Source organism: Peromyscus leucopus, chromosome 8a (assembly GCF_004664715.2).
Source record: "Peromyscus leucopus breed LL Stock chromosome 8a, UCI_PerLeu_2.1, whole genome shotgun sequence".
NCBI classification, from domain to species: domain Eukaryota; kingdom Metazoa; phylum Chordata; class Mammalia; order Rodentia; family Cricetidae; genus Peromyscus; species Peromyscus leucopus.
Genome location: NC_051085.1, coordinates 14,812,953 through 14,938,116, shown reverse-complemented (window position 1 = coordinate 14,938,116; position 125,164 = coordinate 14,812,953). Strand labels below are relative to the sequence as shown.

At 40.8% G+C, this 125,164-nt stretch overlaps 3 protein-coding genes across 3 annotated transcripts; all 3 read right to left on the bottom strand.

The window, feature by feature from the left end:
• Nucleotides 1-16,227: 16,227 nt before the first annotated feature.
• On the bottom strand, nt 16,228-35,642 carry LOC114696862 (amine sulfotransferase-like). Its single transcript, XM_028874807.2, is given in 7 exon segments — nt 16,228-16,476; nt 18,269-18,455; nt 23,485-23,579; nt 24,648-24,774; nt 26,116-26,324; nt 28,098-28,249; nt 35,550-35,642. Coding segments are annotated over 6 exon segments (882 nt in total). The 5' UTR covers nt 28,240-28,249; nt 35,550-35,642; the 3' UTR covers nt 16,228-16,354.
• Nucleotides 35,643-56,357: 20,715 nt separating this feature from the next.
• Nucleotides 56,358-72,496, bottom strand: LOC114696863 (amine sulfotransferase-like). The gene is made up of 7 exons (XM_037200328.1): nt 72,429-72,496; nt 70,203-70,354; nt 66,948-67,156; nt 65,316-65,442; nt 64,334-64,428; nt 60,444-60,627; nt 56,358-56,628 (listed from the first exon to the last, which is right to left on the bottom strand). Exons 2-7 carry the CDS (start codon nt 70,342-70,344, stop codon nt 56,507-56,509), a joined length of 879 nt encoding a protein of 292 aa, XP_037056223.1. The 5' UTR covers nt 70,345-70,354; nt 72,429-72,496; the 3' UTR covers nt 56,358-56,506.
• A 28,398-nt stretch (nt 72,497-100,894) lies between these two features.
• On the bottom strand, nt 100,895-119,489 carry Rwdd1 (RWD domain containing 1). Its single transcript, XM_028874808.2, has 7 exons — nt 119,276-119,489; nt 111,285-111,350; nt 107,563-107,693; nt 105,208-105,351; nt 104,465-104,597; nt 103,950-104,012; nt 100,895-101,194 (listed from the first exon to the last, which is right to left on the bottom strand). The coding sequence occupies exons 1-7, from the start codon at nt 119,346-119,348 to the stop codon at nt 101,073-101,075; spliced, it is 732 nt and encodes a 243-aa protein (XP_028730641.1). The 5' UTR covers nt 119,349-119,489; the 3' UTR covers nt 100,895-101,072.
• Nucleotides 119,490-125,164: the final 5,675 nt, after the last annotated feature.

Genomic DNA, 125,164 nt, shown 5'->3' with positions numbered 1-125,164 from the left:
ATGTGTCAAACTTGTGGATACAAATGCTCAGAGAATATCCATAGTCTTAAAGGACTCATTTTTAAAAGTACAAACGTCTATAATAAATGAGGTACGCATCTTGTTTAAAAAATAGGGGAAGGGAAGAGTAAACCTGGAGTGATTTGAAGAGATGAAATAATGAAGAGCAGTAACCCCTAATTCAGAATTGCATAAGCAAAGGAAACACTAGCTCACCCAGACAAGAACAAAGTAAGGATCCCACCCATGAGTTACTGTACTTACTCAGCTTGTGTGAGGGGTTACTAACCGGAGTGTGTGTGACCCCCAAACAGCTGCACTCCTACAAAGTTCTACCTCATCATGGGTGACCGACCCCATGGGAGCCATCAGAGTTCCATGTGCAGTTAACATTGCACTCCTCTCTAGCTTCTCTCAACGCCACTTGCCTCTGGGGCTTGGGGGAGGGAAAGGGAAAGGCAATAAATGCTGAAGATGGTATTTTCTTATCTCTTTCTTGTTTTCATTTGTCTCTATAGTTCCAAAACCCACAACATTTCTTAAACAAAATGATATTGCTACATTCTTTAATAATGCCAGTTATGAAACTATCGCTTAAAAAATAACAAGAACCTAATTGAGGAATAAATGCATAAAGTCGAATACAATTCCCTCATTCTCTCTTTTCCTGTCATTTGGATGTAGATGTGAAACCCAAGGCCCCTGAATTCTAGGGAAGTGCTCTAGGAAGTGAGGTCCTAGCCCTCCACTTTTTCAAAGGTATTTCATGTGATCTGGTGGAAACACACATGTGTCTGCTGCCAAAGCCTCCAAGGAAGAGCCTGGTACGGCATTCTGCTCTTTGATTTTTTGATCTGAATGTTGTCGGTTCTTAAACCACAGTGTAGCTCTTACTTCCTACATGAATGCCCTAAAGATGGGCACATTAGATGCAGAGAAAAACATCTACAATTCAGTGACATTTTGTCCCACCAAAATGATGACCTAGTCTATCTAAACATACAACTTCACTTCTTCTTCCCCGAAGAACCTACATTCCGGGATTGAATTAAAACCCGCCATTCAAGTTAAATTCTAAGAGTTCTACATGACTATAGCATGACTTTAAATGCATATGCACATTCATTTTTCTGTATTTCTGTATATTTACCCTAAATAAGTTTCTGAGACCGTAATTTTAGGGAAAGATTGAGAATTTTATATTATATTATGAAGCTCTAACAAATTGTTGGTTTATTTGAGTTTATCTCTTAGCTCAGTGTCATATGACATTGACATGATGTAAGTGTATAGACAAAGAGTATTTCACATACAAAATTCTTAGTTCTGTGTCATAAATAAATTTGGGTAAAACTTCAAGCCATCCACGGAGTCTCCATCTTCTCTGAGAGAAGCATCCTCTTTTAGCCAGGAGGAAGGACATTCGCAACCTCTTTCCATGTCAAGGATCTGCTTTCTGAAACTGGATCCAAGGTGAGGCCCACCATTTCCTCTTCCTTGTAGGAAGAAGCTCATTTACCAGGACACCATTGTAAAAAACCCAGAGCCTGACAGGTAATTTCAGCATCTTGTACACATTCACTAAATCTTCTGGTAAAAGCAATTCTATTCCTGGAGCTGGGTTTACTAAACAGTACATCTCTGTGAGTGACATCACCCCCACCCCACCCCCACCCCACATTCCTCTATAGGTTCCTGCAATATTCCTGCCTGCTGTGTTTGGCTGTCTGCTTGTGGTACCGTGCACTTGTGAAGCAGACCTGAAAAGTGGGGTCATTATCTTCTGTTTTTTTTTTTTCTTTGTTTTTGACCCCACTGCACTACATCCAATTCTGAATCATCCTGTTTTGTCTTCCTTGCCTCTGGACTGTACCTCTGCTTCCCACTACTGCCATATGCATTAAACTCATGCAAAAGGTTTTGGCTCTAAAAGTTGTCAGAGAAATGCTACCATAATTGACCTCCATGTCCCTCTTTTAAAAGTAGGAAGACTGGTCTACTGTAGGGGGCACCGTTCCCTCTGCTAAGAAAGTGGACTATACAAAAAGGAGAAAATAAGCTGAGCACAAGCATTCACTGGTCTACTTTTGGGCTGCAGGTTCTGTGTGAGCAGCTCCTGAGGTCCAACACTATCTCCACGGTTTGATGGACAGTAATCTGAAACTGGGAGCCAAAGGGACCCTTTCTCCCTCCAGTTGCTTTTGTTGGGGTATTTTTTTTTTCACAGCAAATAAAGTAAATAAGATAATAACCTTACATGAAAATAATTCAGTGAGGACATCTGTCTTTCATTCTGAAACCACCTTGTGATTAATCTTCTTAGCCCAATATTATTGTTTTGAAATATCATACACAATGCTCTTCATTTTACTTTTAAAAATTTCCTCTGGATTTTATCTCCTTGGATATTCCCATAGTTCACTTGGTGATGAATTCATATATAGTCCTCAACTTTTCTAAAACATCATTTTTCTTTGAAATATCTTTGGTTTAGTGATGAAGGATAAAATAATGAAAGAAAACCTCTAGAGAAAATGATGACATTATGGCCCATGGTCCTGGGAAGATGGTTCTTTTTATGTCTATATTTTATTATACAGGGTTAAATAAGTCCATTTACATACAGGTGTGCAATATACTTTAAGTATATTCTACTCATGCTTCACTGACCTTCTCCTCCAACCCTTTGCTCTGCAGATAGTCTCATCTCTACCTTCATGTCACCAGTACTAACATGTTATACATATGTGGTGTCTGGATCCACAAATGAAAGCATGCAACATTTGTCTTTATGATACCGACTTAATTAGTTTAATTTTTTTTTCCTGACAGTGGCATGGCTTTATTCTTTAAAGATGAAAAAAAAATTTTTGTTTCTGTGTCTTTGCTGTTTGAAATCTAGGTTGGTTTTACAACAGTGGTTGTGAATAGTGCTACAGTAACTGTGATGTTTATATCCTTATGATGTGTTGACTTGGAGTCTTTGGGTTAAAAACAAACAAAAAACAAGAAGTAGTATAGCTGGGTCGTTTGGTAGGCTTATTCTTAGGTTTTCTTTCCCCCTCTCTTTCTTTCTTCCTGAAACCACAATACTGATTTCCATGGTAGTTGGGCTATTTTAAATACCCAATGGTAGTGTATAAGGGTTCCATTTTGTCCATGTTCTCACCAGCATTTGTTGTTATTTATTTTTCTGGTGACTGCCATTCTGAACATAGAAAGATGGACTCTCAATGTACTTCTAATTTGCAATTTTATCATGGCCAATGAGGCTGAATGTTTTTTTTTTTTAAATTCCATTGGCAAGTTCTGCATCATCCTTTAAAATTTGTTTTATTTCTAATCTTGTGTATATGCGTTCATCTATGTGCATGTGTGTGTGTGTGTGTGTGTGTGTGTACCACACATATATAAGTGCCAATGGAAGACAGAAGGTATGAGGTTTCTTGGAAATGGAGTTATGGGTGGTTGTAATTTGCCTAACATGGGTGTTAGGAACTGAATTCATGTCCTCTGGAAGAGCAGGAAGTGCTCTGAACCACTGACCCATCCCTCTATCCTCCTGTACTTGGTCTTTTGAGAATATTCTGCTCATTTCATCAATCCATGTACTGACTGGGTTGTTCACTTTCTTGTGGTTGAGATATTTAAATATTCCAGATATGAATCCTGTGTTTGGTACATGCCTTGTAAAGACTTTGTCCCATTCTGTAGGCTATCCCTTCACTCTGTTGTTTCCTTTGATGTAAGGAAGCCTTTAAGGTGCACGAGGTCCCACTTGTTACAGGTGCTACTTCCCGAGCAACTGCAGTCTTATTCAGAAAGAATTTGTCTATGCCAATATCTCAAAGGGTTTTCCTTACCTTTTACCTTATCAATTTTAGAATTTCAAGTTTTACATTAAGGTCTTTGGTGCATTGGAAATTGATTTTAAGATGGGGTGAGATACAGAGATCTAGTTTCATTCTTCTACATATGAATATCCACTTTTTGCTAGCAACATTTGTTGAAGAGATTGCCTTTTCTTTAGGGCATACTTTTGAAATCTTTTTCAAAAATCAAGTAGCCATAGCTACTTGAGTTTAATTCTGGGTCTTGTATTTTATTCCTTTGATTTTTGTGTCTGTTTTTGTACCAGCATTACACCTTTTTTAAATTAAGATTTTATTATTTATTTATTTATTTATTTATTTATTTATTTATTTATTTATTTATTTATGTGTGTATCTGTATGTGTCTGTGTGCATGCATGTGAACCTGGATGTGTGTGCCTGAGGAGGTCAGAAGAGGGCATTGAATTTCCTGGAGCTGGAGTTACAAGCAGTTGTTAACCGCCTGACATGGGTGCTGGGAAGTGAGCTCTGGGCCTCTGAAGGAGCAACAAGTGTTCTTAACTGCTGAGCCATGTCTACAGCCTCACATGCTTTTATTACTATGGCTCTGTAGTATAACTTGAAATCAGCCATGGTGATAATTCCAGCATTTTTCTCAGAATTACTTTGGCTATTTACGGTCTTTTGTTTTGTTTAGAAATTAATATACATCATTCTTTCCCACATTCTCCTCCCTCCAATTCCTTAAATTTATGGCTTCCTATTAATTTTAATCACCTCTCTATCACACATACGTATATAGGCTTATAAACACTACCTGATGAAATTATCTAGTATTGGCCATATGTGTTTAGGGTTGACCCCTTAGCATTGGCAAGTCTATCAGACAGCTTATCTCTGGAGAAGACTGATTCTCTCTCTCTCTCTCTCTCTCTCTCTCTCTCTCTCTCACACACACACACACACACACACACACACACACAGCAAACATTGATTTTCTGTAGCTTTTCTTACAGAGATGAAGTCTTATGTGAGCTAAATTTTTTGTGAAGAATGACTCTGGAGTTCTGATGGGGTACTGCATTGAATCTGTAGGTTGCTTTTGGTAGTATAGCCTTTTTTTTTTTTTTTTTTTTTTTTTCGAGACAGGGTTTCTCTGTGTAGCTTTGCGCCTTTCCTGGAACTCTCTTGGTAGCCCAGGCTGGCCTTGAACTCACAAAATCCACCTGGCTCTGCCTCCCGAGTGCTGGGATTAAAGGCGTGCGCTACCACCGCCTGGCAGTATAGCCATTTTTACAATATTAATTCTTTGTATACATGAGCATGGGAGGTATAGCTTCTTATCCTTTAGTATCTTCAACTTCTTTGTTTAGCATTTTAAAGTTTTTATTGTAGAGGTCTCTCACTTTTTTTTGGTATCCCAATGTGCTGGCTAATTTTTATATTAAATTAACATAACCTAGAGTTGTTATGGAAGAGGGAATCTCAATTGAGAAAGTGCCCCTACCAGATTGGCTTGTGGACAAATCTGTGATGCATTTTTTTTTGATTGATTATTGATAGATGCTGTTCCACTCTAGCTCTTGGCTCCAGGTCCCTGCCTTGACTTGCCTCAGTGATGAACTTTGATAAGTAAGTGTAAGCTCATTAAACTCTTTCCTCCCAAAGTTGTCTTTGGTCATGGTGTTTTATCACAGCAATAGAAACCAGGCAACTGGTTGGTTTTCATTATCAGTGCGACACAACCTAGAGTCACCTGAGAAGAGAGAAACTCAACTGAAGGGTAATTTTGAGGCAATCTTGAATGGTGGGGGGCTGGGGTGGGGGAGTTAGTAACTTAGAAGTTTAGCAGGTCCGAGGAGCTGAACTATAGTCTGGAAATATTTGGGCACACAAGAATTTCATAGCAGAAGACAGTTGAAATATTAAAGGCTGGATAACACCAAATATTCATAGTAAATAGCTTGCCTTTTGACAGACCTGTGACTGGTCTAAGTTAAGCTTCAATACACAGCTGAATCTCTATAATATATTCTTGTAGACTGCAAGATGGATATTTTACACGACAAAGTATAAAGCTCCAGAAAATATGTTTTTATTTTTATGTATATGTGTGCCTAGCCTGCATGTGTGTCTGTGTATCATGTGTGTGCAGTGCCAAGAAGAGGGCGTCAGAGCCCACGGAACTGCTGTCCCAGAAGGTGTGGCATGGAGGTTAGCCTCCCTGAAGGTACTGGGAATAGAACCTGGGTCTCCTGGAATAGCAGGCAATGCTCTTAACTGCCGAATTCTCTCTCCAGCCCAGAATCTGGTTTTTAAATGCTTCATCCCTGAAGTCCGTAAGACATCACTGATTTACCAACTGTCTCCTTTTATCAAGTGCCGCAGCCAAATGGCAGACATAGCCACACCATTGCTTCTTCACTGTCTGTACCAAAGCCAGATTTACTTTAGAATTAATGAATCTTAGGTTCAGGGCCCACCCTCGCTAGGCTTTTTCATAAGCTTCATATTTATAATGTTATATTTTCTTAGTCAGAGACTTCTCCAAAGTAAATAGGCTGCAGGCCCCATATGTCCTGGATCTGCCCTCTGTACAATAACCTCAAAAAAAAAAAAAAAAGGCTAATAAAAATAATTATTGACCCAGCCTCCTGGTTCGCCCTGAGATTGCAGCTTTATGTGGGTAGTCCCGCTCTCAGTAGGGACTCTGCTCCCCATGCTAGACTGAGGTGAATGGCGGCAACTCGCTGTTAATTTATAGTTAATCTATGCTTTAATCTATGTCCTTCTAAAGAAGCCTATTTAAAAAAACTTCTTATCGATTGTGGATTTCCCATGATGTATCCTGACCCCACTCATCTCCTCGTTCCCTCGCTTCTACCTTCTGCCCTTGCAACCTCCACCTCCAAAATAAAATAAAATCTTAAAGAAAAACACAAAACAAAAACCCAAAAATCCTTGACATGAAAGCTGCGGTGTGGCCCAGTGAGTCACAGAGCATGTCTTTTAATCCATACATCTCTATTTGGGTTTATTGCAATGCATCATTGCTCTGGTTCTTCAAGGCCTCTGGCTTCTGCTACACCCTGGATACTGGGCCCTCACTGGGACTCCTCTTGGATATCCTGCTGTCCTGTGTCATGGAGATCCTGCTGTTTTGGATCTGCAGGTCTGGTGCCTTCTTCACATGCTCCAGCAGTTGATAGATTTGGTGGATGTTGAGGTGGGCCAACTCACAGCCCTGGTTCTGGGTCTAGATGGTAGCTGGGTGAGTCAGCCTACCAGCTTTCCCTCATTGTCACCACTAGGGTGAGCTCTCCAGCACTGCCCCATCTAGCTCACCCAGTGCAGCAGACAGCAAGGAGCCAGGCCAGTTCTCCAGCTCTCACACCCTTGGGGCCGGTTCACCTGCTCCCACCCCAGCAGGGCCAGCTCTACCGTTTTGCCCAGGGCTCGATCTCCAGAGTGCTGCAGGTGGGGGGGGGTAGGGCCAGCTCTCCCACCTGCCACAGGTGACGAGGAGGAGGGGGCATCTTTCCCTCACCCATGCCACCACATGGCAGACAAGGGGGCGGGGTCAGCTCTCCTGCTCTCACACTCCCAAGGCTGGCTCACTTTCACCCCTGCTAACAGGGTCAGCTCTACTGTGCTGCCCAGGTGAGGTGCAGGGCTCATTCTCCCATGTGTCAGTGTGTGTGTGTGTGGGAGCTCTCCCACCTGCCACAGGTGCTAAGGGGCAAGGGAAAAAGAAGCTTTTTTTCCAGAGAAGAACTAACTTTTCTTTGACTCTTCCTGTCTCATGCCACTGATCTAAAATACTGTGCTTACTGGGTCTCAAACAGTAGGAATTACGCTCCCCCACTGTCTCACTGTGTTAAGGTAATCTTTCCAAGGCCCCATGGCCAAGAAAGCTTGCTTCTTGAGTTTAAATAAGTTTGTTTCTAGAAGCCATGGGGCCTCTGCACAACAAAATAATAGTATTTTTTATCTCAAATGATATTTGGTTTTACTAAATCATATATAGACTAGAAAGTTAGAGATAAGTGGAGGATATTAAAATAGGATATTAAACAGTGTAATATTAAAATAAATTAATATTACAAAATTGATATCAGCCTTTCCCAGTTGCCACATAGTAAAATTGTCAGTCAGGAGTATTAAATGTATGTTCAACTCTACATAGGGTAATGGTAGCCCAACACTGCCACTCAGATTTCGTTTTTATGCTGTTCTCTGATTATAAATATCCATGCAGAAATTTTAACAGGTGCTTTCGGGAGGGTCAGGGGATTAAAAATAGACATAGTTTGTTTGACCTTTGGCTAGCTGTAAGTTCAAGCTACTTTTTGGAATGAAAATAGGGTTATAATTTTATTTATCATTTATAAAGTTGCAGAATTCTTTAATAAATTCCAGGTGTAATTTTCCACCTGCCAAGGCCTTGCAGCTTTGCTCAGTCCCACCTGTGAGCCCCTTCCCTGCTGTTGTGGGCTAGTCCTCACAGTCTGGAAGGTCACTGTAAGAGTAGTTCAGGCAGCCTCTGCAGGTTCTGTAGATGATGATCAGATGGTAACACCCTGGCACAAAGAGCAAGATGCCCACAATCAGGACGACAATGGCCCGGCTGGCCCCCACGTGCCTGATGTAGCCGGTCAGCAGAAGGCAGCTCGTCAGGATCAGAGTGGTGCCGATCAAAGCCTGCAAGGTGGTACAGATGATGGTCTTGTGAGGAATCTTAGCAGGGCTTTTGTTCAAGAAGTGAGATCTCATGACACCCAGACCTCTTTGATTGAGAGCTAGTCAGCAGCTCAGGTCCCTCCTGAAGGTTACAGTCTCCTGGGTCAGCACTAAAGAGCTTCCAATGTTTACTTTGCTCTGGGGATCACAACGTGACTTGCTGCAGCTCAGATCCCTTCCGAAAGTTGCAGTGTCTGGGTTAGTGCAGGAGAGCAATCTTTCCTTTGCTCCGGGGATCGCAATGTGAACTTGTAACTCAGATTCCTTCCCAAGGTTGCAGTGTTCCAGGTCAGTATGGGAGGGCCTCCAATGCTTATTTAGCTCCTGGGGATCCCAATGCTGCCTTGGTACCAGTGGGCACCATCATCGCTAGAGTGGAGGAACTTCACCTGGCTGCCACGCAGAGTGCAGGGGCGTCTGAGACCTGACGGTTGCCGGTAGACGCACGTGCGTCAGATCCCTCAGTGTCTGTCTCCCATCCGCCTCCACCAACTGCTTCTGAGAAGCTGTCACTTTTGTTCCATGGAAAGGATTTTTAAGTCTTCAAAATTATGATGACTTTGACGGACAGTATGGTTTGGGCTGTATTTTTGTTGAGTTCTTAGACCAGCTCTGGTAAATATCCAATTATATTGTAATCGAAATCATTAGATTGAATTGATGAGCTTACATCAGTTACACCTTGTTCAGGCAGTCCCCCAGAATTCCTCTTTCTCTCTGGTCTCTTCAATTTGTCTATCAAGCAACACGCTCGTTTGATTTGATCCGTCTAAATGGCCTGTGGACCGGAAGAAGTTGGGAGGTTGGGGATCTGTCCTGGCGCAGCCCCTTCTTCAGTGTGTGGCCTTGGTCACGGTCCTGTACAGGCACCTGGCCCATTCTGCACAATGGGTGTAGTAGCAGCTACAGTACAAGGTCATGAATACTGAATGAATTGTGCCAGGACTCTGTAGGTGCCCTCTGTGGGGCTCAGGTCCTGACAGAGTCAAACCAATCCAGGCCCAAGGTTGGACTTATTTTCTAGATAACAGTTTTCTGGAAAGCTTGGAGACAGGAGATGTTCGGAGGAGGGGCCGCTCCCTTCAGAGGGGCAGCGAGCAGAATCAGTGTGGTTTTCTGAGGAGGTTCTAACAGGGACGCTTCCACTTAAGTGAGGGCATCAGAATTCTCTCCTAACTCCTTGACTTCATGAATCCAAGCTACAGCTTCTTCAAGATTCTTTATTAGCCTGTATCAGGTGTGTCCTTTGTGTCCCCTAGGCCTGCTTTCCCCCAAAATATGATTCCTTAACACTGTGTGTGCGCGATTCGTTTGTCACACTTGGTTCAGTTTAACCCCACTCTGAAGAGGAATCTTAAATCCAAACATTGAGTTCTATTTTCAACATGTATTCTTTTATGCCGGACATTGCCTCATTAGTCAAAGTAGAATACAAACTCCAGGGAAGTAATGGTTTTCCAGTATATTCTTAGACTGAAAGTCTAGAGTTGTTTGCTTTGTACAAACTCAGGGTTTTTTTTTTTTAAGTTTACTAATATAAAACTACTGGCCTGGTGGCAGTTGTACACGCCTTTAATCCCAGCACTCAGGAAGCAGAGCCAGGTGGATCTCTGTGAGTTCAAGGCCAGCTTGGTCTACAGAGTGAGACCCAGGACAGATACCAAAACTACATGGAGAAATCCTTTTTCGAAAAACCAAAACAACAACAACAACAAAAAAAAACAAAAAAAAAACAAAAACAACAACAACAACAAAAACAAACAAACCAAAAAACCCAAAACCAAAACACAAACAAAAAAACTTCTGGGAAGAATTTTCTTTGTAATTGTTTGCATTTGTAACCATTGGCATTTAATTTAGAAATTAAGATCTTCCATTGATTTGCATATATTTCACAATGTACCTAGTCTTCCCTTTCACATAGCTCAGAAATAGTATAGTGACTCTTTGGCCTCAGTTTCATGCACACTATAAAGCTAAGAATGACTTGCATATATAAAGCCTCTCAATTAGTAGCCAGAGGCAGGGGAATGTATAATGGAGGCACTCTTCGGTTTTGCATGACCCTGTTATCTTGTATTTATTTTGTGAGGGAAAAATCTATAAAAATTAAAAAAAAAAAAAGCAAAAGTCAATAGTTGGAAACTCACTTTTTGAGTACAGAGAACTGACTGGTGATTAATCTAAATACTGAAACATCTTTAGAGTGATTGAATGAAAACCATTACTTCCCTAGAGTTTTTGAAATAAACACAAGATAGTATGGCATCTATTGTCTGGCTTGCTTGGCGAGCTGTCTCATATCATCCTCAGCTGTAAGTCCCCTTACTTACCTTACCTTCCTCAGGGTTCCATGAGATGTCTGATCCACTCTGTCCTGCTTTAGGGAAGAATCCTGTTAGGTCTATTAAGCCAGAATCTCCCTCACCCTACATGTTTTTCCTCAATAATTTCCCATCTAGTGACCCCTTCAACCCTGTAATCTGGCTGCATATTCTCACTTTCCCATGGTGTATTCAAAATTGAGTTTACTGTTTTGGTTCATTCAATTACTCTAAAGACACTTCAATATTTCGATTAATCATCAGCCAGTTCTCTGTACTCAAAAAGTGAGTTTCCAACTATTGATTTTGCTTTTTTCATTTTCATAGATTTTCCCTCATATAACTAAATTCTACCCTACCGAGCAAACATAGTCTACCATTGAGTGCCAAATGCCAATCTAGTTGATTTTTAGTGAACAAAAGCCAACTGGTTGAGTAATTGAACATATTCAAATGGAAGAGATTGTTTATTCATTGCTTGAACAAGGGAGAGGACTGAAAGACACTTTGTTTATCTCATCTTTTTTTTTTTTTTTTTTTTTTTTTTTTTCCCAAGACAGGGTTTCTCTGTGTAACAGTCCTGACTGTCCTAGAACTTGATTTATAGACCAGATTGGCCTCAAACTTACAGAGATCCACCTGATTCTGCCTCCCAAGTTCTAGGATTAAAGACCTGTGTTAGCACACTAAGCTGTGTTTAGCTTAACTTTAGTCAAGTTTATGAATCTTATTCTAGTTAGGTCTTTCTCTGTAAATTCCCAAATACAGTTTATAGCAAAGATTCTTTCCAAGTCCATTTAACAAGAACGCCTCACCCTTCCAATCTGATGGCCATCAACATCTGACTAGGCTTCTTAGCTATCCTCTTCCTGCAGGAGATGACAGGTCACCCTGATCTGGCTTCAGCAAGGAGCCTGTTAAGTCAGTTTGCACAGTATTTCCTCACTCCTGTGTTTCTGAGTTGTTCACTAATTGGGTTTTCACTAGCCCCTGTCCTAAACTTGCCATATTACATTCTGAGTTGAGTTCCGTCTAATCACAAAATCCACGACAGTGCTAAAATCTAACACCTGTCAGGATGGTCTTTCCTACCACATTTTAATGGCTGTCATTAACATAATTTTATGGACAGTGAACATGGATGATAGAACACAAAATCTCAAAATAAGAAATCAGAAAGGAAAGATTTATAAACCGTAAATCCCCTTCTGCTTCATATTTCTTGTTTATGGCTGTACATAGGTCCAAGAAAATCCCTTCCCTGGCATTCCATAAATCACTGTAATGAAATACTACATGTTGTATAAGCTGATTGGAACCAACTTATTCTTATTTGCAATAAAGTATTTCACAGAGACACTCCTGCAAAAGTTTCAAGCCCTCATTATGTCCTGTGCCACCATGGGTCCTGAAACGATGAATCCAGCTAACCATGAACCTCTGAACCCAAATCAATCTTCTCTTCTTAAATGGATTCTCTCATGTATTTGCCACATAGGAAAATAATATGATACAAGCCAGGAGTAGTGGTATACACCTTTAATCCCAGCACTCAGGAGGCAGAGGCAGGCTAGCTTCAGGCCAGCCTGGTCTACAACAGTGAGTTTAGGGCCACCATGACCATGTAGAGAGACCCTGTCTCAAAAAAAAAACAACAACAGTAAGAACCCCCAAACAACCAAAGAATATGACACACACCACTATCGTTTGTGGTGCCATTAATTCATATATTTGTTTCAGCATACATGGGCAATGTGATGTATGTTATCTTAACAAGTTTCCTACAAATGGACATATTGCAAAGGCTTGACCCCCAGCCCATGATGCTATTAGAATTTACTGGGAGGGCTGAATGGGAGGAAGTCAGATACATGGAGGCATGCCCTTGAGTGGGGTATTTAACCCCTGCCTCCTTTTTCTTCTCTTTGCATCCAGTGGTTGTGAGGAGATCTACTTTGCTACACCACATTTGACACCACGCCCTTCCTTGCCACGGATGGTAAAGCACCAGTACACTCAGACAGTTGAAACCACAAACCAAAACAAACTTTGATCCCCATAAGTTAGCCATCTTGAGTGTTTTGTTACAGTGAGGTAAAGCTGACCACTTGGGTTGGTTCCACTGGATGACTGTTATGAATGTGGCTGCCATATGTGTTCATGATCCAAATACAGTCAACTTTTTAAACGTCTACAGTTGCTTTATTTATTAAATTCTTTCTCCATTGAGAATTTTAAATCCACCTAGGTTTTTTTCTAGTTATTAAAGTGAATTTATGGCCTGGGTTTATGAGGATATGTTACAGACAGAACTGTTTTCATCCTGATACCTTGACATTAAACGAGCATATGTTTTTTTTTATTTAACCTTTTATTCATGCTTTGTGGATTTCACATCATGCATCCTGATCCCACCCATCTCCTTGTCCCCTCAATCTGCCCTCTGCCTTTGCAACCTCCCCACAAAGAAAATTTAAAAGTAAAACCAAACCAAACAAAACCAAACAAAAATAGAAACATAAACACACACACACACACACACAAACACAAATCAAATAATAATAATAATAATAATAAAAATCTCAGCACGGAAGCTGTAATGTGGCCCAGTGAGTCACACAGTATAAACCCTTTAGTCCATACATCTTTACTTGTAAGTATTCTTTGCTATGAGTCACAGGTCTGGTTCGAGCCTCTTGCTTCTGCTCCACCCTGGATACTGGGCCCTCACGGGGACTCCTCTTGGATATTTATTCTGTTGTTGCTTTGTGATCATGGAGATCCTGCAGCTTTGGATCTGCAGGTCTGGTGCCTTTACATGCTACAGCAGTCCACAGAGGGGGTGGCTGTTGAGGGTGGGTCAACTCACAGCCCTGGTTATGGGCCTGGGTCTGTCAGCCTGCCAGCTCTCCCTCATTGTCACCACCAGGGTGCGCTCTCCAGCACTGCCTCACCCAATGCAGCAGATAACAAGCAGAGGCGGCTTCTCTTGTTCTTAAACCCTCAGGGTCCAGCTCACTGGCGCTCACACTACCAGGGCCAGCTCTACTGTTTTGCCCCGGCGAGGTGCACGGCTCACTCTCTGGATGGCTGCACTTGGTGAGGGGCAGGGCCAGCTCTCCCTTTCTCATGACCCTGAGGTTGGCTCTCCCACCTGCTGCAGGTGGTAAGGGGTGGGAAGTGAGGGTATATTTCCCTTACCCTTGCATCCCATGGCATATGAGGCAGGGGAGCAGCTTTTCTGCTCACTGGCCCTGCTCCCCTGCCCCCCTGCCAACAGGGTCAGTTCTAGTGTGCTGCCCAGGCGAAGTGCTGTTCCCACTCTGCTGGGTGCTGCAGCTGATGAGGGGCAGGGCCAGTTCTCCCACTCTCAAGGCCCAGCGGCCATCTTTCTCACCTGCCACAGGTGGCAAGGGGTAAAGGGAAGAGGAGCATTTTGTGTTCCTCACGCATGCTACCGCATGAAAGATGGGGGTGGGGAGAAGGGTTTGCCCTCCTGCTCTCATGTTTCCCGGGGGCCCACTCGTCTGCCCCCCCCCCCTGCCAACAGGGTCAGCTCCACTGTGCTGCCCAGGTGAGGTGCAGGGCCTGCTTTTCCCGGTCCTGAAGCTGGTGAGGGGCAGGATCAGCTCACCCACTCTCGTGACCCCAGGATCAGCTTTTCCTGCCTGCAGTAGATGATAAGGGGTGAGGAGCAGGGGGCAAAAGGGGTATCTTTCCCTAGCCTGCACCACCATGGACAGACCTTGGGGGCTTGCCGTCCCACTCTCCTGTCTTCAGGGTCTGCTCACCCACACCCCACCAGCAGGGACAGTTCTGCTGTGTTGCCCTGAGGAGGTGCAGGGCCTGTTCTCCAGAGTACGGTGATATTTTATTTGTACTGAAATGTGATTTTATTTGTTTGTTAATAAATAAAGTTGCCTGGGGGTCAGAGCTAATAGTAAGTCCATAGCAGAGCTGGGCATTCATGGTGCATGCCTTTAATCCCAGCACTTGGTAGGCAAAGCTAGGTAGATCTCTGTGTGTTCAAGGATACAGCCAGCATGGAGACATGCGCCTTTAATCTCAATACCAACCATAGAAGACCTGGAGGTCTGTATAGATGGGCAGCGACAAGGAGGTCATGTGGTTGGGTTTACAACCAATGAGAAGGCAGAACAGAAAGTCTTTATAAAGACAGACACACAGGAAGTAGGTCTCTCTTGGATAAAGAGGTTAGCTGAAGCAGGAAGGATAAGGCTCTTAGCTCTGACCTCTTGGGCTTTTATCTTTACATTGGCTCTGCGTTTCTTATTTAATAAGACGGTTACTTCTACACCAGAGTGGTGGAGTCATTGAGGGGCAGGGCCAACTCTGTGCAGCCCTATCCTCACTGCTTTTGGTGGTAAAAGGAGTCATAGACATCAACACAGATGGCAGCTGTGGCAGAATCATGGACCCAGACATGGCTCATAGCAGTCTAGGCCCAGAGCACACCATGGCCCTGGGAGGCAGCATGGCTACTCAGATCTACACGGCCCCAGCAGAGACTCTACCCACAGATACTAATGTAGCCTTAGGTGGTGGCCCAGGTCCCTGACATCTGTATGGCCCTTAGTGGCACTACGGGCCATAGACATCAATGCACACTCCGTCTGTGATTGGAACATGGACCCAGACATGGTCCTGGGCAGCAGCCCAGGCTCACATGTACCATGGTCCTGATTGGCAGTGCAGGTCACTTAGATCGGCAGGGCCCAACAGCAGCATGGCCCTCGAATCCCCACATGGTCATCCCAGGTGTGGGCCCAGCTCCTGGGCATATGCACTTGGACCAGTATGTGTTTAACCTTTGACTTTCATGTCTTTATTGAAAACGGAGACCTGTTAAATTATTTTTAAAAGGCATATGCGTTTGTATATGACATCTCTTCTTTTTTATTTCATGCAGCACATTTTAACAGTCTTATTGATTTTAAAGGTAAAGAATTAAAGTCTAATTATAAGAAATGGATTTTTTTAAAATATTTTTATTATTATACATGTTCTCTGATGTATTTACCAGAAACAATCCGTTAAGAGTCTGAACCAGAGTGCTGGATGAATTCAGACTCTAAGAGAGTCATTTCTTAACCTCTGAGCCATCTCTCCAGGCCCCAAGTAAATGATTTTTAATGTTTACTTGATCCTAAATTAATTGAAGGGAAAGAAAATGTGAACTATAGAATATTCTCTGAAGACATCTTCAAGCCTTGTCTGATGCTTTCTGTTAAACCATTTGGTGAAGGATACCAATGCTCATGGTCACCTTTGAAATTAATATTATGGCACGTAACCTCAGCACAAGTTAATCATTTTGTTCATGAATTGTGCTTTATGATTAATAGTTAAGTGAGTAGAATAAATTAATTTTAATGTTAAAATATGGCCTCCGGCTAACACATTTTTATATGATTAATTCACGTGGCAATTAAAATTCTATTCCTCATTTATATCCCAGATGAACTTTAAGGGGATGTTTTTCATGTTCTTGTAGAATATTTTGTCGAATTTTTCATTCTGCTCCACAGTCAAATGATGTTTCCAGTCTCCAATGGTACCTAATGGGAGAAGCACAGGGCAGCACCCACGTGAGCAAGGTGCTTAAGAAGTGTATGGCAGCATCTACCATTCTCTACAGCTCACACTGCACATCCCTGAGTTCTCAGCAGGGTTTGGTTGGCTACCTCTCCTCTCATCACTGAAGAACGTCCAGTAGAAAAAACTTCAGAGTAGCAGCATAGCAAATAGGCATCACTAAGCTATTGCCACTGAGTTATATCCAATTTTTAGAAAAAAAAGAAAACCCTTTAAAAGTTAAAAAATATATTAGAATTTTAAAAATACATTTTACTGTGTACCAATCATTATACTAAGAAAACACTCATACTTCAAACACAATATATTTCAAACACAACCTTATGAGGTATGTTTTTTTTTTTTTCATTTTAAAGAGAAAAAAATGAGACCCAGAGGTTTTCAGCAAGTCAAGTCAAGGTGACGCAGAACGTTGAAAGAGCTAATGTTATAATTTTACTGTATAAGAATTTGAAATCATCACTATGCTAGTTAAAATGAAAGTAGACATTTGGGGTCTTCAGTTGTCAGAGACAATGATATGATTGCATTTGGAACAGAGGGCAAACTATCATGGGTAAGACATTTAGTCTTACTGAGAAATGAGATGTGAGAGTTGATGTTAAGTGGCAGAAGAGAAAAAATAAAAGTTTTTGAAAAATATAAAAATCCAGATATTGCCGGGCAGTGGTGGCACACGCCTGTAATCCCAGCACTCGGGAGGCAGAGGCAGGTGGATCTCTATGAGTTCGAGACCAGCATGGTCTACAGAGCTAGTCCAGGACAGGCTCCAAAGCTACAGAGAAACCCTGTCTCAAAAAACAACCAAAAAAAAAATCCAGATATTAAAATACAAGCTAATGCTCATAGTAATGATATGTTAAAAGAGTATCAAGAGGGAAATGCTTATTCTTAACCACATCTCCTGGCATATAATGAGATCATAATAAGTTTATTGCCCATTTACTTAATTGAATTCATATTAGATAAAGTTATTAAGATATCACTCTAATTTTTATGATGAAAATAATCTCACAAGGAGGAAACAGCATTTTAAACATTATCTTCAATATAAACATACAGTATGTTTACTTGTACAATATCCTAGAAAAAATAGTGAGTAAACTCTTCTTGTCTAGGAGTTCATGGTGCTTCATGTCTGTAATCCTAGCATTCAGGGAGGGGTATGGTGCAGAGACAGGAGGATTATGAATTTAAGCCAGCCTTGGTTGCTTGGGCTACACTGTAAAAAACACACACTCTCCCTCTCCTGATCTCTCTCTTTCTCTGTCTGTCTGTTTCTCTCTCTGTGTCTCTCTCTGTCTGTCTCTCTCTCTGTCTCTTCTCTCTCTCTCTCTCTCTCTCTCTCTCTCTCTCTCTCTCTCTCACACACACACACACACACAAACTGAACAAAACAAAACAAAAACCAAAGTAAAACAAAACAAAACAACAAAACAACAACACAAGATTAATTAGAATCATCACTTCTAACACATCTATTGCCTAGGACAAGACTGCTGACATACGTTAAAAGATTAGGATGTATGGCCCAAAAGGAAGGAAAATCATATCTATTTAGAAATTGAAATTGTCAGCTTTTTTTTTTTTTAACACTACTAGAAACCCTTCAGGTTCTCTGTCAGCTAAAATGTTCGATGCTTCCTAATGTCCTTATCACCTGGAGAAATACATTGGAAAACACAGATTATTTCTCCTAGGCACTCCAAGGAACACTCAACATTTTTTTTTCTGCTGTGGACCACTAAATATCACCTTTGCGGAGGAACTTTCCCTCCTCATTTCTTGTCCCAATTTCATTTTTTATAATATCTTCATAATTTGCTCGTGGGTCAGATTTCATGTTCTGAAACGTAGATTGTCTCACAACAGCATCCACGTCCTCATCACTCAGTTTTTTCTCCAGAAAACTGCAGATTTTAAGCACTGAGCTTCTGAGGTCCTGAAAAAGTCATGGGTTGAGGAATCACTGACCTTATAATGGGGGTATAAGTTACAGCTAACCGTGTTACATGAACAGGTAGAATTTACATTTGAAATGCAAGGATTCTTCAACATGTGAAAACATCATAGGAATAGGGTGAAGAAATAACTGAAATCATTATTTATTATCATTGATACAGAATAAGCCATTAATAAAACACAACTTTTTTTGAGACTCTGTAGCCTGAAGCTGGCCTGGATTCAATATGTAGTCTAGGATGCTCTGAAAGTTAGGATGGCCTTCATGTCTTAGCATCCCATGGGCTAGGATTAGAGGTAGGAGCTACTACACCTGTCTCAATATCTTTGTTAAATAAAAATATTAACATACTTGTCGTAGAATATTAAGATGTATTACTTTTGTTTATGTTGCATTTGTTTAACTCTGTGAAGCTGTGTTACTGTACCTGTCTAAAGCACCTGATGGTCTAATGAAGAACTGAACGGTCAATAGCAAGGCAGGAGAAAGGATAGGTGGGGCGGGCAGGCAAAGAGAATACATAGAAGGAGAAATATGGGAGAAGAAGCAGCCAGAGAAGGAGGAGGACTCCAGGGGCCAGCCACTTAACTACACAGCAAGCCATGGAGTAAGAGTAAGATTTACAGAAGTAAGAGAATGGGAAAAGCCCAGAGGCAAAAGACAGGATAATCTAAAGTTAAAGAAAGCTGGCAAGAAACAAGCCAGGCTAAGGCCAGGTATTTATAAGGAAGAATAAGCCTCTGTGTGTAATTTATTTGGGAGTTGGGTGGCAGGCCCCCCAAAAGAGCAAAAACAGCTAACGACACAAACAAGCAGCAACAGTCAAGTACCTCAATGCAAAATACTGTGTATTAAATACTTAGAGCCAGAATCACATTTGGTTGAGAAGAATAGGATCATTTTCTTCTGAGGTCTGCAATAAGCTAGATTTTACTACTTCTATTAATTTAACATATTACTGGGAAATGAGAGGCAGAGCATTTAGTCAAGAAAGAGAAACATACCATCTAAATTAGAGACAAAGAAGTAAGATTATCCCTGTAAAGCAGACTGTATGATCTCATATGTAAAAAGAAAAACTAGGAAAAGCACAAGGATCTGCTAAAATAGTGAGATTTTACAAAGTTGTAAGATACAAAGTCAAAGTCAATATACAAATATTAGTTGAAAGTTTAAATACTAGTAATGAGTAATACTAAAGCAAGAAAAGAAAAAAATACACGAATTTTGAAATGGTAGGATTAAAAAACCTAAGAGTAAAGTTAAAAAGGCTAAAGACAGGTCCACTGAAACCAACAGAACATTGATGGAAGTAGAAGAAAACAGAAATAAACAGAACAGTGTCCTACACTCATGAATTGGAGGACAGTTATTTTAAAGACACTAGACAAACCAACCCACAAATTCTATGCAGTCTGAATGAAAATTGCAATGATTTTTTTCATTTTTGCAACAACAAAAAAAGAAAATCTGTCCAAAATTCATATGAAATCTCAGAGACCCTGAACAACCAGTTTTGAAATAGAGATTAAATTTGGAAGAGACACATTTTCAGATATCAAAATTACTTTGTTACACTTCACTTATTTGTTGATTTATGTATTTGTGTGTGTGACACACACACACACGCACACGCACACGCACACTCAGTCACAGGACACCTCATAGGAGCTGGCTCTCTTCTTCCACCATGTGTGTCTCAAGGATTGAATTTAGGTCATCTGGATCGGCAGCAAGCCCCTTTACCTGCTGAGCCATCCATCTTTACCCACAAAAAGTAACTTTAATGTCATGTGATTCTATTAGTGTGATAGTGACTTGAAGACAGCCATGAACCAATAGAACAGAATAGGCTTCGCAGGGATCATCTCTCACTTATAATGGTCAAATGATTTTTGATATGACTGCCAAGAACTTTACATGGGAAAGGTCATTCATTTCAACAAATGTTCTTGGGTAAATTGGATGTGCATATGCAAAAGTATAAAGCTGAATTCTCACCTTAAAATGTATGTCAAACAACTGAAATTTGGGTCAAACATAAAAGTAAGAGCTTAAACTTCAATGCTCTTACAGAGAGACTTAGAGGATTTCACAGTGGTGTTCTGCATATCCCTCTAAAAGTACAGAGACAAAATAGGATGATTTACGTCAAAGGATTTCACAGTGGTGTCTTGGATATGTCTCTACAAGTACAGATAGCTAAAGAAAAATGAATTGATTACATTAAACTTCATAACTCCTATGTAAAAGGGGACCTATTCAATGGAGTGAAAAGTTAATCTATAGGATGGGAACAATATTTATAAGTCATTTATCTGATACAGGATTATGCCTAGAAACCACCACAACAAAACCAGCTCAATTAAAACTTTAAATAAATCATCCTCAAAGGGATTCTAGAAACATCTATTAAATGGAGGAGAAAGATGCTCTGTATCACTAGTCACTTGGGAAATGGAAACGGACAAGAAGAGCCTACCACTTGTAACCTATTATGATGGCTCTTCCTTAATAACTGACATAAACCATAAGTGATGCTGCTGTTGGTGGAGTATAAAGTGGTACATCTGTAGAGGAAAAATGTATGATGCTTCCTTCACAAAATAAAAGCAGAATCAACATATGCTCCAGCAACTCCACTCCTGGCTTTCACTTCTCATTTCAAAACAATTGAGCCCAAAAATCTCTGAAAGATTTGCACATCCATATTCACAACATCAGTATGCACACCAGCTCAAATGTGGAAACAAGCCAAATATATATAGATCACAGAACATAAATACAATGGCATACTATGCAGACATGGAGAGGGAATCTTGACATGTGATGCAACAAGCCTTGAGGACATCATAGTAAGTAAAATTAAGTCAATAAAAATACAACTGCCTGTTTCCACTCATACCAAATATTGAGCATAAAGAAATTACTGGAGGAGGAAAGCAGGGTGGTGATGTTCAGGGACTGAGAGGAGGAAAAGGAAAAGTTATGGTTTAATGATCCTAGGGTTTCAGTTTGACAAGCAGAAAAGGATTTGGAGAGCAGTAGTGACAAATGGTTGCATAACAAGTCATAAGAGTGAGATGGCAATTTTACCTTATGGACTTTAAAATCATAATTAAGAGTGCAATTGGGGTTCATAACATGACTAGGGATATAGTAGTTGTTTGTGAGAGACTAATTTTACCCAGAAAAGTTACAATATTCTTCATGATGATGAAGTACTACCTCCAATTCAAGAACAAAATAAATAAATAAATAAATAAATAAATAAATAAATAAATAAATAAATATGAATGAACACGTGGATTTTCTTTGTCAATGTAAGAATGAATACCGATTTAGAGAAGCTTGAAATCTCTTCCATATTTAATGAAAGCTGAACTCTATACATGAAATACAAGAAACAGAGATGTGTTTGCATGTGGGAACCAGATGATTTGGGGTCCTGCTAAGCTGACCTAAGTGTGTTAGTCTCTATCTTTGTATGTGTTCATTTGTGGAAGAAATTTAGTGTGTTGTGGTGAATAAAATAATAGGATTCTAATGCTAATCACTTTGATGCACAGTGACTGACCGAAAAACCAAGACCTGAAAGAACATGAAAAATAGAACAATGCAGCTAAAAAAAAAAAAAAGAGAAAAAAAGATGATAAGGCTTTGGGTGCTACCAATAATGGAGTTCTTGGAATAATTTTAACATAATACTATATTTAAGGAGGTAAAAGACAAAGTTTTGAATTGCCCTTAACCCAATACTATAAATGAGAACAAATTAAAAACAGACTGTCTTTAATTAATGAAAAGTAAATCTCAGTGAATAATTTTAGTAGAAACTTAATCTCAGACAAGCTCAGCAAAGTCAAACTGGGAGCCAGGGGTAGGAGCAAGCACTCAGCATAAGGCCTTCATGGAGAACTTTGCCTGTCTTGGGTGAGGTGACACACGCTGTTAATTCCAGGACTCAGGAGGCAGAAGCAGGAGGATCTCTGTGAGTTCAAGGCTAGCCTAGTCTGAATAAAGGGTTCTAGACAAACCATGAATACACATTGAGATGCTATCTAAAAAAAAGAAACCAAGTAACAAAAATAAAACAAAGAACTGGTCAGTTCTAGTTTATGGCTCTAATTGTCCACATTTTGTAATAGTTATGTGACTCTCTGCTCTTTGCTGGCTCTCATTAGGTAGTGAGCATGGAAAACTATAGTAAAGTGGATCTTCATGTCAGCTATAGCATCTCTGAGTATATAGCCAATAGAAATGAAGTCACCATCCAAAACTTATTGTTATCTAGTGCTATTGCTGTACATTTTCAACCACAATATGTGGACTCAGCCTAGTGTCCATCAACAGATGAAAGAGTACATAATTTATGATATGTGTCATACAATATATATATATATATATGTGTATATATATATAATAGATTATTACTCAGACATTAAAATGAAATGAAATTCTGTCATCTGCAGTAATATGTGTGAAGCTAAGGACATCAGGTCAAGTGAAATAAGCTGGACAATGAGACAAATGTCTGTGTTCTCTCATCTGTGGAAACTTAAAAGTCAACTTTTAAGGAGAATCGTGTTTAATAGTGATCGGGGAGGGTCTTGGGAGAAGAAAGGAATGGCAATTCGAGAAGAGTGGAAAGATGAGATCAGTGCACACTCTACTCCTAGGCTGGAATATCACACCAGATGCCATTAATGGATGCCATTGATATGTAATGATCAAGTTTTTGATTATGAAAGCAACTGCTGCTGTGAATTTTTTGAGGTTTCCTTGACACAGGTGGTCGCATGAGAAGGGATCACAAGAGATGACTGTACAGGGAGAAGAGAGTCCTGAGGAAGTCCAGGGAGTGAGGCAAGGCAGGACATTAGGAATCATCTCCAACGCAAAGCCCAAAGGAGAATTCAAGAATGAAGAGAACTGGGAGAACACGGTTTCAACCAAGAGAAGAACAAGGCAAAAGCAATCATTTAAAAATACAACTTTCTTATCTTACCTTCTTCATATCTTCATAGCTCAGGAACATAATATTGAAGTCATGTCTGTGTTCATATCAGCCTTTGATGTGGTCAAACCAACAGCTTCCTATCACTGAGAACAAAGGTAAGGAGTAAGAATGTGGCGCATGCCTTTAATCCAAGCACTTGGGAGGCAGAGCCAGGTGGAACTCTGTGAGTTCAAGGCTAGCCTGGTCTATAGAGTGAGATCCAGAATGGGCACTAAAACTACACAGAGAAACCCTGTCTTGAAAAATCAATCAATCAAAAAAACAAACAAACAAACAAAAAATTGTCTACCTGTGTGTGCATGTAGTAAACGACAAACTCTCTTCTTCATTTTCTGGTTTGGAATTTTCGGAAATAAAACAGAGTCCCTGCAATGGACATCTATATCCCTTCTTAAAATGTTTAATGGTTTAGGGGAACAATAACCTGACATTCATAGAAACCTGCCTATATAAGGAGTAGGAAGGAAGCAATCCAGAAACTCAAGGACCTGAGACTGCAGATGACTTTAGAACACACTGTTTCATTTTCCTACTTCTCCACAGAGGGCACGCGTATCTATTGAAACTCTTGTTCTCTATGAGGCCTGGGCAACCATGTTCACTGTCTACAGTGGCACAGAATCTGAATAGAGATCATGACTCCACATGCTATGAGCCTCTTGCATTAGTTAATCCACCTAAGTATTGCAATGAATAATTCCACCGCTGCTGTATAAGGCCTTCCACAAGCCCATGCAAAGCACACACTCACCCTCAGCATTTGCTCTGCCAGAATGGATTACTCTGCCTTTGTCACTAGTTGGAAGGAATTAATAGACTATCTGTAAACCAAAATAGTTCCTACACGACATGCCTTTGCAACCTTGACAGTCCTCAAGTGGTGTCTAAAGATAGAAAACCCAGCTGATGACAGATAGAGTAGACATTCAATTGTCCCTAGAGATGAGTTCTTTGGGTTCTGTTTTTTGTTTGTCTGGTATTGTGCTTCTTGTTCTGGTATTCTTTTTCTTGTTCCTTTCAGGAAAGCAGGGCATTTCATTGCTCTGCTCCATTTCTTTGAATTGTGTTCTGTAAAGTTTGAGAATTTGGCTAAGTGTGTAATTAGCTTTTGTGTAGCTCATTTGTGTCTGGGTTGATGAATTAATACTTACCTCTCCCATCTAGAAATGTTTGCAGAAAATTTTCCATAGAATTTTCAGCTTCAAGGTTAGCCATCAAATTTGTAAAATGAAAATAGGAGGTCAAAACATCTTTAGGATTTCTGTAGATATAAAGAATCTGTAAACAGAATTTATTATGGGATTATTTCCTTAAAAAACATTGGTTATGCTTATAAGTTTTAAAAACAATTTTATAGTATTTGATTATGACAATAAGCATAATTATTTCTTCTAGTCCTTAAGCTGTGAAAAGTCAAGTGGTTATTATTTACTTTTTGGTATTATGGAGAGTACTGTAATAAACATCCTTTCTCCACGGTATTTCCTACATGTATAAGAATGTAGCTCAATTCTCAAAAAGCAATATTATTTATAATGTTAATAAATACTGATAATTTGCCTTATATGATCAATATATATGGTATAAAATTTTTAATTAAAAATTTAAAGGAAAATTATTTTGTCATGAGGGTCAGTTGATGAGTATTATGTCATATTAGATGTATAACTAAGGTAGCAATAGAGATAAGTTTAAAAACAAAAAACTAATAGTCATATTGATATACCTAGTAATCCACATGTAATCTTCAAAGAAAAATGAATTTTTCCTTCATATCTTTCTGAAAAATAACTTAAACATTAGTTAAGAGTATAAAAACTCAAATACAGAAATAATAATCTGGGGGAGTGTGACCACAATACTGGCACCTCGGAGTCTAGGCAGGAGGAGGAGTTCATGCCATCTTTGGCTCCATGCCAGGCTCTCACAAGAAAAAAAATGAAATAAAGGAAGGGAGGGAGGAAAAGAATAAGAAAGGAAAACCAAAACTCAAAGAGCATATCTCCAGGCTAAAATGTGAATTTATTTAAAAGAAAAATCAATCAGTTTGATAACACTAAAATTAAGAATGTTATTAATCAAAACATGCATGAGAAGAGCAATGCAATTGAGCTAAAATAGATTCATATTTAGAAGTGATGGGAAGCAAACTGATCAGGAGAATGTCATAAAATGTTGGGCCTTTTCACAGAATCAAAAATAACTATGGCCAATAAACATAAAACATGATTGCTTCCATTATGAGCATGAGCATGCAAATTAAGATACATTTGAGACACCTTTTGGTAGCTGTCATGCTGATAAACCTTTAAAAGTCTGATCTGTCACGTTACTAGAGAAAAACTAAGAACTCATCTACTGGACATTTCAGCAAGAAATGACTAATCTGCTTTCTTCAGAGATACTGCAGAACCTCCACAAATTGAATCCTCTGATAATTGTGGCTCTGCAGTTTTTGGATGGATTCTAGGGAAGATGGTGGAAGAGTACCCAGGAGACATACTCAAGAATGCCCATAGCAGCTACATTATAATAGTAAAACATTGGAATAACCTAATTATTCAGTACTTGGAGAAGGCATTTCGTGGGTACAGTAAGTGACTAAGCTCTATGACCTACTTTGATTTTCTTGTTCTTGAGATCTTTTGGAACTAAATAATATGGGAGGTGGGAGGTAAAGATGCGTGGTGATGGCATTTTGGCAAAGTCCAAATTATGAACATTGTACTCAAAGAATGGCGTTCTGTCCATGGTTTGGACATTTTCAGTACTGTTTCGGTGGCCCTCAAAATAAATCGAGCTGAGGATCTGTTGAGTCCAGATGGTACCTGTAAAAAGAGATAGCAATCTTATTTTCAATCCTGAAGTAGGTTTCAATAATGAATCCAACAGTAATGCCATAATCTTCGACGAGTTTAGAGCTTTCCTTTCCTTAAACACTCCAAGTATGCTTGGATATGCCCACTTTTCATTCCCTGTTGCCTGTATGTAACACTCAAGTTGGCAAGGTTGAAATCAACAACTCTGTTCCTTTCTCACTTAAATATATGCGGTGATTTGGTAGTGATAATCCAGATTATTCTTGCAGCGTCCGTGTATTCTGGGCTTCGTGTGGGGTCTTTCTGGTAATATTTAACTGCTCTTGGCATATAACATTTGCAGACATTAACAGGTAAAGTATAGTATCAATACATATGGATACATACAGTGGAGCCAGATCACATCAGGGAGAGTGGCATTTCTGACTTGCTGCAAGGTGTTTTGTTTTTTTTCCCTATTTGGAGCCTTCTACATTATTTCTTAATTTTTATAAAATATAAAGTAGTTACTGAATGCCACTTTATTGTTGCTTATGGGAAATTCTGACTTATTTCTGAAATTACTTCATTATTTCCTTGCCATTTAAAAGTGTAGAAAAGCCAATAGAATTAAATTTCCAGTTTCCATCCCCTTTGGAATTGCTTTGTCTGCTCAGATACTTCTCTGGCATAGATCATAATATACACGTTGAAAGAGAAAACCACAGATTTCGATGTAATTGACCTCTGGTCTCTTGACTATTAGATCAAGTCATACAGTGGAAGTGTTTGAGAAATACATGCAAAATTCCAATTCTATTCCCTTTAAGAGTAGACCCCATGGGATCAAATACCACAGTGCTGAGGTCTAGCCTTGTTTATTAATGGCTATTCCAGATAATTCGTTGGTGGCGGTGTAGATTTGATTAACCAATGACTATTCCCAGTGAGGAGTGATAGTGCATCATTTGTAGCAGAGGCTGAAATTTTGATAGAACAGATCATGTCAAGACATCACAGACTGATAACAATGGAAGTGTTGGCATCCTGTGTGGTACAATATAAACACTCATCACCCGTTTTTAGTCTTCCTGAGGACCTTCAGAAGCACCCAGTGGCTGTCCAGGGGCTCGTTATTTAGTTACTATCTACAGTGAAACAGAGTGACTGCCTCCCAGAGTCCTTTAAGTTCTGTGTACCACATTAAACATCGCAAAGAAAGGAAACAAAGTAGGATTGGATATGAACAAAGAATTGCATATATTGAAAAGTGTCTTTATTTACCGAAGTGGTCCAATATGGATATAAAATCTTGGTATTACTGTTCATGGGCAGCAAAACTAAGCGGGGAGGGGGTATGTGAAATCTAAACACTTCTAGCTTTGCTGTTTAATCTGTCAACTGCTGCAAAAACGTAAACCAAGACTTCCAAGTTTTACCTTCTGCTGAGGTAGAAGTTCCCTTTACAAAGGGAACTTTAGTCCCTCTTCATGTCCAACAGGACTGCATAGTAAAACGGGAGTGTTTGTGCGTACTTGTCCTGATCAGCCTCATAAACCTCAAGAGTAATCCTTCTGGGAAACCTCACTGCTTAAGGTTGTTTTTTTTTTTTTTCCTTCTGTTTTTGAAAATTTTAAGTAGATTACAGTTGTCTTGGAAATTTTGTCAACAAAATTCAATGTATTGGAAATTTAAGCATTGTCTGAGATAACAGTTGACGGTGTGTGGAAAGGAGAATAATTATGCACTTATTATCAAACCAAAACAAATACGAATGCCATATGACTTACTCATGCCACTCACCAGATTTTGGAAATGTGATTAGGAAGACATCATCATCTCTAATTTCGTAATCATCCATATTTTCCACTATGTCCATTTTAACTAAAGATCTTTCAAAATTATAGCCTTTGAAGTTAAGTAAATATTCCTTTTTATGGTCCATGATAATTCACCTGGAAATAAAAATCATAAAATTTTCTTCACAATCATAGTATTTTCCAATAGTGAGTAATGCTTGTTGAGTGGTCTACATGTACCAAGCACCACTGAAATGTCTCTCACGTATTAATATTTACTACAATAAACATATTACATATGCTAGGCTACTAAAATTTGCAATAATCTTATGTCACTACATCTTACTATCACTATATAAAATCTGAGGAAACAAACATAGCAGGAAGCTAGAAAGATTGTTCTATGATTCCATATGGGAAAGGTAATCTTAATCTACACACAGATGAGAAAAGAGGGCACAGAGAATACAACCAAATCCTTCAATGTTGTCCAGCTGCTCGACTTAGAAAGACTTGACAAAAGACAATTTGGGTACAGAGACCACGTTTTTAACTAATGAGTTTCTTTGTATATTATATTTTTATTATGTATACTTTTGTTATGAAAATAAGAAATTCTGTTAAGGACTATGCTTCTATTCTTCTTTTCCTAGAGTATGGATAACCTGCTGTCTCTGTGGAGTATTTCTGAGACTTGGCATCTGAGAGACCATTTCTAATATTTTTTTGCCTGGCTAAAATCCATGGTCCTTAGAAACATCATTCTTGTATAGTCACAAATATTGTATGAAAATGTTTATTGTGATATTATACTTTTCAGCAGAAGAATTTAAAATAAAAATATAGCATATTTTTTTTATTTTATGATACAAAGCACCATGTATCCATATGGCATTTTTGTACATATTTTGGGGGGTGATACTCCCACACTCCTCCAGATCTCCCCACCCCCATCCCTGCAGATGTCCACCTTCATTTTTCTTACATGTCATAAATGTTTTATTACCCCAGATGTCTTCCTTTCTTAAAAGCTTTTCCCCTTTTATTGTCTCTTTACCACTTGCATGACTTATATTCATATTCCCATATAACTGCACATATATAAAAGCTGGAAGCTAGGATCTGTGTGTGATAGAGACTATGTGCCAATTCATCTCAGTGAGCCTGAGTTAGCTCATTTAATATAATCCTTTTCAGCTTCATTCATTTTCCTTCAAATTCTATCATTCCATTTTCTTTTTTTAAATATTTACTTGTTTGTTTATTTGTTTGTTTGTTTATTATGTATACAGTGTTCTGGCTGCGTGTTTGCCTGCAGGCCAAAAGAGGGCACCAGATCTCATTATGGATGGTTGTGAGCCACCATGTGGTTGGGGGAATTGAACTCAGGACCTCTGGAAAAGCAGTCAGTGCTCGTAACTGCTGAGCCATCTCTCTAACCCTCATTCCATTTTCTTTACAGCTGATTAGAATTCCACTGTACAGATGTACCACAATTTCATTATCCATTCATCAGTAGCTATATATTGAGACTGTGTCCTTTTCTTTGTTATTGTAAATAGAAAATTAATAATAGTATCAGTAAAGGCCCATTAAGGGAAACAAGTTCCTTCTGGTCGACAGAAAGAAATCTCTGACCTGGGTGGAGATCTAAAATTACAGTTGGTCAGTGCCATGACTTGGCTATGGGACCCTCTAAGAAGACACACTTACTTTAAACCATGCTTAAGAGATAAGAGGAACAGTTGGCCTTTTACTGAGGTAATGTACTTTTCCTTCCCAGAATTGCAGCTCTGTAGTCAGTCCCTATAAGCTACCCTGAGTTTCTGTTGGGTTTGCTCAACTTTTCTTTTTTCTTCTTTTTTGTCTTTCACTTTCAGACATTAGGCAGAGGTAAGTATGCTTTCTCTGGTATGGTGGGCCTTTTCACCCACCTCTCAATCTCCCACCCTACCAGGGGGGCTGCTTGTCCACCAAGTGGCTGACCTCTGTACTATCTCAGCTGAAATGGCATGCCTTACCCTTCCTCTTCTCTGTCTCCCTCATCCAAGCTGCTGCTGAAGTTTCCAGCTTGCCTGCCATGGAGGTTTTCCTTTTACATTCATTTAAATAAAATTGTCCTTTGGTTTACATTTCTGTCTGTTCTTAAACTTGCTATTAAGAAAAAGACGCCCGAGAGGGGACTCTGATGTTCCCAGTAACATGAATGATTTTGGTAGACTCCCCCCAAATTTCAGGTAACACATGAATGTGTTGTCTACAGAATGAATCTGTATCTCTGTGACAGTGTGTAGACTCTCTTGGGTATGTGCCCAAGAGGAGCAGAGCTGGCTCATCTTGTAAGCTTGCACTCCCACTAACAGTGCTCACATCCTAACCAGTGTTTGTAGTAACGATGTAAAGTAAAAAAAGAACGTGAGTGGGATGTGGTGAGCAACACAGGAACGTGCTGATGAGCTCTCCACGGGATAACCCAGGGGCAGTGGCAGAGCCTCCATCTGTGATGTAGGTCATGGTAGGAAAACACTAGTTTCCATAGCAAGGGAAAAACACATTTCAGAAAGCCGAACAGAAGGAGACTCCAGAGTCTGTTTCAGAGGGCTCAGCTTCAGTGAAGGGTGAGTGTTACTACTGGGGGCTGGAACCACAGCTCAAAACAGAGAAAGCCTTAATATTTGTACTGTGCTTTTAACAGCAGTGCATGTTAAGGAGAGGTGGAGGGACACACACACACACACACACACACACACACACACACACACACACACAAAACACTCACACAGACAGAGATAGAGGCAGAGATGGGAAGGAGGGAGGGAGAGGGAGAGGGACAGGGAGAGGTAGAGATGGGAAGGAGGGAGGGAGAGGGAGAGGGAAAGGGAGAGGGACAGGGACAGGGAGAGGGAGAGGCAGAGATGGGAAGGAGGGAGGGAGAGAGAGAGGAAGAGGGAGAGGGAGAGGGAGAGAGAGAGCCACAGGGGTGGGAACTGCTTATGGGAGGGGATGGGGCAGTGCTAGGAAACTCTCATAGAGGGCTGACAAAAAGCCACTTTAGCAAGAATCTTAGTGAGCTGGAGGTTAGGCCATTCTGGAGGCAAAGATCCCTCCCTGCATGGCTTATCCTGGAAGTTCAGAGGAAGTGCCACGGCACCATATTCTATCGTCTGTCCTACAGAATATTTCTAGCTAGAGAGGGAAAACTTTGAATCAGAATGCAGCAATGCTCTGTGATATGGGTATCTGTTTTAGCCATGGCTTGCGGTGGACTCCAGAGCCAAGCCTGGAAACTGTGCCCATGTGAGAGACCTGTAGGGTACACAGGGTCAAAGGGGCCAGTTTATCTTTAGACAACATAGCACAGATATTGATACAGTATGAGCCAAGACAAACAGTGCAGGATGTTAATAAGTGAGCACAAAATCGATGACACCAGGGATCTGTAGACAGTAATATATACTGTTATACAACCATTCCTTGCAAAAGAGATACTTTTATGTGATTCTGTATAAACGTGTCCTTAAGGAAAGAGGCCTGAGCTTTCATCTTCTCCCTACCATTTGACAGTCTACCTGCGTGTCTCTGTAGGCCTGTGCCTGTACCTCCGAACAGTCCCGAGAGCCAGCGAATAAAGCACATCAGATGTGCCTGTGGCTCCTTCCATTCCCTTCCATCTCCTGGCCTCCCATGACTGGCACAGGGGCTTGGATCTTACAGGACTATGTACAGACCACATCCCGTAATATGCTCTCTCTCTCTCTCTCTCTCTCTCTCTCTCTCTCTCTCTCTCTCTCTCTCTCTCTCTCTCTGTCTGTGTGTGTGTGTCTGTGTGTCTGTCTGTCTCTGTCTCTGTCTCTGTCTCTCTGTGTGTGTCTGTCTCTCTCTCTCTCTTGTCTCTGTGTCTCTCTCTCTGTGTCTGTCTCTCTCTGTCTCTGTCTTTCTCTCTGTCTCTCTCCCTCTCTCTGGAGTTGTGGACGTGGTGGGGTCTCCTGCCTCAGCATCCTGAGTGGTAGGATTATTTTAGGTTTTCTGTTTGTATTTGCTTACTGTTTTCTTTTTCATTCTCCTCCTGGCTGGTTCTGACTTACCTCCATTCTCATCTTTACTGTTCCCCCACTGCTTTTGACTTTTTTCTCTTCTTCTAATTTTTCTGTTCCTCAAATATGAATTACTAGTCTTTCTTGTCTGTCTCCTGTCCAGCCCTCCTCTTGCCAGCCCCATTCCTTTATTTGTCCTTGTTATTTGAGTTGAGACAGTTGCTTATTTTTAACTAGCTGTTACTATGTTTTCATTGTGGACCTATCCACCAGGTGTGGCTCTTTCCATAGTGTTCTGCTCTTGAAGCAGAAGTGACGCTCACGCCTGGTGCCTTGAAGCTATCTGGGAGGTTATAACTGCTGAGCTACGCCTGAAGTCCAGTGGAGTAAAAGGATGCCTCAACCTTACAAAAACCCTGTCCTCCTTGAACACTGCCAGCCCTACCAGTGAAACAATATCAGGAATTAAAACACTACAAGTAATCCCCCAAACAGAAGTCCCAGCACAGCACCATGAGGAACAGGGCGGCCATAAATCTGAAAAATGCTGACCTACTACTGTCATGGACTCGGAGAGAGTTTGGTGAAAGATGGCATGCGTGGAAGAATGAAGCCGGATAACATTCTCTCCCTCTGTACAAAAGTCAATTCAAAATCTGCCAAATACCTTCAAGACCAGACACTCTGAAACTACTAGAGAGAAACAGAAAGGAAAACACTTTGTGAGGTTTTCTGAGGACTCCCCACAGCTCAGGAAATAATACCGAGAACTAAAAATGGAAGTTGAAGGGTTTCTACACACCAAAGAAATCGATTCATTCAGTGAACACACAGCCTACAGGATGAATGAAAGTCTCGATGCTTGCTGTGGGATGTTCCATATGCTGTGAATATGTATTGCTCTGATTGGTTGATAAATAACGTGCTTATTGGCCAGTAGCCAGGCAGGAAGTATAGGCGGGCAAGCAGAGGAGGAGAATTCTGGGAAGAGGAAGGCAGAGTCAGGAGACACCAGCCTGCCATCCAGGGAGCAGCATGTAATGATACACAGGTAAAGCCACGGAACACATGGCAACATATAAATTAACAAAAATGGGCTGAGTTTAAATGTAAAAGCTAGTCAGTAGTAAGCCTGAGCTAATGGCTGCAGTTTTAATTAACATAAGCCTCTGTGTGTTTACTTGGGTCTGAGTGGCTATGGCCCAGGAGGGACACAGAGAAACTTTCAGCTACAGTTGCTTACTATACCTGTGACCGGATACTGATATCCAGAATTTTGTTTTGTTTTGTTTTTGTTTTTTGAGACAGGGTTTGCTTTGCTGTGTAGCTTTGCTCCTTTCCTGGAACTCACTCTGTAGCTCAGGCAGGCCTTGAACTCACAGAGGTCCGCCTGCCTCTGCTTCCCGAGTGCTGGGAATAAAGGTGTACGCCACCACTGCCCAGATGATATCCAGAATGTATAAACAACTAAAAACTCCCACAGATATAAAAAAGCAAAAGCCCGGAAATAGACTAATGAAACGACTATATATTCATGTTTTATCTCATTCCTGGACCCTAGATTTTCTGATACACAAAACCACATATAAATGAGGGTCTTGGGGAGGAAAGGAGATTGCAGTAGGAGAAGGGGATATGGTAATAAAGGAGGTGTTCCTGCTGGAAACTCCACCTCAGCTCCTCTCCTCCCTCTCTAAACCTTGCCCTCCTGAGCTGCTCAAGACTGCACCTACAGGCTGTTTAAGCTCTGGTCCATCGACCTACCACATGATTTCTCTTCTTCCCCTGAGATTACCCAGGAACGCTTTGCTCAGATTAAACCTGGTCTTATTAATTCAGCTTGATTTAGCTTATTGCTTTGGTGGAGAAACCCACTACCGGGGATTCAAAATACTTACCAGGGGGCATGGAGGTAGATATGTTCAAAGTGCATGATAAATTAATGTTTGAATAATATTGTCTTTATTAAACCTGGTGCAATGGAGATATGCCAATAAACACAACATTGATCTAACCAACAGCAGGTATAAGGATGCTTAAAAATAACAGCCAGTTGTGTGTGCACTAACATCTTAGTTATGTGAAGTATGTATTGTCATAAAGCATATGAATAGGCACAGATGAGTAAGAAATATAATGAACATAAAATAGTAACTTAAAATGCATAAACACAATATTTGATAGACTAAAATGATTAAAATTCACCTGTTAGTAATTACTAGCAAAATTGCAATTAACATAATGTCCGATAACAAAAAGTTTTAAATATTAGATTTTTGACTTAATTATTAGTTTTTATTTGAAATTAACTTCAAGAAAGTGGTAGCTAAAATAAAATAAGAATAGCTATGCTAATTCAATGAATTTACTTTCATTCAGAGAGAGAGACAGAGAGAGAGAGAGAGGGAGAGAGAGAGAGAGGGAGAGAGAGAGAGGAGAAAGAGAGAGAGAGAGAGAGAGAGAGAGAGAGAGAGAGAGAGAGAGAGGATAGAACTTAAAGAAAGATTACATCTTTGCAAATTCGGTCCAGACAAATATCTGCATAGGATCTGTCAGATAAATCTCTATGTAATGCTTAAATAGATTAGAGGATGCCATAGTTTCTAATAGCATTAGAACTGCAAATTGCAAATTTCAGTTGTTTACTCCAAAAGAATTTTTGTGTACATTAGGAAAATAAATGTGTCAAAGTCTAAAAATACAGCTCTGTCTAAATTGCATGCCAGCAAACAACATTTAATTTTTTTTAAACCATCTAAGTCACTTGATCGATACAAGTCGAGGTTTAGATTTCTGTAAAGAGGACATAGAAAATCTTTTATGTTAGAGTCACCTGTGTAAAGCCTTTGGAGGTTGTTGAGTACAACTTAAAAATATGACATGAGCCTCTAGTGATTATCTTTCTGTGAGGTGAAGTCCAGGCAGCCCGACTAGTGAGTAATAGGAACAGAAGACCTGGGGTCTGCTCACAAATAATGGTTTCAAGATGGTAGGTGAAGTGACGTGTTGACATTGCCACCATGAATTTCCCATTGAGTTACCCACCTACTCCCCACATTACTGTGATTTCCAGAAAGTCTGGTCACTGAGCAGTGTGTCAGGCTGCCCCTAGAAACACACTGAAAGAAACTGTCGTTCTTTGTTATCTGTCATGATCGGCCACTCAAGTAGTCTGACTTTGACAGTATTAAGAGAGAATTTTAAGAGCCATGCCTCTCAGAAGTAAAGGGAGAAAGGTGTGTGTGAGAAAGATTCATACAGAACCTTGACGTTGGTGTTGCAAGGTGGTCTGCATTTCCTTATTATCATTTAAGTCCAAAGAAAGGAGAAAGTCGGAAAATTCAAGAGAAAAGAACAAGCCATGCAGAGGGAAAAAAAAATAAGGCTTGAAAGATGCCAAACATCTACCTTTTACTACTCACGGTTGCAGATCAGCAGAGGAAACAAAACCAAGTCAGCTAAAATGTGAACGAGAGGCAAGGACTGAAGGGTGGCTGAGGTACAAATAGTCCTGACGGGGTTTGTTTTGGCAAATGAGTACCGATCTAGGGAAGGCACTAGTAGTTCAGCCTTGATAAATTGGGTAAAAGTTGACTTCTGTAAAAACCTGCCATGTTTTTACAGGACCTACAAAGAACCACAGGAAAACAAGGTTCGTATTTACTCAGTTATTGACTAAACAAACATATGATGTATTTGAAAAGGGAGCCAAGATGATCTTTGATGATCAGCTCAGATCAAAAGTAATCCTGTTCAAGCCTATCTTGGGTTCTGGGGCTGGGTCCATTCCTCAAGGTTTTGTCTCCACTATCCCATGCTCCTGTGCCATGGAGCCCCCTCTCCCATTACAAAAGCAGTTTGTAGCAATAGAGGGTTCAGTGGCTGTTTAACCTTGCTGAGTGAGCAAATTCATTTTCAAATGCTCAAAGTGTCCTTTTTAGCAATGATTTTCCAATCCTGCTTGTTTTCTTTTTACTAGATATAACCTGTCCTTTGTTTTCTACAATAACAGGCTTTTGCCCCCGTTCTGTCCACCTCTCTTCTCTCATGTCTTAATCCATTCTTCGGTCTTCTGTTTCCCACATAAGCTGCTCTTAGGTAATGATGGTTCTCGGGTTCCCACAAAACACAGAATTTGACCCCAGGAGAGATTTTTAATCTGCTTAATGTACAAATTTTCCCTGAGAAGGGAACAGGGCATCATCGGAGGGTAATTTAATCTTCTAAACATCAAAGTTGTTCCTGTGTGCTCAGTGTTGCAAACCGAAGCAATGTTTGCAAAGTAATCCATTTTGTGAGGGCACAGGAGTACAAAATGTGGAAATCAGGGTAGTAGATGACTCACCCAAAGGAACAGCCTAGCTAAGCATTTCTGACTGTACAACACTAATTGTCACTGAGCTGAGTGTTTTCAGGCTCCTATGAGATAACTGGATCTTATATGTATCGAAGGAAACAGAAAAACTACACACACACACACACACACACACACACACACACACACACACACACGCACACGCACACGCACACGCACGCGCGCACACACGTGGAGGGTTGCGCAATTGGAAGGAAATACGAGCAATTGTTGATGCAATGATGGGGAAAGTATGGACAAAATTACTTTTCCACTCAAAGGACTTTGGTTGAACTTTGAAAGTATGTAAAGATAAGAAAATTTAGCACACCAAGCATGGCAGTGTGTACCTTTAATGCCACCACTTAAGAGGCAGAGGCAGGTGAATCTTCATGAGTTCCAGGCCAGCCTGGCCTACATAACAAGTTCCTAGTCAGTTAAGGCTACATAGTGAAATCTTGCTCAAAAAGCAAAAAAGGATTTATCTAATCAAATAAAAGCATAACTATCAATGAGTCTGATTCATTGTACATGATTTCTTTAAATTAGTTAAAAAAAGTAAACAACCCAATAGAACAAAGGACTGAAATCATGAATAAGTATCAGTGCAAAAGAAATCTGAATAGGGTATTAAGATATACACTAAACTTTCTATTTTTGCCACAATCGTGGCTACTTAAAATATTTCACAGAAATTAGATCATCATATCAATGTTTTAATCTAAAATATCCAATTTAATTGTCTTGCTTGGAAAAGTCTATTACAGGACTATTATAAAACAGTATGTGATGATGTCTGTAACCCTTGTGGGTATTTTATTCAGTTTTGGATATTTCATTTGTCAGGAATATTAGTTTCATTGATGATAGATATGTGAATTAATCTATTTGCACCCACACTGACTGTGCAACAAGCTTATGATTAATGGCCCTGTGATTTGAAACAACACATTTACTCATGCGCACAATGGTCCCAAATTTACCATGGCTCAAATGCCATTTATTCCTCTTTCTAATTTTATTGAACTTTTATTATTCTTCTGGAGAATTCTGTAAAATATGTTTTGACCATCTTCATCCACCCTTCCCCAGTTCTTCCCATTCCCCTCACACCCAACTTTGTGTCTTTTTTTTTTTTTTATTTCTTTTACCAATCAAGGCCAATGTAAACTGCTCAAATATTCTTGGGTGTGTGGTCTTCCACTGGAGTATAATTGATTTACCAGGGCCTATACTTTTAAAGAAAACTGACCCTTCCTCTCCCAGCAGCTTACAGTTGCAAATAACTCCACGGGGGGGAATGGAGCTTCTTGCCCAATGCCTCCATGTTTGGATTCAATCTGCTTTCGGGTTGTACGGGTCTTGTGTGTGGTGTCACAACCAGTGTGAGCGTATGCACAGCTGCACTGCTGTTTCCAGAAGACACCATTTTCTGTTGTCATCCACTGCCTGTGGCTCTGACACACTCTCTGCCCCCTCTCCTACAATGATCCCTGAGCCTTTGGAGGAGGTATGCAGTACACATTCTCCATTTAGGGCTGGACACTCCGCAGACTCCTCTTCTCTGCACCTTGATGCGTGTTGCAGGGTTAGTGAACCAAACCCAGCCTCATGCATGTGAGGCACATGCTGTCCCACGGAGCTATGTTGCTAAGTCCCAACGTGCAATTCTTTTGAGTCCCAGTATCCACAATAAAGCATAGTCACAGAAAACTCTAGAACTGTATAGTGCACTGTGTCACTGAGCTCTGCTGTCCAGGAAGGTGGGTGTGTCAGATGCACTCTCAGCCTAGGACGTTTGAGAGTAGCTGCAGGCCACTGGGACCCAGGCCTCTCATACGTTGAGGAACATCTAGACTGGCTTTCATTTCTACCCGTTCCTCTCTTTGCCCTCCTGCCATTGCATATTGATGGCAGCACTTTTTGTTCTAATGCTTTAATGCATGCAAGAGGACATTTCTCTCCCCATCTACCAAGGAATGTGTCACAGGGTTAGGGGATGACTCAGTGGGTAATGGCATTTTCTGCATAAGGGTTTAAGTTAGGATACTCAGCATTATGTAAAGCAAAATAAAACAACAATAAAAACCCACAAGGCATGGCTGCTGTGGGATGTCTTTCTGTATGCTGTGAATATGGGTGGCTCCCATTGATTAATAAACAAAGCTGTTTTGGCCTATGGCAAGAAAGCTTACAGCCCAGCAGGAAATCCGAGCAGAGATACAAAGAGAGGAAGGGCGGAATGAGGAGAGACGCCAGCCCTCCACCAAAGGAGCAACAAGATGTCAGCAGACTGGTAATGCCACGGCTACATGGCAACATATATATCTATGGAAATGGGTTCATTTAAGTTGCAAGAGCTAGCCAAAATAAGCTGGAGCCATAGACCATACAGTTTGTAATTAATCTAAGCCTCTGAGTGATTATTTTCTAAGTAGCTTCGAGAGCTTGGGTGGGAGAGATTCATCCAGACGTGGGGCTAGGTGGGACGGAGAAATTTCTGACTACCGATGGCTGGGCTTGCTAATTCCACTGCTGTGAGGAACAGAGACAGGAGAGTTACTGGGACTTGCTGGCCACCAGCCTAGCTGAAAGACACAAACCAGTGAGCTCCAGGTTAAATGGGAGAGCCCGTCTTCAATGAATAAGGCTAAAGGTAACAAAGCAGGACTCATGACACTCTTGTCTGCTTTGGGAGGGTCAGATCATATTGTACGGGAAAGAAGATAAAAAACAGAGTAGAACTGAAAGCGAGTACAGACTTCTCAACCTCTGACATGGCTGAGGCCTAATGAACTCAGAGCAAATGTAAAGTAGCGTAGCAGATGACGAACATGGTACACCTATGTGACTGAGTCACCTGACTCAGCTGCAGGGAATACTGTTCTGATGTTCTCCCCTCCAGCTCACTGGCCAGCTGGGATGGTGGCCTCCTGATGCTCTCCAGCCTCCCACCAGCATGGACTCCATAGAGCGTAGACCTAGGCTGGGAACAGGTCAATTAGTTTGCTTCGGAACTCCCATGAAGTCAGAAGAATTGTGTGCTGGGAATTAGGGTTGTATAGCTCAGTGGTACAACACTTGATTTGCATGGAAGGGGTCTGGGGTTTGATCTGCATCACTGAAATACAAAACAAACGTGTATTGTCTGTGGCTGGGAACACTGCTCAAATAAGTAAAATGTGTCAAGCCATAGGTAAGTTATTTTATAAAATCATCGGATATTCAGTATAAGTGAAAAGAAATAAATTAATATCTGTATAAATGAAACTTTAATTTTCCGGAAAAATAAAACATTTAAAACTTAAAAAAAAAACAAAACTGAAATACCTGTAAAGGTCAGTGAAGCAAACACATATGTCTAGTGTGGTAAGTCAGACCTTCCTAAAAACTACCCAACATGGATTCGTAGGTGAAAATATTGATGGACCTGATGGTTCGATGGCTTTGAAGTACCCTGAAAACTTCCTCAGGCTGGAGAGATGGCTCAGCAGTTGAAAGCAGTCACTGCTCTTCTAGAGGGTGGGAGTTCAGTTCTGAGCACCCACATGGGGCAGTTCACAACTGCCCGTGACTCCAGATCCAGGGGAACGAAACCCTCTGTTGACCTCTGTGAGCATCTGCAACACACAGGGCCCTGAGATGTAGGTAAAGGTACTTGAGGTCTTAGGCCTGGTGATAGGAGTTTGATTCCTGGAATCTGTGTTAGAAGGAGAGAACCCGTTCTACGAGTTGTCCTCTGACCTCTGTATCACACAATTGTGGTGGGGTATTCACCAGAGAAGACTGCTCGGACATGGGTTTAGGACAATAGACAGTCTTTTTTAGCTGGCCGGCGACTACGCTGGGTGCTTGGGATCCCACTGTAGCACTGTGCCTTTCTCAGGGGAGCTTTTAAGCACAAAAACCAAGTCCTGGGTTGATGCACTTCAGTTACCAAGGACAGTTATGCAGAAGCAGAACTACAGAAGTCAAGATGTAAGGTTAGTATATGGAGAGACTTTCCTAGAACTATGGACTTTGATGGGTTAGGTCTTTGTTTTCATTTTGGAGGCGGGTTCTGTCTATGTGCTGAGTTTTATGGCCTGAATGGTACTTCCATCATGGAGTCAATTGTGCTAAGGTCTCTGGTCCTACTATACAGTCTGGGGCCCTATTGTACAGTATCATGTACACCTACACACACAAACAACACACACACACACACATCATACACATACATAACACTAAATTAAAATTTTTTATTAAGTATCTTCATAATGACTCTGAATCTTTATGTATGACATCTATTAGATGGTCCTAAACCTCCTTATCTTTATAAGATTTCAAACTTTAGTAAAAGTTTCACGAGTGGAAGAATGAATTTGTTTGCCTTCTCTATCCATTGTCATATGTGGATTGTTTATATCGAGTTCCAGCTGCATTCTTTATCTCTTTCTCTATTTGTCTCCTTTCATAAACGTAAGATCCAAGTATCTTAAATGACCCTTAAAACGCCCAGTTCAAAGATAATCCATATTACAAAATGAGAAATTCTTGGCTGAACTGTGCATGACCCCAAGTAGTTTACTCCCATTGGTTTCCACATTTTGAACTAATCTGTTCTTACAACATGGGTTATTTTACAAACATTGCCTTAGTTTGCAAGCTTGCAATTTAAGGGCAGTCTCAATGCTTAGAAGCCTCAGTTACCCTTGCGTTATGTCCTATTCCCTTATCAAGGAAGAGTAACACATTAAACAGACTATAAATCGCTTGAGGGATCAAATTATATAATTTATGGGAACCTGAGAATCATTATTTAAGAGGGGCTTCTGTAGGTAACAGGAGACTAGAAAATAGTGAATAGCTAAAAGAACATTTTATAATAGGACACACACACACACACACATGCACACATGCACACACGCACACCAGTTACTGTAGAAAACAAAAAGCCTGATGATGTGGACATTTGAAATTAGAAGTATGAGCCGGGCGGTGGTGGCGCACGCCTTTAATCCCAGCACTCCGGAGGCAGAGGCAGGAGGATCTCTGTGAGTTGGAGGCCAGCCTGGGCTACCAAGTGAGTTCCAGGAAAGGCGCAAAGCAACACAGAGAAACCCTGTCTCGAAAAACCAAAAAAAAAAAAAAAAAAAAATAGAAGTAAACAGCATCGAAGGGCACCATTGAGGAAGAAAACCTTGAGCCTTGGAAATTGAGTTAATATACTCAGTTCACAATCTCTCGGGACCTTCCACTGCTGCAAAAGGCACTTTTACAATAAACAAACTAGATAAAATAAAGGCAGAGTAAGGCCAAGATACTTCAGTGGGTAAAGGCACTCGCCACCAGGGCTGACAACCAAGTCCCGTCCTTGGCATCCACATGCTCAAGGAAAGAACTGATTCTCAAAGGTTGTTCTCTGGAGTAGACTTTGCAGGGCCCTGTCCTCCTCCTCACCCTCATTCCCTGGGATCTCCATCAAAGCTGCTGCAGACTCGGCTTTCTTCCCTCATCTCATCCCTTTGTGTCAGCCACCGGTACCTGAAGACGTTCTCCACCTAGAAACCTGGTGGCCATGCAGGTCTGGGAAGCAGGCAGACAATCTCCACTCCCTTCCCGTCTTACCTTGCAATCTCCCCGGTCTTATCCCCAGCCCTGTGCCGAACTACTTGCAGGGGTCTGTCTCCACTCTGTGGGGTCTCAGTGGAACCTGCTTGCAGACCCAGCTTTCTCCCTTCCTGTGGACCTCCTCAGTGGCCCCATCCCCAGCCGGTATCCTTTCCTTTGTATGCACTGCTAATACGGAGAAACACTCGCTGCCTGGCAACCCAGCGTGCTCACCAGCCTGGGCTGCAGATAGGCCATCTCCACTCTCCTTCCTGTCCTCGGTTACTCCTCTGGTCCCAATAAGACCTGGAGCAGGCTGCTTGCAGGAGCCTGTCCTCTCACTCTCCTCTTTTCCCTGGGTGCTCAACTAAGCCTAACAGCAGACGCAGCTCTCCTCCTTCTTACAGACAGACCCTCTCAGGCTCCACTCTAAGGCATCCCTTTTCCTTTGTGTCGGCGCCCAATGCATGAAAACAGTTTCTGCTTGGCACAAGCCGGGTCTCTAACCCAGAAGGTTTCTCCAGTCACTCACAAATGAAAACGTAGTCTTCTCCAATAGTCTCACTGGGGATTCAAAGCACTCTTAGGCGCAGGCACTATGCCCATCAGTAAATGCCTGAAGCAAAACGAATTCAATGCTATCTGGAGGTTCTGTGGGTCATAATGTTTTTATGCCTTTAATCCCAGCACTGGGGAGACAGAGGCAGGCAGATCTCTGTAAGTTTGAGGCCAGTGCGAGAGTCAGGACAGGCACCAAAACTACACAGAGAAACCCTGTCTCAAAAAAAACAAAAAAAAAATGTGATGACTTTATTAATAAATATACATCCATATAATAATATTGATACAAGTCAAGAACACTATTCCATTCCCATAGACATAAATGTACATAAGTAGCTCAAGTTCATGGACAATAAAGCATACACAGTTTCTATTCAGACTTTTACAGCACACATTTAATATCCCAGGTACCTGTTTATCAAACAGTAAATCCAGTTTTTTTAGGTGATATTGTCCATCCACAACTGTAGCCTTCCATCCCCCCTTTCCTGGAATAGAGCTCCTGGTTATAGCACTGTTATGAACATCTCTCCTTAGACTGATGTCCCACTTCATGAACATGTATACGGAACTCATTACACAATAATTCACCCACTCTGTCTTCTGACGCACAGCGCAGCACCACTGAGTAGTGGCATGCTGCCAGTCTCTGTGGGTTCACACGTGTGTCAACACTCCCGTGCTTACAGGGCCTCGTTTCCTTCATGCCCTCCATCCCCTCTGATTCTTACTCTCTTTCCTCCTCCTCTTTTTTAGGGTTCCCTGAGCCATGGGGGAAGGATGTGATGGAGACATCCCATTTAGGCCTGAGTGTTTCAAGTCTCGCTCTGCACTTTATCTGACTGTGGATTTCTGTATTTGTTCTTTTCTATTTCAAGAGGAAGCTTCTCTGATGATGGCTGAGCAAGTCACTGATCTACGAGTAAAACAGATTATCATCAGGGAGTCATTTCATTGCTATGTTCCTTTAGGAGAACAGTAGCGTTTGGGTTTACTCTAGGTCCCTGGCTTATCTAGTCTCAGGTTCTAGGTGACTCAAGCAATGTCAGGCATGGGTTCCATCTCATTGATGAGTCCTTAAATCCAATCATACATTGGTTGGTTACTCACACAAGTCTGTGTCTCCATTGTACTAGCAAATCTTGCAGGCAGGTTATCATTTTAAATTGAAGAGTTTGTAGCTAAGTTACTGACTACCTTTCTCCTCTGGAAGCATGCTGAGTACCTTCAATTAGCATGAGCACTAGTCAGCAGAGGTGAAGGCTCTAGGCAGGCACCAGCTTGACTTCCCCATGTTCAGTGAGTTGTGGAGGTGTTGTCTTCATCAACAGGGCCTTACTGTGAGGCTGTATAGAGAAGGCGTTAGCTTTGGAAATAGCCTGGATTGTGTGGGCATTCACGTGGGGCCCCTTTGGCAAACAACTCAATGAGATGTAACCCATTCCCGGCACTTAGGGATTCATTTGGTGACAGGTGATGTCCAGCTACACTCTGTATCCCCTATTATTTGGCGATTTCATTCAGATAACCTTCACAGATGTATAAATTTTAAGACACTTCTACTGTATTAGGAGTCCATCTGACTCCTCAGGTGGCCCTTGGTGTCTAGTTGTTCCTCTTCATATTCCTTCCCTCACCCCTCTTTTTCCTCCCCTTCCCCATTTGATCTTCCCATTCCAGTCCCCACCTTGTTCATCCATAACTATTCTATTTTCTCTTCCTAGGGAGATCCATCCCTCCTTGTTAGTCCCTTACTCTGTAGCTAACCTCTGTGGTTCTATGGATTGTAGCTTGTTTAATGAAGACTTTAACAGCTAACATCCATGTAATAAGTCAATATATACCATATTTGTCTTTTTAGGTCTGGGCTACCACACCCAGAATAATATTTTTTCTAGCTCTATCCATTTACCTGTGAATTTCATAATTTAAAAATGTAATGGCTGAGTAATATTGCATTGTATAAATATTTATAATTGTAAATTAACTGAACTTTTAAAGTTTTTACCATGCTTTTATGCTGTTAAAATGTTTCTCCATTTGAAAATTATAAATGAATCTCTCTGTTTTTAGTTATTTAAGTGGTTTAGGATATTTAACAAATCCATGTAGCATAGGTTTAATGAGTGATACATTACATGTAGAATTTTTTTTATCCCAAGACTTAGTGATTAAATCCATGTATATTTCATTCATCTGATCTCTTTGTCTTTAAGCCAAACTGTAATTTGTTACACTACTAAAATACATATACACGTATATGACTTCTCCATTTGAGTTTTTCTTGAGTTTTAATTCTTTAACTGGCAGAGAAAATAAGTTCAATCAGGACCCCAAGATGGAAACATGGGTACAGGCAAACATTTCCTGAAAAAAGTCCAATAGCACAGGATGATGACAAATATTGGCAATGGGATTATATGAAATTAAAATCTTCAGCACAGCAAACAAACAGTCTGCAGAGTAAAGAAACAGGCTTCAGATCATGAAAACATTATAGCTAACTGTCAATAAGAAAAGGGAGTTAATATCAGAGACATAAAGAGAATTGCAAAATCTAAACACTCAAAGTCCAACTCATCCAGTCAACAAATGGACTAGGGAAATAAGTAGACAATCCTCAATATCCAATAAATATTTGAAAAAATACTCAACAATTTAAAGACATCCAACTTATAAGTGCTTTGAGACTCCCTCTCACCAAAGTCAAAACAGCTATAATCGAGAGCAGGTGAGGCTGGTAGACTTGAGACGTTCTCTGGAGCCCTTTGTCCTCTTCTCTGATGAGGCCACACTGAATAATCCTTTTCTGCTTTCCACTACTAATTTGGCTTTTGATTTGACTTATTGAGGATGGGTAGCAGGACCTGACTTGGGCCACAGGCTATGACCCCCAGCCCAATAATAAAATGGTGACTGTGAAGGAGCAAAAAGACTCATACTGGGGATGCCTGTCCCTCAGAGTGAGCTGACTCCAGTAGAGAGAAAAGAAAAGAACGCACAAGACTTGTTGGTGCCATTCACTGCTGGGATATTTTCCTCTTTGTACTTCAGCAGCAGCAGACATTGTTTTTGCCTCTACTTTGGTGAAGCAGGAAAACAAATTTGAACTTTGTTTTGGATTCTGACACTTGTGAAGTTTCTCCCTGATTAGTTCACATCTTGTTGTGCCAGCCTGTTTGCCTTTGGTCTCTCTTGAGCAATGAGGTTCTTTGAACTGGATTTGCCTTACCTTTCAGTGGTCCTCTCTTGAAGAATATTGATGTATTACTGTAAAATAGGGAAACACAGAGATTCTGGGACAGAAGAGAACTTTCACAGCATTGGTAGCCTTCCTGACCCTAACTCAAAGTCCAGGGTTGTATAAATAGGAAGACACTTCTCTGTCATTCCCACATTCAGGAACACATCACACATTGTCATCTTTATCTTGGATGTGCTTTTTCCAGTCAAATATAATTGTTTCCCTTCCCTACAGCTAGGTTAGAGTCCTGACCACCTGCGCCCTGGTTCAGCTTGAAGCAGCTATGGAGAATACATCATCCTGAGCTCCCTGTTCCCAGGACAATTTGAAGGGCTAGGTTAGGAATAAAGCATAAAGGACTGATTGGCTATCTAATGCCCATTGATATTTATTAATTAAAATGGATCTGCAATAAGCTAAGACACTTGACCTTCTTTATGCAGAACCAGGGAGCAGGGAGCTATTGAATGATCTTAAGGAATTTTTTTTCTATACAGATCATTCAGGATGGAGCTTCTGGTCCACCAAGAGGGTCCTTTTTCTTTACTCAGGGTTCTTTTCTCAGAGTTGGGTTGCACCCTGACTCACAAGCCCCTTTTCTCCTGTTCTCATTTGGTCTTGGGATCTTTCCCTGTCACTCTTCTTTGCCTTCTCAGGAGACAGTTTAAGAAGTAATTATTTCTATATAAGTCATTCAGGATTATAGTCTGGCTGTACTCAAAGATCAGTTCCCCCATTCTTGCTAACCTCACTAAGCCATAACTAACTGGGAAACCTGTATATTCAGATTTAAGTCATATATATGCTCTCAAAGTTATAAATACACTTACAGATTTTGTTCCCCCAGTCCTCAAACACCCGCAGAGATCTGAGAATATGGCATGTAATGTAAAAGTTTTTTTTTTTTAATTTTTCTTATTATGTATAAGAGGGCACCAGATCTCATTACAGATGGCTGTGAGCCACCACGTGGTTGCTGGGAATTGAACTCAGGACCTCTGGAAGAACAACCGGTGCTCTTAACCACTGAGCCATCTCTCCAGCCCCTGTGTAAAAGTTTTTTTTTTTTTTTTTTTTTTTTTTTTTATGATAAAGAGACATGTCAGCTCCTGGCAGCATTCTGTATTGTCTCCAAAAAAATAGATGGCCACAGAAGAACTTGGAAGCTTATGGCAAGGCTGGCCACACAGCAAAAAGCTGAGCTCCTGTCCAGATCATGAATAAAGAGGAGCAACAGGGATTGATTGTCCTTTCTGCCAAGACAGGTAGGATGACCTCCTCAAATTTCTACTCCACTGAAAAATCTGTCAGATCTTCTGGGACTATCAGCTGAATAAATTCTACCACTGTGGCCACAGTGACCCCTGAGAAACTAGGAATTGCTGCCTAGATAGCTTGGAAACTGTCTCACTTCTTAAATTTATTCTTCTCAGAGCTGACAATGTTTGATGACTAGGGTGTATCAGTTTGACAGCCCCAATCCCAAGATTACTGACAGTTCATTAATAAGTTTCCCATTGAAATTGCAGACACCTATGACTCATTCACAGACTTCATGGTACAGGATATCCTGGTTTCAGATATAACTCCAGAGGTTCAAAATTTTAACATTGATTAATGCAGCTTTGATGAACTTATACAACATTAAGTACAAACAGTTGTTAAGAGTCCTTAAATTTCTATAGATTTTCAACCCTTTTGCTATGATGTAAATCTATTCCAGCTGTCTTACAGATACCTACACGTCCCTGGGAAAAGTTCTGCTACTGCATCAACAAATCTAGTCTGATAAAAATGAACAGTCTCCAGAGTCCATTTTGATTTTATCCATTTTCGAGAATATTTCTGCAGTTTCCCCCCTCCTGCCTGGGCAAAAGGGGTCTCCAGATACACCAGCCCCTGCACCAGCTGGCACAGCTCCGAGGATGCCAACCCCCAACCGAGGACGCCAACTGGGATGGATGCACCCCCACCTCCAGAGAATTGACAGATGTGATGGCTCCTACACTCCTGAAGAACACGTCATCCTTCAATTCTCTCCCGGTACCATCTCTCCAGGCTCAGGCAGACACCTGCCCAGCAACTGGACCCTGCTTACCCTTGCCTCTTCTGTACAACCAGGACACTTCTCTGTTCTATTCCTTCTGGCAGTTTATCATTCTACTCATGGCTAGCACAGCTCATATGACCAATGATAACAGTCTATCTTTTCTTCTATCAACCTCAAGGAACAGACACCTGAGATCTCCACGACAGAGATTTCCACAATGACAGCTAACAATGCTTCTTCACTCCTGCCTCCCTCCATGCATGACTCCCAGCTTCCCCTGCCCCCAATTCTCCCCTCCCCTTGCCAGCTTGAACTAGCCACGAGAATTCAGCACCCTTGTTCCCCCACTTTCTGTCATAACTCACCTCTTTTTATAGTAATCAAAATGGAGAAATGTTAATGTACTGATTCTGTCCCTTGGGGCTGCCCTGCATCCTGATGTAGAAGCCTCTTCTTAAGGAAAACTTTCTCTCTCTCTCTCTCTCTCTCTCTCTCTCTCCTTCTGCTTTTCCTCCCATGAGGTGTGCACCTCCCCTCTCAGCCTTCCTCTTTCTCTCTCTCTCTGTCTCCCTTTTTGTTTTTCTGCCTCTTCATCTCTCTATTATAATAAACTCTCCACGTGGATGCAGTATCACGTGTATCGTGGGTCATTGCCACCACCATGCCTACATGGTGTGCATCTGCCCAGCCTGCCACTGCATCTGTCCAGCATGTTTACCTGTATACGTGGGATACCCTCAAGGGTGCCCCCATGTAATTAATCATAACGGCCATCACCCACAGACAACAGGCAGTAATTTTAAGAATACAATGTCCACATTCAAGTCGGAGTGGGTGGTTTTTGGCTGTTTGGTGGCATATAGAAGTTTCCTGTTGTTTGGAGGGTTAGCTGCAAATTATTATTGGTCATAGTCAGGGAGGAAACTAAATTAAGGAGATTGGATTAAGGGATTTGGTTGTTTGTTTCTTTTTCTTTCCTCAACCCTTCTTTCTCTCTGATCTAGTGGAGAAAAGGGGTGGGGGAATATAGGAGTGATGGGATAGAAGGGTGGATAACTGAACCTAATAAAATGCAACTACTAGTGTCAAATATTTTATATTGTATGGATTTGTGTATATTGATACAATTTTAAGGTTATTTTGTTAAAACATATTTTGTATATATGTTCCTACTCTTGTTTAAGGTATTATGACTGTGCAGCTCATTTAAAAATATGTAAAATTCCAGTCCTTGAAAGTTACTATTACAAGCTTCTTAGGATAATTAAGAAATGCAGGTTAGTAGTTAGCCACCTGTAACAACCAAACTTGTAGTCATCTTAGGTGTGTTTTCAAGGTTAAAAAGAGTTATATTTTAGATAGATATGTCGTCTTTAAACACTTCAGAGATCTACAGACAATGGCATTTAATATGTTTTAGTAAACATAAGACTGTTCATGACAATGAGATAAGTCTGCTCTTGGCAGCACCAATCTACATCAAAGAAGAGGTTGGGCATCAAAGAACCTCCACATGGAGTTTGCTTTAAATGTGACAAAGCTAGCCACTGGGCAAGAAACTACCCTTGCCTCCACTGCTGATAGTATTCTAGACACATAAGGTTGTCTGTATTGACACACGTGGCTGCACTAAAGGAATCACAAGAGATGACCACTGGGAAAAGAAAGCCTCAAGAAAGACCAATCAATAAAGGAGAGGCTGGATCTCAGGAGCCTCCTTCAATACTGAACCCAAGGCAGAGTGAGATATGAGGACATCCGGGAGTGTGTTGTTTAAACTCAATGATATTAGTCTTGAGCATATACCCTAAAGATGCTCAATCATATTACAAGGACACTTGGTCAACTATACTTATAGCAGTATTATTTGTGATAGCCAGAACCTGGAAACAGCCTAGATGCCCCTCAACTTATGAATAAAGAATGTGGTACATTTACACAATGGAGTATTACTTAGCTGTAAAAACAATGACATAATGAAATTTGCAGGCAAATGGATGGAACTGAAAAAACCATCCTGAGTGAGGTAATCCAGACCCAGAAAGACAAAAATGGTATGTACTTACTCATAAGTGGATATTAGCTATAAAGTAAAGGATAACCATGCTACAATCCACAGCCCCAGAGAGGCTAGGTAACAAGGGGGGCCCAAAGAGGAATGCATGGATTTCCCTGGGAAGGGAAGTAGAAGAGATCTCCGAGGTAAACTGAGGACAGGTTTGGGTGATGGGGTTGCATAGGAACATGAGGGATTTGGTTGGGTAGATTCAGGGCAGGATGGAGGGGAGAGTAATGAAAGATATATCTTAATAGGGGAGAGCATTTTGGGGGTCATGGAGAAACCTGGTTCCAGGGAAACTTCCAGGAATCCAATAGCATGATCCTAGCTAAAACTCCTAGAAATAGTGGAGAGGGTGCCTGAACTGGCCATCTCCTGTAATCAGATTGGTAAATATCCTTATTGTCATCATAGAACATTCATCCAGTAACTGATGGAAGCAAATACAGAGATCCACAGCCAAGCACTGGGCCAAGCTCTGGGAATCCTGTTGATGAGAAGGAGGAAGGATTCTAAGAGCCAGGAGTTTAAGGTCATCACAAAAGAACTCACAGAAACAACTAGCCTGGGCTCATAGGAGCTCACAGACTCTGGACTGACAACTATGGAGCCTGCATGGGACCAACATGGGTCCTCTACATATGTATGACATTGTGTAACTATTCCTCATACTCGGTTGCCTTGCCAAGCCATAGTATAAAGGGAGGAACTTAGTCCTACCTAAACTTGGTATGCCATGCTTTGTTGACACCCATGGGAGGCTTTTCTCTTTCTGAACAGAAACAGAGGAGGACTGGATGGGGGAACTGGATGAGGGGACAGTGGGGAGGGGTGTCAGGGGGAGGGGACATGAAGAGAGGACAGAGGGGGAACTGCAGTTGGGATGGAAAACAAATGAAAAAATTTCATTAATAAAAAAGGCTAGAAGTGAATACCACTGTCTGTGCAGTGAGGTGTTATGCCTAAAATTAGTATCAAAGATGCCAAAATAGCCAAGTTTTTTATGCATTAAAAGAGATTAGAAAGCTTGAAAAAATGAAAAAAAAATGACATCAAAATGTCTTTGAGATTTCTGTAAACATAAAGAATCTGCGAAAAAAACACAAAGTTGGTTTAGTAATCCTTGGTTATGCTGATATGTTTGAACAATTATGTGATAGTTCATTATCCAAATAAATCTTGATTTTTATACATTTCACAATTTATGAAAGTTTAGTTGTTTATCAACTTGTTCCATGCTATAAAATTGAATACTTTCACTTACATAGTATTTCATACATGTACAAACACAGGTCAACTTCCTAGAAGTTATAATACTTGTGAAGTTGATAAATAGAGTAAACAAAGTTTCCCTAAGGTTACAAATGACATCATTGAGTTTTCTGAGATATTTGATCTATAGCCAAGGTAGCACTGGAAATAAGTGGAAAATAAAAGAATGAAGTATTTATTATGTTGGTACAAGCATCAACAGAATCCACATGGAATTTAAAAAGAAAATTCTTTCATACTACTATAAATACTAACAAGTGTTTTAAGAGTATTAAGCCAAATGTAAATGCATTAAGCAAATATAAATTCAAACCAGAGAATATTTTTTAAACAAGGTTCTGTTGTTGTAATAGCCTTTTGTTTGATTTTTGAGAAAGAACTTAAAGTTGAATGAATAGGGATGAGGAGAAGATCTGGAAGTACTTGGGGGAGGAGAAGAATATATTTAAAATAAAATAATTTTTGAAGTAATAAAAATATAATGAAAAAGAAAATAAATGATTTATATTTTAAAAGTCACTATGTTTGATGATACTAAAATTAAGAATGTGACTAATCAAATTAAATCACAGAGTTATACAAAGTTCCAAAACATGAGAAAAGCCACAAGTATATTGGTATCTAGAAGAGACAGAATTTAAATCAATAGGAAAATTATACTAAAATTATAATAATGACAAAATAATGACAAACTGGACTGATGATAGAACCCATTCACAGAATCAGAACTGATTATGATAATCAACATCAAACATGCTTGATCTCATTAACTGGTACACATAAGCAAATTAAGACCAGTGTGCGAAACCATTCAATAACTGTCACATTGGCAAACATTTAAGTTCAACATGTCAAGTTACTAGAGAGGAAACATAAGAATTGGTCTTTTGCTGGTTTCAGCATTAACTGATTATTCACTTTCTTCAGAAACAATACACTACCTCCATAAGTTGACTGCTCTGGTATTTGTGACTCTGAAGTTCTATTCACAGATGAGGATTCTAGGGAAACTGGTGGAAGAATTCCCAGGAGACATGATCAAGAATGTTCAGAGAGATGTAGCATCATAGCAGAAATCCTGAAATAATTTTATTATTCAATATGTAAAGTATTTTATCTGTTTAAAGAGTGACTAAGTCCTATGATATACTTTATCCTTTTTTGCCTTGAGACATTTTGGTGCTAAGTAATATGGAAAGTGGGAAAAGAAGATGCGAGGTGATAGCATTTTAACAAAGTCTAAATTATAAACATTGTACTCTAAGAATGGTGCTTTGTTGATAACTTGGATGTCTCTAGTCCTGTTCTGGTGGCCCTCAAAATAAATCAAGCTGAGGATCTCTTGAATACAGAGGGTACCTGCAAAAATAGATAACAATCTTGCTTTCAATCCTGAGGTAGTATTAAATAATAAACAGCTATGTTAATACCATCCATCTTCAAGCCACTGGGGCTTTTTTTTAATTATTCCATGTATGCCAATGAGCCAGTGTAGTATTTGTTTGATTTTTATTTTTATTTGGCAATAATATCAGAAAAGATTAAATCAGGGCTCTGAATCCCTTTTTAATTGTACAGTTGTTTTGTTCTTATTTCTTGATAATGATTGTTGAAATTATTCCTATTCTTTGTATTCTATGTCCCATGGGAAATCTTTTATGATGTAGTATTTTAAACTTCTCATTCATGGATATTATTTTTAGATATTAATGGGTACACTCTTATTATACCACACATGTGCACACTGTGCTAAAATCACACCAGGGCGAGTAGCATTAACTTCTTACTAACTTTTTTTTTCTGTTTGGAGCCGTATGGCTCATTCTTCTTGGTCTGGTATTCATGAGTGTATGCCTGGTGCATGTGTGTGTGTATGTGCTGTGCATGTGTATATGAGAGAGAGATTTGTGCATATACATGACAATATGTGAGTGCAGGCTGGTGTATGTGTGGTGGTCAGAGTACAATTGCCTTCAATCTTGGTTGAGATATGTTCATTTTCTGAGTATGTAGTCCAGCTGGTTCATGAACATCTGGGGATTCTCCTGTCTCTGTCTACCACCTCAGCATTGGAAGGTCAAGATTATAGACACACATGACCACATCTGGCCTACAAGAGTTTAAGTGATTCCATCTCAGGTCCTCAGGCTTGCAAGGCCAAGACACATATTTTGCACATTGAGCCATCACCTCTGCCTTGAAAAGAATTTTATAGCCAAACCACGTGCAATCCCATTGTCTGTAGTGTTCAGCAAGAGCCACACATAAACTAACTTTTAAAACGGTATGGTGTTGGTGCATGTACCTTAAACTGTGTTAAGTAGGGCTCAGTTCCCGTGGAATATATTTTAAAGTAAATGACATGTGGTGGAAAATTCATCTGAAATTATGAAGCATTTGCGTTTACAAAACAGTATTTCAGACCCTGTGTCACCTCTGTCCACCAACAGAACAAGTCAATGTGGAGAGAGTGTATGCTCAAGCTGGGACAAACGAAAGGGCGGGTGGGTAGCAGCACATGGCACAGATGCATGACACCGCGGGGCGGAGGCTGGGCAGAAGGAGCTTGGAAGTTCTGCGGGACTCACTTGGAGCTGGGAGCATAGGGAGTAGTCGAGGCTACAGGCCATGGGGCTCAGCCCCACGTTGGGTGCCAGATAATGCGAGAAATCCACAGAGTCTGCTTAAAGGGTGAAGGAATTTATTAGGGGAGAAAACTCACTACAGCACAGGAGATTTATTGTAGGGTCCTGGAAAGCTGAGTACAGTCCAAAGCTGTTCTGCTGCTGAGATGGCCCACACCATCTAGCCCATGAGCAAGGAAAGTATTTGTTCAGAGCTTATGATTTCACTTCTGACTGAAGGGAGTAATTGGTGAAGACTAGCATCCCAACAACTGTTAATTGACTCTGGTAAGTATATATTTGGATGGTTGGAATCTAAGGGTGTACTCTCTGGGTAAGAATTCTACATTCATCTGAAGGGCACCTCCTGTCCTGGCACTTCTTGCTCCTTGTTCACTGTGGGTTATTCCTTTTCTCTTCATTCTGGATGTGCTTTATCTTCTCTTTATTCCTTCCTGGATGATAATTCCTTTACTCTCTGGAATGGAATACTTCTTCCTGTCTTCCATTGGCATTTCTCTAACCCTCCTATTGGAACCTCATTTTTCCATGGGAACATCATTGCACCTGGAACCCATTGCTCAATTCCCATTTATTACATTGCCACCAACTCTCTTTCTTGTTAACATTATTCTGCTTAGGAACTTTGATGGCCTTGAGAAAATATAATCCCATTTATCAGTCTCTTCCAATATATTTCTCCTATTTCCACTCCTGTTTCTACCTCTCATTTCTGGGGTTCTTTTCTTAGACTCCTTTTCTTTACCCACCCACCTTCCCACTCCCTTCCTCCCTTCCTTCCTTCCTCCTCCCTATCTTTCCTTCCTTCCTTCCTTCCTTCCTTCCTTCCTTCCTTCTTTCTTTCTTTCTTTCTTTCTTTCTTTCTTTCTTTCTTTCTTTCTTTCCTTCTTTCCTTCTTTCTTTCATTCTTTTTCTTTCTTGGGACTGAGTTAAAGAACTCTTTCACTCAGTGACACTCCCAGACAATCTTTAATGCCCATGTATGTCCCCCTTCAAACCTCTACCATATTTATATCTACTATTTATTTATCTATATTTATTTCTACCATCCCCCAGACTTCCCTAGCATTTCAGTCATCTGAATTTTGGCTCCCCTGCCCTTCATCACAGGTGTGAATTGAACACAGCTCTCTCTACAGCCAACAAACCGTGGCTAAAGAAACTGCTACCCGTGATTAAGAATAGAAGATATTATGGTTGGGTTTAACATCAATGTGCAATAAATCAGAATATCTAAGTAGACAGCCTCCCCTAAATAAGTGTCCTGCCTTGGTTGGTGTGGAAAGACCCTCCCCAGTTGTTGGACCTGCTGATAGTAGTCCAGATAAAGGGTATAGCAGAAGGGAGAGATTTCCTCCGTTTGTTCTCTTGTCCTTCCCTCTCCCACCCTGGGGATTTGCCCTGTTGCTGCTGCTGCTGCTGTTGACCCCTCCCTGATGTCGGAACCAGTGTTTTCAAGCCTTTGTTGTAGAATAGGGACCAGCAGGTCTCCAGGGACCTTCCAGGCTTCTACCGGCTGATAGGGAGTGTTGAGGCACCCAGCCTTGTGGTTGAACAACTAATGGTTGTCACCTGACTCCTCATGCCTAGTGAGAGCCGTTGTGGAAATACACTGGCTGCTCAGGTACACATCCTCAAGGACATAGTGACTGCTGTGTGCTCAGCTCTTAGGTGTGAGACTGTTGTTGTTACTATTTTAAAACTGAGTTAATAAATTCACATGCATCTAATTCACTAGGACAGACTTTGGAGACATTTAAGTCTGTCCTAGATATTTCCCCAGTCACTAGCTTAAAATTTAGTTCACAGTATCAATTACATTATATGTAAGGGTGAAAGAAAATCTTAAGTGCATTATCCACAAATGTTGGTAAAAATAGTAATAACGATTCATTGTATATAAGTATAAAGTCATCAAACAACAAAAATAATCAACTAAAAGTTTAGATCTGTTAAAGTAGGGAATACATCTTCTTCCCTCTTTTCCAGTTCTTGTCAATTCTGATTTTTATTCAATGCTTGGTTATAATTTTCCAAATTAAAAATTCTAATATCCCCCTCCTGATTTCTTGAATCAGCAAAAGTTCAAGATTCATTGTGTGAATCTTTTTGATACAAAAAATTTAATTTTTATTTCCATTGGTGTTGTGTCCACACTTATGTCTGTATAGAGTGTTTGATCACATGGACTGGAGTTATAGATAATTGTGAGCTGCCATGTCGGTGCTGGGAATTTAACCAGAGTCTTCTACAGGCTGAGCCATTTCTCCAGAGTTCTTGATCCAAAATTTCATCATGGAAGATGAAGAAAAATTGTCCACTACAGAGAACTCTCTGCAGTGATTTTCCTACATCACAAAGCACCATGTTTTATGCTTTTAGTGCACAGTACCAATGCTAACTAGAACCAAACTAATTTAATTTTGAAATTTGAAATCATTCATTAAACTTAATGCAATTTATCCAGGCCTAGTTTACTCATTTTGTTCCTTATTAAAGTTTGGCGTTTAATGATTAAGATACAGAACATATCAATATTGATATAAAATTAGGCCTTCTGCTTAATTGACTTTTATGTTTCTTTTATACTAACATTAGAATTCTATTCTTCATTTACATCCCAGACAAACTTCAAGGGAAAATTTTTCATGTTCCTCTTGAATATCATGTCAAATCTTTCATTCTGCTGCACAGTTAAATGATATTTCCAGTCTCCAATGGTACCTAGTGGGATAAGCACAGGGACAGGCACATAGGTGAGTAAATGAAACTATCAAAGCAAAGGTCACTCTGAGCAACTTCAGTATCTTCTCCAACCCATGCAAAGTCAATGTGAGTCCTCTGTGGAGTTTAATACCTCACCTTTCTTTATGGAAGACTGAGCAGTGAAAGAAACCTATGCAATAACACAACAAATACATTAGGTCACTGTCCCTTGCATTATCTAACCAGTCATAACCAATCTTTAGCAGAAAACAAAAACCCTAACAAATATAAATACATGAGAAATATTAATTGATACAATGCAGCATATATCCCAAGGTTGTAGCTGCATATGCTCATGTTTCAGTCTTCCATTTTATCTCACTGGTCTATATGTCTATTTTATGTCAGTACCACAGTGATTTTATTATTATAGCTTTATAATGTATTTTAAAATCTAAAGTGGAAATCCCTACAATATTATTCTTTTTGGTCATGCTTGCTTTGACTATCCAAGGTATTTTATAATTTCATATGAATTTTGGGTTGGCCTTTTTTATATTTCTGGGAAGAATGTTGTGGATATTTTGATTGGAGTTGCACTGTATCTATAAATTCCTTTTGGTAAGATAGTCATTTTCTTTATCTATCTTAAATCTCCCAATTCGTGAACATGGGAGGTCTTTCCAGTTTCTAATGTCTTCCTAAAATTTATTCACAGATTTAAGCTTTTCATTGCAGAGGTCTTTCACCTTCTTAGTGGGGTTTATTCGAGGATATTTTATTGCCTTTGACGCTCTTGTAAGTGGGATTATGTCCATCATGTCTTTCTTAACATGTATGTTGTTGATGTGTAGAAAGGCTACATATTTTTGTAAAGTTGGTTCCATATATTCAGAACTCTGCTGAAATTATTGGTTGTTTCTACACGGTTTTTGTTGGAATTTTAGGATTCTTTTATGTATAATATCATATCATATTCAAATAGGGATAATTTGGCTTCTTCTTTTCCTGCTTGTATCTCTTGAATTTCCTTCTCTTGCCTTGTGCTAGTGCTTCAGTCGCTTTGTTAAAAAGAGAAGTGGACACAGTGGACAGTCCTGTCTCATTCCTGGTTTTCATGAGACAGCTTTAAGGTTTTCTCAATTCAGGATAATATCGGCTGTACATTTGTCATAGATAGTCTTTATTATGTGAAGGTGTGTTCCCTCCACTCCGAGTCTCTCTAGAACTGATATCATAAAAGTATGTTAGATTTTGTCAAAGGCTTTTTCTGCATCTTTTGTGATAATCATGTGATTATTGTCTCTAGGTACATTTATATGGTTCATTACATTTATGGACTTACATATGTTGAGTCAGCTCCACATTGCTGGGATAAAGCTAACTACTTAAGGCTTGTAAGGTCATGAATTTTATTTTATTTTTTATTTTTTACTTTTTTTTGAGACAGGGCTTCTTTATGTAATGCTGGCTGTCCTGGAACTTGCTTTGTAGAGCAGGCTGGCTTTAATCTTAGAGATTGGCCTCCATGTGCCTCCAAAGTGCTGGGATTAAAGGCATGTGACGCCACACCCCAGAAAGGTCATGATTTTTAGAAAAGAACCTACTACCACCAGTTTAAAAGACAAGAACGATTCCTAGCTGCATTCTAAAACATATCCCTATACCACAGATAAGTGTAGCTTATCATCAAAGAAATTTCTCTTTAAAACAAACAGAAACCATTACAGAAAACCATAACAATTCATAATGCAGCTGCCAATGGCTTCTGCAGAGTTCAGCACCAAGGAACACACCTAAAACAGGAATCCTGAACCTAAGACTCAGGGAACATTGTGGAGGAGGGGGCAGAAAGATCTTAAGAGTGATACTGTGCCTCCTAGAAGTGACAGAGATGCTATACCCCATGATATCTGAAGAACATAGCTGCCTAAGCAGGACCTGAACAATGATAATGTCAATGGGCACGCTAACAAGGAAGGAGGAACTTTCAAGGGTTCCACCCCTAGACACTGAAGAAGAGGCAACTAGTGAGTGCTGAGAGAAGGAGAATTGACCATTCAAGGATGAGCCCACTAACTGGTTAACCAATACGAAGTGGTTAGCCCTGAAACCATACACCACACGACTCTGGACTCTTGCTAGAAGAAGTCAGCAGGTTGTGTTTATGTACTTATGCATTGACATATGTAACACTAAGAATCAAAACAAGGCTGTCAGTTTAAGAGGGAGAGAGGAGAGCACATGGGAGAGGCAGGAGGGAAGGCGCACGCCAAGGGTTACAAGGGCAGGGAAGGAGGCAAATGATACAATGTTTTAATTAAAATTTCTAATAAAAATTAAAGAGTATGTAAAGACCAGAAAAAAATGTAATTGCATAGTGCCACAATTAGAGGACTTTTACAAAAATTATTTTGTTATTTACCCCAAATGTGTGCTTCATGTGTGTGTGTGAGAGAGAGACATACATACGATTCAAACTTGTCAATTCCTCAATTTTCATTGTAAAATTAAATCCAAAGACTTTCAATTAATGATGCTAAGGTCACAGAGGGCAACGCTGTCGCCACTGTTACATTCTACAGTGCACATATTTACAACCACCATTACAGCCTTTTAAAATGGAAACAAGCACATGATATTTTCTGCTAGAACATGTGATTATACAAACTGTTTTCCTTGCATTTGAAGGACAGCAAACTAGCATTGGTATGAAACTTGATGAGCATTGGTCTAGTTGGAGAATAAGAAGTAAAGAGATGTTAAATGGGAGAAGAGAAAAAAAGGAACATTTTTGTAAATTATCAAAATCTACATCAATTTCAATAAAACATTTAAAAATTATTTACAGCCAATGTCCATCATTATAATGGTAAGCGATGAATTATCGAAAAGTAATCAAAACACACGTCAAATTACATTATGGAATGTTACACTAAATGATATAATAAATTAAAATTTTGACTTAGGAGGTTAAAGAGTATCAGTTTAGGGGAGGCCATTCTTTCTTGACAGCTGCTGACACACGATTAGGTCACAATACCTGCGTACGGTTGTCCATGCCTGTGTCCCCACCATGTGGGAAGTAGAGGCAATGCTAGGAGTTAGAGGTAACCCTCAGTTACACATAGCAAGTTCAAAACCAGCCTGAGTCACATGCATGAGGCCATGTGTCAAAAGTGAAAATAAAATCTCAGTTGGTTGATACAAAAGCGAATCACAGAAGACAGAACTGGAATTACTGTAATGAAGGAGGGTGGCACACAAGGATGGGGCAATTCAACCTCCTTCACTCCAGATATACAGCAGGATATATTTTATAATATCCTGAAGGAAATAAACAGAAGTAAAATCAAAATTCTTCTGGACTAATCCAAACGTGATGCCTCAAGTCTATTCCCAGCACTTGCAAGCAAGAGGCAGGAGGAAACCAAGTTCTAGGCCAGTCTGAGCTACACAGTGTCTGTGATCCAGCCTGGACCACGTAGCATGACTGTCTTTCAAAATAAATAAAATCACCCAGTTTAGAACTGTTTCCTCTAAAATATCCATTGCCTAGGTCAAGACTGCGGACATGCTTTCAAAGAGTTGAGTCATATGAGCTCTAAAGAAGGAAAGCCACACTTGTAAAACTATCATGTTTTTTACTAAAATACCATTAAATTTCTGGAGAAACTATTAGTTCAGTGTCCATTAAGATTTATTATGTTCTCTAGGTTCCCAGTACCCTTATCACCTGAAGAAACACATTGGAAGCACAGTACTTTTGCTCCAAGGAAGAGATTCGGGGGAGTCTCAGTACTTTTATTACTACAAATAAAGGTGTTTCTCACCTTTGCGCAAGAAATAGCCTTTGTTTCTCTCCCCGATTTCATTTTTTATAATATTATCATAATTTGCTCGTGGGTCAGATTTCATGTTCTGAAATGTAGCTTGTCTCACAACAGCATCCACATCTTCTTTACTCAGTTTTTTCTCCAGAAAACTGCAGATTTTAAGCACTGAGTTCCTGAGGTCCTAGAGAAGTCATGGGTTGAGAAATTAATGACTTTATGATGGAGGTGTGAGTTTCAGCCAACCATATCACATGAACACTAAAATTCCCTCCTGGACAGCAAAGATGGCTGAACAAAAGCAAAGGGGAAAATAAATTAATATGATTATTTCAATTGATAATAGAAAAAACTTTCTGTAAAACATAGCACATAGCAGTAGAAAGTATTTCAAATCAAAAGGCTGCATGTAAAGACATATAATCAATCTTAGTAGTAGATATACATATAAAGACTTTCAGGTGGTGTTGGAATCACTCAAACATTCTAACCTCTCTTTACTACAACACTGATAATAAATAAAGAACAGAACAATTGGGCAATAAAAGGTAAAGGAGATTGTAATCTAGAAGCATACTAAGTAGATCATGTGGTTTCCAGTGCAGAAAATGCTAACAAATACCAATGCCGTTTTACAATGGTGTAGTGTACAAAATAAAAACCACACAAATACCAGGTGAATTTCTATACATTTATAAGGAAACTGCATCAACAACACTAAAAATCTTAGCATTAAAGTTAAGAAAGGCAGTGAGACTAGCCTATTGAAATATCCAGCCATTACTGAAAAAATACAAGATAACAAACAGACAATTGTCTAATATATAAGAATTACAAAAACAGTAACTTTAAGGTAACATCCAAAACAATCTGCATTCAGTGAAGTTCTTAAGATCTCAATTAAAAAAAATAGAAAAACCCATTGCAAAATTTATTTGAAAAGATACTAAATGGGTAAATAACCTTGAAAGAAGTGGTTAAGTTTGCAGTATTCATACTTTGCAGATTTCAAAAGTTAGTAAAAAATCATGGAACCCAAAAATGCTGTAGTCATTCTATAAATAGAGAATGTGACACAAATTCTTTTTCTAGAACTCCATTAATCATTTTAATCGACTGTCATAATTTGTATAAATGACTATGCATTAAATTACTGTTACTTGAAACAAAATGTTTGATAAAAATATATATACTAAAATTTTAAATATGAAATTGTGACTTCCATTTTTATGAGAAAAAAAAAAAACAATGGACAAAAAAAATCCAGATAGACCCTGAGAAAATATTGGTAGCTGATTTCAACACCTCATTTTCAATTCTAAATAGGCCATCCAAATTAAAAATCAACATAGAAAACTCAGTTAAATTTCATTACAGATTAAAAAGATATAACAACTATTTACAGAACACTTTATCTATATTTATCTGATTTCTATTGTGATAAAACACTGACCAAAACAATGTGGGAAGAAAAGGAATTATTTCACCTTGGAGGTGATAGTCCATCATCAAGAGAAGTCAGGAACTGAAGGCAGGAACTGAGGTAGATTGTTGGGAATGCTCCCTACTGACTTGCTCCTCATGGCATTCTCACTCAGCTTTCATTTCTTTATCTTTCTTTCATGTGAAAGGAACTTATGTGGCCCATACAATAACTACATCATAGTTAGTAACTTACTTCTACAAATAGCTTCACTGTGCAATGACCATGAAGTGACTTGAAGAAATGGAAAGCACATTAGACAGAAATAGAATCAGATTACCTGAAAACTTTAACTATAACTCTGGCTATTAATTCAAGGAGACAAAATTAAAAATTATCCAAAAACCTAGACTCTGACTGAGAATGTAGATTAAAAGGAGAACATTTGTATGGCATGCATGAGACTCCAGTTTCAATTACCAGCATAGAAACAAACAAAACCAAGATACTCAAAATAATGTATCAGAATTGATATTGAGTGCAAGAGCATTTACCATGAATAACAGTGTAGATCTTACGCAATTAAAAATAGACCCACAAGGGGGCAGTGATGGCACACACCTTTAACCTCAGCACTTGAGATGCAAAGGCAGAAGGATCTCTTTGAGTTTGAGGCCAGCCTGGTCTGCAGAGGGTGATCCAGGACAGGCACCAAAACTACACAGAGAAACCCTGTCTTGGAAAAAAAAAAAAAAAGACCCACAATATAACACAATGACAACATTCCTTGTTGTATTCCAATGAAAATAAAGTCAGCATTCCAAAACCTAACTGGCATCCAATGTTGTTGCATTCTTCTCCCTAGTCAAAGCATGGAATGTGCCTAGATGCCAATCAATGTATAAAAGAATAAAAAAAAACACTATAAATACAAAAATAGAGTATTATTTAGACACAAAGTATAGTCGAAAGATTTCCTGTCACTTGCCTGGTCTGTGGTCGGGACAAATCTCTCACCCACAGTCCCATAGCCTTTTATAAAATAATCACACAGAGGCTTAATATTATTTATAACTGCTTGGCCATTAGCTCAGGCTTATTACTGATTAGCTCTTACACTTATATTAACCCATAATTCTTATTTATGTTTAGCAACATGCCTTGGTACCTTTTCTCAGTTCTGCCTGGTCATCTTGCTTCCTCTGTGTCTGGCTGGTGACTCCTGACTCTGCCCTTCCTCTTCCCAGAATTCTCCTTGTCTCCTCGCCCCACCTTTACTTATTGACTGGCTACTGGCCAATCAGTGTTTTATTAAACCAGTGTACAAGAGCCAGGTTTCAAACAGCCAACTCATGCAATGAGCACAGGACCTTGTACACTGCCAGATGCTCCCAAACAGATCAAGCCAATCAACTGTTTCACCTATTCAGAGGGCCTGATCCAGTTGGGGGCCCCTCAGCCTTTGGTTCATAGTTCATGTGTTTCCATTCATTTGGCTATTTGTCCCTGTGCTTTATCCAACCTTGGTTTCTGGGCTTATGCAGGGACACTTGGCTCAGTCTGGGAGGAGGGGACTGGACCTGCCTGGACTGAGTCTACCAGGTTGATCTCAGTCTCGGGGAGGCTTTGCCTGAAGGAGGTGAGAATGGGGGGTGCACTGGGGGGAAGGGGAGGGGGCAGGAGGGGGGAGAACAAGGGAATCCGTGTCTGATAATGTACAACTGAATGGTATTGTAAAATAAAATAAAAGGAAAAAAAAAAAGAGCATTATCCCACAGCATTTCCTCTTTTCTGTGTAATCGAGAAGGAATGTTTTAACTTTAACATAGTAAAGTTACATATAAAGAACAGTTATCAAGCAAGAATTACAGTTACAATATCTAGTCCATTAGTATTCAACTACAACAAAGAAAAGTAAAAATCTGTGTCGGTAATGGATGAACCTTAAAACATCAGATTAAGTGAAATCAAGCAATACAAAGAAATAGAAATCAAATCTCTCTCCTATGGAGATAAAAAAAAATGTAATGATCTTTCTGAAAGTCAAACTATGGTTATTAGGAATTGGTAAGAGTCCTGAGAAAACAATCGGTGGAGTAAGAGTGATTGGATAAGACCAATGCATGCTGTGTTCATGAATGTCAATGCCCCACTGGATCTACTAATACAAATAATTAAAGAGGGTTGATATAATTAAAGAGGGTTGATAATATTATTAAAAGATAAGTCTATTCTAGACAAATAAGGTTGTCTTATTGACACAGGTGGATACATTAGAAGGAATCACAAGAGATGACCACTGGGAAAAGAAAGCCTCGGGACAGACCAATCAATAAAGGAGAGGCTGGTTGACAGGAACCTCCTTCAATACTGAACCCAGGGAAAAGTGTGATATGAGGACATCTGGGAGTGTGTTGTTTAAACTCAGAGATGAGAAATAATTTTCAAAACATCTTTCTCATCTTACCTTCTTCATATCTTCATAGCTCAGGAACATAATATTGAAGTCATGTCTGTGTTCATACCAGCCTCTGATGTGGTCAAACCAACAGCTTCCTACCACTGAAGGGAAGATAAGTGAGTAACAAAGTCAAGACACTATACTTATTGAACAGCAAACTTTATTTGTTCTTTTCTGGTTTAGACTGCTCAGAAATCAAAATGAAGCCCCTCCAACTGGATGTCTACCTGACTATTTTAAAAGAGTTATTTTTGTGTAACAATTACACAAGGCTCATACCAACCTACCAACCTACCTATTTAGGGATGTAGCAAGACAGACATTGAGAAAGTCTTGGATCAGGGGCTGGAGGGACTGCTCAGTGGTAAAAGCACTGCGGCTCTTGCTGAGGACCCGGATGTGATTCTCTGCACCCACACGGGGGATCAGAAAACATATGTAAGGTCAAGTGTCTGAATTCAAAGTTATCCTTAAGGGATGTTCATATTTCTCCTCTCTCTGAAGTCATGTGTCTTCATTTCTCGTAGCCTCTCTCTGAATAAGAGTGTTTCCTTGCTACAATGAAGCAGAACCTGACTATAATTTTAGCAATGTGTGAGATCCTGATTCCACACCCCACAGCCTCTTTCACTAGTCAATTTTCCTCAGTAGTAGCATGTATAATTCCAGTTTCCCAACAAGTGTGTGCCATTGAGAGCACACACTCACCCTCACCTTCTGCTGCGTGACTCTTTCTATGCCATTAGCTAGAAAGAATGGATAAAATGTTTGCAAGTCTCTTGTTGTCTAGCCAAAGTACTTCCTAAATAATACAATGCTGCAAGCTGGTACCCCTCATATGGTGTGAACAACAGCAGGGTAATTATTGTGTATCAGATTATGTTGGTCCACTGCCCCCTCCATCTCTTAGATATATGTTCCCTACTTTGAGACGGCTTAAATATCATCTGTACTTTATAAACTAGTGAGAGGGAATAAACAAAGTTACCTTTTCCATCTAGAAATTTTTCCAGATAATGGTCTATGGTATCTGTAGCTTCTAAGGAAACCACCCAATTTGAAAAATGAAAAAACGAGATCAAAACATCTTTGGGATTTCTGTAAATGTAAAGAATCTGCAGAAAAAAAACATCGAGTTGCTTTAGTAATCCTTGGTTATTCTAATAAGTTCTGAACAATTATATAATAGTTCTTATCCAAATAAATCTTTATTTTCATCTAGGTAATATTTATGAAAATGCAGGTGATTATCAACTTTTTGTTTCATGTTATAAAAATTGAATACTTCCATTTAGATAGTTTTTCACATGTGTACAAGAACGCAGGTCATATCCTAGAAATATATTATTTGTAAAGTTGATAAATATGGTAAACATGTTTTCCATATAGTTTAATGCTATAGCAATTGATAGTCATTGAGTTTTTGAGCTACTTTATATATAGCACTGGAAATAAGTGGAAATATAAGAATGAACTATTATGTTGGTACAAGCATTAACAGCATGCACATGTAATTTAAAAAGACATTTTTTCTCTACTATTATAAATAATTAGCAAGTTTATTAAGAGTAGCAGGAAAACAAATGCATTTCTAGTCTTGAAACAAGGAAATATTTCTTAAATAAGGTATTGTTGTTATATTAGGCTTTTGTTTGTGTTTTGAGAAAGAACTTAAAGTTGGGTGGATAGGAATGTGGAGAGGATCTGAAAGGACCTGGGGGAGGGGAAGAATATGTTCAAAATATATTTAAATTTAAAATTGCTTTAAATGATAAAAACACAATAAAAAGGAAAACAAGTAAATAATGAATTTATATTTTAAAAAGTCAATATGTTTGATTATACTAAAATTAAGAATGGTACTAACCAATTTGAACCACAAAGTTCTAAAACAGGAGAAAGGCCACAAGTATAAGTCTATTAGTATGCAGAAGTGATGGAATTCATATCAGTAGGAAAATTACACTAAAGTTATAATAACGAAAAGCTGGACCAGGGGTAGAACCTTTCCACCGAATTATAATAGGTCCTGGTCAATAAATATCAGCATGTGTCATCTCATTATTGAGTCCAGATGGAAAACTTAAGACCATTGTGAGTGGGCGTTTGATAACTGCCACACTGGCAAACATTTAAGCCCAACGTGTCAAGTTACTAGAGGAAAAACAAGAAGTGATCCTTTGCTGGTTCCAGCAACAACTTCCGAAATACTACACCACCTCCATACGCGGACTACTCTGGTATTTGTGAGTCTGCTGTTCTATTCACATATGAGGATTCTACGGAGGCTGGTGGAAGGGTGACCAGGAGACACACTCAAGAATGTCCAGAGAGAGGTATCATCATAGCATAAATACCGAAATCATTTTGTTATCCAACACTTCAGATTTTTTTTTTTTTTTTTTTTGGTTTTTCGAGGCAGGGTTTCTCTGTGTAGCTTTGCGCCTTTCCTGGAACTCACTTGGTAGCCCAGGCTGGCCTTGAACTCACAGAGATCCGCCTGCCTCTGCCTCCCGAGTGCTCCTGCCGCTGGCCTTGAACTCACAGAGTGCCGCTGCCTCCCGCCCGGCCACTTCAGATATTTTAACTGTCCAAAAAGTGACTAAGCTCCATGACATACTTTAGCCTTTTTCTTCTTGAGACCTTTTGGTACTAAGTAATATGCGAGGTGGGAAGTAAAGATGCGTGGTGACGGCATTTTGACGTAGTCTAAATTGTGAATATTGTACTCAAAGAACGGTGCTCTGTCCACTGTTTGCACGTTTTCAGTCCTGTTTCGGTGGCCCTCAAAATAAATCAAGCTGAGGATCTGCTGAGTCCAGATGGTACCTGTGAAAATAGATAACAATCCTGTTTTCAATCTTGAGGTAGGTTTAAGTAATAACTATCTGTGGTAATACCATCCATCTTAAAGTGATTGATGCTTTTTTAATATTCCATGTATGCTAACACACAAGGATAGTTTTTATTTGATTTTTATCTATACTTAACAATAACATTAGAAAAGATAAAATCAAGGGTTCTGAGTTCCCTTTTTAATTGTATAGTTATTTTGTTCTGATTTCTTGATAGTGATTATTCAAATTATTCCTATAGCGTCTCTGTATTCTATATTCCATGAGAAGCCTCTTTGTAGTATTTCAAACTTCTAATTGGCAACTATTATTTGTAGATTAATGGGTACGTTCTTATAATACTGCACATGTTCACACTGTGCTAATATTACTTCTTGGGAGCCTTATGACTTATTTCTTCTTGATCTTCATAAATATAATTATCTAGGGTATTGGATGCCCTCTCACTGTGTGTTACAGGCAGTCCTGTTCTTCTCTGAGACTTTCTTAGAAGTTTGCTGTCACAGTTTTAGAAAACTTAACAAAATTGACATGCATTCAGTTCCTTCCTGTTTGTGCTTCTTAAGCCCAATGCTAGGTGTCCAAGTTCCCGTGAATAAATACAGTGTAGGGAAAGAAGAGGTCCAGGTTTCCGGTTTACTTACTGATTCTTGGGTTAGTAACCATTCAAGTAAGATAACAACAATGAAACTCTTTGGGAAATACTTACAAACACCCAACCCTATTTCCACTTCAAATGAGTGTGGGTGCGATCAAATGTAATGGTACTAGTGTTTGCCCTTATTTATTAATGATGACTCAAAATGATTTGCCCATGTAAATTTTGACATGAGCATTCACTCTCATTATTCTGAGGATGAGATTATGGTGAATTCCATCAAACTGTCCCTGCAATTTTGAAATGACCGTTCTGGAGAAGATATCGCAGACTCCAGAGGTGTAACAACTAAAGTGTCTGATCTCTTGCATGGCACATAACCATCCATAATCATGGTTCTAGCCTTCATCCAAGACCTCCAGGAGCAGCTAGCCATTCTCCAGGGAATGCCAGGTTATTTAAGGCACAAAACCAAGGGTGGGATAGGATGAAGATGCTTGGTTTACACTTTTCTCTCATGGCCATGATGAGGCCAGGTTGGCAATTGGCAGTATGGACCACAGCCAGGATACAGCTCCTGTTGCAGTGTGTAAATGTACATCTAGACAAATGGGTCCCAGGTCCATAAAAGGAAGAATCTCCTAAAATATCTCTGTAAACCTTGGTGTGGTTATACACTGGAAAAATAAAATTAATCTCCAAATAACTATTTTGTCTCACAAAAAAATACCTAAGAGGAGCTTCCAGAGCACAGGAATAGGTGAAGATTGGCCATGCTTGCTGTTGGCTGTACTGCTAACTGTAAAACAAAACAAAACACAAAACCCTCTATTTCTGACCAGTCTCTTACTACACATGTATTTATAAAAATGCAGCAGTTTAACTTGCTAGTGTATACCAAGATGAAGTGTTTTTCAGAACTTGACAATTAAGGTCTGGAGTCCAGGATCTACAGTAAAATGAGATGGTTATTCTCATAGTCGAAGTTCTGCGACACACGTAAACATTCCAGAAGTAGAAAGCAAGGCAGCACTTGAAGTGAACAGTGAAATTGATTTTGAAATTATATTTTTGTCTTTGCATGCTTGTACATGTGCCTGTGTGTGTTTGTAGTGCATGTCTGGTGATTTGTGTATATGATGCACATGTGGTGGGCAAGTGTGTGTGAGAGAAAGATTGATGAATGCACATGTTCATATGTGAGTGCAGGCACATGCATGTGTGGTGGTCAGAGTACAGTTGCCTTCAATCTTGGTTGAGATATGTTCCTTTTCTGAGTATGCAGTCCAGCCTGTTCATGAACATCTGGGGATTCTCCTGTCTCTGTCTCCCACCTCACTACTGGAAGGTCAAGATTATAGACACACGTTACCACATCTGGCCTACAAGAGTTTACGTGATCTCATCTCAGGTCCTCAGGCTTGCAAGGTCAAGACATGCACTTTGCACAATGAGCCATCACCTCTGCCTTGAAAAGACTTCTATGAACAAACCATGTACAATCCCATTGTCTGTAGTGTTTGGCAACAACCACACATGAACTAATTTTTAAAAGGGCATGTGAAATTTTAAGGAGGATGGATTTTGTTTGTTTGTTTGTTTTTCAAGACAGGGTTTCTCTGTGTAATTTTGGTGCCTGTCTTAGACCTCACTCTGTAGACCAGGCTGGCCTCGAACTCATAGAGATCCATCTGGCTCTGCCACCTGAGTGCTGGGATTAAAGGCATGTGCCACTGCCACCCAGCTTTTTTAAATTTTTTTATTTATTTTATTTTTTTTTTAAGATTTATTTCTTAAATTGTATCAACCACAGTAAAACCAAGACCTCCAAGTATTGACCCTGGAGACTCAGAGTCACCACTGAAATAGGATTTTCCTGTCCCCAGCAGGACACTACTGCTCCAATACTGCTCTGTACTGATGGACTTCACACCTCAAGAAAGTGTGTGTGTGTGTGTGTGCGCGCGCGCACACTGCTGAGTGCAAAAGCCTCTTAAATTGTATTAAGTAGACCTCAGTTCCTGTAGGACACTTTTAAAGGAGGTGATATATGATGGAAAATTCATCCTAAACGATGAAGCACTTGCATATTTGCACCCAGGAGAAATTTTTTCATACTGTGTCATCCCCCGTCCAACAGACCAAACAGGTCAGTGCTCCCCCGGTGTCTGCTCCTGGCTCTATGTGGCACATCTCATTATCATAACATTCCTACTTTCCACCAGAGTGCACACTGTGTTCTCTCTCCAATGGTGGCCTTCTCTCCCGCAGATTGGGGTCTCATTTAGATTTTTGTCTGCTCATAAATTGTTATGTAAGTGTAGGTTTGATGCTGCAGATGAGTTGACAGGAACCATGTTTCTTCACATAATACTAAAGCAAAGACAAGACATTAAAGCACATGCCCACTCCTGTCACTTACCAGATTTTGGATACGTGATTAGGAAGACATCATCATCTCTAATTTCGAAATCTTCCATCGTTTCTAAATGCTCAATGTTCACAAAACATTTCTCAAAATTATATCCCTTAAATTTAAATAAGTATTCACTTGTACTGTCCATGGTTATTCACCTAGAAGTAAATACATTGAATACATTTTGTGTGTCAAGTATTATACAGTACTGAGTAATAATTACTGGGAGGTCAGTATGTGCCAAGCACCATTTAAATATCTTATGTATATAAATATTTACTGTGAAAAACAAATTTCATAGATTATGTTATCTGAATTTCATAATACTTTAATGATGCTTTATTTTGCAAATCACCTCATGAAATACGAGGAATAGAAGAGTAAAATGTTAAATACATTTTCCTGTAATTCCATGTGAGAAGGATTATCACAATCCTAAATATACAGATGGAAAAATGGGGCCACAGAGATGTTTACCACATTATTCAAGGATGCCCAGCTAGCCACCCTCAAAGGATGTCATAACCAAAAATTGGGCACAGTCCACGCAGATAATCTAGAATATTTTGTGGGTTTTTTTTTTTAACCTGCATGTTTTAATTCTTACAAAAGTAAGAAATGCTCCAGGGTGATCTTTTGTATTTGATGTCGGGTTTGGATAATCTGCTCCCTCAAAATGAGGCTTCTGCAACTTATTTACTTAGTGGCTCTAGAAATGGGCAACATTTGTGTTTCTGCAAGTAACTTATAATTACAGTAACCTATAGTTATAGTTATAGTAACTTATAGTTGCAAGGTCTCCTATGAAACTTTTTGTGATTTTAATTTCCAAAGAATCTAATATTAGAACTGCAATTTAAGTCTAAATAATAAATGGACTAAAAAATATAAATCAAATAATCTCAAGATAAACCTGATCTTGTCAATGTCTGATCAGGCCATATATCTCCACTGAATCTGCCAGAGAACTCACTGAAGGTTAAGGTGGTCAGAGAATGCTCACTGTTCTGACAGTACCTTAGCACTAGTATGCTTCCCCATGCCAGTGGTTTATTTTTAAAAATTCTGTTCCCAAGAAATTCAATTTGATAAAATCTAAAAAAAAATAAAGCACCCACTAAATTGCATGTCAATAATCAACACTTAATTTGGTGTGTGGATGATCTGGGTGAAGCAAGCACTCACTATATAGTCTAGGCTGGCCCAGAACTCAGTATGTAGACCAGGCTAGCCTCAATGTGCATGGATGATATTGGCTGTATTGGGATTATCTTCATGTGGCTGACACCTGACAAATTTCTTTACAGACAGCTATCAGGTAGATAATCACTTAACTAGGCCATGACTTATAATGCCTGATTGGGAACCTCTTGCCTTGCAGGTTCCCTAACTGACAGCTCAAGTCCAAGCATCCGGACTATAGAGTGTTGGAAATAAAAAGGTTGTTCTAAAGGAACACACACAATTTCAATGGAGGTAGATGGCATTGGTATTGAAAAAGAAAACTTAGATTTATCCTCTGGAGTGTGCTGAAGAAAATGCACAGCACATCACACTGACCAATGGAGAGTCCATTCATAGAGACTGTTGCTGAAGTACAGAGGTGAGCCACAGCCACATTTCACCTAACACCCACAACACCTTCCACACACCATCTAAAGAGCCGCTATGTATTCCATCCTGACCATCCTGGATAGGATGCCAGAATGCTGCTGTGAGCACACAGGATGAAATTTTCACTTGTTCTTTATTGTGTTCAGTGACCCGCCTGGGCTGTCTTTTATGAGAAAGAGAAGGAGGGGGAGGCAGAGAGAGAGGGAGAAGAGGGACAATGGGAGAGAGACAGAAAATTTCATTCTCTAAAACAAGGAGAGGAAAGAGGGCATGAAGAAGGTTCACTATGGAAATAGACATCAGAAGTTTTTAGTGACAATAGGAAAAAATGATTATTCAATGAAAAAGCTATATTTTTGTATTTAACCCCAAGAAAAAGAGGAAAACAAAATTAATAAGAAAAAACTATTGAGACAAGGTCTTTTCATGTAGTCCTGGCAGCCTGGAACTCACTGTATAGGCCTCCAACTCACAGAGATCTACCTTCTTCTGCATCCAGAGTGCTGGGATTGAAGTCATGCACCACCATACCCAGACCATAAAAAGATAATTGTACATATATTATGCAGAAGAGAGGGAAAGCCTTGGTAGTCTCTAAATCTATTCCTTTCTACTTACAGTTTGCAGATCAATGGAAGGAGCAAAACCAGTTCTGATGGAATGTTAAGAAAAGCAGGAACTGATGGTTGCTGGGGTATAAATAGTCCCTGCCATATTTTTCTTGGCCAATTACAAGTGTTCTTGGAAAAGTAAAGTGAACTCAACCGGGACACATTGGGTAAGATTGTGCTGGTAACTAGGAAAATCTTATCAGATGTTCTTAGGAGAGTGAAATGTTACACATTAGGAGATTATAGTTAAATATTATAGAGATAGGGAAGAAAAATTTCACATTTACTAAATTATGAGGATTATTGTGCAAACAGCAAGTTATATTTGATACCTACAACTACAACTTGCTTGGATAAATTCTGGAACATGGTGGTGACCAAATCCTTTTAAGAATATCTGAGTGAGTAGTTTCAATTTTTCAGGACTTTATTACCCTTTCCTTTATCCCATTTGGTCCTGGTTATAGATTTTTCTGTTTGTTTTCATTTTTGTTGGTTTTTTTGTTTTGTTTTGTCCACTTGGCACATGATAGGCCATCTGTGAAAAGGGAACCTTGGTTGAGGCCTCATCAAAACTGCCTCTAGAGGAGTCTGTGTGGCATTTTCTTAGTTAATGATTGGTGTAAGCTGCTGAGCCCACTGTGGGAAGCACCACCCTTGGATAGATTGTGCTGGGTTGTACAAAAGAGCACACTAAGCAAGCCATGTAGAGTAAGCCAGTAAGCAGCAATCTTCCATAGATTCTGCCTCAGGTCCTGCCCCCAGGTTCCTGCCTAAAGTTCCTATTCCAACTTTCGTTCATGGTGGGGTATAAGTGGTAAAATAAAATAAACTCTTTCCTGCCCAAGTTGCTTTGGGTCATGATTTTATCACAGCAACAGAGAGAAAACTAAGTTACCATCTGTGCTGGCTAGTTTTATGTCAACTTGACACAAGCTAGAATTATCTGAAAGGAGGGAACCTCAATTGAGAAAATGCCTCCAAAACGTCAGGCTAGAAAGCATTTTCTTAATTAGTGGTTTATGGGGAGGCCATTGTGAGTCATGCCATCTCTGGACTGGTGGTCCTGTGTTATATAAGAAAGCAGGCTATGTAAGTCATGGAGAGCAAGCTAGCAAGCAGCACCTCTCCATGTTTCTGCACCAAATCCAGCCTCCCGGTTCCTGCTCTGTTTGAGTTCCTGTCTTGACTTCCATCCATGATGAACAGTGATGTGGATGTACAAGCCAAATAAACCCTGTCCTTCCCAAGTTCCTTTGGTCATGGTCAACAGCAACAGTAGCCCTGAGATGCCATCCTTCTCTTAACTGCACCTAATCTGTTTCCACCATTGCATAAAACAGATCCTACCAGTGAAGGTTCCAGTAGTTTTATAAAATCATTGTATATATTAATTTATTTTCCAGTGCCTTCTTAGTGATATCCTTCCAACCCTGTTCCTCTTCTTTGATGTAGATATTATCTGCCCTTGGCTTTCTACTTAATCTACAGTACTGGGCTTTTGTTCAAGATCTGTTCTTCTCCCATTTCTCAGCCTTTTGTTTCCCAATGCACTGCTGTTAGGTAATGATTCTCAGGTTCCCATAAACACAGAATTTGACTGTGGGAGAGATTCTTATTCTGTTCATTGTACAAATATTTCCTGGCAAGAGAATAGAACACAATCTAAGGGTAATTTAAACTTCTGACATTGAGCTTGTCCCATTTTACATAACACTTTAAACTAAGGAAATATTTGTAAAATAATCCAGGTCATGAGGCAAGCATACTATAAAATATGGATATCAATAGTAGAAAACTACTTACCAAAATAAACAGCTCAGCCAAGACTTTCTGGTCATGCTAATATGAATGTCATTGAACTGGATGCTTTCAGGGTCATAGATGTATGGAGCTTATGAACATGGAGAGGATGGGAGAGAGGGAGGCGTACACTTGGAACAGAATGCAAATAATCTATGATACTGTAATTGGTAGAAGGTACAACAAAATCCTCCTTTCACTCATGGGATTTTTACTAAAGTTTGAAAATATAAAGAGATGAATAGACTTAACCCAGTTCATGAGAAAATATTTGTAATAAATGCAAAAAGAAAAAAGAAAACCGGAGATTAATTTTTTATGAAGAATTTCTTCAAATGAGTAAAAAAAACCCAACCAACTCCATAAGAAGGAGCAAAAACTGTGACTACATAAATATACATAATCAATCTCAGTGAGTATTCAGATTTATGGTGATCTTTCTCTTTAAAATTCATTGGAATACAAATTAAAAATGCATCATAGACTGATTCTATAACTTGATTATTGTGAATAGCACATCAAGCACATGGATATGTGTTCAGATCTGTTCACCACAGGACAGTAAATGTACTTGCGAGGGCTCTTTGCCTTGGTCTGTGTTCTGTTACTATGTTACCGTTTTGTCCCATGTGTTTAAGGGGACTGGGTCCCCCTGACTGAACTGAGATAAGCAGGTGGCTCCTGCCAAGTGTGGCTTGCGTATGGCAAGAGAAGCCATCTGTTAGACGGGATACCACAAGTGAGGCCATCGTCTCAGTGCTGAAATACTGGTATTTGGTTGTCTGTTTAAGGGTTGTTTGTGTCTGTCTACTAACCTCCCTCATTTTCCTGGAAGAGAAGGAGAGCGAGGCGTGACGAGGGCTGCCTCCCTCTGTCTTGCTACCGGGCGCAGCACAGGTGGAGCTGGTCTTGGCCAGCAGGGGAAGTCTGGGGCCAGCCAGCAGCTTTCAGAGGGTGAGGGTACATGTTCTCGGTGCAGGCAGACAGGGACAGGAGCTACGGGCGAAGTGGCAGGGAATTTACTGTCTACAACTGACAAGCTGTGTGAAAGCTGAACAGAGAATCTGGGGTTAATTGTTAATTATTATAGTCAGGGGAGTTAACAAAATTCTTTTTCAGGAACACTGGCGGCCAAGGACACACTCTGTGCCCACTGTCCGTTCGTCGTCCCCCGTCCCCCCCCCCCCCCCCCTCCCCCCTGTCGTTGTCGTCCCCCCCCTTCCTTCCTAGGACAAGCTCTTCTTCACTGTGATAAGATCAAGGTCTCTTCTGCTAGCCAGCAGCTGCCCACTTTAACCCTTCTTTGTCCTGATACTTATTGAGAAAGGATGTTGAATGACCAGCCTGCATACTTTGAAAAGCTTTTACTTTAGAATAAAAGTCAAAAGTATATTATCTTTGGGGAAAAAATTAGGCTTTTGCCTCCACAGGAAAAGAAAAATACATGGAGTGTGGTCATTTGAGTTCAATGGATTACAAATACTTGTCATCATTTAAGAGAACTGATTACAAATTATTATTGGTTAAGATAAGAAAACCTGCTGCTAATCTCAAATGTTCACATTGATACAGGTTTTTATATATTAATGCAATTATAAGTTTTTTGTTATGATATATGCATATATATCTATGTTTCTATTCTTGTTTGAAATGTTATACCTATTTGATGTTCTAAACTGCTGGGAAGAAACCACAAGAAAATGGACTTTGATGGAAATTTGCATGTTGTCTAAAAAGCAAGAGAAGGTGAAAGACTGGAATAGTGAAATGAAAGGAAAAAAATGAATTTGTCTATGTCTGTCTGATCCAGAAGAGCAAACATAGAGAAAGGCCTGATCTAGAGGTACATGGAAGTTATAGACTGCCAGAGAGAACTAAGTATGTGAACTATGCTGAATTTGAAGGGAAATTGTAAGATATATTTGGGATTTAACCATATAATGTTAATTCTGGTTGGTTTTCTTCATTTTAAAAATAGCTGATTCTTCATTGCAAAATGTTTATGTTAAAAATGGAAATATGTACATGTATGTGTATATGAACACTCATGTGACTTAGGTTTAACTCTATATATGTGAATATAAGCTAGCTTTAATTCCGTACGGTATGAATGAAAGTTGGATCCAACTGTGTGTATGTGTGTTTGTAACTATTGTTTTATCTTAAACAGCAACCACACAGTCTTCCTCCATCTTGGCTGGTGACCTCATTGTGACGTGGGCAGCCACATGGCTGTCAATAATCTTTAACTGGGGTTATAGAATACCTCTCTTAGTCCTAATGAGCTCTCTATTCATTGTCTCTCCTTTTAGGCTAAGGAGGCAACAAGCCTCAAGTATTTTGGATTGGGATAGATTTCTATATAATAATTCATGTCACAAAAATAAGGTTTATAAAAGGTAGGATTGGGGCCGGGTGGTGGTGGCGGCGGCGGCGGCGGCGGCGGCGCACGCCTTTAATCCCAGCACTCGGGAGGCGGAGGTAGGCGATTCTGTGAGTTCGAGGCCAGCCTGGGTACGAGTGAGTTCCAGGAAAGGCGCAAAGCTACACAGAGAAACCCTGTCTCGAAAAACCAAAAAAAAAAAAAAAAAAAAAAAAAAAGATAGGATTGAAAAACAATGTTTATTTAATAAAATATTAAAACTGCACCGCAATGCACAAGAATGCACCTTGCTCTGGCAGGTAAACTTTGCAATTTAAGAGGCTCCCGGATGATAATGGCTTTTAAGGCATGAAGGGATCATGGGAAACAACTGAGGGTTGTGGACCTTAACAGTTTTATCAGGTGGTGGCCATGAGAAGCACCAGCCACAGGAAAATGGAATAGGCTTGATTCTAGAAGGAATTTTGGAAAGGAACAAAATGTAATAAATGTTCCATTTACTAAACAACAAATTGATTGGCTATTTCAAAATGATTCTTGAGCAATTGCTTTTGCTTAATTTGGGGGGTCAAATTGATAATCATTATCCTGCTGATAAATTATTACAGTTTGCTCAGATGCATTCTTTTATTTTTCCTAAAGTGGGTGATGAAACTTCTGTGAAAAATGTTGCTTTGGTTTTTACTGATGGTTCTCCCAATGGGAAAACAGCTTATGCAATTAATGGTAAGGGATATGTAGTTCAAACTGCTCTGGTGGAAGATCCACCTCAACTCCCCTCTCCATCTCTTTCCCCACATCCTCCCCTTCAAAGCCCACTAAACAGAGCTCCTCCTCTAGAGATACTCAAGACCACTCCCACGGGGTATTTAAGCTGCATCCCAGAAAACAAACACATGGTTTTCTGGTCTCTCTTCCAGGTCTCCTCCCTGGGGGACTGAAGAATCACCCAGGAATGCTTTACCCATTAAACTGGGGCTTTTCTTTTCTTTCTTTTTTTTCTTTCTTTCTTTCTTTCTTTCTTTCTTTCTTTCTTTTTTTTTTTTTCGAAGGTTTTTGTGTACTTTGTCTTTCTGGATACTTGTAGCCAGTGCTCGAACTCACGAGATTGCTGCTCTGCTCCGATGCTGGATTAGGCGTGTGCCCACGCCGGCAACTGGGGCTTTTCTAATTCAGTTTGATTTGGATTGCTATGTCAGTGGAGAGGCTTATCATCTGGAGGTCGCAATGAGGGGGCATTGATTTTTTTCCCACTGGCCCAGGGACACATGGTGGGAAAACACCCCTCTCCCCCACACCTGCTCTCTGCCAGACTAAGATCAGCTTTTGGCTGGGTAAGTTGCCCTTTTCAAGTGATTGCCTAAGAGCCCAGGGCCTCTTCGAGTTTTGGGGTGTCCTGCCAAAGATGCAGCTGCGTCAGGCCCCTGACCCATTCTGGAGCAAAGGGCTGCTTTGTTCCGTAGGATCCTCTTCTCCAGATGACATTTTATTGAAGAGAATTTCCCACACCCTCTCGGTTTTTTTTTTTTTTTTTTTTTTTTGGCCCAAGACCTACCACAGTGAATGCATTGTGCTAGGCTTCAGGTCCCTGGCACAGACTTGTGAAATAGGTACTTGCCATTCAATGCCTGATCCCCAAATGCCCCTGTGCTATCTTTTACAAAATCTGTTCGTATTGGGGCTATCTGATACCATCTGTCCTAATAGCCTGATTTCAAGGTAGCTTCCTGAGACAACCACCATAGAATTTTCCATCCTCCACGATCTTGAAAATTTTTGTAGGCTTGGAGATAATTGGACAGAACTGCCCTACATCCATGGCTTTTTAGTTCTATGTTCCTGTCCTCCCTCAGAGGCCAATGTCTCACAGAACCATCTTGTTGGCTAGGGTCATGGCACCTCCAGATTCCCGCCTACCTGGGAACTGGGATCCTGAAAATTACACTCCCACCATGCTGCCAGGGACACAGCCCCCTCCCAGGCCTCCCCCAAACTCTGCCTACCTAACCCTCTCCTACTGGGCCACAAATGGAAGACCAAATCCCTCCTCCTTACCCTCCTTCCTGTCCTCCCCTCCCTCACTGTTCCTATCTCTCAATGCCTCAACCCACACCCTGGTTCCCTTTTACATACTGACCTAATACCCCCAGTTTCTTCTCATACTCAGTTTTGCCAGACTCCTGCCCTCCTCTGTCCTCTCCGAGAGGTAGCTAGAGCCAACAGAATTTTCCAAGTCCACGTGCCCTCTCACAAATAGAGAAGCAATTGGGTTCCTTCTCTGCTAATCCTTCTGTTTATATCAAGGAGTTGTTATCTGTCCCAGGCCTATGATCTGACCTGGCATGACTTTATGTGATCCAGACCTCCACCCTCACTCCGAGTATGGTGATATTTTAATTGTACTGAAATGTGATTTTATTTGTGTGTTAATAAATAAAGTTGCCTGGGGGTCAGAGCTAATAGCAAGCCATAGCAGAAACTGGGCGGTGGTGGTGCACGTCTTTAATCCCAGCACTTGGTAGGCAGAGCTAGGCGGATCTCTGTGAGTTCAAGGATACAGCCAGCATGGAGACACAGGCCTTTAATCTCAATACCAACCATAGAAGACCTGGAGGTCTGTACAGATGGGCAGTGACGAGGAGGTCATGTGGTTGGGTTTACAACCAATGAGAAGGCAGAATAGAAAGTCAATAAAAAGCACAAACACACAGGAAGTAGGTCTCTTGCAGAGAGGTAGGATAGCAGCGGCAGTGAAGGGTGAGGTTTTTAATCTCAGCTCTTAACTATTACTCTGACCTCTTGGCTTTCATCTCTGAATCGGCTCTGTGTTTCTTATTTAACAAGACGGTTACATCTACACCTGAGGAATGAGTTCAGGCAGTAGCTAGGCAGTGTGCAGACCAAACCCACCTAGTGGACAATACAGTAAAGCCAGCTACAGAGCTTCACTGGGATTACCAACCAGGTCAAAACGGCCGCCAGAGAAGAGACCTCATGATTTGTTGCCTCCTCCAAGGTATGGAAATGGTCTTGTACAAAGCTGTGAATTTTGATAAGCTCCGAGAGATTACACAGCCAGCTGACGAAAAACCAGCCGTTTTTCTGAACAGGTCCCAAAAGACCATGGTTCAATATACTTGCCTTGACCCAGCCTCCCCAGGCAAAGCCATGGTCCTGGCCACCCTTTTCATTTCTCAGTCAGTGCCAGATAATAGAAAAAAAAAAAAAACTTAAAAAGGCTGAGGAGGGTCCCCAAACTCCACTACCAAGGAATTGGTGGAAATGGCTTTTAAAGTTTTTAATGCTTAAAAAGAGACAGCTGAGTCTTCCGGACAGACAAGGCTGCAACAGAAGGCCACGCTCCAAGCCCAAGCCTTAGCAGCTGCCCTGTTACAAAGTTTCAGGTTTCCATATTGACAAACAATAGCAATACTGATAAAGCACATATGATTACCAGGAGGCTTTTGAGCCGAGGGACGCTGGCACTATTGATTGAGTCATGAGACCAGCATGGCTGTATTGCATGCACACTGCAAACAGGGGAGAAATGGATTATCATCCAATAGAAATGAAGCAAAGATGTGAGCATGCAGGTGAGAGCATGAAATGGGTGATTTTAGTCTGTTTTCTAAATTGAGTGTTCAGTGATTTTTTTTTTCTCCTGGGGCTGAATGTAAATTAGAATGGACTACTGACTACTGATTAAATGATTTGATCTAAACCCCCCCCCCCAAAAAAAAAGAAATTAAGAAAAGAAAAAAGAGAAAGAAAGAAAGAAAAAAGAAAGGGTGGACCGGGCAGTGGTGGCGCACGCCTTTAATCCCAGCACTTGGGAGGCAGAGCCAGGTGGATCTCTGTGAGTTCGAGGCCAGCTTGGGCTACAGAGTGAGTTCCAGGAAAGGCTCAAAGCTACACAGAGAAACCCTGTCTCGAAAAACCAAAAAGGCGGACATGTTTGCCTGGCTAACAGATTTCATATTAAAGGATAAAGAGGTTTTGGGTGAAACTCTTCACTAAAAGAACATATTCTGCAATGACCATTTTCAACTACTCATGTCTCTGGTAAGTGACTAGTTGGGTAAAAGAGGCTCAAAGCCCATGCCAGGGGTCTAAGATTATGTTTTAAGTTAAATAAAGGTCTGAGGATGTAAACACTTAAATATGTTCTGAGGGTCTCAGAAAATGACTTAAGACATATAAGTTGTGAATGTAGATATATAAATAATGGGGGATATTTTAGATTTCTTTCTCCTTCTATGTGTTACACTGAGATTTCAAAGGTTTCAACTTTTCCCATTGATCAATAGAGTTCTGATAATCTAGTAGAATAATTACTAATTGCTATTCAGTCACAAGCTCAAGATTTTAAATTTCCTTTGGTTGTCTTCTAAGTATAGACTTAAAGGTGCTTTTCATCAGGCTAAAGCATCTGTGTCCAATCTATATATCTGGCTATCTGGATGGCCGGAGGTGGGGGCGTGTTCATGTTTTTTAACCCAAAGCTATAGGTTTTGCTAGGACTCAAAGCCATGAGTCTATTCCAGCTGTCCTACAATGTGAATTTAAATACAATGGTAATAATGCTAATACATCCAAAACTTTCATCTCTTCTTGTAAACTAAAACTTCATGTAAGCTTCAGGGAGTCAAGAGAGTCATAAGACTTGGATCCACCTGTCACAGGTCAAACAGACTCCAGACAAGCGCAGCCTCAGTTTCTCCTCCTGTCTAGTCCTGAGAATAGGATCCCTCTCTTTCTCCCCGCTGGTCTTGGGACTCCTCCCCTCCCCCACCTACCAGAATAATGGGCCTAAAAGTTCCAAATGTAAGATTTTTCTTTAAGTTTCTAAACTTTAACTTCTGTTCCTAGTCTACATATTCATCCCAGAAAATTTCCCATCAGATAAAGACTGCAAATTGCTCATAAACACACTAGCCTCAGGTGGTCCTTCAAAACTAGTAAGCCCTGGACTTGAAACTGATGTAAACAAGATGCTTCTGACAAACTTTTCTATCAGCGTGAGCCCCAGCTTTGGACCAGCATTTCAGACTGCTCCATAGCTACCTGTACTTCACTAGCCTCAGATGGTCCACAAACCATGGAGAGCAAACTAGAAGTATCCTGACCTCCCCAGGCCTTTGACCAGCCTTCCAGACTTTCTGGACCTGACAACAACATCCTATGTCATCTGAGAAGCAGTTACAGAAGAGATGACATCACCCCTTATCATTAACAAAAGGCTGGAATGTTAGGTTCAAAGGGAACTAGTTCCTCTCTATCAAAGGAGCCATTTTCCTACCACTGTCAAAAGACAAATGGTTGTCTATGGTGCTTATTAGCATGCTAAAGCTCATGGCTGGCCTCTAGATTCCTTCAGTATTACAAATACCTGTTAAAATCAGAGAGCTACAAAAAGGGTTACTCAAGATGCTGGCTGGGATCTTATTGGCTTAATTAAAATTAAAATATCAACCCTTACCCTAACATAAATGTGAATCAACAATTTGATTCATATGATCTAGAGCCAGTGTCGAATGTTATGGCTAAAGAAGCCTCATTTTATGCTAGGCATCTGTAGTTCGAATGGAATTGGCCCCCATAAGCTCATAGGGAGTGGCACTATTAGGAGGTGTGGCTTTGTTGGAGTGGGTATGGCCTGGTTGGAGGAATTGTGTCACTATAGGGGCTGGCTTTGAGGATTCCTATGCTCCAGATACTGCCCAATGTCTCAGTACACTTGCTGTTGCCCTCTGATCAAGAAGTAGCCAGCACCATGTCTGCCTGCACACTGCCATGCTCCCTGCCATAAAGATAATGGACCGAACCTCTGAAACTGACTGTAAGCAAGCCGCCACAATTAAATCTCTTCCTTATAAGAGTTGCTATGGTCATCGTGTGTTTTCACAGCAACAGAAACCCTAACTAAGACAACATCCATCTTGGTAACCTCCAACTGTTTGTCTCTGACTCCAGTCCCTGGGAGGTAAGTTCCCAGTAACCCTGATTCAGTGACCACCCACCCACCCACCCACCCAAAAATGTACAGCCATGACTATCTGCCTGTTATGATATGACTGCTTTTCTTGATTCTGTAACTTGCTACCTCAGACACACAAAGGTTCTTTTGAGTGGCCTTAATCATTTAACTCGGTAGAACAAAACAGATTCTGCTTGCTTGCATAGATATGGAAGGTCTTTGTGTGGTTTTCCCCTTTAAAAGTCCTTTCCCATACTTCTCCTCCATGGCAATCTCAAATTTGGCCAAAGTTCACCTTGCTCGCAGTTAATCAATAAATCTTTTAATTAAAATTGGATTCAGTCTGTGGTCTTTTCCCAAGGGTCACAAACTCTGTAACAGCCAACTCTAGCCAAAAGAGATAAAGAAGAGGTGACTGATTAAGGGATCAATTCATCAAGAGGACATTACGATTATAAACTTAGAATGGACAAGCACAGGTGTACCTAGTTGCATGAGACAAATGCTAATAGATTTAAAGTTAATATGGACGTCAACACAGTCATAGGAGATGCTCCAATACCCTATTCTCACCAATAGATGAATCATTTAGGCAAAATGTGAATAGAGAAGCATTAGAGCTAAGTAACATCATGGATCAATCGTACTTAACAAATATCTAGAGAACACTCCACCCAAACATGAAACAATTCACATTCTTCTCATCTGTCCATTAGGCTTATTCTAAAACTGATCACGTGTTGGGGAACATGTAAAAGTAGTGCTTTTCAATACTAAGAGCAATAAAATGTACAAGGTTAGTTGTTAAAATATACAATGTGAATTTCAGAATCAAGATTCAAATGAGATTTTAAAAAATGCATATAAGTCTAGAGGCAAAATGTATAACCAAAAAACACTTTAAACAGATAAAATGAGACTTTGAAGTAAAAACATAATTAAAAGGGGATATTTCTGAATCCGTTCAATTAATCTGTGTCTTTGGATTAGAGGGTGGAGGCCATTCATATTTAAAGTTATTACTGAAATTGTGTGTTGATTGTTGGGATGGTGTTGCTGCTGTTTGTGTTTTCAGTACTACTTTGCCTTTCAGTAGTCACAGCTTGAATTGCTTTCTTCCTACAGTTTCTTGGCTACTCTTCAGTACTAAGTACTACTTCCAGTATTCTCTGTAGAGCTGGTCTGGTGGACATTAATTCTTTTAGTCTATTTACACCATGGCAAGTGTTTCTTTGTCCTTCAATGGTGGACGGTAATTTTGCTGAGTATAGTAGTCTGTATTGGCATCTGTGGTGTTTTAGAATTTGAAGTAGATTGCTCTGGGTTCTTTTGGCTTTGATTTCCATTGAGAAATCAGCTGTTATTCTAATGGGTTTTTCTTTTATGTGGATTGTGATTTTTCTCATCCAACTTTCCAAACCCTCTATTTTTTGTATATTTAGTGTTTTAACTATACTATGCCCTGAAGTTTTTCTTCTGATCCTTGTATTTAGTGTTCTCTGTGCTCTTTGTATCTGTATGGATATGTCCATCTCTAATCTGGGGGTTGTAGGGTACCCGGCCCCAGCTGACAAATCTACAACACAAACCCTATAACCCAAACTCACGGAGCATCATAGAAGAGGAGGTAGAAAAATTGTAAGAGTCAGATATTCAGGACAACGTCTATAAGATAGTGTCTTCTATATATAATAGGGAAGGGGCTCCCACAAAATCTCAACAATATGACATGCCAACACGGATAGGAGACATTTCCCAAGGCTCTACCCTAGATGAAAAACTACAATCAATCAGTGGCTGCTGAGAAAGTAAGATTCAGTTTTCTCCACGGACTATTGATAGCTAATGGTGGCTGGGGAAAGGATGTCATTTTTTTTTTTTTAGTAGTGTAGCCACTGATAAGTTTTCCATGTTCCAGCAAATAACCTCCCATGCACCATCATGCAAGTAACCCTTTTTAAACTCAGTAGGTCACAACACAAGAAAGACACGAAAGCAAACTTGCTGGGAAGAAGAAAATTTTCACTGGGGGAACGGGATGAGACAGCGTAGTAAGAGTGAGAACTATAATTTATTGCATGTATGAACCAAAACTGTCAAAGAACACAAAATTGAAAAACAGTATACCATGTGGGCACATATTCCTATGGAAATGTGCTTTATGTAAGGGCACATGGCCTTTGTGAGAGGCTGTGGTTGTTGAATTCTTGTAAATAGCATCCAAGTGTGTTCTCTCTCTCTCTCTCTCTCTCTTCTCTCTCTCTCTCTCTCTCTCTCTCTCTCTCTCTCTCTCCTCTCTCTTTTCTCCTCTCTCTCCCTCCCTCCCCTCCCTTAAAAATGACTCCATTTTTGTTTTTTCGAGACAGGGTTTCTCTGTGTGGTTTTGGTGCCTGTCCTGGATCTCGCTCTGTAGACCAGGCTGGCCTCTAACTCACAGAGATCCACCTGGCTCTGCCTCCTAAGTGCTGGGATTAAAGGCATGCGCCACCACCACCACCTGGCATGACTCCATTTTAAATTGACTGTATTCTTAAATCCTGCTTATGACCAAAATCTTTCTTCAAAAATATCCCTTGTTGTGGAATATTACTTGAAAATGTGTTACACTCATTTATGCTGTGGAATATTTGTTTAATGATGCAAAGATGTGTTGCATGCGTCTATGTTACATTTGTTTACCTCTGTGAAACTGTGTTATTGTGCCTGTCTAAAACACCTGATTGTCTAATAAAGATCTGAACAGTCAATAGCAAGGCAGAAGAGGGAATAGGCAGAACTGACAGGCAGACAGAATAAAACAGAGAAGAGGGAGGAACAAGAAAAGGACAAGGAGAAAGGACACCAGGGGCCAGTCACCCGGCTACACAGCAAACCATGGAGTAAAAGTAAAGAAAGGTATATAGAATAGAGAAAGGGAAAAGCCCAGAGGCAAAAGGTAGATGGAAAAACTTAAGAAAAGCTGGCTAGAAACAAGGCAAGCTAAGGCTGGGCATTCATAAGAAAGAATAAGTCTCCATGTGTTTATTTGGGAGCTGGGTGGAGGACCCCAGTAGAGTAGAACAACCAACTACAATCACTCATCTTGTAGTTAAGTTGTGATAATTCTTTGGTGACAGAACAGATCTGTCTAGCAGTTGGTCTCCTGCTTTCTGGCCCCACATCAGGTGAAAGTGATCATCAATTAGAAGTCGCTGTCAAAATCCTTTCAGTTGGGCTGGAGAGATGGGTCAGTGGTTAAGAGCACTTGCTGCTCTTCCAGAGGACCTAGGTTGATTCACAGCACACAGATGAAGGGTCACAACACTCTGTAACTCTAGTTCAAGGAGATTCAATGTTCTCCTCTGACCTCTGCAGGTACACACACATGTGGTACACAGACATACATGCAGGTATAAACATAAAATAATAAAATAAATTTAAATTTAGACAAATAGAGCCCAAGTTGTTAATAGTGAGATAAGATACAAATGGTGCCGAGAGGAAGTTAGCCCAAGTTGTTTACACTGAGATTAAATACAAAGATCAGGAGATGATGTCAGTGCATAAACAGCTCGTAAACAGAGAAATAAGTATAGGGTGACCTTTAGAATGATTGGTTGGTTCCTTCCACGCCCTCCTAGGGTTCTGAGGTTTTCTGGTATAGAAGAGGCTTACTGCCTATCAATAAAGGAGTTCTTGCTTGACCTGACTCCCCACTGCATCTGATTATCTCCAGGTAAAAGGAAGGCTGGGAAACTGGTAAGCTGAGTGGCACACTTACCTTTCCTCGGTTCCAGGCCACCTCTTCAGAGGTGACCTAAGTTCCTGGTGGGGCAAGACCCCACACATAGTGAGTTCTAGGCCTAACATGACTACATGGTAAGACTTTGTCTCAAATAAAATAAAATATAAATTTGATGTCTCAGAGCAGAATACTTGCTCTTTCATCAACAAATATTTCCATGGATTGCTCTATTATATCTAGAATCAAAACTTTTACCATAAATTTTGAAAACATATGAAATCGTCATCTTATCCTTAGGGTTTTTTAATACACAGTATGAAAGTTAAAATAATACTTTTAGATGTTTTAAAAACATATGAAATAAACCTAAATTTTATTAAGCACAGTACATTTTAAAACCCTATTAAAAATAGGATGTTGAATGCCAGGTGGTGGTGGCCCATGCCTTTAATCCCAGCACTTGGGAGGCAGAGGCAGGCAAATCTCTCAGAGTTCCAGGCCAGCCTGGTCTATACAGTGACTTCTAGGACAGCCAGAGCTGTTACACAGAGAAACCCTGTCTTGAATAACTGGGAGGGAAAAGGGATGTTGAAGAAAACAATCAAAAGAAGTTTTCACAACACAATTAAAAATAAGCAAGGGTTATGTAGCATTTCTTCTGGCTGTCTTTAATCTACTTCCAAACAAATTATTTCATACAAGTCTTAGATCTCCACATGCAACAGGAGAAGGAAGGAAGGAACTGTAAACAAATTGCCCTTGGGGCTAGAGAGATGACTCAGCAGTTAAGAGTACTGGCTGCTCTTCCAGAGGTCCTGAGTTCAATTCCCAGCAACCACATGGTAGCTCACAATCATCTATAATAGGATCTGACGCCCTCTTCTGGCCTGCAGGTATTAAAATCCATCACTAAGAGAATGTTGCACATTCTCTAGTCAAGGACACAGGCACAAGGAGAGACCACTACTTCCCCCATGGGGGAAGTACATGAAGTTCTGGAGACACATCCAGACAAGGTGAGAAAGGCTGCTTGCTATTCTGGGATTAGAGTGAACCATTCGGTGCATTCCATCATAATTTATTTCTGTTCCCTTTCACTGGATACTCTATGTTGTGAGTATAATTGATCAAATATAAACAAGACTGTTTTGGTTTGGACTTTAAACATCCCCAAGTCAAAGGCTTGGCTGCTAGGCTACAGCACCATTGGGATACAGTATAATCATTCAGACGGTGGAGTCTAAAAGGATATACTGTCGTTGGAAGCAATGTTCTTGAAGAGTATTTTGGAACCTCCCAGTACTTACTTCTTTTTTTTTTTTTTTTTTTTTTTTTTTTAATAGCTTCTTGGCCACCATAAAGGGAATCGCGTTACTCTTTTACATACATGATCTGTCTCATCATGGATCCAAAGTGATGCTTAAGGACCAGAAGCTGAAACAATGCACCAAAATAAATCTTTCTACCTCTTAAGTTGATTTTCTCGGTACTCTGCCACAGTGATAAAAAGATGGCTAATATGAGACAGAGATCCTTGGACTGCTGCTGGCAATATCTGATAATGGAGTTTAATGGCCTTCACAATTTCTCATGAGAGGAGTCTGGGGGAAGTTTGAAGAAGAATATTGTAGAACTTAATAGGCACTTCTGTGGATGCTCAGGGCATCCGAATAAGACAGAAATACAATTTACTGGGCTCACTGCTAAGAGTTTTGACTTCAGTCTCGGAGGGGACTTTGGCCTTAGACCTCTGAGCAATTCTGGAACTGTTAGGACATAGTGACTCTTGGAAATAGACTAATTGCATTTTGATTTAAGAGCTGGACACGAGTCTTTAACAGACCAGTGCCAAATGCTATGGTTTTTTAAAATCTTGTTTTCTCCTTTTATTGAAAATAGATTTTTTTCTCACATAATATATCCTGAATATGATTTCCCCTCTCTCTACTCCTCCCAGTTCCTCCCCACCTCCCTGCCCATACAGACCCACTCCCTTTCTATCTCTCATTAGAAAACAAACAGGCTTCTAAGGGATAATAATAAAACAGAATATAGTAAGATAAAACAAACAAGCTTCTAAGGGATAATAATAAAGCAGAATATAGTAAGATAAAACAAAAACTAACACAATAGAAGTGAACAAAACAAAGAAAAGAGCCCAAGAGAAGGTACCAAAGTCAGAGACCCACTCATTTGCACACTCAGGAATCCTATAAAAACACTGAACTGGAAACCATACTGTATGCACAGAGGTGCAGAGGATATGGTTTTGTTTTGTTTTGTTTTTTTTAATCTTAAACGTCTCCCAAAGGTCTATATACTGAGTGCTTTATCAACCAGCCTGAGGCACCATGCTTGTTGTGGAGGCTTGAGCCGGTAGGGTGTGGAGCCTAGCAGAAGGAAGTTGGGTCACTGGGGATATGCCGTTGGAAGGAATATTGGGAACTGTGGCCCCTTCTCCCTCTATTCTGCTTCATGTCCCCTGTCACATGAGCTGCTTTGCTCCACTAGTGACTCTTCAGTGTGATGTTCAAGTCCAAACCAAAGTACCAGCCAACCATGCAGTAAAATCTGAGACCATGGTCCAAATTAACTTTACTTTAGGTTGTCAATTGGGTATCTCACCATTTTGCCACAGTGACAATGTGGTGATGTGAATGAGAATGACCCCAATAATCTCATACATTTGAATGATTGGTCTCTAGTTGGTGAAACTACTTGGGAAGGAATGGGATCTGTGGTTTTGTTAGAGGAAGTGTGTTACTGGGCCTTGGCTTTGAGGTTTCAAAAGGCCATGCCATTCCATTAGTGCCCTCCCTGCCCTTACCCCCTGCCAGTGCCTCGTGCTTGTAGATCAAGATGTAGCTCTCAGCTACTGCTCCAGCACCATACCTACCCGCCTGTTGTCGTACTCGTTGCCACCCCTGAAACTATAAGCCCCAATAAATGCTTTCTTCTGTATGTTCCCGTGATCATGGTTTCTTATCACAGCAACAAGAAAGGAACTATGACAGATGGAAGCTCATGATCAGAAGCTGGGATAAACCAGAATGAACCCAAGAACATTTCCCACTCAGTTACTGACAACCTTACTATGAGTAAAGGGAGTTTCAGTGAATTGTAATCAGTATACACAAACAACTATCGGGATTCGTTTTCCCGTCCATAAACAGAATACAATACAGCTGCATAAGTCAAGGGTCCCTTGAATAAAACATAGTAAGATTAAAGCCTGGCTTTCTTTTTTGTGGTCCTCAAACCCCTGGGAACTTAGCAAGGGGCAAGTGACTCCTGAAAAGGGAAGAAAATAAACTGTAGTCACCACTGCTTACACTGTGTCCAGTTCTATTCTAAGACTTGACTGGTGTTTTCCAAATGATATACTTCATTCCAGGGTTGTCACACAAAATTAATGGCGAGTAATTTTTATTTGTTTTCCATAGATGATACACAAGTGGTTCGTCCATTCAATCATTTCTAATTATAATAAACTTTAATTATATTTAAAGTAATAAAATGGTATCTGCTATAGCATTATAGAACATTATGTTTATGTAGTATTTATAATAAATGTATTTATATTTATCTAATAGAGATTTAAAATATGACTTGATAAATAAAATGTGTAAATGTTTCCATTACCAGGAAAGGTAAGAGAAAGGAAATACATTGATTACCTCCAAGATTGTGTCCACAATGGCAATCATCTACTAAGTTTCATGTTATTAGATAGTTTTCTTTTCATTCACATGTCTGTATATTCACTGCAGTCACTCAATCATCAAAGTAATACAAAAGGAAGAGAGAGAGAGAGAGAAACTTTGTTCCACAATGCTAAAAACATTTTGAGGTAATTTTTGTTCATTCATTTTACAAATATCTTAGAAAATCAGTAAAATCTCAAATAAATGTTGTCTTTCAGTTACATGAAATGATCTGAGTAAATCATTAATGAAAATTAGTTTATACGTTCTTTTATGATGGAATCTATTCCTATATGTAAGGTGTATTTACTTTTCATAATATATTTTTATTATTTGAGAATTGCAGATACTTTTGATGATAACCATGCCCGACTCCTCCTAACTCCTCTCAGGTCCACCCCCAACTCCTTACAACCCCAACTTCATGCCCTACCTTTTGTCATCTAGTAACTCATTGACTCCAATTTGTATTGTTCAACTTCTCCTGGGTTTGGGGCCATTCATCAGGGAATGGCCTACCTAGGAGGAGCCACACCTTTAGAGCGCACTATTGCCGTGCACACACTCGGGAAGCCACCAATTGTCCACAGCCCCTTCAGTTGGTGGTGGGGGCTTGTCGGTGACTTTTCTCTCCATGCTAGGGGGTTGACTGGCTTGAACTGGTGCAGGCAACCACAGCTGATGTGAGTTCCTGACCGCAGCAGCCCTGTCATGTCCAGAGGATGCTGCTTCACTCTGGTCCTCTCCACCTTCCGGCTCACACGGTCTTTCCGCCTCCTCTTGAGCCTTGATTCTATAACAAAGATATCCCGTTTGCAGCTCAGTACTCTGCTGACACCTAAGTGTCTGCATTTCCTCTAACTTGAGTTTCTGTATTGAACTACTGCAAGAAGAAAACTCCTCTAGGAGCTCTGAAAGCTGTGCGGATCTAAGGGCGAATCAGCTTTCTTTTCCTAAGTGACTGCTCCTCCGTGTTCTTGTCCTCTTGGCGCTACCACCCGTATCCAGTGTGTCCAGTGTGTGCCTCCATCCTATCTCAATTGCAATGAAGATAAAAAGGAGAAAAAGATCCTTAAGACAAAACTTGTACCAATTATCCTAAAAAGTATTCATATTTCTAATCTATCTTTTTTTCTAGTGTGTGTGTGTGTGTGTGTGTGTGATGTGAGAGGGAGGGAGAACGCAGTGGAGACCTGCGGAGTTCAGAGGAAAACTTGCAGCAGTCTGTTGCGCCACCTTGTGGCCATGTGACCACACCCAGGTCATCAGGCTCAGCAGCAGATGCCGGTCTCATCTCACTGGCCCACTTCTAACTTAACTTTCCATTTTACTTTTAAGATTCCCTTCTTTGATACTCATCTTAGTTCCTTTTGCTGCTTGGAGCTGCCGATTGCACAACAGTGCTGAAGCTACCGTGGATGAATGCTTTAACCGCTAGGTGGCAGTCAAGAACACCGCACTCTGAAGACCATTTACCCATTTGGTTGATAGATGGCGATAAGTGTCTTTGTATGATCAAAGTATTGTCTAGTCGCATTACAATTACCATGAAGAATAGACCTTATGCTTAGAAAGGGGGTCTCTATCATGAAAACAATACCTAATACTGTATTTAATCATATGCTATCTCAGGGTGAAATTCAGATCTCATTTCTGTTAGAATCGAACAGAAAAACAGACCTCTTTATTTTCATCATAAATAATATAGACTAATAAAAGGGAAAAAACCATACTCCATAGCTCCAATAGAAACACAGCTGTCTCCTTGATAGGTACCGATATCCTCGAAGCCTGGGGACCTGTGTGACTCCGGTGTTCATGGGTTTCTTTGTTAACAGAGCTGTCTTCTGTATCTGATATTTACTTGCTAATGTCCACCACACTCAGTTCACCTCGAAGGGAATACTAGCTTGTTTATCCTGAGCCAAATGAGCCATCATCCCTCAGGAACAGGTTGTCCCAAATGACATTCCAACACAGAAGCAGTTACATGAATTTTCAATAGTCACAGAACAGAAGAAAGTCACAGATTAAGGCATTTATCAAATTCATTAGTGGGGTGCCAGGTAGGCAGGCTGCAGCAAGGCAGGGGGATGTTATAAAGGTAGGTCTTACCTGAAGAAGGCAATCTGAGTGGTCTGCTGACGTCACACACTCCCGAAGTTGTACCTACGGAGATCCAGGCAGGGTGACAAACGGCTACTAAGATGACTAACAACAAATACAAGTTTGGCCCTGGATCTGCAACTTCCCAGCTCTCCACCATCGCCGAGTTCTTAGCAGTCCACTGGTCTGTAGAAGCTTTAACACAGGTGTGGGTTTGGTTTGTGCAGACCTCAGTTCGTGCTAACTTGTGCCCAGGAGCCACCCCTAGAACTGAGTCCAACTTAACCCTAAGACTTCAGCTCTTCATTGCTTTCAGTTCTCCCATAACCGGTAAAGACTGAAGCTCTGTGATTCCCGCCATGGAGAAAGGAATATTTTCTGTCCAATCATCTGAGTTTCTCACCCCATCAGAAAGACAGTACACTGAACTTAAAAGCCGGTGTTAAACCTCTAATCAGCATCAACACAATTTCAGTTTCCCCTTCCTAATAATCCCGTCTTCCTGAGTTCCATGAGGTCACAGGCCTCCAGGGGTTTCATGTCTGCATGTCAGCGGAGGCAGATCTTCCTCTCTGCACTGTCTTCTTGATCTTTGTTGACCTTTATTAATGTGCCTTATTCTTCCTGGACAGTCACACGGTGTCTCTTACATAACACTGAAAACTGCATGTGGTAGCCATGGAGCTTGCCTGGTACTCTCACTCAGCACCCTCAGTGGCCTCTTGATTCCGGTCGTAATCTCCTGTAGATGCCCTTGACCCTTTTTCATCATTTAAAAGAAACATGGGAGCTCTGGACTATGGAAAAACAGTTCTCAGCCATAGTGTATCTGCAACTCTTTTATTTGGACTTTTCTCTTTCACAGTTTTTAAATTGTCTAAACTGGGGTCTAATTTAGACACTATTCATGAGTACTAACCCACTGATAGACTTTGTAAAATATATATTTGTCAACCCAGATTTCTAGTTAATTTCCTCTACCTCATAGGCAATACGTACTTTGATTTTAACATAGTGTTTCCTGTTCTAAAACTTTATATAAATGGCATCATTTTGCTGCACATACTGTGGAGATCATCTGTTTCTAATGTGACCTAATGTGTCCCTTTCATAGTAGTATTCTACCCCATAAAAATAACACCACTTCTTTGTTCACTCACCTGCGGACGACATTCAGCTTGTTTCCAGTTTGGACTTTTCTGAATAAAGTTGCTGTGAATAATCTTGAATAGAATTTAATTTGGGATTCCTAAGTCTCCTGCAAAAAAATACTTAACCCTTGTGGCCCACAGAGTAGACGACTGGCGGGTTTCCGTGCCACCGTGCGCCACGCCAGCGTCCTGCGGGCCGTCCCTGGTGCTCCGCACTCTCCAACGCCGGGGCTGCCACTATTCTAAATGTTACACATTCTCATGAAGGTCAATGTACTTTATTTTCATGTTGGCTGGATTCCTTCACTTTCCTGATACAGAAATCCATAAGCAATATGACCTAACAATACTCGTAACTTGAAAAAAAATCAATATGCTGTCTTATACATATATATGAAACAAAAAGCAATAAAAGACATATTAGTATAGGAAATCCTTAAGTATTACTAGCAATACATTTAAAAGTAGCCAAATTGTTTCACATATAGCAGAATTATGATAAATCCAATTACTATGAGTTTGTAAAGAATCCTTTGCCTAGGAAACTGATGAGACATGACAGCTATTTTATTAAATGCTGAAAACTCCTAACACATTTCTGAATCTGACAAAGTAAAACCTTTCTTTTGGTTGTACAGTGATTATGTTCTAATGCTATGAGAGATTACTAAAGTTGCAATGTAAGCTGGGGTACATATGGACATTCTATGCTCAGCTACATCTGCACTGTTCCTAGCAAGGAATACCCAGTACATTAGAAATCTGTGCAGGATTTTTGACTCCTAACCACCATGGTTACATAAGGGGACAACCAGAAGTTGTTGGAAGCATTACCAATGCTGTCCAGATTCACTGGCTCCAGCACAGCTTGGGGTCAGTGAGAAGACCCTAAGCACACACACTGATAATTATCCCAACAAACCTGCCTGTTGGTTCTACCATCATCTCCTATTGATTCACCATGGTGCTTTATTTTTGTAACTTTTCCTTACCTAAAATTTTTAATACCACACTTATTAGTGAACTTATATAAAACAAATATTAAAATGTTCCAAAGAACAGTTTTTCTTGAAAAATAGTTACACAAAACCCAACAGCTATAAATCATAATTCAAACAAAACAGCAGGCTAGCCAGATGTGGTAGCACATGCTTATTCTCTCTGTATTCAGAGAACTGAGGCTGGAGGATTGCAAGTTCCAAGCCATCCTGGGCTACATTATGAGATCCTACTTCAAGAAATCAAATACTAAGGTATCCACAATAAAAATTAATAAAATAAAAATAAGAAGAACTGGATTGCCGAAGTCTTGTTTTATAAAAACATCTCAGTTCAGTGCTAGGTATATAGTCCAGAGGTGCAGCACCGCTTTACATGTAGGAGGCCTAGAGCTTGATTGTGAGGTTCATTAAAAAATTACCTAATTCAAATTCCACATCCACTAAAACTTCTTTGCTTCTCAGAATTCTTGTAACTTACTTTTTTTTAATTCTTCACACACTGCTTGCCCATATTGTTTATAAAAAGAAAAGAATTATATCCTAAGAAATTAGATGTGAAAGCAGACAATGAACTTGATTCAAAACTTTATAGTATCTAGTAGCAGTTTACATAAACTGTAACAAGCACATATTAAGGATTAGTTGGGATGTATTTTTTAGGAGACATCTTCCCATAGTTCAGCTGCAGTGATACTCATACTGTGCAGAACAAACCTAAAAGGGGAAGATATACACTCATTACACACACAAAATCAATACCTAGTAGGCAACGGCCTGAACCAAGATGTTAATAGAGCTGCTACTTCGTCCCAGGCAAGCATTTTTTTCTTGCTTTATTTAATTCTAGAGCTGATTTTTAGTTTTGAAAATAAAGCTGTAGTATATTTCTCATCACAGTACTTATAGAATCACACACACACACACACACACACACACACACACACACTTTATTGCAACCAAAGATTAAGTAAACACTAGCCTAATATCATCAGGATTCATGGTTTATATAGTTGGTTACTCCAAGGCAGTGTTCATACTGAATTCTTGCTCCCCAGGATGGTAACTCAGACACCTGTTACCTCTCCGATCTTCTCTGCACTGTGCATGAGTTCTGACTAAGCCACTGCAGTCCTGAGGATTCAGAATTTTGCAGATGCACCGGGAGGGCTCAGCTATGTCAGCAGAACTCTCCGGTGTATTCAGGTAAACAACATCCTCGAGGTCTTCAGACATTTGTTTCTGCTCAGCACCTATAGCCTCTCTATACAGCTGATGAAGGCCGACTCTGTTCCTTCAGACCCTGACAGGGTCAGCAGATCTGCTGCTTGTGTGCTTGCTGCTGAGACACGAGACTGCCCAATTCTTGTTCCAATCTTTTCTATTCCAAGAACTGACTTGGTTGGCCTGGTGAAAAAATTGTCTCTCTATGTCTTGTTTCCTTTGTTCATCAGACTATCCAGTGGACCACTTATCACCACAGGAGTTACTACCGAATTAAGAGCCAGGTAATAGTAAAGAAAAAACGTTGACTAAACCAGTGTTATAAATACTAGTTAAAGCCACCAGTAATCATGATAATGGGATTAGGGGCAATCATGGTAGTGGGAGTTGTAGATGATGAGTTCCATGGCTATCATGGAGTACCATTTGGCATTGCAATAAACATCATGGTTCTTGAACTAACAGTGATGGCAATGTCAGAACCAATCTTAGCTGCAAACTCAATATAGACTACAAGGTAAGTGTGCAGGCCTCTGAGACTGCACAACACTGAAGAGTGGACCCATACCCTGACCTTCTCCATCAGGGAAGAAGTGAAGTCCTGGATGGAGAGCTGCTAGACTACAGCAGCCTGCTTTAAGTCATGGTGTTAGGTGTTTTAGATTGGGTGTAACTTGGAAACAGACTGGGGACTATTTTAGGGCGGGAACATCTATGAGAAAGTAGAGGAAGTGTCGCTGAGCAAGGGAGAGGTCAATGAGACAGAGGCCACGGTTGATCAGTTGGGTACCCAGGACATCTCCATTCTGTTCCTCAGTTATTCAGAATTGGGGCTTTGCAGCTACAGACAGGGATGAAGGGCAAGACTTGTGCCAAGTGTAGCTGAAGGAAGAGTGCAGCCCCAAGCTCAGCAGTCTTTCAGTGTTTGCCTAGTTGGTGGTTTTTGATACAATACCAGCAAAAAGGGGGATGGTGTACACTTACTTCTTTATGGTAATTCAAGGTAAAGACCTGTGGAAATTTTCACTGCTGAGTACCCATCTTAGGGCAGTTGATCAGCTTTGATTTCTTTTGAATTCTGTAAGTATGTGTGGTGGGGGTGAGTTCAGGATCTCCAATGGTCAGACCAGGGTGGCAGACTCCCTGAAGCTGGATACAGGTGGGCTGCTGCAAGGGGTGCTGGGAACTGAACTCAGGGCCTCTGGAAGAGCAAACAAGAGTTCTTAACCACTGAGCTTTCTCTATAGCCTTCAGGTTTTTTTTTTTTTTTTTTTTTTTTTTTTTTTTTTTTTTTTTTTTTTTAAAAATGAACTATTCATTCTCTTCCCCTTCCAGAAGAAACTAAGGATCAGACACTGGGAACTTCATCTCACTCGGACAGCTGTTATTCCAACTCTAGAGGTCATTAGTCCATTTCTCATCATTTTGCACCATGAGACAACTGTTTCCTTTTTTTTTTTTTTAAAAAAAAAAAAAAAAAAAAAAAAAAAAAAAAAAAAAACCTTTGCATGTATATAGTGTATATTATGTTGTAGAATATTATTTTAACTGTGTAAAGGTGGTTACGTTGTTTCTGCTGCCTTTGTTCACAATGCAAAGATGTGTTACATTTGTTTGATTAAATAAAATTAACCTGGAATGGGGAGACTGAGTCAGCAATTAGCTGACAGGAAGTGGTAGGGAGGAGCTAAGTGTAGCGAGGGTTCTTGAGGGCTGAGCAGAAGGACGGCCCTTTTTTCAGGAGACATGAATAAGAAGAGAAGGTTAGCTACTTGCTCTTCAGCCTGTCTGAGCTAGCAGGATTCCACCTCAACCTCTGAATGCTGAGTTCTATAGAAGGATGGAGATTTAGTTAGTTCCCTTTAGCAGCCATGACAGAGAAGGTGCCTGAGGGAACAGAAGTCCCACCTGGCTGTGGGGGTGTGGCCAAACTGCTGCTGGTGGCTGTGGAGTTGCAATTGCTGGCTGGGGCAGCAGTTGCTTTAAAGGTGCAGCCACCGTGTTGAATGCGAAGCAACAGTATCATACGTATGTGCATGGTCACTGGGCATGTGAATGCCACAGCACGTGTGTGGAAGTCAGAGGACAATCATGGCTGTTCGTCATCACCTCTACACTGAGAATTCCCTAAAATTAGCTGGTAACAGCAAGTGACTTTGACTAGAATGCAAAAACCACCCAGCAATCACTTTCTACTTTCCCACCACTGATTCTGCTGCTGCTGCTGTTAAATCTAGATAGTGTCAGTGTTCTGGGATACCATGAAGCAGTTTGGGAGCTCTTCTTTCTGCTCATATTTTATTCTTAATCTTTTTAAGAAAAAAATAAAATTTCAAAGATATTCTGATTACAGTGAATTCCACTGCATATTTGTTCCTCTAAGATTCTTTGTCTATGATTCAAAAGCCTGATGTTCCACACAAAAGATTTCCAATGCAAATGCTCTGTCTTTGTGCAAGGAGACAAAATCAAGAACAGTAACACAAAGAAGTGTCAACAGAACACCCCTCTCCCCAGTTCTGCCTGACTCCTTTAGAAACAGCACTACCTACTTCTCCTAACTTGCTATTTTGCAAGGCCATGCTTTTCCAATAGGATTTCTCAGTCTGCCTCTCCTACTCTCTCTACTTCCTTTTCTACCTACCAGTCCTTTGGTTCAGTGTTCCTGAAACAATTACCTGGAAACTTAATGGCGGGTAACATGGACGGTTCAGGACCATGGACAGTGCCATGGTGACATCCTGTAATGGGGGCCAAGTGAAAAGTTAGTGTTTTTTTTTTTTTTTTTTTGGTTTTTCGAGACAGGGTTTCTCTGTGTAGCTTTGCACCTTTCCTTGGGCTCACTCTGTAGACCAGCTGGCCTCGAACTCACAGAGATCCGCCTGGCTCTGCCTTCCGAGTGCTGGGATTAAAGGCGTGCGCCACCAACGCCCGGCTAAGTTAGTGTATTATTAAACACATTTGTTGTGCCTAAAAGTGGGTAAGGTTCTAGTCACAATAGTAAAATCCTGCATTATTTTGCTTCATCGACTGGAAAAAACATTAACACTATCACAAAGGACAAATGGTTCATAGTAGTCCAGTGATTACTGAATGGATCTTTTAAGTGACTGTCCCCAGTAAACAATCGGAAAGCAAATCTGTGTGTTTTAAAACTGCACATTTACAGTGTCAATGTAATTACCAAAGGTTGGGTCAAGGATGAGAAGTGGATATAACTTCACTATTCTCACTGGAGAGTGCAAGATCAGTTCTAGACATAAAATGAAATTTAGCATAGGCCATTTTTCTCCAATGATAAAAATACGTCCTTTGATGAGTGTGTCTTCACAACTGAATAATCCCTTTGGCCGTCTTTTGATCCTAGTGAACTGACAAAGAGGTCACATGAATTTTTACCTGAGAAGCAGCACCCTGATGACTCACTATCTTGTTGGCAGTCAGTGTCTGCTGCTCTAACAGCGGCTGAGCAGCACACAAGCTAATGCCACCCACTGGTACACACGCTGCATGTGCCACTGCTTCTGGAAAGCTTTCCCCACAGTGGACAGCCTCTTCCCATTACTCGGTGTAAATGGTGATCATGCTGACACGTACTCCTGCCTTGTCCTACTCTGTACACAGAGTATGTATTTAAAGACAAACACTTCAAGTGGTGTAAGGTAGCTCGCCTCCCTTCTATCTGCAGCAATGGGTAACACAACACACAGTAACAACCCACAGTCATCTGACTTCTAGAAACTAGTCTTTGGCTGCTTGACGCACAGTTTGTGAAGGATAATGAACTCTTCTTCTCAGTGAGATGACACTGACCCCTCCTTTTAGTTTGACCTCAACTGGACAATGTTCAAGTCACCCTTTACGTGCTGCCTCAGATCACCACTTCCTCAACTTACCCCTGAGGATTCTTGCTGGCAAAGAGCACGAAGGGATGAGGACTCAGGAGCCTTCTTCAAGGATGTGGGTGGAACTAGAAAGCCCGATTTGAACTCTTAAGAGAATTCTCATTCTTCCCATAAGTCATACAGTGCTCTTCTGTGGGGTCCAGACATGAATTTACCTTTTTATCCTACTAATATTGTTATATCACTTGGCACAAATAGAAAAAACAGACACAAGTTTGCCCACATGCAAGTGGTCACGTACTGCTTCCAATGCCACTGGTCAGGCTGCTGCACAAGTGGAATCATGAGCTCATTCCTAGAATATGAATCCAACAGTGGTTTACATCCGTGTGACAAATCTTGACGTGTCATGACAACTAGCCAGGTGGTCTTCGTATCAATCGCTTATCAATCGCTTTTCCTACAGTCTGGAATGACCAAGGTGGAAACCCACTTCAGTACCAAACAAAACATCTAACAGTCTTGTAGATCACAGGAAGGGAGAGGGACGCCTTAGCACATCCAGGTGAGGGACCTGACCTTGGCAAGGATTCTTCATTGCTTTGCTAACCTTAATGGAACAGCTTCTTCCAGGTTCTTACTCACATAACACAAACTTTTGGCTCTCTCTGCATAGAAATTCTGAGTTATTGCTGCCAGCTGGCATCAAGGCCAACCAAAATATTCTCAAAAAGTATTAAACTCCATGATAGTTTTATTATAAACAGTTTGATTTCGCTCATAAGTCTCACTGCTAAAATACCTGTGAGATCAATACTCCATTTGTGGGTCCACGACAGACATATTTTTGCTACTTGGAATAGCACAAGTGATTTCCACTAGGGTCAAGTCAACCTTCTAAAACTGTAGTGAATGGACAGCTTCCCGGAAGCCTGGCTCTCCTACCTGATGCCCCCACAAACGACCTCAATTTAAATGAAGAGGACATCCCATACACACGTGTCTGGATGTATTTCTCACCAGTAACGAACAGTCCCGGTAGACCCTTTGGACTAGTTAACTGGCAGGGAACACACTAATCCTGGTAGGACAACCAACACCGCAGTGCTCAATCGGGAGTGTATGTTAGAACACCTCTAGAACTGCTCTAACAAGACAACTATTTTAGATCAGATTGGGACCCCGTTTGTGGATCTAACCGGAGAAGAGCCCCGGGGTGCATGCCTCGAAGCCCTCCAATTCTGACTCAAATTCTGCCACCATTGTAATAAAGTCTATTTATTCCTCCCTACATGATATTTGAGCTCCTAATTTTGTTAAGACTCAAAATTATTGTGCCTTGTTATTGTTACTGTTGTATTCACTGGAGTCTTCTTGTAAGACACTTGGAACCCAAACTAACCATGGACTCCAACATAAAAATCCTGAGTTACTCCAATTCTTCATTTGTAAACCCACACATGTACAGCAGCAGCTTACGTGTTACGAGTGGAGGGCTCTCTCCATCACTAAATGATTTTAAATATCTAAACTGTTCATCAATAAGAGGAAGTAAACATTTTATATTTGAAATTTTATGGGCAGTTTATTAAGTTCAATGTTGAAAGCTATCAGAAGAATATTCTCCTGAAAAATATGTTTTTTTCTTAGAAAAAAATGAAAGGAAGATCCAAACCCTCTCAGCATAGCCACAGATGCTGTGGCAGTCATGCCTCTCTGGAGTCAGGGACAGTCTGTTAGTCCGAGGAGTCGCTCCCTGGGGCCACAGGATTGTAGTCAGGATCGTCCTCAGCATCCTCCAGTTCCAAGTCATCCATTTCCTGGAACAAGGACTCATCCACCTCCACGTTGTTCCCGGCTGTGAAAAGCAAGACAGTCTCAGTTTCGCCTTACACTCGAGAACACACAACCATGGTGTGGGAGGGGGTAAGTGGTGACTCCCAGCTCCTGGGGCAAATCTTTCCTAAGTTCATCAGCAGAGACTCTGACAACACAAGAGCAACTCCAGTCTTCATGTTCATTTTGTTTTTTAAAAAAGGCTCACAGAACACTTCAATGTAGCATGTTACAGTAGAAAACAAGACTCACTGTCTTCTACACAGTGGACCATCACTGAGCCCAGCCCCTAGATCATCTCATCTAGTGGTGGCAGATACACATATCATCAAGCTCTGCTGCAATTCTCATCTTTCTGTCGGATACTTGTATACTTCCCTTAATATACAACAGAGGGCAAAGGTTCTAATGTGGAACCCTACGAGAAGCATCAGCCAGGCTCTGCCTCAGCATCACTACCCTGAGACGGCCTGAGGGAGACACAGTAGGATTCACAGCACTCCCCAATCTGCACAAACGTTATCTTCCTTCCCTCTCGGAGTCTAGCTTACTGACATTCAATCCATAAGAATAGAGAGAGCCTTGAGCAGTTCAGAACTAAAACTATAATGTACCAAGTCCAGGCCAAAGAATAACTGACTTAGGAGTAGCGAAAGCTTCTCAAATATCTTCAGGGAACACCTAACTCCACAAGAATGAAGCAATTCTAGATGTCTAGAAAAGGCAGAAGAAAAAGTAAGATCTTCATACTTCTAACAAGAAGACAAGCTTCTTGAAGGGAAATACCTGGAGGTAACACAGGCAAGGCCAGATGAGAGACACTGGCGAGTCTTTTATCCCCTAGCAACCAACTTCAAAGTTTTACAATTAAATAGGAGTTTCACCTTCTCAGAAGCAGAGCAATAACTATAGACTACTGAAGGTCCTGAGAAGGAGAGAGAGACTCAGAGGCTGGAGAGATGGTAGAGGACCCAGATTCAATCCTCAGCCCCCACATTGTGGCTTACAGCCATCTAACTCCAGTTTCAGCAGATGTAGTGGCCTCTTCTGGCCTCCATGGCAACTAAGCACACATGCAGTGCACACACATACATGCAGGCAAACACTCATACACACAAAATAAACAAATCTTTTTAAAAAGGGAGAGAGGTTCAGAGAAATGATTTAGGAGGCTACAATAAAAGTCCAGGCAGAAATAATAGAGCCTTCAAATAAGAGGAAGAGATTGCTGGGAGACATTTCTACAGTAGACTCAGCAGGTCTCTTGGGAAATCTAGAGATAAAGAGCTACCCTGACCTAAGAGAAGAAGAAAGGAGTCAAGATCAAGTGAAGCCAAGCACGTTGGAACACACCGCTAATTCCAGCACTTGAGGTGCAGAGGCAGGAGGATCTCTCCAAGTTCAAGGCTCGTCTACACAGCAAGTTCCAAGCCAGTCACTGCTATACAGTGGGACACTATGGGAGGGAGGGAGGGAGGGAGGGAGGGAGGGAGGGAGGGAGGGAGGAGGGAGGGGAGGGAGGGAGGGAGGGAGGGAGGGAGGACAAAAATAAAGATACTAAAGTTCCTAAAGCACAAGAGAATGAGATGAGGCTTTGGGGAGCTGGAATTCCTCAGCAAAGCCAGAGAGAATACCCTACTGAATTTCTGCCTTTTTTTGTTTTGGTTTGTCTGAGAGCGTCTCACCCTGTAGCCTAGACAGGCCTGTAACTCACAGTGCAGAACAGTATGGCCTCAAACTTGGGCAATTTTGTTCAGTCTCCAAGTACACAGATTACAGGTGGTAAACTACCATGCCCGGCTTTGGGTTTTGTTTTCAATACCATAAAAATAGAAACCTTGACCTATCTGCTAGAGAAGGTAATAATATACATTTGAGGGGGAAAAAATATTGAGGGCTGCCAGTGTAGCTCAAGGACAGCATTTACTTACATGCACATGGCCTGGGGTTCAGTTCTTAACACCACAAAGAAAGGAACAGGGTGAGCGCCACTAAGTGCCCCTGTGAGGTCTATAAGAATGGTTTAGCAGTGAGCCCCATCAACAGTGCCTACTCTTCTCCAGCAGATAACCAGGGCATGTCTGAGAAGCCAAACCTAGACAACTCCAAATGACAGGGTAGACGTGAGAGAAGGTTAAGGAGATCTACAACCCTAAGAAAGTGCGACTGTGACCAGGCGTGACTAAGCATGGCGGCCAGTCTGAAAGCACAAGCAGGCCAACAGTTGTGTGAGGCAGGCAGTGGTCCACACTACCCTCTGCTGGGCACTGTGGAGGGAGGGAGGACAGCCCTATAAGCATCTGTGGATGGATGGGCAGCTGGAGATGCAGAAAGAACAGAGGAGGTAAGGGAGGAGCACAGAACAAGATGCCCTACAACTGCACACACAGGAGGAAGGGCCAGCTGCCCAGCAGAGGATGCTGGGAGTTCCACATCTGGGGCTTCTCTAAACCCAGAGCAGATCGTGGATTTGCTTTTCCAATGCCTGATAGAGACTTGTGAGGAAAATGTCACCTGAGCTATGCTGTCCCAGTTTTCCAGTCAACAAAGGCTCGTGTATTATAACTGCCACCCTAAGAACGCTGAAGTCATCAGAAAACTTAAAAAAAACACACATTGCTATACAATTTAAACATTTAGATAGAGTATATAAATTGATCATCTATTTGAACTTATCTTCAAAATGCCATTTTTAACAGGTTTGACAGGATAAATTTCCTCTCGATAGATTAAAAGATGACACATTACACCCACAAGGAAGTCTAACAGTATCTTACCATCCTCCAGGAACTGGATATCAGATGTGTCAAGATTATGATCTGTTTCAAATAACTGTTTCCCTAAAAGAAATAAATATGCTTAATTCAAATGGCACAGCATCCCTTCATCCCCTGCAATCACTTCAAAGAGTAAGAGCTCAATAAAACAAATCTGAACATCTGTATTGCCAGGAATTTCAATAAATTTATGAATTTTGCAGTAGCTTAGCAGTTAAGACTTGTATTCACACTAAAACAGAAAAAAATGAAAAACCTAGGTTCCTCGGGCCTGGAAAACTATGGGTTTGATTCTCACACTCTGAAGGCTTTGGGCCTCAATATTCTTATTCCAGGATCCAGATACAAATCCAGAGTCACCAACAGAAAACAAAGATACAGCACACACAGTAGCTATGACTTGTGTGTGAAGAGCTACATGTTCGCTACGGCAATCTGTCCTGATCACCTTTGCTGTCAGGGAATGGCATGGGGTGCGGGGTGCAGGAGCGACTATGCCAGAGAGGCAGCCATACCACTTAGTTTATTTTTCCCGGCTTGTTCTTCTTCTTTCATCCGTTTCTTTTTAATTTCCAGGAGTTCTGCATCAAACTTGGCCTTCCAACTCAAGAAATTCTCAATCGTAACAGGAGTGCCATGGAACAGTTTCTTAGAAAATAAAAGACACAGGCATCCTGTCAACGAGGCAGCAATTTAACAAGGAAAGCCAAGCGCTTTTGTCTTTTAGATATACACAAGCACGAAGGGGAGAGCATTACTCATTTCTGCCTGGACTAGTTTAGTTCTCTTCAGTTTCAGCAGCTTACTCTGCAGAAGTCAAATTTTAAAAATCTTCTTCTAAAAATTAAAAAATAAAGATACTATGCAATGCACTTCCTGTACTCGCCATCGTTATTTATTATTAAGAAAGTTGTTGGTTGTATCATCTTTTGGACACACATCAACTCACAACACTGCCATCACTTTTTACTTTACTCAGAGCTTGGCTGGTCTCTGTCTAATCTCACTGCGCCAGGGTTTGATAGTTCAATACCACACACCGGCGGCTCAAATGATTCACAATCTTGGTCTCACATGAGTGAGCTTTATCAGTCTGTCACTTGTCACTCACAGTATGTCACCAACCAAAATTTCATTCCTAGTAAAATTTACTTATTAGTTTCACTATTGTGATTTCCAAATCATCAGAAAAAAGGAAAGATAAATATCAAACAAGCCAACAAAGAGATGTGAAGAAAATGAAGATTTTCAAGTATACCTTCTCTGCTTCTTCTGCTTCCTTTTCTTTCTGTTTCTTTTCTTCCTCTCTTCTGGTTTTTATCTGATCGACAATCTCATTTAACTTTTCCTGAACGGCTGTCACAAGAGTGAAGATCATCACCATGCCAAGATTTTCCTCAGCCTGCATGAAACAAAGAGCGGTATCGAGAAGCTGCCCAAAGAACCAAAGTTTAATATAATAACTAAACCCCATGTTTAGAACATGATTCCTCATTCAGTTATACCATATATTTGGATAAGCGAACATTTAAAATTTGAGTACAGAGCTAGAAGTAGTAGCCTGTAAATCCCAGCACTTGTGAGACGGAAACAAAGGATCAGAAAACCTTGGCTACATAGGGAGTTCAAGGCCACCCTGGGTTACATGTGCCTTTGTCTTTAATGACTAAGACACAGGAAACAAGGAGGTATTGTTGTTCTAAAATCTGACAATATAGACTTCAAACCAAAACTAGTGGGAAAGATAAAAAAGGGTCATTTCTTAATGATTAAAAGAATTTCAAGAGGAAATGTATGTCCAGAACACGGATGGGTACATGCAATTTTATAAAAACAAATACTACTAGATGTAACATCAAAGACTAATCCCACCACCACACAGTGGATGACTTCAATACCCAAAAAGAGTTGCGAGCTGCCTTGTGGGTGCTAAGAACCAAACCCACGTTCTCTGCAAAGATCCAATTCTTGTTTTGTTGATTCTCTGTATTTTGTTTTGTTTCCACTTCATTATTGTGGCCCTACATGTAATGATTTCTTTCAGTCTACTGATTTGGAGGTTTGGGTCCTTTGTTTTCTATAGCTTTGAGGTATCTTTTAAGTTATTTGAGATCTGCTTATTTCTTAATGTAGATAAAGCTATAAACTTCCTTCTTAGGACTGTTTTCATATTCTAAAGGGTCTGATATGTTGTGTTTTCATTTTCAATTGTTTCTAGGAATGTTTTTATTTCCCTCTTGATTTCTTCAAGGGCCTATTAATCACGCAATAGTGTACTGTTTAATCTATGTGCATTTGTGTGTGCTCTAGAGTTTCTCTTGCTGGAATTATTTGTTTTCCGGTATATTCTGTGACTCGATCTGTGTGCTAATGTATGATCTGTTTTAGAGAAAGTTTCACAGGATGCTAAGAAAATATATATTCTTCAGTGTTTGGATAGAATGTTATACAGATATCATTTAAATCCATTTGATCTATGATATCACTTAATTTAAATATTTCTCTGTAACTCCAGCTTCAGGGGGTCCAATGCCCACTGCTGGTTTTCATAGGCACAGGTACACACACAGTACAAATATATACATGTAGTACTGTAAACCTGGTCTAAAGCCCATGACTGGGGAGGTCACAGATCCTAATGGAGAGCCTACTCAGCTAAAGTTAAACAGTCTTCTAAGTACTTATGTTTGTACTTATAGATTAATGCTGTTCCCAGTCTTGGAGAGAATCCTAACTGCCCAAAGTGCTGAAAATAAGTGACTGATGCTGACTCCTTATCTCTAAATGGCACATGTATATCAGCCCATTCTACCAAAGTTCAGGGACCATCATGGAAAAAGGTGTGGAAAGAGTAAGAGCCAGAGGATAGGGAGGTATTCTGTGTCTTCTGAATGACATGCCATTGAGTCATGAACTCATGACAGCTGTAAAGACATACACAAAATCTGTATTAGATTAAACCTGTCAAAATCCCAACATTGAAGGTAGAGGACACAAGGCCCCACCCTCAGCTGAGGAGCTATGGGCAGCTGGTAACTTCTACGGGAAGGAGTCATGTTCCTTCAGGGTATGGCTAATGGTGGGTTGTCCATGTTCCCGTGAACAGCCCCTAACCAGATGAGTAGATAACACTAACTGGTCTACGTGAGCTCTTTAAAAGAAGGGCTAGAGATGGTTCAGTGAAGTTAAAAGCAAACCGCTCTTTCAGAAGACCAGAGTGCAGTTCCACGCCCCTGCATCAGACAGTCACAACTGCCTGTAACTCTAGTTCCAGAGGGACCCAACACCTCTGTGGGCACCTGCACCCCACGCACAGGGACACATATACATACACACATAATTAAAAATAAATCCTTAAAACAACAAAAAAGGAAGAACAGGATGTGAAGGTGGAAGGGGTTTTGTTAAGAGAGGGTCTGGGGTAGCATTATATACATGCATGAAATTCTCAAAGAATAAAAATCTTGTCTTTCTTAAAGATGCTTTGTGGTTGTGTATCATGAATTCTGATTGGTCAATGTACTATTTACATACATTTAAAAACATTTTCTAGCCAACATTTAATACTAAGGCCAATAAAATATGCTACTATAAAGTAAAATTATTTCCTTACCTGCAATGCCAGTAATTTTAAAATGTCTGAGACATCATTATCTTCTAGATTTTCCTGGGAGAATATTTCATAAAGGGGAGCTTCATCAGGGTATTTTTCACTATATGTAAACTTGAGAGTAGTCTGGACAGCTAAGGCACAAGATAAAAGTTTAATGGAAATACATTAAAAATATAAAAAAAATTCAGTGTTTCTACTGAGTCAATAATTTATAAAATCAGTAAAAAGTAGTACAATAGAATTACTAATTTAAACAACAACCTCAAAGAGATGAGTGAAACAGACCAAGGAAAGGCAGAAATCCCTTCCTGCCCATGAAACATATTTACCACCTAGTGGCATTTAACTATACTGTATTTCAAAGGACAGACAATATCATTTTGTAAAAAGTCCTGGCAAACAAAAACTTAAGTGAAAATAATATTAGCATTTTTGTTGTTGTTGTTGTTTTGTTTTTTTGAGACAGGGTTTCTCTGTGTGGCCTTGGCTGTCCTGGAACTCGCTCTGTAGACCAGGCTGACCTGGAACTAGTCTCACACTCAGCCTTTACTAGAGGAAGTCCCTGACTGCAGAAGACTTAGCGGTAGACTGATTCATATTCAAATACGCGCAATGATAGCAGAATACTGATAACTGGGTGGCTAGGTGACACATTTTTACACCGGGCAGGTTGAGAGGTTAGCTGGGAAGTTTTCAGCTAGACTCATCTACACTAATAGTCTTAACTTTATGCCATTTAGAAGTGCAATTCTTATGAGCACACTCATGCAAGGAAAATGCTGCAGCCCAGCACATGGGTGCTCTGGTCCATGAACAGCATGGAGGCAGTCAAAAATGATAACCCTTTGTAATTCAATCTACGATCTTTTATTTAGAGTTTATCATTCCTATTAGTCACATCTTTATTATTAAAGCCTAGCAATTAACAAATATATTTCTTTGCTTTGTAAGAGGGGGCGTGCCACAAAGCACATGTGGAGATCAGAGAACTTACAGATGTTGACTTCCTCACCATGTAGGTTCTGAGAACCAAACTCAGGTTGTGAGACTTAGCAGCAAGTACCTTTTCCCACTCATCAGCCCCATAACCCACTAATTAAGATGAAATAATTCAAATCCATGTTGCTCTCAACTAGGAGGCCAAAGCCTACAGGACTGATACTGTTTTAATTTTCATGTTAAATTTCAGTAAGTATTTGTATGGGCCTCTTGTGGTGCTACAACTCTATAAGCTGAGCACTCAGGAGGCTGACCTATGTGGATCATGAATTCCAGAACAGCCGCTGGGAATTTTTTTTTTTAATATTAATCAAATTAGATAATTTTTAAAAGCACTAATGAACCAAAGCTGGGAACACAGGCAGCTCAGTGGCAGAGCGCTTGCCTGTGTGTTCAAGGCCTTCATTCAACTGGAGTTCTGTAAAATAAAAAAGCACTTGAGAGGCAGGCACAGGCAGGGGGATTGAGTGTGCAAGGCCACCCTGGGTTATACAGGGAGATCCCATCAGACCTAGATGCAAGGTTTCGGGTGTACTAGGTAAATTCTTAACACTGTGCTCTAGTCCTCAGTCAATAACAACAAATGAAAACCAGTAACTGCCAAGAGATTAAAATCACAAAAAGTAAACTTAACACATAGAATTCACCGCAGTCGGCATATTAGTATTTATCTCTACTCTCTGGAGTTCTAGAATTCATTGTCTTCATGTTCATTAACCCGAGAATATTTTTAAAGACACAGTGTAAACAACTGCAGTGAATTTTATCCTGCAGATACATTAAAACGCACTTAACTATTTTAAGTAGTTACATTTTTTGTTTGTTTTTAAGTAGGTATTTTTGTGGCTACTGTGTGTGTGTTATAGTTTCACTGCATAGCTCAGGCTGACCTTGAATTGAAAATTGCCTTGCCTCAGTCTCCAAAAGGATGGGACTCTAAGCGTGTATTACTATACCTAGTAAAAAGCATAAGCTTAAAAAAAAAAAAAACCCAAAACTTACTGCTTCTACTATAAGCAATCCCAGGTATCCATTATAGAAAAGACATACCTACAATCTCAAACCTAACAGGTACATCATTCCAATTCCTTCAATATTAAAAATGAGCCAACTTCCTTAAGAATGCCACCATTTACTGGCTAAGACAGAACCAGTATGATGATTATGATAACATCCCATGTATCATTTACTCTCCTTACAATAATATCCCATAAGCAGAAGTGCACAGGATTATTTTCTTATATCCCTTGTTCCATGATCTAACAAGGTTAATTCTTCAGTCGCTGCTCCATGATCTTACACATGTAAGTTTCTACAACCCTTGCTCCACAATCTAACAAGGGTAAATTTTTACATCCCCTGCTCCATGACCTAACAGCTATCCTGTACTAATCTAAACTCAAAACAGCATATTTCTCTACTTGCCAACACTGAAAATCTACTGGATAAGATGAAATATCTTCATTTTAATTTGCCTTAAGTACTAGTGACTAGTTTTTAAGTAATCATTTATAACTCCATGTCTAGAAACTATGCATCAATTTCCTGTCCACTCTTTTACTAATCGGTTCATTAAGATAAAGTATAGGTCCAGAACTCAGGAGGCAGAGGCAGCAGATCTCTGTGAGTTCGAGGCCAGCCTGGTCTACAGAGTGAGTTCCAGGACAGCTAGGGTTGTTAAAGAAACCCTGTCTTGGAAAAAAATTTAAAAATAATAAAGTAAAATGAAGTATAGGAACAAAAACAGCATGACCTAGGTACTGTTTTAAACACAGTTAAAAAACATTTCTCAAATTAAGGATGAACTATTCACAACTACTACTACAGGAGTGTTATTTGCTCCCAACAAAGGTACTATTCAGAATATGGGAATGATCTCCAGAAAGTTTAATAAGAAAATTAAATTCTGTCTCAATGAGTGCTGCCATGCCATTGTGCACACACACACAACATACTGGTTTCACATTGCCAAATGATGCTGAAGAGTTGGGGGGGCAGGGTGAGATCAGTATTTATTTGGAACTTTAATATACTAACATTGTAGAAACTTACCTATAAAAGTACAGAAAGAGTAACTTTAACAGTCTTTTCATTGAGATTGCAAAATATCTCAATGTGAAACTCATTTTCCATAACATAACAGTTTTCAAGTGATAACCACTAAAACTGACTGATTCCTCCTGACAAAACTTGTTACCACGTGAGAAAAACATTCTTGAGACTGTCAACTTATATGTAACTTTCAAAATTATTAACTGACTTAGACCAAAAATAGATAACCTTCATATTCTCACTAAATTTAACTTATTAGCTTACTAGTTTTAAAGCTATTTTATTTCAGGGGTAGGGAGACAAGGATAAGCAGATAGGTGCACATCCGCCTGTTTATAACAGCAAATGCTCAATAAATAATCTACACTTCCAAGGAAAAGAGCAGCATTTGAAAGGTCGTAGTCACCTGACAAATGCTTTGAACAAAAATCTCCACCTTCTCTTCATCTGCTGTACTATCAACCTGAATTCTTCATTTTTAAACACCAAGCATACTGGCCAGACAGACTCCAGAGCCTGGGCTGCCTCTGTCCCCAGGAGTCACACCTCCGCAGTAAACACGGGCTTCAAACACAACAGTGGCGGCGCCTCAGCACCTCCACCCCTGCGATGCCCTGCACAAGGGCCGCAGAAGGAGCCTAGAAAAAGCAGCGGAATTTCATCGTGCTTACTTTCGTCATTTTCTCCTGCCTCTGACGTCACAGTGATGGTGAAGCTGGGCGGATTCTCTGATAATACTGCAAGAAAACAGACACAGCAGTTAGTAGGATGCTTCCTACAGCAGACACTCCCAGTGGTTTATCGCTGCTCAGCACTAGAAATTCATACCTCACCTGTGTTTTCATTTCAACCAATACAGACTAACAGAACACTGAAATGAGAAAGCCATCATTTCAATCGAGAGTAATCTTTTTTTTAAAAAAAAAGATTTATTTATTCATTATGTATATAGTGTTCTGCCTACATGCCAGAAGATGGCACCAGATCAAATTATAGATGGTTGTGAGCCACCATGTGGTTGCTGGGAATTGAACTCAGGACCTCTGGAAGAGCAGTCAGTGTACTTAACCTCTGAGCCATCTCTCCAGCCCCGAGCGAGAGTAATCTTAATCTGCAAAGAAGTACCTTTAGTTAAACAACTCTCTAATCAATTAAATTAGATCAATTATATTTTATTCCAAAATCTACCAGTACATGAAATGCATTCCAAAAAAAATCCCAAACAGAATGGTAAACAAAAACTTTGGCATTTTTTTTCACCAGCCATACCCACTGATATATTCATGTTATGATGGATTATTATATTATCTTGTTATTTTCTATATGTTTAAGTGAAGTCAAAGCTAATCTTTCCAAAAGTCTGGGCCTTTACCATCTTTCACACAATTAGAAAAGAAGTTAGATAAGAATCTAAACATCAAATTACTTAAAACTTACGAAGTCAGACATGTAAGTCAACATTTATATAGACAAGGAAACTTCAGAGATCACTTTAGAACGTGTCCAATAACATCTGTCGATCACCTACTCTCACACAAAAGTATTATAAAATGCTTGAGGAACCCCAAATCAGTGCCCAGCGGGGTCTGGAAAGTGAGCAAATACTGACTTAATGGACGAAATGGAAAAGGTAACAAAGGAAACGCTAAAAACCAAGTGAGAGTAACCAGGAAGCCTCCAGCTGCAGGGGTGGCCACAGCGTCTAAGCCTTGCTCTGCCCCTGGGAAGCATGGCCTCAAGGTTGGCAGCAGCTGTGTGAGAGCTCTGAGGAGCACAGATCACTCAGCCACTGTGGAGACTGCACGGCTTCAAACTGCCCAGGCACTTTCTGAAGCTACCACAGACACGTGTTATCAGTAATGTTTTTAAGATGAAGACCCTCACTGTGACTCGGGTTTAAAACACAATGATGAGCCGGGCGGTGGTGGCGCACGCCTTTAATCCCAGCACTCAGGAGGCAGAGGCAGGTAGATCTCTGTGAGTTCCAGGAAAGCTACACAGAGAAACCCTATCTCGAAAAGCCAAACAAACAAAAAACAAAAACAAAAAAAACCCACAATGATGCCCAAAAGATGAACTGGACTCAAACTGTCCATCACAGTCTCAGACAATACACTGTTGCTGAAAAGGCATTGGAAGCTTCTTAAAAGCTCCCAAATAGGTTATTACCGATTTTAAATGTTTATTACACTACATTACGTACATTTCATTATTCTTCCTTAGCATTAACATATCACAAGATGTAAATACTGTGACACAGAAATAAATGGCATACCAACCAACAAGGACTCCAGGAGGCTATTAGCCTAACAAACACAGCCATGCTGACTGAGCACCACAGTGTACGTGTGCTGTGCATGCAGTTTAACAAAAATCCTTTAAATCCAATACCAAGACCATGGGTTTACACTCTTAATACAGTCCACCTAATTTAAGATATTAAATACAAAATAATTTACCTTATATACCACTAAAAAAGATGCCAATTAAACCATGATACGTAAGTTCTTATGTTAATCATGTTCAAATAAACGACACGCGTCTCAGAAACAGTTACATCCATTGTCACCTCATGGCCACCGATGAGGACACTGAAGCGCAGAGCTCTCTCATAAATTACCTCCATGCAGCTCTGCAGCTGTAAGTGGTAGTACGAAAAGAACCACACAGGGCTTCCTTTTAAAAGGAAAAGAACATTTCCAGCTGATGAATTTCAGGACTGTTATTTGAATGGGTCTGAAAGCCATGAACGGCACAGTAGGAAGTAAAGGGGAAGAAGGGGGATGTGTGTGAGGGTGGCGGGTCACAATGGCCGGGAAGCTGAACTGTTGTCAACCGTGGGATGGACAGACATAAGAGGAGCAGTGCAAGGCAGCTCACAGTGCAAGCCTCGGCAGGAACAGCTTCAGCAGCTGGAACCGTGGCTCTGCACAGGACAGTGCATCTAGAGAGAGTACACAGGACAGGAGGCAGCTTGTACAAGCAATCAGGCAAGGCTAATGAGGCCCTGAACTAGGATGGGAGCCATGGGAAGAGCAGGAAATTGTGATGACAGCTGGAGCGGGCAGCTGCGGATATGGTGCCACTAAACCAAACAAGAGTGCAGAAGGAATGGGACGCGATATGTTTGAATAGAGGGAGGCCTGCAGGGAGGAGTGGCAATCCAAACACCAACAGGAGAACCAATAAGGGCTCAGTTAGATCCGGATCTTCCGGTAAGAGCCGAAGCTATCAGACCAAGGAGATGATTAGGATTAGATGAGAGCACTGGAGACACATGATAACAGACAAAGGCTAACAATTAGAGAAAAAAGAGAGAGGGAGAAAAACAACTGCTGGAGAGTAAAAGCGGCAGCCACAGAAGAGAGTAACAAACCATAAAGAAGCACTACATAAATCACAGGACAGGAGTCTCAGGGTGGAGGACAGCCCTGTTATCCCACCCCACCCCACCCCACCCCATCTCTGCTCCGCTTCCTAGCATGGAGGTTTTATCACATTACCTGCTTTTATAAGCAGTTCTCAGGACAGTCTGGTGGCACCTGCCTGCAATCCCAGCGTTTAGGAGGTGAAGGGAGGACAGTCAGGAATGCAAGGATGTCCTCAGCCACAGAGGGCACTGGGGGCTAGCCTGAGCTACGTGAGGACCTGACAAAGGCAGGGAGGGCGGCAAACAACAAAAACTAAAAGCAGCTCTTTATCTGTCCTCAGAGAGTTAGGAGAGACGGGGCTATCCAGTCCACACATTAGAAACCCTAGTCCGGGCAGAAACACCAGGTTTGACACAAGTCTCTATAGTATGCACTGTACAGTTTGTGCTCGGAGGACCTACTGACAGAGCAGATCTGACCCCGACAGGGCCGTCAGTCATCTGGTTCCTGCTCCCCTGTTAGTGCTCTCTCATTTCTTCATTTCCCACTTCTGACTTCAGACTCCAGCAATGCCATCACTTGTATTCAGCACAGTGTGTCTGCTGCGGAATGTTTAACTAGGCAAAGATGTGTTACCTATGTTTATGCTGCATTTGTTTAACGATGTAAAGGTGATGTTGCCTTAGGGGGCTGGCAGGCAGAGAGAAGTCAGAGGAGGAATGTGGGCTTGAGAAGAGAGAGGGAGAACAAGAAGGAGAGAACAAGGGAGAAAGAGGAGAAAGAGGGAGACACCTGGGGCCAGCCAGCCAAGCAGCCACGGGCAGCCAGACAGAGTAGGACAGACAGTAAAAAGCCCAAAGGCAAAACACAGATGTAGAGAAACGGGTTAAATCAAACTCTAAGTGCTAGTGGGACAAGCACAAACTAAGGCCAAGCGTTCATAACTAATCGCAGGTCTCCATAAGTCTCCGTGTCGTGATTTGGGAGCTGGTGGTGGCCAGAGCCCTGCTTCTGCACATCACGTCCCTGGGAAAGAGTTTCCTTAGTTCCACTTAGCTCATCACTTCTGTTTTCCAAAACTCTCCTTCCCTACTTCCCTAGAAGACTGGGTTCTTTAATGTGTAGCTAACAAATACTTAGTAAATGAAGACGCCAAAGGACACAGAGAGGCTAGCAAGAATGACACCGAACAACTGACCTCTGACCACAGACTAGGGAGGAAAGGCGGAACGAAGGAAGAAAACTACCAATCCACCAGAAACTACAAGAGCCCTGTAAGGGCTGGGAACAAAAACCACGGGACCACAAAGGTCACAGACTCAGGAATCTACCTGGCAGTTCTAAGGTGTGCTGATGTCCACATGCAGCAGGAAATCAAAATCATTAGCTAATGCAGACGGCGGAGGATGAGACCCCATTACCAGAAGGAGCAGCAACTTACATGGTCTGTTTCTAATAAGGAATATCTTATGCTTACTGAACTGTTATGAAGTATTTACATTTACATTACTTCCCATCAAACACTTGAAGAGATCCAGGCTTGCAAAGGACACCACACCAAGCTGCCACTTTAAAGAGGGCGTAAAAAAGGAAAATAAAGGCTAAGAAAGAGAAATGCCAGAACACTCTTACGTGATGCGTTAAGTTCCTGCTACAAAAATGAAGACAGATATGCCTTCTGACGGCTACCAGGAATTTTCCTTAAAAACTGCTAGCTCCCCACCCTAACCCACCCTCAATTCTTTATCTGAGCTGCTGCTGCTGCCGCTGCTACCAACTTGACCAAGACAGTGAGACCACACCTTAAGGATGACAAGTCCAGAAGCCCCTTCCTGAAGGAACTTTCCTGAATGGGTGCTGCCATGAGACTTTTACGTACAATAAAAACAAACTTTTACTTCTAAAACCTAATTTTATCTAGGATGTCTGTCACAGCTGAATCTAAAATGAAACAATAATAAAAACAAACAAAATGAGGGAAATCAGGGGATAGTGCCAATGTGGGGATGGGAAAATTACTCAATCGTATTTGCAAAAATTAACAATCCTGGATTCTGTTTTGTTCAACATGAGATTTCACCATGAAACCCAGGCTGGCCTGGAATTTCCAATCCTCCTGACTCAGGCTTCCAAGTGCTTGGATTATATGCATGTAGCACACCTATGGATTCCTGAGTTCTGCGGATGGAGCAATCCCATTCTAATGCACTGCTTGCTCTAATGCACAGCTGTGGTAAGTTAGGATAAGCCACGGGTGTCAGACTTCTACCGCTGTGAAAAGAGCACAATACTTTTGAAGTTTATTGTAGTGTATGTGTGTGGTGTGTAGTGTGCGCGAGTGTACGTGTGTCCCAGGTGTGAAGAAACCTGCAGAGACAAGAAGGGATGTTGGATCCCAAGAGCTGGAGTTACAGGCAGGTGTAGGGCATCTGACATGGGTTCCTAGACAGTGCAGAAGGTGTTCTTAACCCCTGAGCATCTCTCCAGCCCAAGATCAAAGTACTTTTGAGAAAAGTAGTGGGTTTCTGGGCATAGTGGAAGGAATTAATGAACAATCAGAGGAGATGCTAGGTGACACAGAGAACATGAAATAGATGGATTTGAGGATTTTGTTTAAAACATAATGGAGATGATGTCTAAAAGCTATGCCAACAGGCTATATACAAACAGCCTTGGTTTTTCACACATACACACACACACACACACACACACACACACACACACACACACAAACAAAACAAACAAACAAAAAACACCAAAAAACCAGAAAGCTCCTATTAAAATAGGTTCTTTGCTTGATGGGGGTACCTAACCTTTCAGAAAGTATTTCTCAAAAAGTCTGCTTTCACAACACACTCTCTGCTCTTCCTTTATGATACCGCCGTAACTACTGAGTGCTAATGACTTCTATCAAAGTAGACTGACAGAAGAAATACAGGATTATGTCCGCTCTTGGTAAAGCCAACAGAATTAAGGGAACTTGCTTTTGGTTAACTGAAGGTCAACCACTGACTTCCAAAAACCTCCCCCACTATCATATATTCTAATACAGAAATGGAAATAACTAACTTCTACTAACTGAGCAGATCCTTGTCAAGTGAGGCACCACTGATGGAGAACAGTATCAAGAGTCTATTTATACTCTGCAAAGCTACTTGTTAGGAGGGTGGGTCAAAGTGCAGCAAAGCTACAGAACAGGCAAAAGGAAGAAACTGTAGCGTGGTGATGGTTCACAACAAACGCAACAATGGATCAAAAGGTCATCGTAAATATAACAGCAGCAGATTCTAAGTTTCAGTGAGGTCCATGGGCCAGAAGTTGCCTTTCTGATATCACACAAGGCCAGGTAGGTGTTCCTAACAAATGCTTCTCTCCCAGTTCACAAATATCCATTACAGAGAGGGTAGGGTGAGGCAGGGTGAGATCCAATCCCTTCACCAGATGGAGCATTTGCCAAATCCAGTACTAGATGTGATTCAAAAGGAGGTGAGAAATCTGTGAACTAGTGTTCTTGGCAAACCGACACAGTGTAACTTTCTTAAACCTAAATGTAAGTATGGAAACATAAATCCAACAAGCCACAAAACAGACCTTAGAAATGCTCACAATTTCCAAGATCAAGCACAGAAATATTTTATTTCAAAGTCCTACTGTTTCCCTAAAAGGTTTCATAAGAAAATAATCAAAAGCAATGCAAAAATCCCTAACAAGCATAAATCAAGATGTTTTATTTACTGCAAAATGTGTACGGATGCTAACAGGAATTACAAGCATGATCAACTGGTTGACTGCATCACAATAGTCACAAACTGTCACCTATTACCCTGGCTCAGGCTCCTCAGGCACTTATGCATCTGACAAGAATTTCAAATACTACAGTTATTGGGACCTAGTAAACTTTGACACAATATTGCTTTAGGACTTACAGTATATCACCTTGTAAAGCGCACATGCACAGTATTTAGCAAAGGGCACCTTTACATCAAAGACAAGTTAAGAATATTATACACCACATGCATTTTTGCTTCTGCCTACAAAAGGCTCGTGCCTATTATATTTCGAGTACTAGAAAGGTCTAAACATCACGATTAAGACTATCTGGCAACTGACCCTATTTTAGTTTGACATCGACATAGAAGCAAGGATAGAGAAGGGAGCCAGACTCCATACACACTCACCCAGGTAACGACACTCTCAAACCCCTCTTCACTCATCCCCTTAACATCCTCAGCACAGCTGTATTGCTGGTGAGAGAACATGAACACACAGGGGTAGCTGAGAGACATCTGCCTGTTGGCAAAGCAGAACAAAACGTGCCACCATCGCAAGCAGTTGATCAAAAGGTGAAGCCAAGAAAAAAAAAAAAAAAAAAAAAAAAACTGAACAATGAGAAGGCGGGTTTGGAGTTCAGGAGTTAAAGCAATGCCCCTTAGGCTCTTAATCCAGATAATCGGTGATACTGACAACATTGATTGGGAGGAAGAGCTGTGGAATGTAAATCCCACCAAACTGGAGCCTACACTACGCGTTCAAACTGGCTTCACCTCGACTGCTCTCCAATCTTGAAAAACCATCGACAGGTTATCCACGAAAACACAGGCTCACGCGGAAGAATTCTCCTAATGAATTAATTTCTCACACGTTTCCCCTTAGCCCAAATCTGCTCTTCCTTCACCTCGGCTTGAAGCTGGCTCCCAAACCTAAGTCTGCAGGGTGAAAGGACAGAGAAGAACTGGGGGCCTCTGGCAGGAGGACCCAGAGCGCAAGCCACACTTGCCTTCCTGAGCCTCCAGAACCTCGACGGGGTCTAAGACACCGTGCAATCGTTAACACCTAAGATCCAGGGCGGCCACATCGTACAGCAGGCATTCTGCAGAATGCCCGATCACTCTTACACTTAAATAAAATAGACAAGCCCGAGTGCTCGGCTCTCAAGACTCAGCACGTCAACCACCACTGCAGGAAAAACGGCTGCTACTTCATAAGAGGGTAAAACGAGGAGGGAGGGAAGGGGGAAAAAAAGACACTCGGCCCGCGGCGCAGGGGAAACTCATCGCACTCCGAGAGTTTCTTTGAATCTCGGGGGGGCTGCGGTTACGTTGACACCAAAGCGCTCGGGATCGACTTCCAGGGCCTCGGTCGGGCCACCCGGCCCTGCAGATCTCAGGGCAGGGGAGAAGGGAGCCGGCAGGGTGCTGGAAACTTGACTGGGGAGCCTGGGCAGAGGGGCGGCAAGGGAGGGCCGCGCGGCCCGGGGCCTCCGCCCCAGCGCGGGCGGCGGCCCAAGTCACCTGTGAAGGAGTCGGGATAGATGGACTCCAGAGCCTCCAACTCGTTGCGTTGCTCCTCGCCGTAGTCTGTCATCGTGGCCCGCGCTGCTGCTGCCCGTGCATCGGCGCGACACCCCGGCGGCAGGCTGCAGCGGACACGGCGGCCGCCGGCTGCCGGGCGGGCGCACGCGCAGAGTCCAGCGGGGAAAGGCCTGGACCCACGCCTGGCCCCGGCCTGCAGAAGGGGGGGGATCCCGATGCCTGCGTCGGAGTTCGACTTGTCGTGCCTGGAGTGCGGGCCGCTGATTGGTCGCCTGCCCACGGCCGCTCGGGATTGGCTGGAGCGGGACGGCGGCCGGTCGGGATTGGCTGGAGCGGGACGGCGGCCGGCCAGGGCCTGCCGCTGGGCCGTGCGGGCTTCCGATGGAGGTGCCCGGCCGAGCGGCATCCTCACTCTGCGCTCGAGAAGTCGGGCCTGGAAGTCTGGCTCCCGCGTGGGGGCGCGGTGGCGTCACCGGGGGCGGGGCCTGGAGGTCCGCCGGCTCCCGCCTTTCCGGGTTCCCAGCCCAGCGAGCGGGTCCTGGACCTGAGCAGCTTGGGGGCCGCGGCTGGCGGGAGTCTGGGGGTCCCTCGAGGGCTAGATCAGGGCGGGCTCTTGTAAGCCGAGCTGGGAGGTCTGGGGAGCCGCGGGGGGCGCGTCCCCGGTCGGCCCGGGCTGCTGGGGAAGCAGGGGACCCCGGGTCGAACCGGAGGCTGGACGTCCGAGCCCCGGGTTCAGCAGATCTTGGGCTTCCCGTGAAAGCCGGGAAAGGAACGAGGCGGAAAGTTGTTCCTCACGATGTCTACAGTTGAGTTTCAGCGAACGGGTGGGCGTGCGGGTTTTAGTCCCAGTTTTGACATTGCAAACATTGCGGTGAAATGCCGAGGAAAGTACCCAACGTTTGCTCTAGTTCCACTTCTGCTAGTAGACTGGTCAGCTTCAAGTTCATCGCAACGATCAAAATGTCAATAACCGTAACAGCAAAAAACTAGGAAAACAGTTTGCATACTTTTTTTTTGTGAAATAAGTATTCCAACAGTTAGTTGGGTTTTTTATTTGTTTACAATAAGGGAGCACGTGTTAGCTTAAACAAAATGTGGGGAGATGTGCCTCGGAAAATAACCCAACATACTAAAAATATTCCCTCAAGATTTCTTTGCCTTTCTTGTGTATTAAAGCTCGCTTTACTTGTATAATGTTTTCTTACTAAATTATGATGGTTCCGTAGATGAGTTTTTTTAGGTTTTCTAGGTTTTGACTGTGGTCGTTGCTTGGATTCATCTTGCTGTCTAGCCTGGGATTGCTAGAATTTGTGATACCCCTAATCTGGCCTCAGTAGTGCTGTGATTGTAGGTGTGAGCCACAGTGCTCCACTTACACATATGATTTTGTTTTGTTTTGTTTTTGTTTGTTTATTAGCAAGTATTGCTTACTTACAGCAGAGGAATAAATTATATCCAATGTATTCAGGCACATTTTACTTCTGACTTCTTGTTTCAGATATATTAAGAGTTGATTTTTGTCTCCTTTTAAACTTTAAAGGAGGGAAAAGGAAACTCCTGAGATACTGGGTATCAAGGTCCACGAAGTAACATTTCCATTATAAGCTGCTTATTTGCTTATTCGAAGGAATTCCAATGATTTGTTACCGGATGGACTATGGGGAGCAGCTACTTCAGTTTTTGGTTTTGGTTTTGTTTGTTTGTTTGTTTCGAGACAGGGTTTCTCTGGCTAGCCCTGGCTGTCCTGGAACTTGCTCTGTAGACCCAGTTGGCTTTGAACTCAGTGGTCTGCCTACTGAGTGTTGGGATTCAAGGCATGTGCCACCACCACTGGGCTGCTTCACAGTTCTTAAGGAAACAGTTCACTTGGTGGGTTGGAGGCCAGTGGGGAGCATGTGCAGTGATCTGTGTGCATATTGTGAGGAATTCTTATTGTGAGGAATTCTTGAAGTGTTAGAATAAGTGGCGCAGACTTGTATTTGAGACAGTGGCATTTGAGACACACTACTGTGGCTACTCCATGGCACAAATCTGAAAGCATAGAGGATGCTATGGCGATAACCTAAGCAAACGGATGCTGATTTGAACAAACATAAGGATCAAGTTCGAGGTATGTTTTGAAAATAAAAGTGTCAGGATTTGGTGCTGGTGAGTAAGGGAAGAATCAAGATGAATCTGGCTAGACAAACTTGGAAGATAAAGTTCTGATGATCAGAAATGTCAGGTGAAGAAGCAGTGTGCATTTGACAAAGACGATGACCCATGCATGTTTCAGTGACCCCGAGTCAAAGGACAGGCAAACAAATCCTAACAGAATAACAACGAAAACAACCTGGCAAAATAGGTGAGGTACAAACAACCAGCGTAAAATTCACAGACTGGCTACTATTTGCGTGTTTCTGTCTTGTAAGTGGAATGGCCCTTTGTTTGATCACCTCTTTATGAAGTGAAGTTGTGGTACATCCCTAACTTGTCTGCCCAGCTCAGAGACACAGATAAGTGTAGTCCTCACCCCTCATCGAAGAAGCTGCTTTCCAAAGCAGACTGAGAAACAGAAACCACAATTCATCCGCATGCAGACAACAACTGACCATGGGGTATCCAGCCCCAACTGATACATCTTGCACACAGCCCATACACCTAAGGCTGGGGAACATGGCAGAAAAGGGAGGGAAAATTGAAGGATCCAAAGGACTAGGAAGTCTGCTGCAAGATTGTCTCCTAGATATGATAAGTATCTATGCCCAGGAAATCTCAAAAATATGAGCGCTTAAACAAGACCTGAACAATGACAATACTAATTGACAAGCCAGCAGGGAAGGGGGCTCATAGGGCCTCACCACTTGATGAAGAGCCACAGGTAATTTCTAGCTGCTGAGAAGGAGAGAATTAGTCTTCCTCACAGATGCACCCTAAATGATTATCCAATCCCAAGTGGTTAGCCCAAAAAAGTACACATATAAGCAACACTAAATAGACTCAGCAGATTGCATTTTTATACATACTCCCATATATGTATACATACACACACACACATATATATATGTGGGAGTATGTATAAAAATATATATATACATACACACAGCCTTTGTGTCCTGTGGCCACCACACATATATATATATGAAACAATAAAGAATAAGAGGTCATTGATTTTAAAGGGTGGTGTGAGGCATTAGAGAGGGGGAAATGACGTAATTGTGTTTTAATAAATAAAATTTTAAGAACTACAATTAGCAAAAAGTAAAAGGAATTCTGGGTAAACTTTCATGCCTATTATATGTTAGCAAACAAAAGGTTTTTATGAATGATTGTGTGTGTGTGTGTGTGTGTGTGTGTTTTGCTGGAGATCAAACCCAGGGATTTGCACAGACTTGGCAACTCTCTACCACCGAGTTACATCCCCAGTCCTTGAGGGAGACAGTGCCTTAGGAGAGTTCCAGGGCTGCTGATACGAAGAAACCTGCAACTCTTACTTTGTCGTACGTGAATGGAGATTATTAAGCATGTTCCGTTGATCTCTTGATTTCATTCTGCAGTAATGGACGCTTGTAGGACAGGAAGCCCTTAGCTATAATTGTAGAAAATTCTCGAAGGGGGAATGATCCTTTTAGTGTTTCTGTTTTAACTTGTGGTTAATGATGTTAGGAGCAGGCCTGCTTCAGGCTCTGCCAGGCGACAAACGGTGTAATGAGAGTGGTCCTCATGGCTCAGGGGACAGAATCAAGGGAGCTCTGCTTAGCCACGTACAGCTACATAAGTTTGTAAGACTGCAGAAAGTCCATGAAGCACTGTGTATTAAAGCATGCTGCAAACTCAAAAATACAATACCAGCTTTATTAATAATTTTTAAAAATGCAAAATTGACCAGAAACCGCAGGAATAAGGGGCCTGAGGTGAGGAGAGGACCAAGGATGATGACAGGTGAATGTAGCTAGAGTTTTCCTGCCTTGCAGGACAAATCTCTGTCACCACCAGCCACAGCCGCTCAGACCAACCAAGTAAACACAGACTTATATGCTTACAAACGTATGCTGTGCAGGTTTACTAACTGTTCTTAAGCTAAATTATCCATTCCATAAATTATATTGCAATGGTTGCTAATTTTAATTTTTTTGCTAATGTTTGTTATTCTTTGCATTTTTCTTTTTATTTGCTGGATTCTTTTTATTTATTGAAATCAGAGCATTGACATAAGACATAAGAGTGAAGATGAAAAATGAAGAGCAAAGCAATAGCTGGGACCAGGAAGTACTGCATGTGCTGATGACTTGTGCTAAGTAAGTTTGCTAAGAAGCACAACATCCTATTATTTTTTTATCTGCAGTACAGCAGCCACACCTGATCCTATCGCTGCCTCAGCTGCTGACTGGGCCTGCACAGCCACACGGAAGATGCAGCCCACACAAAAGAGCCTTTGTGTCCTGTGGCCACCACCTCAGCTGCCTCCACTTAGGGAGACAAATATTGTTTTAACTAAATCTCTAACTTCTTATTTTACCAATAAAGACTCGGGAGCCAGATGCTGGAGTGAAGACCTGCTAGCTCAGAGAGGCAAAAAAAGCAGCCTGCTGACTGACCTTCCTCCTCTGCTGTTGTTCTAGAAAGAGCTCTCTTCTAGGCCAACTCCTCCAACCAGATGTTTCTCCCTACTTCCTGTGCCTCTCTCTCTCTAACCCCACTCCCCTCACTCTCTATGGTTACTTCCAGTCAACTGGTTGCTTGCTCCACCTCTCGAACTATGGTTGACTTTATTTAAATAATGCAACCTTGGGGTTCACAGCGTGATCAAATATCTCACAACATCATATATACTATTTGCAGAGGGGAAATGGCCAAGGTCAACAGAGACCTAAGTCAGACAATGTTGGCAAAGAGAACATGGGATCCCTCAGACATAGCTGCCCAAGGACTGATAACCACAGACCATGGGGAAGAGTCAGGTCCCCAGAAATGGTAACTGACTCCTGCAAGGCACTAGCTCGAGCGTCAGATGGGCCTTGCCAAGTCCTTCCTAGATAAGAACACAGAACTAAAGTTCCCTTTGTCCTTTCAGCAGAGCCTCTAAGGAAGACCTGGGTCATTTTATTGTTAGTATTTAAGTTTCTTCTATAAGTACTAGAAAGTTACAATGGCTGTTTCTTAGTTGATATTACTGTTACTGTTCTTGTTGCTGCAGCCAGGAACCTAACAAGAAACAGTCATAAGGATATATGGAATATATATATATATGATATATATATATATATATATATATATACACACATAGGGATATATGGGATATATAGGATATATTCTCACAGTTCATAGGGATATAGGAATATGGCTCAGTTCTTAGGGATATATGGAATAATGGAATATATATATGATATATATGGGATATATACATAAGGATATGTAAGATATATATGGGATGTATTCTCAAAGTTCATAGGGATATACTCCCATCATGGCAAGGAAGGCTGGACTGCAGGGAGCGTAATGAAGGGAGGAGGAGCCTGCCACAGCTGTCTGCTCACATCTCCATGGATCTGGAAGGAAATGTGTTATTCCTGTCTCCCTTCTTACTCATCCTGAGGCCGCAGGATGGTAATGTCCACATTCAGGCTAGTTCTTCCCTGCTCAGTTAGTCTTCTGTGGCAGCACCCTCACAAACATATCCCAGAGCACTAATAATGCTCCAGGTGTTTCTTAATCTAATCCAAACACCAATCCAAGTTGGTGTTTCTTTCTGCTTTGTGGCTGTGAGGTTCCAAGTCAACCTTAGTGCTCACAAACCCAGAACTGAGCCTTGCCTTTTCAAAGCTTACTTTTAAGTTCTTAGTCCATGTGGCTAATGGTTCATTTACTGAGGTGTCTCCAAGGCCCATC

What these genes read in the sequence shown, in the direction of transcription:
- LOC114696863 (XM_037200328.1), bottom strand. Translation starts at nt 70,344, where the DNA reads ATGGACAGTACAAGTGAATACTTATTTAAATTTAAGGGATATAATTTT. An exon ending in AATCACGTATCCAAAATCTG is followed by an intron (nt 67,157 to 70,202) that starts GTAAGTGACAGG and finishes CTATTTTCACAG; the next exon opens with GTACCATCTGGACTCAGCAG. An exon ending in TCAAGAAGAAAAAGGCTAAA is followed by an intron (nt 65,443 to 66,947) that starts GTATGTCATGGA and finishes TTTTTTCTGCAG; the next exon opens with ATTCTTTACATTTACAGAAA.
- Rwdd1 (XM_028874808.2), bottom strand. Translation starts at nt 119,348, where the DNA reads ATGACAGACTACGGCGAGGAGCAACGCAACGAGTTGGAGGCTCTGGAG. An exon ending in TAAAATTACTGGCATTGCAG is followed by an intron (nt 105,352 to 107,562) that starts GTAAGGAAATAA and finishes TGTTTCATGCAG; the next exon opens with GCTGAGGAAAATCTTGGCAT. An exon ending in CGGGAAAAATAAACTAAGTG is followed by an intron (nt 104,013 to 104,464) that starts GTATGGCTGCCT and finishes TATTTCTTTTAG; the next exon opens with GGAAACAGTTATTTGAAACA.